The sequence below is a fragment of the Cibotium barometz genome, chromosome 25, assembly GCF_041138505.1.
Source record: "Cibotium barometz isolate CiBa-2024 chromosome 25, ASM4113850v1, whole genome shotgun sequence".
Taxonomy (NCBI): Eukaryota; Viridiplantae; Streptophyta; class Polypodiopsida; order Cyatheales; family Cibotiaceae; genus Cibotium; species Cibotium barometz.
In genome coordinates, this window is record NC_141070.1 from 25,005,412 (window position 1) to 25,149,590 (window position 144,179).

General features: G+C 42.8%; 1 protein-coding gene and 1 pseudogene across 3 annotated transcripts; both read left to right on the forward strand.

Moving 5' to 3' along the window:
- Positions 1 to 14,483: 14,483 nt before the first annotated feature.
- On the forward strand, positions 14,484 to 91,732 carry LOC147624390 (DDB1- and CUL4-associated factor homolog 1-like). Of its 2 annotated transcripts, none has more exons than XM_086819369.1 (14): positions 14,484 to 14,785; positions 18,854 to 18,935; positions 58,986 to 59,102; positions 59,244 to 59,437; positions 59,541 to 60,411; positions 72,776 to 72,873; positions 72,977 to 73,403; positions 73,489 to 74,085; positions 74,237 to 74,416; positions 74,538 to 75,137; positions 75,239 to 75,370; positions 75,476 to 75,594; positions 75,680 to 77,381; positions 90,335 to 91,732. In XM_086819369.1, the coding sequence occupies exons 1-14, from the start codon at positions 14,574 to 14,576 to the stop codon at positions 91,055 to 91,057; spliced, it is 6,054 nt and encodes a 2,017-aa protein (XP_086675495.1). In that variant the 5' UTR covers positions 14,484 to 14,573; the 3' UTR covers positions 91,058 to 91,732. The 2 variants fall into 2 exon arrangements, with proteins under 2 accessions (XP_086675495.1, XP_086675496.1); XM_086819370.1 differs by having other exon boundaries at positions 14,491 to 14,785; positions 72,788 to 72,873.
- A 46,335-nt stretch (positions 91,733 to 138,067) lies between these two features.
- Positions 138,068 to 141,502, forward strand: LOC147624391 (protein CLMP1 pseudogene; annotated as a pseudogene). The gene has a single exon (XR_015269093.1). The product of XR_015269093.1 is annotated as a protein CLMP1 pseudogene (transcript).
- Positions 141,503 to 144,179: the final 2,677 nt, after the last annotated feature.

The following is a 144,179-nucleotide window of genomic DNA, read 5'->3' on the forward strand; positions in this document are numbered from 1 at the left end:
TGTCTCTAATCATCCGTTCAGCATCCAGTGCTTCGAATCTTCTTGTTGCCACTTCTTGTACTCTTATGGAAGTAGCTTCTCTTTGATTGGCTTGAGTAATTTGAACTACCTATTGTGTTGCTAATCTTTGTGCATCCTGTAATTGGTTTTCTAGTTGTGATATTATTTCTTGGCTTCTTTGCGCTGCTGTTTGGTTAGTGATGATTATTTCATTGAGAGCCTTTAGTTTTTCTACATGTGCTTTGTTAACTTGCTCTCATTCCTATTACAATCCTTGTACTCTTTCTTGTTCTTCTTTGAGATTGGTTGTGAGGAGCTTTATTTGTTGTCGAAGCATATCATCAATATGCTTTGTGCTCTCCTGGTACTCCTCCATTTCCTTGGCATGCCTAGTTAGGCTCTTTGTATGAGCTATCTCCTTTTGTATCTGCTCCTTTGCTTGCTCCAGCCTTGCATTCAAGTCAGTATTCTCATTTATTTTTTGTACAATGGTTTGACTCAAAACCAAATTGTTGCTCTCCAATGCGCTGTATCTTGTTTCCTGTTGTTCTGCAGCTTGTAAACTCCTTATGATTACTTCTTTATGAGTTTCCTCTACTGCCACCAAGGTATCTTTCACACTTTGTGTTTGGGCATTGGCCTCTTCTAGAGCTGATTCCATAGGCTGGCGTTCCTGTCATGCAGCATGTGTGTTGTCAACAAATGGCAACGCCATACCTTTTGTTCATGTTCCCAGTTGGTACTAGTGGCCACACTTATTTTTGTAAGGGGATCATTGAGGAGTGTGTCGAGGCCTTCCAAGGTATCCTAGAGGAATTGTTGAGAATCCATCTCCTTGAAAGAACCAAGATGCGACAGTGGCTCATCTTCATCCAATCTTCTTTGTTTGCTTGGCATGGACATCTTTGGGGAGTGTGGCCTCTTACTAGATTATACTCGCTTCTCTAAATCTTGTTGTGCAACTGATGCCTCCTCGTGTGCTGGTCCTTCCAAAGTATGATCTTTCAGTGTTTGTTCTCCAGCTTCCTCTGTGTATATCTCTGCTAGTTGTGAAGCCTTTAAGGGGGAGAGGTCTTTGAATATTAGTTGTGCATGGCTCGTTGGAGGGCAGAGCTGTTGGTGTTGTTCCTGCATAGTAGGGCTTTGTAGTTTTTCTTAGAGAGCCTCTTGGTATGTCTTGATCTCCGACGCCACAGCCGCTTCCAATTGTTGAGATTTTGTGGGGTGACATCCACTAGTAGCCCTCTCATCCTTTTGTCGGTCTTCTTCTTTCGATCTTTCTTGATTGACTTTATGAGTTGTTCTGTCTCCATTAACACTACTTGTCCTTCATCCACCCTGCCAGTAGCTTTGGTAGGTTGACTGGGGATTAGGGCTAGCGAACGATAGATTTTCCTCTAGTTCATCTTTTCTGGCCGTTGTGCCACATGGTTAAGTGTTTGTGTTAACAGGTATGGGTTGTTGACCTTGGATTGATGTGCCTTGAGATAATTTTCCATTTCTTTGTGCATAAAAAAGGCCCAATCATCCTCCTTTTCTTCATGTGCTTTAGCAATCCTATTAAGGCTGACCGTGTTATACCTGTCAACTGGTTTGATTTGCATCATCAAAGGCATTGCATTGCAAGCTTTCTCCGTGGCTTTCTCCTTGATGTTCTCATACTCTGCCCCATTGGAGTTATAAGAATCTCTCTTTAGCATCTCCTTAATGGGCATTGTATCTATTGTGTGTCTGTGGGCCTTGACTGCGTCTCTGATAAGGTCTTTTGTTATGAGCAGCTCTTCCGTGTGGTACCATCTGCCTTTGTAAATTTTCCTCTCTTTGTTTGCTTGCCATATGTACGGAGATATTCCGTGCAAAGGTCTATGTCGATCCCTCTGGGTAACAGTGTAGCCATTCTACCGAAGGCTGACTTTTTCCAGCTTATCCTTTACTTCCGCATCTTCCAACAAATGGAGGCATTCCTTACTGTGGCACTGCAGGGTGATTTTCCCATGTGGTGTAATGACCTGTCTTTTGATGAGAGTTCCTTGGAAGGACTGGGCGTAAGGGCCCAAGAAGTTGCTCCTCAACTTGCTGGCACTCTGGGACCTTGGGACCTTATGTTACTGCTAGCTTGAGTTGGAGGTGGTTGCTCTTGGGACTCAGATTCTGACATAGACATCTGTACAACCATATATTGTCAGTCGAATTACTGGTGGAAGCCACCCCCTTTTTTTTGGTTAATTAGTGTTAGTATGTTAGTGAGAGGTTCGTGAGGGCCTTCCTATATAGTAAAATATATGAAAGGTTTCCGTGAAGTTACAGACTCGGGGACGTGAAGTTCTCTCGTAAAGTTGCAGACTTGGGGACGTGAAGTTCTCCCGTGAAGTTCTCCCATGAAGTTCTGGGACGTGAAGTTCTGTCATGAAGTTACAAACCTGGGGACGTGAAGTTCTCCCGTGAAGGTCTGGGACACGTGAAGTTCTCCCATGAAGTTGTAGACTTGGAGATGTGAAGGTCTTCCATGAAGTCTTCCCGTGAAGTCCTCCCGTGAAGGTCTTCCGTGAAGTCCTCCCGTGAAGGTCTGGGACGTGAAGTTCTCCCGTGAAGTTGTAGACCTGGGGACGTGAAGTCTCCCGTGAAGGTCTCCCGTGAAGTTGTAGACTTTTACATATTTTGCGTGACAATGAAGCTAGTTTTTATTTGTTTTCTATACCTTATGTTTTCATGCAGGTTTTTTGTGAAAGGTGGATATCTTATGTTTTTACATTTGCATTTTACGTTTTCATTTGTTTATCAGTCCATGAATCGGCAATCAAAAGAGATATACTTTAAACACCCATCCCAAAAACTTTATACATTCAAAAGAAACAACAACGAAAACAAAGATTTAAAAAAAGGAAAGGAAGGGTATAGCTCCCACCTTGAGAGGTCAGGAAGGCGATGTCGGAGCAAAGAGTCGAAAGCGCGCAAGGAATCGATGAAAGAGAACGCGTAATCACATGTGAAAGTGACGAAATCAAGAAACCAATCGCTTTTGTAGCGTAGCCATCAGACAGGGTGGCTATGTTAAATGATCAATCCATGTGTCATTTTGTGATTGGTTCTGCATTTTTACCGTTTCACGGTGTGAACTTCTTGTACTTTGTCACGGCGTGAAACACTAAAATGGTTCACATCATGAAACAGTTTGGGGTTCTTCACGGCATGAAACACCAAAAATAGTTCATGTCATGAAACATTTTGGGTACTTCACGACGTGAAGTATTTTTTTGCTGTTTCATGTTAAGTTTATAAAATCAAATTTTTGTGCTCAAACACACCCGCATGCACATAATGATGCATTGATTTTCCTTTTCCATGGAAACCAAAGGTTTTCTCTGGTATTTTTAGGCATTGTTTGATGAATTTTTTTTAATTCTAATTGGGAGATTTTTAGTGTTCCTTCCACCTAATAAAATATTTTTGTTTTGCGGTGTCTGGTTGTGTATTGCTTATATTGGGGACACCCTTGTTTTTCCTTCACACATATTGTTCAATTCTTTATTTACTATCTACGAGTATTGTTGTTGCTTGAGTCATTTTCAACTCAGGTTGCTAAATTTGCTTCCTTCTCCACCCAAGTGCAAGTGGGGGGTTTGTCCTTTTGGGGAGTTGATGCTGAAAGCTCTTACCTTCTTTTGTATATTGATCCAAACCTGTTGTGGCGTCTGTCATCAATTTTCTTTTAGGTAGCCATATTGTTGTATTGCCTTGATAGTAGCCTCGTGCTCGCAGTAGGTCGTCCTTTCGGATCCACTATTGGACAGCAGTCATGAGGCTTCTGCAAGTTTTTAACCTTCTGCCACTTTGTAGGTGGTGTCAATGGTTGACTTTTGAACTCGGTTCTCTCATGAGAACGTTCATCATTCATTGGTTTCTTCCTCTCAGGTTGACCCTTTGGGTGAATCTTGGGTACCCATTTGTATGTACTCTTGTATGTTGGGCTTTGTGTAGGCAATTTAAACACGGTGGGTGTAGATTCTAGTTTCTGAAGTATCGCTTCTGCACAGCGATTGGTTTGCCCTGATTTGCCGAGGTTCATAATGGTATGGAAAGTACTTTTGTACACCGATGGTTAGCGATGTTGTTCTGTCTTCCCATTGGATATTGCACTTGTTGGCACATATCCAGGATCGTCCTAAGATTATTTCCTCTTCCACTGTACCTGCAGGCATTACAAACACCTTTCGAACCAAGGGATTATTACTGATGGAAATGTTAACATTTAAATACCCAACGGCTTTTGTGGTTGTTAAGTGCACACTACGAACTTTTACATCCGTATGTTCCAGGTTTGGTTTGCCTAAGGCTATCCAAGTATCATATGAGATTAGGTTGTGGCTCGATCCCGTATCTATCAATGCAACACTTGGTGCAATGCCCTTATTTGTTGTGAGTCCCAACTTGAGTCTTGCTGGTTCAATGTTTAGATCCTCTTCGTCCCCACCAGGGTTATGGATGCCATATTGACATGAATTAGGTTTTTCTACATTTTAGCTTTTGCTTGCCTAGCTTTAGCCTCGTCTTGCACTTGCTAGATCTTTTCTTTTGCTAATTGCTTCTCTTTTTTTAACAAGTGTTCTTAGAAGAGCATCTCCTAGGTTAATGGTCCAAAGTATTTTTTTAGTTTACTCCCATTGACTTAGCCCTCCGTTTGGACAGACCCTTAAGATGTGATTTTTGATACGCGGAATAGTCCTAGATGGCGGTATTTCAGTTTCTTTTTCATGGCGCTTCCCACACCATACATGAGGACAAGGTCCCCTATTTTTAACTCTTTTTGCTTGAGGTTTCTATCAAACCAATGTTTTCTGCGCAACTTTTCAACCATGAGTCCGTGTGATGCTATCAACCGAGTTTCATTCAGTTTTTCCAAGTCAATTAGCCTTTCAGCTAATGCATTTTCAGTTAGATGTTTTTGTATAGCAATTCTTAAGCTGGGGACTAAGTATTCCATGGGCATAACCACTTCAACAGCATAAGCTAGACGGAAAGGAGTATATCCTATTGCCACCTTATAGGATGTGCAGTAGGCCCAAAGAGCTGTAAGCTTATGCTCCCAATCTGTTCGACTTGCTTCCACAATTTTCGTCAGGATGGTACACAAAATCTTATTGGTAATTTCTTCCTGACCATTTGCTTGAGGGTAGTATGGTGACGATTTACGACAGATTACCGAGAATCCTGCACAAGCAATTGATTAATCACCTCATTAATGAAATGTGAGCCATGGTCACTCACCAATTCCAATGGGCATCCAAATCGTGATATGATTTGCTCATATAAAAATTTCGTAGTTATTCGTGCATCCGCTTTCTTTTTGAAGTTTTGGCTTCTGCCCACTTTGTGAAATAATCAGTGGCTATGATTATGTAGCGGGGTTATGATGGATGAGCCACCAAACTTATAGGCCCCACAAAATCTATTCCCCATTTCTCAAATGGTTGCCTGACAATGATGGGGGTTAGTGGCATCTTGTCTCTTTTTTGCGGCATTGCAAAATGTTGGCATTCCTCCCATCTTTTGACGAACTCATTGGCGTCCTCGAATAATGTGGGCCACCAGAGTCCAGCTTGGAGTACCTTTCGGGCTATAATTTCTCCGGTAAAATTCCCGCCAGCTATCCCTGAATGATACTCTTCCAGTATGGTCACAAATTCATCCTCCCTTACGCATCGTCTGAGCACATTGTCTTTGCCCAGTTTATACAACTCACCGGCAATCAATTAATATGGTGATGCAAGCTTGATAAGCCTTCACATCTTATCCTTATTTAAGGGTATGTTTTGAGGGAAGCCATAAGCCAAATACTCTTCGCTCCACTCCGGTATCATATCCAATTTGAATAGACAAGCATCATGGAGGTCATCGTCGACACCACTGGTTCTCCATTTGGAACTTTGGATAGGTGGTCGGCCAACACATGTTGTTTTCCATTCCTTACCATGACAGTAAAGTCAAATTCCAACAACAATAGTAGCCAACGTGTGATTCTTCATTTGGTGCAAGGTTTATTCACCAGATATAGCAAAGCTTGATGGTCCACAAAAAATATGAATTTGTTAGCCAAGAGATAATGTCGGTATTTCTTGACTGTGTAGACCATGGCCAATCCTTCTCTTTCGGTAGTGGTGTAGTTCACCTCTGCATCATTCAATTGACGACTAGCAAAGTAAACTGGAAGTCCAACTTAAATTCACCAGGTTAGGCTAGCACACAACCAATTGCAAAATTTGACGGATCGATGTGTACGTGGAATATAAGATCCCAATTGAGGGGTCACAAAATGGGTGCGCTTGCCAAGGCTTGCTTCAGACGATCATAAGCCTCTTGACACTCCTTGGTCCACTCAAAGACAATGAACAGTTTATACAAGGGTCTTGCTATCTTCACATAAAATATAATGAAGTGTCGATAATAACCCACTCAAAGACAATGAACAGTTTATACAAGGGTCTTGCTATCTTCACATAAAATATAATGAAGTGTTGATAATAACCTACATGACCCATAAACCTTTGCACACCTTTGTAGTTGGTGGGCGGTGGTAGTTCCAAGATCAACTTGACCTTGTTATCATCAGTGGGGATATGCCATTTTTTGAGACTATGTGTCCTAGTATCACACCATGCTTGACCTAGAACTGGCACTTCAAAGGGTTTAGTGATATCCGATATAATCAGCAATGTTCAAACACCTTCCTCAAACAGTTCAAATGATCTTCCCATCTAGAATGTGCACATAGATCATCAATAAACACTTCCAACCACTTTTGCAAGTAGTTCTTAAAATCTGTGCACATCAATCTTTGAAAGGTTGATGGGGCATTTGTAAGACTGAACGACATGACCTTGTAAGCGAATGTTCCCCACATGGTATTGAAGGCAGTCTTATGTTGGTCTTCTGGTGCTATGGACACCTGATTGTACCCTGAAAACCCATCCAAGAAGCTGTATGCTTCCTTTCCAGCCACTCTCTCCAGGACATGTTCGGTATACAGTAATGGGTATAATGGTCCCTTCGAGTGGCTGCATTTACTTTCTTAAGATCGACACATACTCTCAATTTTCCATTCTTTTTAAGCACTATCACAATGGGTGATAACTAATCCGTATGTTCGATCTCATAGATAAAGTCAGCAGCAAAATGAGCTTATCAATTTCCTCCTTTACAATTGCTGCATACTTTGGATTCATCTGGTATGGTTTCTGCCAGGTAGGTCATGATCCTTCCATAATTAGAATCATATTTTGTACCACCTTGGGCGGTACCCCCTTCATTTCCTTATAGTTCCAGGCGAAACAATCCTTGTATTCCTTGAGAAGAGCAATAAGCTCTACTTCTTCTGTGCAGAGGTCAATCCTTTGCTAATATATACGGGCCTTGCTTCTTCCCCTGATTCTGCAATATCAACCTCCTTAACTTCTGCCAGGCCATCGTATAATGTCGACAGTCCTTCCTCTTTTACCCTAGTGGCTGTTAACCAGACCACTCTTCGATCATCAATTGTATAGTTCTTGAAATGGTTAGGCACTGAGAGTACATCCGTTTTCTCCTCATTGTTTTGTTTTATTTTTTCCATGATTTTCTTGGCCTCACGTTCTGCCTCTGCCAAGGCTTTGTTGCGTTTTCTGCGTCCCGTTTTTGTAAGTTTGGGTGTATCGGTTTCCTTAAGAGTGATTTTCTCTAGATTCCTCCCTTCCAACGATATTTTACTCAACTCTTTGCCCCCCAATCCTTAGAGAATTCATCATGTACCCTTGTAGCCTCAAGGTATCTCAACCATTGGGCATACGGTTGTTTGCTTTGCAGTAATGCATTTCGTCGGGCTAGGTGCCATTTTTGTTTCCACCATCACCTGATGCGCTGATTACTACTGGTTTGAATTTGCGCCACGGTACCTTCTGTACTTGATGTCTCCTCCATTGACTCCCCATCCATGGTTTGCCAATCAACCATGCAGATAGAAGTCATAGGGATGTTTCCAGATTCTAAATATTGGGTTCCCTTAGGCTGCATCACATCAATTGTGGCCAACACATGCATCCAATTCTCACTGAAATCCCGGGGACGTAGTGATGCATACATCTTCATATCCTCCTCATCTTTGGTTTCCACCTCTGTGGGCTGGCATATCTATAGGGATGTGGTTTGCTCCATTGTGACCGAGTCATTACCAAGTGATGTGGTTTGCTCTATTGTGACCGAGTCATTACCAAACAATTGCCCTTCCATGGGGTGTGCCTTCCATGCTCTTAGATCAATCTTTAATGTTTGCAAGTCCCTGCATACATATACATGATCCAAAGCCCAATCATGCACCAATTTGGATTCCCTCATGAAAGGTCATCCCAATATTATGTCGTGTATCAGGTTGGAGTAGGAAGTCCATGACCACAATTGTATGACAATATTGAAACGTAAAGAGTCTGAACTTCACATTTTCCAAGAGCCCAATGGGTCTTGAAGATGTTCCATCAGCCATCTTAACGATTAGATCTACTCTTTTTAGATATGGCTTACCCTAATTTTCCCAGCAATGTTTGGTAATGATGCTGACACCTGCCCCACCATCTAGGATGGCTAATGCCTAGTATCCATTATGATAAATTGGAATGGTAGCGTTCGTGTCGTCACTCTCATAGTAGCGTCCCAGTTGTTGGTTAACTCGTATCTTAACCACTCGCATTTCCTTTGTATACCTCAAGGGTCTTTCTACACCAAGGGTGGCAGAGCCTCATCCATATTCTCTGCTGGCCTTAGACCTCCTTCGACCCATTCTTTTACATTTGTCCATATAGGGTGGGTGAATTGCGTAATAATTGACCCAAGGTCATTTGGACAGGCGTGGATAACACAGCTACTAGGCTTCCTATATCCCTGGGTTCCTTAGATATAGAGTGTTCTTCCCATCGAGGTGTCTCGTATTCTTCCACGGGGAAGGAATGAATGGACCCCCCCAACTCATTTTCCTCGAACATTCTAGTCATTGTGTTTGTTTGGGAGTCTGCTTCAGCTTCTTCCGAAATCACGGTGGGTAGGTTCAAGGCCCTATTGCGGGGTGGTACATCCAATGGATAGATGGTATCCCTTACTCGGCTCGCCCTAGGTTTAGTTTCATAAATTTGTTGGTACTTTTCAACTAGGGCCTTGTCATCTTCTAACTTCCTTATTTCTTCATCAGCATTAGGATATTCACCAACCCCCTTTGGGGTTGCTGGTTGTTCTCCTTGTTTTCCCCGGTCTAACCCTTCCAAATTGATCCCTTGACCCCGGTCTAACCCTTCCAGATTGACTTGACCCCCCTCTTCCTTTTATTGTGTGGATCCGGTACCAATTGTATCTTCTTCGAATCCATCTTAGATTGTAACCCGTGTGTCCCCCTTTCCTAATTTCTTCACTCTTCTCCTACGACCAGATTTGGAAATAGTAGCATCCGTCCGGTTCCTCCCTTTCTCACCCAACTAAGCTTGAGCTCGTGTTAGGACATTGAGCAATGTGATCTTCCCAGACTGTACACTAATGGTACGAATGGTGGCCTGATTAGCAGTAGAAGCTAAACCACTTGCTCAGTAGGGATAATCTTTGATCATATGATCAATTCCACGCTTAGTGCAAATGAGAACTAGCATGTCATTGGGTGTGGTCACCACTTGTTGGCTAGTGTGTATGAGTCATATTCTTATTTGGGCATTCGGCTACTTGATGTGGCCCACCACAGCCATAGCATTATAAAGGTCCTCTTCTCAGATTTGAGTTGATTTCCTTGCCCTTCCATTATATCGTGGTTTGAAACACAAGTACTGGCTTGTTATTCTATAGGACATAATACTTTAGCGTGACATCACCCATATCCTCATAGTATTCCCCACTAATTTCTAGTTCTCGTACACCAGTTCAATATCTTCTGATGGCTCTTCAATCATTATTTGATTGATCTTGACCTGAGGTGGTTGTGGCGGTAGAATTGGTGGTGGTAAGGGTGAAACGTCTTGTACCCGGAACATCCCCTTAGGTAAGTAAGAAAGGTTGGGTTGTACAGCAGTGTGGGCAGTGGTTTGCACAGGTGGTACTGGCAAAGCCAGTGGGGCTCTATTTGTTTGCAGTTGTGCTATATTTTAAAACCTTGGAAATCTACACGATGACGTGTCATGATTGCCCAATTTTACACAATGTGCACAATACAGTAATGATCTTGCCCTTAACTACGGACATTCAGTGTGGTGGTATGGTTTAGTCTACACATGGAGCACCACACCAATTCCCTGCTCCGGGGTAAAGGTGACTATGCCCATGGCCTGACATCTCTCTTCCTTCCCTTACCTTTAATTTCTCCAATATAGCATTGATTGTGCTAATGCTAGGGAATGAAATGCAAGTTCCTGGCTCAATCAATGGTCCCTTATGTTTTTGATTTTGTTGAATTAAAAAAAAAAAAGAAAACGACGCACAACATACTTCTTCACGTTGGTGTTTTTTTATTTTTTATTTTTGTGGTGCTAACATCAAACTTATCAAGAGTAACCAATGAATCCTTTCCTAAACTACTTTCCACAATATTCACAGCATCAAAACTATATTTTTTTCTCAACCACACACACCTTATCCTTTCATTTTCCACATAATGCATTACCAAAATGCAAAGGCAATAATGAATACTATGCAATGGGAGCCTAAACTCAAGGATTATGGAAGAAACAAAGGTGTTTCCCCGGTAGCGGCACCAAAAATGTTATACTAAACCACACCTCCAAGAGGGAACTCTACACATTTACCTAATGAATGAGCAATGAAACACAACCGTCATGGGGTACTTACCAATGCTTCGAGCTCGTGTCTCTTAAGCCTCCAAGCTCATATGTATGCTCCAAACTCCAAACTCCAAGCTCCACCTCCTCACTGTCATCGTGGAGTTGCTCACACCATCACATAGGCCAATCACACTCTCTCTCACTCTCTCATACAAGCATAAAAACACAAGTATGAGAGAGCACAATGCTAGAATGCTCTCACTCCTCACTCTCTCACAAGTACAAAGGAAGAGCTCTCAATAGCACAAAGGGGATTGTGTCCTTTTATTATGAGAAAATACCTTATATACAATTGGCCCTTATTCACACTTGGACGCCCAAAACTTACTAACTAGGTCTTGGGTGGCCAATGTCTCATAATGTACAACCACCCTCTCCAGATGTTCCCCTAGCCCCTAAGGATGATTTTCCTGATGCTTGGAAACATCATCAACGAAGTGGAGTCATGTTGCCATGGTAAAGGGAGAAGAAAGGTTGGTTGTTTTGCAAGATACCTATGTGATTGATTCTGAACTTTCAGAAAAGTCGAGAGAAAACAACATAAGTAAGAAACTACAGAAAAACAAAAAATAAGGTGTCCCACATGTACTCCATGCACGAGAGATGAAGAGATAGCGACTAATCCTCATGATGACAGGCCTTCTATCAATTTCATACCAAACTGTGAGTACAAAGGGCTTAAGGCCTTCCTCTTTTATGGCTTAAAAACAACCAAGGGCTTTTTTCCCCAAAAGGCCTTTTATGAACTATGCACTAAAAATTACCCCACCCTAACAGCAAAGGTTAGTGTTAGGTACATAACATGGGGCAGAGAGAGAGAGAGAGAGAGAGAGAGAGAGAGAGAGAGAGAGAGAGAGAGAGAGATTTCCCCTCCCCCACCCCACATGTGGCAAGCTCACCACTTGGAGGCTGGGGGAGGGACATAAAATAATGATAATAAATAAATAAAATTATTTTTATTTTTTGTGTTTTTGTGTTGCCCCTCCTCCATTGTCCTCCACTGCCACTTGGGGATGGAAGAGGGGAATTTATAAAGATATATAATTATTTTTTAATTAAAAATAAATAAATTTCCACTTGGGTGTGTGTGTGTGTGTGAGAGAGAGAGAGAGAGAGAGAGAGAGAGAGAGAGAGAGGGATGGGTGTGTGGAGATATATATGAGGAGGACTTTACTAAACGATCCCAAGTTATGCTTAATAGGAAATTCTATATACTAGTGTGGTTCTAGCTATTGCATTGCAAAGCAAGGGCTACACATTGGTGGAAGGAGTAGTACACAATGGAGGTACCAAAGTCAACATCTTAGCAAAAACCGCAAGAAGAAATTTATGACTTCAATGATTGTAACAAGAACCATTCAATGTGAAAAGGGCTTACCAGTTCAGCATGCATTATTAATGAGGTAGTAATTACTATAGAAGTATGTACTTTTAAAAACACCTTTATTGTGCTCGATAAAGTGTCAAGAATAGACTAATGACAATAGAAATTAGACCAATAGGGGAGATTGATTTGTTTGTGTCTATAGGTAATCTGAAGACATTAGCAAAATAAAGGAATACTGATCTTGATAATTTTCAAGAAACATCTTAGCATAAACCACAAGAAGAAATCAGTGGCTTCAATGATTACAATAAGAACCATTCAATGTGCGAAAATCAGTGATGAGAGGTTAGTACAACTTATATGCATTTAAATGAGGCAGTAATACTTTAGAAGCAATCTTGTGCTCAATATAGCAGTTACTTTTAAAATCACCTTATGCTCAATATAGTGTTGAGAATAGATTAATGTCAATATAAATTATACCAATAGGGGATATTAATTTGTTTGTGCCTATAGGTATTTTAAAGTCATTAGCAAAAAATTAAGGTGAATGGGCAACATTGATGACCAAAAGATCTAAGAATTGAAGATCAGTATGAAGATAGGACCAACGATACTTAGAGTGAATGTAAAGCTTCTTGCAAAATCTACCTAATAAATTAGAGGGATTGTTTATACCTCTTATACCTAGTAGCCATGCACTCATAAATGTAGAGTTGATGAAGCACTTCTGGATTGGACACCTACCATGAGTGCAAGTGTGGAGGCATTACTTGCTAGGAACTCTCACCACCATCCTAGTGGTTAAAGGAAAAGAACCAAACCCTAGTAGCCATGCACTCATAAATGTAGAGTTGATGAAGCACTTCTGGATTGGACACCTACCATGAGTGCAAGTGTGGAGGCAACACTTGCTAGGAACTCTCACCACCATCCTAGTGGTTAAAGGAAAAGAACCAAACCCTAATTCACATACACAAGACAAGCTCACCCTAGCCCTTTCCATCTCTATGCATGAATTCAACTAACACAAGAAAGTAATTAAATGACCTCGTATACACTCCCCACGAGTGCTAATCCACTTAAGACATGGAAAGTTCTCCATGAAGATCACTCATAAGGGGCAAGCACAAAGGAAGAGCCCAAAAGAACATCTGGGGATGAAGGAATGAAGTGCCCTTACTCTCGTTGCTAATAAATAGGTTACAAAGCTCATCCAAAGAGCTACCCAATCTGCTAATTGTCACCAACTCAATCTTGATAGATGACTCGAATTGCACACTCAACATATATGCCTTTGAATGTAGCTAGAACTAGAAGTATACTCAAAGTGTTGCATGTCCACCATCAAATTTTCTCAATTTCCATCCTTTGCAATTGTGTAAAGGATTATGTTTTTAAACCAGCCTAACAAGGGTAGCTAGCAGTAGACTTCTTATTAAAATAAATTGCACCCCTCTTGAGGGTAGAGGGTGGCAACTTTTTATTAAAATAAGTGCTTTCCCCCTCTCATGAATTAAAGATCATGCTAGTGGAGTCAAGATTAAGCACCAAAAATGCGTACTAAGTGCTTGGTTACTATTAACTAAATTTAAATAACACCATAACAAATACCACCCCTCCATAGTTTTCTTTTTTGGGTGAGATTAGCTACTGAGATTACTCAACGGGCTCTAGCTCGAGTGGTAGCTGCCCTGGCCTCTCAATGGGTCATGGGTTTGAGCCTACCCAATGACATTCCCTCCCCCAAACGAGAATTTAAGACTTCTCAAATACCAAGGTTGGCTTCACAAAGAGAGCACCTCTTTGTCTCACTGTCCATCTGAATTATGCATTAATCAATGCTTAATTAGTTGACCGTATTTTCTTAAAAAAATTAGGTGACCATATTTTCTTATTAAACCTTAATTGGATATTTAAAGGGGTGTTATTATTGGAAAAAAATGATTTCATACAAGCTTGCACTCATTTTATTAGATTTGGGTGAACGATATGAGAATACGTATATGGTACTTTTTGCTAGAGTGAAAAATTATTATAACTCCCTATATTATTAAGTGTGTCCTTTAAAAAGACATCTTGAAAGAGTGACACATGGGATTTGCTCACATCATCATACAAAAAAGAAAAAGGAGAAAGATCATACATGTATGTATGATCTTTCTTACACATGTACATACATACATATACATATATGTATATATACCCATAAATGTGAATAATATATAAGATCATATACATGCACATGTATGTATGTATACATGTGCATGTATGTATACATACACATAAATGTATGAATAAATATATAAGAAAGAAAGAGCGCATTATACTAGTTTTTCATGTTGTCAAAGGCAGCAAGCAATTCAGAGAGTTCTGACTGTGAGGGCAGCTCTTAATCCGAGCTCTTGGCTATGGCGGACCTGTCTGCTAACCCTACCCCTACTCCTAATCCTAACCCTAACTTGGAGAATGGAGATGAGCCTGAACCCAAGCCCCCTTCTGGCAGTGAAGACCTCCTTCACAGGGTCCGTAACCTAATGCGGCGCATCACTGCGGCTCGCCCATCGCCTCATCCCCGATTCCTCCATACCCTCGCTGCGATTTTAGAAGAGGAAGAATCAAGGTATGCTTAATCCACCTCTTCAGGTTTTGACTACCCGCTTTTTAGGGTTAATCAGCAGAGTTACGGGTCATTAACCCTCTGCTTTGGGTTTACCTTTTTGATGATTACCTGCTTTGTTAAGGTTTTGCTGCACTTTGAATCGGAATTAGCTAGTACACTAAGATGACAGGGAAGAAAACTAGGGATTTTCTGCCATGCGATGAAAGATAGGGTTCTGATGGACTGTATGTTTGGTTTTTAATTTAGAAACACGAATGGCTGAACTGCAGGTTTAAAACCGCAGATTTATTGCGGGGACACATGGTTGTATGCAAAATTTGTTGATTATATGGTCACAAGTGTTTAGTGAGTCGTCTATACATATTTCTGGGACTCACGCTTTCTTCTGGGCAGTGTGGTTCGGTAGCCACTCGAGCAATAGCCTGCGGATAGACACAAGGGCAATCTTTGCACTCCTGTCCATGAAATACACACGATTCAAAGCCACACCCTCAAAATTTCCAGCATTTAGGCCTTTGATAGGGAAATCCTCTTTGATTACAATTTGATCCCCTCATGGGCTCGTTCATGTCTTCGTCATGTTGATGAGCAAATCCACCTTACCCTTATGCCACCATGCAAGGGAGTTCTATTTGTGTCTCTAGCTTTTGGCAAAGAGTAGTGTATGGTTTGGTGGTTTTACACAAGGGTAACCTGTGTTGTAAATCCAGGTTTGGATTTATGATTTGCATGAGGAGAGCGAGTAGAAGCTCCTTGAAGAAGGCAAAACCCCTATCCTTAGAAGTGGGGGCCTTGTAGACCCATGCTATGACTAAGATCAATCATAGATCCACCTTTGTGTTGAGGTTATGAGAGCTCCCTTACCTCCTTTTGATACATGGTGGGAGAGAGAAGAAGTGACAGTACCCACGACTGTGTAGAGAAACGGGAGTCATGGGCCAACATGGCATCCTAGGGAAAGTCACCTACACATTCCTCTATCGATGTTGAGGATAGTTCTTCCATGGGAAAGGCTTCCTCTCAAGTCTTTTCATGTTCATCGCTCTTCTCCAATTGGTACAACAAGGAGAAGTGGTTTTGGTTAGCTATGTACTCTCGTCTAGAAGGGAGGGGTGGCTTCTATGTCACCTATGAAACTCTGAGGGGGAGGGGCGACGGGGGAATCAACGGGAACGAGCTCACCAGCACACTAGGCTAGGATTAATAGTCACATATGTGAGAATATGTGAAGTGGAAGCAAGTAGAGATCACACAAGAGAGAGTAGACAGCCAAGAGAGATCCAACACTTGAGCTAGAAACTGAAAAGTATCGATTGAATTATGAATGACCAATGTCCATGCTTATATACATATCTATAGAGCCAGTCGGCTGTAGCAAAATAGCTACTAGTTTGGACTAATGATAAATCCCTAAAAAATCCTAAAACTAAGCAATCAAATAGCTGACAAATATGGGAAAAACCCCTAATTACATTAGATAAATATCTGGATAAAAAGTGACATCTGAATGGTTATGAACTCCGTAACAAAATCCATGATGTTAGTAGTTTCGGCAATCTTTAGGTTGGAGAGGTTATTCTCCGAGGCTACCTTCTAAGTAGAGTTCTCACAGTCATACCTCTTCTGGATAGTATCCCACAATTCTTCTGCAGTTTGCTCATTATTGTCATCAAATTGATGAGAAATACAGGGTTTTATGTTGAAGAAAATAAAGGCATGAGCCCTTGCATCTTTGTCAACTTGGGCATCAATCATTAATTTCAGAAACAATACCCCATAGCCGATGATACTGAAGGAGAGTCTTCATGTGTAGTGCCCAATCAATATAATTGGTTCCATCTAAGATGGATTCCTTGGGATGTTGAGGAATGGATGAAGAGATAACAGTTGGTGTAGAAGCCATGCTCCTCTTCAACCGGTAGCAAGAAAAGTCTGCGAATAGGAACCTGGGGTATGCCTACTCCCTAGAAGCTAGGTGAGGGGTTGGAAAGAGGTAGAAGGGTATAGAAGCTGAGAAAGCTTGGCTAGAAGGGCCTCCTTTGAACGGGGGGAGGGTTGGGAATGGTAAACGCAAAAAAGAGGCGGATATAGAGGAAAACGCAGCAAGGTACTATTGTAGGAGAAAAAAACACAACAAAAAAGTGCTGTCCAGGAGGCAAAAAACAGCCCCAAATCAGTGCCAAAAAAACGCTGATTTGTGCTCAAAGTATATCTCCAAAACTCAACCACCAAGGGAGAAAAGGAAAAAAAACGCAGAACTCTTCTTCCTGATTTGTGCTCAAAGTAGATCTCCAAAACTCAACCACCAAGGGAGAAAAGGAAAAAAACGCAGAACTCTTCTTGCTGATCTATGGAAGCACAAGATCTTTGGTATGATGTGAATATGTGAATATGAAGCAGAAGCAAGTAGAGATCACACAAGAGAGAGTAGACAGCCAAGAGAGATCCAACACTTGAGGCAGAAACTGAAAAGTACTGATTGAATTATGAATGAACAATGTCCATGTTTATACACATATCTGTAGAGCCAGTCAGTTGTAGCAAAAAAGCTACTAGTTTGGAGTCTGGACAAATGATAAAATGCCTAAAAAGCCTAAAACTAAGCTATAAAATAGCTGAAAAATATGGGAAAAATCTCTAACTACATCAGATAAATATCTGGATAAAAAGTGACATAAAATGGAGTAAAATGTGTGGCAGAGACGTATGCAAGGCACTTTGGACCTCAGGGTGAGCAGCAGCCGTGGTATGGGACACCAAGGTGTGATGTCTAGGCAAAGATGACTCATGGCAATTCGGATTCTGGACCTCAGGCTCGGTGGTTGTGGATGGGAACCTATGGCTAGGAGGCGAGTTGCTAGGTAGATTCTATTGGGGCCATCATGGATCTTGGATTTGATGCAGGTTATCCTAACCCTAGGAGGGTTTTGGGGTACGTGATCCTAATAGGCTTTGTTTTCATCCATGCATTTGGATTTGCATGGAGTAGGTAGCTGTCAGCAAGTAAACGCCTCAATATATGGTCTCTTCATAGAAACATCATCACCATTTCAGTCTTAAGAGCAGTCGCGTGCCCCATGCAGCTAGGTCTTGCATAAGATTTATTAGAGATGATGTCACATCCATCAGGCTTCCAATGTATGTGCCTTGACTTCTACTGAGAAGCCATATACAAGGTTGGTGAGGTAAGTTTTTGCCACTTGTGAACCCATAAAAGACAAGGCCATTGAGTGTACAAACAGGTAGGGATGGTGTAAGACTAAATCACACACAAATATATGCACTGATTTTAGTGTAAATCCTGAGAATCCAAGCTTATGTATGCAATCAAATAACTACAATGTTGTCTGGGAAAGACAAAATGATCAATGATGCAGGAGAATTGCCTAGGGGCCTAAATTGGTATCCATATGGGTGCTGTGCACAAGAACTTGGAAACTTGCAGCAATATAAACTACATTTGAGAGAGACAGAGGCTAAACTGGACAAATAAACTCATGCAAGGGAGGCTCTAAGCCATTCATGAATCTGTCCACCTGCTCCGACAGGCCGAATGCAGCATGAGCAACAAGCTACCTGCTTGCCCTGCTTGTGAGAAAAATTCTCCTAATGCATCTGTGGCCCCTGCTGGTAATACATTTGGGTGAACTGTTTTAAGACCATCCAACGGCGGTCATCCTATGTCTGAACAGCGTGGTGCTTCAAGCAGTCCTCCTGAGGTAGCTTGGCAGGCTGGGATGGAAGTGATAAAGGGGAGGGGGAAGAACAATTGTCTAATTGGTTTATCAGTTGTTTTCATGACTGATGCAGTTTTGTACTTTTCCATTGCAGAAGTAAATTGTAGGTTTTTTTTCCTTCATAAGCTGCTCGTTTTTGTGCGTGTGCTGAGGTGATTGTAGAACTCATGCTGGTGTCTGATTCTGTTGTCAACTGCATTATGCATCAGCAGAGCTTTTAGGCTTAATATATTGTTGTCTTGCATTCTTCTGTTCTGTAACTTTAAATTGTTCCACAATGAATCACGACAGAGTTGATTACTATATACATTGATACAGCTGTTTTCTCCAGGTTTGAAAAAGATGCAGGGCATTCAGCATCCAACAGTTCTCGCTCGTCTCATAATATCGGAAGATTGGTCAATTTGATTAGGGTAACTTTACTTTTTTTCAACTTAATTCAAGAAAAAGGCAGCAATGAGTTCTTGAACCGCCCCCCCCCCCCTCCCCCCCCCTTCCCTTTTTTTCTTAACATTCAATAATTGATTGGTGACTGTGTATCTTTTTGTAGAAATGACTATGGTCTATAGATTTTCCAATTTGTTGGTATAAACTAGCTCAAACACAACTTAAGCAGAATATTTGCCTTACTAATTGGAGCAAGGTTGAAAAAGTCAATAACTACTTGCTGTGCCCTAATGGACCTACCAAATCAAAGGCATTATGTCAATATCTATTACACGATCAGCCCACACAACCCATGACGTTCTTGCGGCCAATAATATAAGTATGATACGATAATCCTTGTACCTGTGGTTAACATGTGAAAAAGTTTCTCCAAGGTATGACATATAGAAGTCTTTAAAGCATAATTATGTCATTCTCAATCTTTGGCCACTCAATCATTTGTATGATGATGTTAATCATCATATACATAAGATTTATCATGTGTAAGCATAAGCTTATGTCTGAGAGTAAAACTGTCACATGCATCAACATGAGTGAGCTAGGCCTAGATAGGCTGAGACTTAAATCACTTAATATGAGCTCTCGTGAAGGGAGGGAAGATGGCCGCATTAGTGAAGGGTTAATTCTACATGGGTTGCACAGAAAGATTGGGATGTACATTTGAGGCAACATGCACTGGCCATAGAACGGGGACAAGAGACAATATGAAGTAGAGGACATCCGTTTCAAGATCATGAATCAACAAATTGAGATCTTTGCGTTGCTTTTAATACTGGTGCTCTACTTATTCTATGGGGTAGCAGGTTTCTATTCTTTTTCTGGAAAACAAAGTTGCAGCCAAAATGCTGGTGGTAATTAAGGGACTTGTTTGTTATGGTAGTCTAAGGTAATGGCAGCTGTCTGATTCCCATTTGTGTAAAGGTGTGATTTTTTTCCAAAAGGGGCTGAATCACCCAGTGCTATCACTTTTTGATCGGTTGATGATACAACAACTCCTTCATGCTGATGGTGCCATGCTTGAAATATGGTAGCAATAACGGCACCAGAGAACTCATGCCTCATGGTATATTTGATTGCAGCCAATTTAAGTCCCCAGTCAAGAAGGTTGGCTAAGTGTTGCGTAGCTTCAGGCAACACACCTGCATCCTCCTTGATCTCCATGTCTTCCACTAAATGATTATTCATAAACGCAATTAGAGGCCTGAAAGAGTGGGATGGTCTGCTAACATCTTCATTTTGTAGCTTCTGTACCATGCTCAGAATAGTCTCGTAGATTTGGCGGGCTCATGTTGTCCTGGCCTTCCCCTGTGGGCGCCCAAATCTGCTTGATGGCCATGATGAGCTGGTCAACGTTCCATGTGATACCATCATTAAGAGCATCCCAAATTTTTCTCTGTGATTCCATGCGATGATGAGATTGGGATCAACTGTGCAGCGGCAATTGTCCAGTTTTGAGAGAGAAATTCGCGGCCAACTCAACGATGAGAGATCTGCGCATCATAGGATGGGACAAGTTAGATCCTTCAGTTTATTAATAAACACAAGGAGAGTTTCCTGGATGTTGCCTTGAGTGATGCACCTGTGTAGATTTAATGTATCGGTAATTACATCATATATGGCAGTTGTAACCCTAAAAGAAGACAAGGAGGAGGGGAATGTGCTGGAGGAGTTGAAATGAACACACGTTGGGATAACGAACAACACTTCAAATTTAATCAAAGGGACCTTGGAAAAGCATCTCCGTCACTAATTAATACAATTTCCTTTGTAGGCCCCTATTTGAAGTTCCACTTAGTGTTGAGGCGCTGACCCAACCATTTGGGCATTGCTGCTTTAAGGAGTTTAGGGCCCTTGAAGCCATGCTTCTCCCATCTTCCAACACCACAGCGGTCTAGAATGAGTTATTTTGTTATCAACTGATTGTACATGCGATGTTTGGTTGGTATAACCATAAACAATATTTGCTGAATATTTGGAAAGGGTAGAGCAGCTATATGTCAAAAGACAAAAACACGTGCACACATGCTCGTCCTTGGGTTTAACCAGGCGTCTCCGACCCTTGGCACACATACATAGATATGCTCACAAGCATAAATCAAATGAACAAATGAATGCACAAATACTTCCTTTGTTTTGACACCAATTTCTTGGTTTTTACACTAGTTTCTATTGTAGTCCAACTACCCATGTTAGTATCTGACCATGGTAGACTAATAGTATTCCTATCCTTGTACTTAGTTCCGATTTCCTTCATTGATAAACATTGCCTCCATGAGATGGCTAGTATGATGACTAGATTTAGTGTTGTTCAACCTTAGAGTTGCTCCTTTTGGATACTTCTTGGACAACAACACTAGAGTTCTAGAATATACTCAATTCCTTGCAGTGGAATATAAACCTTGAGCATTCTCATTTGTTCCTAGTTCCTTGGATGTGAAAATACAAAGGCAAGTGACACGTGCTATGAGTGACGTCGAGCTATGGCATTCTCGCTTTGGTCATTGAATTTTGGCAGTTTGTTGCATGTTAAGAGAAAAGGCAAGAAATGGTGTTTGAGTCAAGGTAGTTTCGAACGTACGAAACGTACAAAATGGTACGAGTTTAAAACGTGGTGTAGAACGTTGCCGACTGATAAAGTACGTAAAAAAACGTTACGTACTTTTTAATGTTAAAATCATACAAGTGTATGTGTGTGTGAGACGTGTGTGTATGTGTGTGTGTGTGTGTGTGTGTGTGAGATTGGTCAAGAAAGCTCAAAGTCTAGATTCTATATCTAATATCCTTTGATAGACAAGAAGTGATGTGTCAACACATATCACATTCTAGTATTTCACCCTATCTAAGAATTTCAAATTTAGCACTCACAACATAAGCAATGTCTAGACATACCCAAATACACCATGATTGGAATTTGACAATTCAAGTAGATAGTAGAAACACATGATAAATCAAAATCAAACGACAATGTCACATGTGTCTGATGTCATGAGCGCATAAGCGCTATACAAAGCGAAAAAAGGACACAGGGAAAAAAAACCTCTCCTAAAAAGAGTAAAAAGTGCCCTGGTCAACCTATGCTGTAAAAGCGTGCTGATCACTCACCATCACTTGGGGATGTAGTCCAAATTGGTATAAATCCCCAAATTTTGGGATAAAATTTGCACATAGTTGATCAAATAATTGGAATTTGGGGTTTTTGTTCAATTTTGGGCTAAATCCCCAAATTGGTTGGCCAATTCAAGAAATTTGGGGGTTTTGGACAAAACCCCCCAAATTGGTTGCCCAATTCGACTCGCATTGGGTGTCCAATTTGGGGGTTTTTTCCAAAACCCCGAAATTCCTCAGATTGGGCATCAATTTGGGGATTTTGTCCCAAACTGAATTAAAACTCCAAAGTTGGGCATGAAATTGAATAGATGTCTCTGAAATTTCAGAATTTTGCACTGAATTTGGTGCAAAAATAATTGAGAGAGAGAGAGAGAGAGAAATGAAATGATATATTAACGTCCTCAAAAGGCCAAAATGACCTATGAGACGAAAAAGGTTACAACAATTGGTGGATCTGATACAATGTCTGTGTAAGAAAAGCTAAAACAACTAAACAACTAACTAAAACTGAAACAACAACTATGAGGAAAAGTAAGGTACTAGGAGCTCCTAATGGATAACATCTGGCAAGGAAAACTCCAGCAACAAAGGTAAGCATCATATACATCACTATCCAAAGATGTCTCTCATCGGTCGATGGTGGATATCCGCAATGTCCTCCATGGTGAGTACTCTGACTGGACGTCTCCCATGCCGTGCTAGTATGGTCCTGATCCTCTGTTGTAGTCTCCGCCGGTATCGGGATGGGCCTCTCATCTTGGGGTGCTTGGACCGCCCCAGCTCTATAGCCCGATCAATCAGTGTACCTCTGGTGTGGCTATACTCTGGGGCTAGCTGCAATGCCTGCTGGCATGATTGCTCAATCTCTGGTCGAAAGAAGTCTGTAATCTGCCTATGTAGGTGTCTCTCCCTCTCTGATCCCCTCACCCTCTCTATGTCTACGCAGCTCCAACAAGTATAATCCGAGGCATCTCTGATCCTGGTATCTCATGACTCTGGAAAGTGGTCCGAAACCCTCTCTGAACAGGCAGTGAAAACAACCTCGTCTCTCATAATATACTGGACAGTGACGTGTAATGTAACTCCGTCTCTGGCTCCATGTGGCACAACTGACAAATCCTGGCCTCAGCTGGTACTCCTCTGAATCTGCCAGTCTCAATCTCTAGCTGGTGTGAGGATGTGCGCATCTGACCTATAGCACACCGTACCCCATGAGAAAGATGAGTATCCATGTAGCTGGGTCTAATCACAAACCCATCCTCCGTGAGCTGGAGAAGATGATCTCTATAGAAAGCCATCTTCGTACCAAGAGAGAGGGCGGCGGAAGCGAAACAGAGAGAGGGCGAACAGCGAACATGGAGAGAGGGTGGGCAAGCGAGGGCGAAGAGAGAGAGAGAGAGAGAGAGAGTGAGTGAGTGTGTGTGTGAGATGGCGGGAGGCTGAAAATGCAGGGGTGGGGGAGGGATGGCGGGGCTCTGAAAACGCAGAGGGGGAGAGAGAGAGAGAGATGGCGGGACTGAAAACGCAGAGGGTGGAAGAGAGCGTGGGCTGAAGCACAGGCAGTGGGCAGCCTAGGCAACAAAGTAGGCAGCAACAACACGATGATGCGAGAGAGCAGCGCGGGTAGTAGCAGCGCGATGGGAGAGAGCAGCGCGGGCAGTAGCAGCGCGATGGGAGAGAGCAGTGCGGGCAGCAGCAGCGCGATGGGAGAGAGTAGCGCGGGTAGTAGGGGAAGATGAGAGAGAGAGAGAGAGAGAGAGAGAGAGAGAGAGAGAGAGAGGAGAGAGAGAGAGAGAGAAATGAAATGATATATTAACGTCTCTGAGAGGCCATAATGGCCTATGAGACCAAAACTGAGAGTACATCTGAAGTTGGTGTCTCATCAAAGAGAACAACTAAATGAGACTAAAAAGTACAATAAACTGATTGTCCTACAGTCATAAGAATAGAACTGTAAGACTCCGAGATGATACTGAGTAGAAAATACTGGAAAATACTGAAAAATGTATAATAGGTAGATCCATGTATGCTGATCAGTTGAAGTGTTGCCCTCTCCTTAGATCAAGTATCTCCGCCATGGGGCTGTCTAGAATGGAGAGGTCGTAGAAGCAAGGTAGGCGCGTCCGATGCCGAGCAATAATGGCTTTGATCTGGCAATGGTGAGGATGCCGTGGTCACGATCTTGGTGGGTGTGGCGGACGGGCACGACATAAGATAACTGCTCTATCTGTGGTGACTCCCTATCCCTGGAACATACAATACATTTTTCATACATCTATTGGCACCATTGGCTGCAATAAGTATGACATTACCAATTCCCTTTACTGGATATGTGGTATGATCTGCACATGATACAGTGCGGCCATTTGAAGCATAAACCAAGTGCTGAAATACATCTCTGCATGAAGTGATGTGGCTCGAAGCACCACTATCAAAATACCATGATGCATTCTGTCTGTCAGATGCAATGCAAGACATATCAGTGTCTGAAGCACTTGGTGTGTCACTAGTGCATGTGACCAAAAAAGTGTACTCTTCCTGGATTACATTAGTTGATTGCTGTGCTTTGTCATCAGAAGAGTCTGCTACTGCATTGGCTGCTTCTTTCCTTTTCTCTTTTGCAATCCACTTCCTGCATTCACTGATGTAGTGTCTAGGCTTATGGCAGTAGTGACATTTGCCCTTCTTTTTGGGCTTGTTTGCATCCCCTTTGTCAGACTTTTCACCACTAGAAGAGGGTTGTCCATGACCAGCCTTGCTAGACTGTTGTCCCCCATGCCTAAAGCTCTTTGCTTTACCCTTATCCTTGGCTGTAAATGCCTTTTCTCCACCACGGTTGCTCGATAAGTTTGCTCTTGTTTGCTCTTCCTGCAAGAGTAAACCCACGAGCTCTTCAAAAGTCACGGGATCACCACCTCCTCTCATTGAGAGGTTGAGAGAGGTGTGAAAGCCCAAGTAGGAAGGCGGTAAAGAATGAAGAGTGTTGGTGACCATCTGTCTGTCTGGGATAACCTCATCAATGTTGAGCAATTGTTCCTGCAAATCTTTCACGTTGGTGAGATGATCTGCCATGGAGTCACCCTCATCCATAGAAAGAAGATCCAATTGCCTCTTCAAGTAGGCAACTCTTGCCTCGTTGCGTACCTGATACATTGCTTCCAATGTGTCTCATGCAAGCTTCGATGTCTTGCAAGCAATGTTCTGAATAGATAAGTTTATTGCATATAGAAAATACATTGTCACCGTATACATATACTCGTATACATATACATGGTCACATGTGGGGATGCAACATCTTTACAAATGATCTGATGCTCTCTTCTTCTACTTACCTTCCGACCATCGAGCTTGAAGCAAAATTGATCTGGAGGATTCTGAATAGCTACTTCTAATTCCTTCCTAACATATTGGAGAGTCCAATTCTCTTCCACTTCCAATGTCAATGATGGGTGACCGTGTCGAATCATAACTATATCTATCAAGCAAGAGTGGCTGCCATCTCTTGTATCTTGGTCCATGCTTTCCCAGTTGTTGTTGATCCATCGCCACCTTCTATAAGTAAATGACATGCACAGATGTTGCCTGGCAATATAGTATCTAATTTCAAAATATCATTAGGATAATTTCTCGAGTATAATCAAATAAGCTTTGTAACTGTTTCACAAAAAGACATTTGAATGTTATAACACTCACCGAAATGCAATGTCGGAGGTGTTCAATCAACATTCGATCAAATCATCTCCCTTTGATGATTTCACTCGGGTCAATCTTTGTCAAACAAATGATCAAGCCAGGCTTCATCTATATCTTTGCACATAAAAGTTGTTCTAGTTTTTCTCAATTATTTACAATCAGAAAATAAATCAACAAAGCATGCAATTGGAACAAACAAACTTAAGTGGACATTTCTTGCACCAATGCTAGGCTTTATAGCACATTTAATATCATTAAACATTTTGGTCCTGTATGACTCTATCACTTCTGTATCAAGCAATGGCCACTCAGGACTATCAAGTGCAGGCAAAGGAATACGTTCCAACTTTCCATGTCGACTCGATTGAGTGGGCAAGGTATAAAATGAGTCATAGAAATATTCCCCTTTGAGGCGTGGCTGGTTGTATGGTAAGTGGGCGTGTGTCATCACCACACACGATGCCCCAAAGCCCTTTGGCTACCAGCAAATTACGGATCATGAAACTCCAGAGGGAGTAGTTAGATCCATCCAGCTTGTCCTCCTTGGTGAGCACACCAAATACATCTGTAGCATTCTGTGCCATGTCAACAAAATATACGTGCAAGCAAACCAAGCACCAATGTGCACTGCCAGGCAACCAAATGTCCTGTGCAAATGTATGCCTGCAAATCAAAGCAAGTGTAAACCTGCACCAAATTGTCCAATTACACACAATGTGTATACATACGCGACAAATCGCAGCTGTAATGCCCAATTACATGCTCCAATCTGAAAATCCCCAATTTTTATGCACTCCAATCGCTTCAATGTGCATCTAATTGGCCAATTTCCTCAAAAGCCCCAAATTTCTGCAAGTGAAAGAGGTTCAATTTGCTGATTTTGACCTCAATTTCGAAAGCCCCCAAATTGCAGGCAAAGCAACATGCCCAATTTTATCAATTTGTCCTGAAATTGAGAAATCCCCCAAATTGCACCTGCAATTTTCCTGTGAATTTGACTTGCACAGAAGTGTCTGCTAAATCTGCATATGACCTGCACCGGAATGGCTGCAAATTTTGTATTTGTGTTTGACCAAAAATTTGTACAGAGAATACCTTTGGCAGCACGTGTGAGGAAGCAGGTGCTAGGCGGGGAACAGACAGTCGAATAGAGCTAACGGGCGTTGGAGGGAGTCGTTGCAGTTGGGCAGGTGTCGACGCGGGGAAGCACTTGGAGCTGCAGGCGGTGCGTGTACCTGGCAGCTAGATGAAGTCGTGCAAAGGTTGCTGGAGCTGCAGGGTGTCGGGCCAGTCATAGGCGGGCCCAGGTGCAGGTGTCGGGTCCTAGTCAGAGGCGGGCGAACAGCAGGCGGAAGCAGCACGGCGCTGGAGTTGGCTAAGTCGAACAGGCGGGAGCTGGTAACGGCAGGTGTTGGAGTCGCTGGCGACGAGGCAGGCGAAGGCGGCAACCGTGGGCTAGCACGGAGGGCCCAGGGGGGCTGGCCGCGTACGGAGGTCGGACGTGCGGGCTCGAATGGAGCAAGATGACGCGAGCACCGTGGGAACGGAACAGCAACGGGCGACGGCGGCCGGCAGTCGTGAGCAGACGGCGACTGGAACGGAACGGAGGGGCGTCGCCGGACGTGGTCGGCCGGAATGGAACGGCGAGGGTGGGTTGAACACAATGCTAATCAATACACTTAAATACACTAAGATTTGAAGGACACTTGCTCAAATACAAGAAGTAAAATTGCTGAATTTGACAAGAGACACACAATGAGCCGGAACGGCCGACCCCTCCCTTGAGTGAATTGTATTACTATTGGAGAAATTCAATACATAGTTTCAGGGGCATCCATTGCCAAATCCTCCATGCCAATGCATATGAAATTCAGCATTTAGAAAACAATGGTATGTCGATGTAGATCACCAAGGAGTTGCCTTGATGCCCGGCCCGACTTCAGTGCCCATATTCTCTACCATTGGCTCTATGTTCTACCAAGCAAGGTAGCAACATCTTCAAGAGCACATAGGACAAGAGAAATACTACACAGGGCGGCTAAACAAGGAGTCCTGACCTTCTACTGAGTAAGTAATGACAATACATTGTCCAATTACCTTACCAGTCTTCATAGAAGTTGTTGCAAGCGGAAGCCTTCGCGTTGGAAGCTTTAGAAGTGTTGATATCTTCGATTTGCCGCAATCCTTCGCGACAAAAGTCTTCAAGAGGATGAAGGGAACCTTGGGAAAGCTTCCCCTATGGTTCAACTTGAGAAAGGAAGGCTGAAATTAGGGTTTTCAGCAAAAAGACAAGAAATTACAGCAAAAATGAGAGCTGTTTTGCTGAATTTCAGTCATTGGGAGTGAGTAGGAGAGTGATTAGCACTTGGAAACACTCTTGGAAGCTTGGAAAACACCCTAGCAAGTTGGGTATGGCTATGGAGAGCTTGGAAATGGAGAGAAATGGTGGAAAAACAGAGTTTTCAGCCTCCTAAAATCCTCATGAAGAGAAAACACGAATTTCTCTTAATAAGTAAGTGAATTGGGGTCCAATCAGGTGAGAGGACATGGGGAGATGCCCATTTATGAGTAAAAAGGAAGATCAGGTCCTGGACATTGAGTCTTGTCCGCCTCGGGACTTCAGTGAGTGTGAACTTGGAAGTGGTCATAATTTATAAGTGACTTTTGGGCGCCCAAACTTTAATGAAGTGGGGACGCACTCACTTATAAATATTGGCTAAGTCCTAAGGACTATTTGAGCCTAGATTGGGTAATACTTACCACCTGTTCACATGCCACACAACCATGTTAGCAGACAGTTTCACACGCACGGTTCACGGGCGGGCGTCCCCTTACCCGAAACTACACATAGGTCATGCAGGCATGAAAACAGCATGCAATTTCATTTGCAGGCAAGCACATAAAGATGCTATGCAATGCAGCATTGGCATGAGCAATTTCCGTTCATGAAACCATATAAGACCAGGCGTTTCCAGGCAAGTATACGCAATACCAGACCCAGTGGAAAGCCAATCCTCCAGGCGTTTCCGGGCATGTACACAAAGGCACAAGTCCCAGCGGAAAGCCAAGTCCTCCAGATATTCCGGGCATGATAACATCAAGTCCCAGCGGAATATCATATCCAACTATACAGCATGACACGTGTCAATCACCTGCATAGGCATATTCCATAAGCCATGGACACCAATCCAATATGTACATAGTGTGAAAGCAAGAGTGAACCATTTGGGTGGCCAAATGGTGACATTCCCCCCCGCTTCTAAACAGTTGTCCGCAACTGAAATGCATCCAAATATGTCTGAAGCACATGCGGGCAATCTTTGAAGAACTCTTCATCTACCCATTTAGCATCAATGGGAAGATAGTTCTTAAACTTCACAAGGTAACACCTCACAACTTTGCCTGCAGCAAGCTTGCGTTCCTTGTGATACACAATCTGCTCTGGCTGCAAGATCTCCTCAAGCTCATCCACTTCTGGTGGATCCTCAATGACCATTTCACTGGGCTCCGGCCCTACATACTTGCGAAGGAGACTCACATGAAAAGCATTGTGTATGTGCCAATGACTAGGTAATGCCAATCTGAAAGCCACTTCATTGATCTTCTCGATCACTCGAAAAGGTCCATAGTACCTGGTTGCAAGCTTAGGATATGCACCCTCTTTGCCAGGCCTCTTTGCAAGTCTTGCTTTCTCAAATTTCAGCAATACCCAATCATTCTCTTTAACATCCAATTGCCTTCTATGCTTGTCGGCGGCCTTTTTATGCTTGTCTTGTGACCTTGCAATGGCTGTCCGCACCTGAGCAAAAGCAATATCCAAGTCTCTTACATACTCATCAGCTGCAAATATCTCATCCTTTGTGCGAAGGATGGGTGGCAAAACCACCTTACCATAAACAATCTCAAACGGGGCCTTTCCCGTAGATGCATGCACCGTGGTGTTGTATGCAAATTCCACAAGTGGTAAGTACTTCTCCCAAGAAGACTTCTGATCCGCCACATAACATTTCAAGAGATCCAACACGGCTGAATTTGCAGCCTCACTTTGCCCATCCGTTTGAGGGTGATAAGCTGATGAGAAGTCCAATTTGGTACCCATATTATCAAATAAGGCCCGCCAAAAGAGACTTGTAGTCCTGGGATCTCTATCCCCCACAATGGACTTCGGCATTCCATGATGTTTGAACACTTGTGCAAGATATATTTTAACCATATGCTCAGCTTTGATGGTCTTTTTGACCGGTAAGAAATGAGCTTGCTTGCTAAACCTGTCCACAATTGTCCAAATTGCATCATTACCCTGTTGGGTACGTGGCAAGTCCATAATGAAATCCATTGTAATACTTTCCCATGGCTGCGTGGGAATAGGCAATGGCTGAAGCAAACCTGGTGCCTTTTGCCTATCAAATTTGACCTTTTGACAGGTGATACATGCACGTACATGTGCCTCTATGTCCTTCCGCATACCTGGCCAAAAGAAATACCGCTCAATCATGTGCGTAGTAGGCATTATGCCTCTATGACCAGCATATGGAGGAGCATGGCACTCATCCAAAACCTTTTGCCTCATGTCAGACACCACACATAGGCAATTATCTTTCATGAGATAACCCTCTTTGATCACATATGAGGCATGTGCATGACCAGCCATCAAATCAGCCCAAATAGTGGCAAAATCAGCATCCGTATGATACAAATCACGCATGGTAGACAAGTCCCCATGAGAGGCAACCGAGATAGCTGCTACATACGGCTTTCGTGACAATGCATCGGCCACTACATTCTTCTTTCCCGGGGTGTGCAAGATCTGAAAATGAAACATAGAGAGGAAATTGGCCATCCTCATATGCTTCTCTGACAATTTAGTTTGAGTAAGAAAATATCTCAAACTCTCGTGATCTGTCTTCACAGTGAAATCAGCCCCAAGAAGGTAATGTTTCCATATAGTAAGTGCATGAATTACAGCCAAGAGCTCTTTCTCATAAATGCCAAGAGATAGCTCTGCATCATGCAATCTACGACTCTCATAAGCCACGGCATGTCTCTCTTGATTTAGTTTTCCAGATGCATCACATTCTACACAAAAAGGCTTTTGCAAATCTGGAACGATCAACACTGGACCATGAGTAGTTGCATCTTTCAATTTGAGGAATGCATCTCTCTCTACATTAGTCCATTTGAACACGGCCTTCTTCTTTGTCAAATCATGCAAAGGAGAAGCAATCCATGCAAAGTGCCGAATGAACCTGCGGTAGTAAGAGCATAATCCAAGAAAACTGCGGATCTCATGCACCGAACTCAATTCGGGCCAATTCCGAATTGCATCAATCTTTGCAGGATCCATCCGCACTCCATCTTTGGACACAATATGCCCAAGATAATGTATCTCTGACAAGAAGAACTCACTCTTCTTTGCATTTATGAAGAGTTTATGCTTATGGAGCTCTTCAAAAACAATAGCCAAATGAGCTTTATGCTCTTCTTCGGTCTTCGAGAAGACTAGGATGTCATCAAAGAAGACACCTGTAAATTTCCTGTACCCACGGAATATGCGATCCATCATTCTATTGAATGTAGCCGGGGCATTTGTAAGACCAAAAGGCATAACAAGATACTCATAAAGCCCAAATGCTGTCCTGAAAGCAGTTTTGTGTACATCCTGAGGCACTACACGCACTTGATGATATCCACTCTTGAGATCAATTCGGCTAAAGCATGCCGATCCATCCAACTTGTCAAGGATGTCGTCTATGCGTGGAATCGGAAACCGATTCTTGATGGTAAGCTTATTCAAAGCTCTATAATCCACACACATACGAAAGGATCCATCCTTCTTTTGAACCAAGAGGACGGGTGAACAATATGGAGAAGAGCTTGGCTGAACCAAACCCTTCTCAAGAAGCTCATTCACTTGCTTCATGATCTCCTCTTTTTGGGATGCACTTACACGATAGGTTGGCCTATTAGGTGGTGAGCTACCCGGCACAAGATCAATGCGATGATCTTCCGGTCGTACAGGTGGTAACTCATTTGGTAACTCATCAGCAAAACAATCATTGTGCTCTTGCAAAAATTTCAGCCTATCATTACTAAGAGTGTTTACATGTACATTATTTTTCTCAACATGATCTCGTACAAAAATCAAGTACGCAAAAACACTCTTTTTCATTACTTTCTTAATTTGTACATGAGATACAAGGGGAATGGTATCACCCTCTTCACCAGCATCAATTACATGTTCTCGGCCTTTATGCATGAAGGTGATCCTGTTAGTCTTGTAAGCCTTGCACGGATCAATACGTGTATGCCAAGGCTTTCCAAGCAATACATCACAGCCATTCAAAGGCGCCACAAGAAAATCCTCATGATCCACATAGCCTTGAATGTGTATGCGCAACTTGCCAAAAATAGGCATGACCTGCACTTCTCTACCAACAAAGGCAGCCCCTGCTTCAATTTGAGGACCCATGTCCTCCACTTCAATACCCAAAGCAGCTGCCATCTGAGTGGATATGAAATTCTCCGATGCACAATCATCAAACATGAACAAAGTGGGTTGATCTTTGAGCTGTCCCCAAGCTTTACATACAACCCTATCTTTGCTATCATGTGAAGTGTTGCCTTGCACATCCGGAACCATATGCACATTAGGCTTCGGTACATTAGCATTTTCAGCTTTGTTCTTCTTATTTGGGCATGCTCTTGCCATGTGCTCAGTGCTGCCACAAGTAAAGCATTTGCCTTCACGCATATATTGCTCCTTCTTCTCAGCACTAAGACCAAAGTTTGCCGGCTTATAAGGGCGCTTGTTAGCAAACTTATTTTCAGCTTTTGGACCTGATTTGGCTTGGTTTTGGTCCCTTTTAGGTGGCTGTCCATCATTTTGCAGGTTTTGGACAGCCCTCTCTTTGCCTTGAAATGAGGATTTAGCCTTATTGGATCGACTCAATTTGAGTTCCAATTGCTCGGTGGCGGTGGCGGCTGCGATTAATTGGTGTAAGGTATGACCAGGATACATTTGTAATCCCGCTTTGTACACGGGTTGCAATCCCGATTGAAACCTTCTCTTCCTTTCCGCCTCGGTGACATGCATAAATGGAGACACCTCCAAAAGCACTTTCCAAAACTTTTGTACATATGCATTTACCGATTCCCCCTCATTTTGCTTTACCCAATCCCACTTCATTGTTATCTCATTCAATGCATTGGGAGGCAAGAATTGAGCATAGAACCTCTCCTTGAACTCTTTCCATGATCTAACAGGATTCGGTGAGAGCTTCTCCGTGAGCCACCAATGGGCAGCAGTGCCTTTCATGAACATGCTTACATGCCGGATCATGGATTTCTGAGTGAAATCCTCATCACTGAAAGCAATATCAAACTGGGCAATAAAAGCAAGTGCCTTTGATGCATCATATTCTCCATGATATGTGTCAAACTTCACAGATTTGTCTCCGGCTTTGAAGTCACGAGACTTTGATGCATGTGTGTGCATCTCAACATGTTTTCCCCCATGTTTGTCCATTGGGACAGCTCCTGACTGGCATCATTTTTGGACCAAAAGGTGATGCATAAGGCATAGATACATGTGCCCTGTAAGCATGAGGCATGGCTGGCCCCTCAACATGCATTGATACATTTTCAGCCATAACTTCTCCCTCACGAGCACACTCGAAGGCATGAGTGGCATGAGAGATACGCGGAATACCTGCACCATCAGAAAATTGCAGCCCATGTTGCATGTGTTGTGCATGTACATTTTCAGCCGGCAATGGCATTTGACATACATTTTGACCACTGCCATAAACATTGTATCCTTCACGGGCTACATGAGATATTCCTGCATGGCGTGAAGTCACTGATTGTTCCTCTCCCATAGCATGGAGATTCATCCTCTTAGACATAACTTCTTGTTCGGGCACTTGTGGGGATTCCAAGACATGTGGGATGGTTGCCTTTTCTGCATAGGTACGAGCCAAGTATGCAGGTGCTGCATCCCTCGGTTGCATGTGCAACTCTTGAGCAATCATTGCCATTGCATGATCCATATAAGATTCAGCTTTCTTGGTCTTCAAACGGTCATGTACCAATGGATCCTCGCGGCGATATAGATTCAATTCTTCTTGTTGTGCTTGGAGAAGAGCCTGCATACGAGTAAGTTCAGCTCTCAAGACTATGGACTCTTCTTCTTGCATCTTCTCTTTGCCACGAGACGGCTGTCCCACATATTCATGTTCCCTATTGTGCACCACATGAGTTTGCTCATCCTGTAAAGCATTGGAGGCATGCATTTCATTGTCCCTGCCACTTGTATTAGCATCTCCAACATTCATTGTATGGCTGTCCATAATGTTCTAAGTGTAGAGATAGCTAGTGTTCATGGTGATCGTCTCTCACGATAGAAGTGAAAGAGAACCGTATGCTCTGATACCAATGTAACTTGGTTGAACACAATGCTAATCAATACACTTAAATACACTAAGATTTGAAGGACACTTGCTCAAATACAAGAAGTAAAATTGCTGAATTTGACAAGAGACACACAATGAGCCGGAACGGCCGACCCCTCCCTTGAGTAAATTGTATTACTATTGGAGAAATTCAATACATAGTTTCAGGGGCATCCATTGCCAAATCCTCCATGCCAATGCATATGAAATTTAGCATTTAGAAAACAATGGTATGTCGATGTAGATCACCAAGGAGCTGCCTTGATGCCCGGCCCGACTTCAGTGCCCATATTCTCTACCATTGGCTCTATGTTCTACCAAGCAAGGTAGCAACATCTTCAAGAGCACATAGGACAAGAGAAATACTACACAGGGCGGCTAAACAAGGAGTCCTGACCTTCTACTGAGTAAGTAATGACAATACATTGTCCAATTACCTTACCAGTCTTCATAGAAGTTGTTGCAAGCGGAAGCCTTCGCGTTGGAAGCTTTAGAAGTGTTGATATCTTCGATTTGCCGCAATCCTTCGCGACAAAAGTCTTCAAGAGGATGAAGGGAACCTTGGGAAAGCTTCCCCTATGGTTCAACTTGAGAAAGGAAGGCTGAAATTAGGGTTTTCAGCAAAAAGACCAGAAATTACAGCAAAAATGAGAGCTGTTTTGCTGAATTTCAGTCATTGGGAGTGAGTAGGAGAGTGATTAGCACTTGGAAACACTCTTGGAAGCTTGGAAAACACCCTAGCAAGTTGGGTATGGCTATGGAGAGCTTGGAAATGGAGAGAAATGGTGGAAAAACAGAGTTTTCAGCCTCCTAAAATCCTCATGAAGAGAAAACACGAATTTCTCTTAATAAGTAAGTGAATTGGGATCCAATCAGGTGAGAGGACATGGGGAGATGTCCATTTATGAGTAAAAAGGAAGATCAGGTCCTGGACATTGAGTCTTGTCCGCCTCGGGACTTCAGTGAGTGTGAACTTGGAAGTGGTCATAATTTATAAGTGACTTTTGGGCGCCCAAACTTTAATGAAGTGGGGACGCACTCACTTATAAATATTGGCTAAGTCCTAAGGACTATTTGAGCCTAGATTGGGTAATACTTACCACCTGTTCACATGCCACACAACCATGTTAGCAGACAGTTTCACACGCACGGTTCACGGGCGGGCGTCCCCTTATCCGGAACTACACATAGGTCATGCAGGCATGAAAACAGCATGCAATTTCATTTGCAGGCAAGCACATAAAGATGCTATGCAATGCAGCATTGGCATGAGCAATTTCCGTTCATGAAACCATATAAGACCAGGCGTTTCCAGGCAAGTATACGCAATACCAGACCCAGTGGAAAGCCAATCCTCCAGGCGTTTCCGGGCATGTACACAAAGGCACAAGTCCCAGCGGAAAGCCAAGTCCTCCAGATATTCCGGGCATGATAACATCAAGTCCCAGCGGAATATCATATCCAACTATACAGCATGACACGTGTCAATCACCTGCATAGGCATATTCCATAAGCCATGGACACCAATCCAATATGTACATAGTGTGAAAGCAAGAGTGAACCATTTGGGTGGCCAAATGGTGACAGTGGGTGGTCGGGACTGTGAGCGGCTGGCAGGAGCGCCGTCGGATGGACGGAGCGGGTGCTGGAGTATCACCGCCGGCTACAGAGGCGGTGCCACCCGCGAGGCTGGGCGGAGGTGGTGGGCTCCCCACTAGTGCCACCTGTTTCGGGTGGCCGGACGGTGGAGCAGCGACGGAATCGATGGATGGACGGCGACGGAAAAACACAGCGTCCACGGAATTTCGCAGGCTTTTCTGCAGATTCTCCACAGGCACTACTCCAGGGCCAACTCCCAGCTCTGATACCAAATGTTGGGTGTTGGACTCACACACTCACACACACAAACTTGCACATTAGGGTTAGGTGTAGGGTAGAGAAGCTCACACACAGAAATGAGAGAGAGAGAGGGAGAGCCAAAAGTGTGGTATCCACAAAATGCAAGTGAACTCTTGCATGTGTGCCAATCCATATAATATAGAAGTACAAAATATATTATGTTAGAGTGTCCTTTCACACTTGATGTCCAAGGGGAGAAACCACATGGGAAAAAGTGCCCTTGGTTAAGCCTTGTTCACACATAGCACTACCATAAGTGAGCATATGCCTACAATAGGAGGCGCAGCAAACTCTGCTCGGATAATGTCATGAGGTACTGACGGTTTGCTACGTATCATGCGTGCCATCATGAGGGCCTGTGGTCTCTCTATCTGTGTCCACCAATGGGTAGCAAGTCCTGGCGCCCATACCGTTGCTCCATACATCAGTGCCGGTGTGACTAATGTGTCAAATAGCCACCCCTTCGTCCGGGGTTCCTGAAAATGCGCCTGGTGGCACTGTCTCTCTAGCATAGCCAATGCTGCATATCCCCGTGTCAATCTGGCTCTGGCTGCTGAACCCATGGTGAAGCGCGTGGCTGCTGCAGAGAAGGTAACCCCTAGGTACACGTATGATGTCACCACCTCCACCTGGCGTCTTGCGAGAGTGAATGTCAGCTGACTCCTGCCCTGTCTCGATGTATGAAAGACCATAACCTTGGTTTTCCCAAGGTTCACAGGAAGACCCCTTTGTGTGCAGAAATCATGGAGTGCATAAAGATGCTGCTGTAGACCTCCTGGAGAGAGAGAGAGAGAGAGAGAGAGAGAGAGAGAGAGAGAGAGAGTACCTGTGATGCCGTGAGAAGGTGAACTAGGACAGTCCACGGGATGCGTGAGATAGCGACGCTCGTGAGCAAAAGAATCTTATCCTTTTTTTTGAACCTTAGTAAGGTTGCAATGCCAAATTCAAAACATTTTTAATATTAAAAACGTAAAAAACATTTCATACGTTCAGTACTTACACTTTTGAAAAAACAACCGAACACAAGATTTTGGAGTTTCAAATGTTATGAAACGTTCTCAAGTACAAAACGTCCTCAATAATAAAAAACGCGTTCTAAATGCAACCTTGGTTAGAGTCTCCATAGCTTGAGGCCCCCATCAAACATGTATGTGGGGTGGATTTTGGGTAAGATGCAATGGGCATCATTTCCGAAAGATTGATCAGTAAGGGCTGCAGCGTATACACAGTGATGTATGTGGTCCTATGAGGACACCATCCATTGGGAGGTACCTCTATTTTGTGACTTTCATTGATGACTACTCTAGGCATGCTTGGGTGTCGTCCTCAAATAATAAAAAACACGTTCTAAATGCAACCTTGCGGACGCCTAATCCAAGTCTCTTGAGTGTATCGTTGCCATAAATCCTGCCGAAGGACTCTGTTCCTCTCACTGTGAGAGAGCTGGATGTGCGGTGCATGTATATCATACTGGAAAGGTGGCAGGTGATCTATTTCAAGACCATGCTGAGTGAGCCACTGGATCATCTGTGAATACCATGATCTCCTATCTCCACTCTCTGCGAGCTGCCTGGACGCCTCAAAAGCTCTATGTGAGAGTCGATCGGATGGCATATCTCTGATCCTCTGTATGAAGCAGATCGTTTGGAAGAGGGCCTCTACTAGCATAGGAGGTGGAGCAAACTCCGTCCGGACAATGTCATGTGAGACGGAGGGTTTGCTGCGGATCATCCGTGAGAGCATGAGAATCTGAGGCCTCTCTATCTGAGACCATGTGGAGGTGGCGAGCCCAGGTGCCCATACTGTTGCAGCATACATCAGGCGGCCGTATGTAGTAGAGATGACAGCTGGGCGGTGAGAGTGTCTAGAGGTGATAGGGGATCCATCTGGAATAGCCCGTCATATACATGATGCTCATATATGTCTGCCAAGTCATGGGTGAAGTAGAAAGTCGATGCCTGTGTGGGCTGTGGGTGCTGGTGTGGAGCTCACGAGTGACAGTAAGAGGTACGTGTGATCCGCACCAATAGGACAGGGGGGGATGGTGAAAGATGTCACTATCTGTGTGGTCTCCATGGACCCCATGATGTAGTCCACTGTGCTACCCCCTCTTGATTGTGGAAAGCATGTCACTGCTCTTGAATCTTGCCATTGTCTCATCCCGTTGTAAATAACGGCGCTCCCAGCTCAAGTAAGTGATGACCATATCTGGTGTTATCCGGCCCCATGTCCTCTGACACCCTGGAAGCTCTCGTGTCCTCGACCTCTAGTGTGCATCACCTCGGGGTGCTCGAAATCATAAATGTCGCACTGTCGGCTCTGTGTCCGTGCATTGAAGTCCCCCATAAGGAGAACTTCCCCCAGGTTGGAGTAGTGTATGATCTCATCTGAAAGGGCTGCATATGGTGACTCTCCCAATGGCCTTGTGTCCTCCTCCTCGCCTCTACTCTCATCCTCTACTGTCATGGCATATCTCGATCCTCTAGGAGAGAAGTAGCATAGAGCAATGTATAACACCCTGTCTGCTGAGAGCTGCAGTCTAATCCACATGTATCTAGCCTCTTGGTCACGTGCTACCACCTGTAGGCGCTCCTGTAGCTCTCGCTTGAAGAGTACCGCTATACCTCTAGATCCTCTCGATGTGCTCTGCTGTGTGGTTCCCCTGTATGTAAACTCCCACTGATAGCCCTCTACTTTGGGTAGCCTCTCTGGGCTCTGGTGCGTCTCTGTAAGTAGTATGATGTCCCGTCCCTCCATGACCTCCTCCATCCTCCCAGGATGTGTCCAAAGTGCTCCATTGCAGTTCCAAACTGCTATGTGTATCTGTGAATCTGGATCCTCCATAGCCGATGTCCCATAGGCCGCCTGGCGCTAATTGGTGGCCTTGCCATCGATGATGACACGGCCATCGTGATAGAATGCTCTCTTGCCCTCTTTTCGGGCCTGCAGGACTCTCGGCATGCATGTTTTCCTATGTTCTATCTGCATCCTTGTAAGGTCGTCATTCAAATAGATGGGATCTCCCTGTAATCCTCGTAGAATCACCCTCTTCCTCATGAAGGTGACCCTCTCTGTCTCTCCTGCAAACTGTAGGTAGAGGGCTCGCTTGCGTGTTGAGTCTTTCCCGGCTCTCCATGCTTTGGTGAAGGGGAGAGGGTCCTCTTCCTTGTAGCCGAGCTTGAAGGTGTCCATCTTTCTCGGGAGTGGAGTCGGGTGTCTCGGATATACGTGTGACTCGAGTGTTGAGGCGGCGGGCATGCCTCCTCTTCTCCTCCTCAATGGTGGTGTGAATGATTTGGTGTTCTTCCCTTTGAGTCTCCTCCCTCACTTCTTTACGGATGTTCTTCTTCACCACCTCAACCCATCCTGACTGCTTGGCTTCGAGGTTTCCCTCCATGTCCTTTGTGATCTGCTTGGAGATCTCTTCTTGGATGGCTGTGAGAGTGTTGTCATTGATCTCCCCTTCTTCCTTCTCGGTGTTCTTGACGGCTACCAGTTCCACTTTCAATGCACTCACCTCCTCCTTGAGTGCCGTGTTCTCTTGTTCAAGGTCCGTGACCCGTGCTTCGAGGGCCATGATGTGCCGGTGTAGTTTGTTCTCCACCTCATTGAGGTTGGAATCGGATGTCTTCTTGTTCTCCTTGATTAGTGCCTTCATTGCCGTCTCGAGGGCCTCGAGCTTCTCTTGGAGACTTGGAGCCATTCCGAGAGAGAGAGAGAGAGAGAGAGAGAGAGAGCGAGCTTGAGCTTGAGCCTCGAATGATGAGAGAGGGAGAGACCTTGAGAGCTCTTATACAAGGACCAAGGCTCTAGCATGGAGGTGAAAGCCTAGGCCCTAAAGGGATGCAAGAGCCAAGGTCATGTGGCCCATGGGACATGTGACACACACGAAAAAACGGCTACAACAAGCGGGAGACTCGTGCAAAAACGGGCGCAAAAACAGGCAAAAGAAAAAACGGTAAAAAACGGGCATTTTTTTCAGGTCCGTTTCGCTGACGTCCTGTACGAAACGGTACGGCAGTACGGCATCCGGTTCGTTTTGCTGGACTGAAACGTCCGCCAGTGTGAAAAACGTTTCGCATCAATTTTGCACTGCTCGTTGCAAACCGTCCCGTACTTTACGTGCCTGTGCTGCAGTACACGTCCATAGACAACTATGGTGAGCCAAACAGGTGGAAGATGGAGTTAGATGGCTGTCTCGAGCTGATGTGGGAATGTTGTGGGCTGTCCATGGTTGTCTTGCATGTGCTCTAAGCCGGGAAAGCTCTCCTTCATGCTATATAGGAAACACTCCTCTATCTCATCCATACACTTGAGGCTTGTACTTGTGATAGTTGTTTCCCGAATGAAACAATGAGCTTAGGGCTTAGCTCTTTGTGAGCTTATCACTCATTGGTCTCATGTGTTGAGTATTCTCACTCTTTAATTGTGTTTAGTCATTCTTGTTAAGCCCTAGCTCTAAGCAACAAATCGTATCAGAGCTACTGTTGATGTACTAGTGATTAAGCTAACTATGTGCATGCTTAATATGAGATTATTGAGGGATTGTGTGCTTTGTGTAAGCTTAGTACTTTACAAGACTAATTAAGAGTGTAGGGAGAGTAGAATCTCTGATTTTGATGTTATCATTGTGTTTGAGAGTGATTTTGAGAGGCATTAACTGGGATAGAGAGGTGAGATTTGTAAGAGATTCATCTTGGTGGTGGCCCAATGGAGTGGTGATAATCAAGTTGCAGAGGTGTGGGCATCTCATTAGAAGCTCAAGGTGCGGAACTTGAATTGGTGAGCAACTACAAAGGCTCGTCATCAACACTCCCTACATCAACATCAAATCTAGTGCAAGCAATGAAGGGCATTCAACTTGAAATGGTGGTTAGAAGAGGTAAACTATGCAAATGCTTATATAATTGATGTGATAAAATCAGTGGCTTGGAAGGGTTAGGAGTGTCTCCAACGTGAGCAATAGTGAGCAAAAGTGGATTCACAAACACAGATGCTTAACTCATTATCTAATGGTGATTAATGGCATTAGTAGAAGGCTTGAACTCAAAACAGTGAGTTAAGTTTTTTTGGTGTAGTCAAAATACTACTAAGAATGCATTAGTCAAAATGCTACTAAGAATGCATGGAATCACAGAGATAAAGGCATTCAGAGCTTGAATAACTTGTGTTGTGCAAGATGTGTGAAAGAGCCCATATGCATAGATGTTGATTAAGGTCACTAATTAAAGTACTAATCAGAGTTAAGCTACTAAGCATTGTCTGAAGTCACAACAGAGGTCTGTATTCCAGCTTGGTGTGGCCATTCCAGAGCAAAACAAGACGGGTTAAGCACATGGGTCTGTATTCCAGCTTGGTGTGGCCATTCCAGAGCAAAACAAGACAGGTTAAGCACATGGGCATCTTCATAGGCTCAGGATGCAACTCGCAGGTAGCTTCAATTGCTGAGATTGGGTCAATTTAAACGCCTATTACTCGCCGCCTGCAGAAGAGAAGTTGAGGAGCCTTGGTAAGCGAAATGTCGCCGTCTAACAGAGAGGTGAGAAGCTTTGAGGTTGAGGAATAAAGGTGGAACGGCTCACTAATCCGATTGGGAACTAATTTGCAGAGAGTGCAGAAGTCAACACTTATTTTTTGGGCATCCATTAATGGTGTGTTAATATTTGAGGACATTTTTGCTCATTTATGAGTGAAAGGTTGAAGTGGAGCAAAGGCGGGTTATTATTTCAGCTCAAAGGCATCAAATGACGAAGGTGTTGGTGTCTGACTACTATGGCCTTCACCCTAATCTTAGGTTAACCCTACCCCGAAAAAGTGGTCGAACTGAAGCTCGCTGAAGCTCCCGCCGTCACCCCCTGCTCGCGCTGCTCGCCCCTCGCCTCCCCTTCCTCGCGCCCTGTCCCCCGCCTACCAGCGCTTTTGCGCCCCCCCCTCTTCTCGCCATCGCGCCCCCCCCCTTCTCCTCGCTTTCTCTCCCTCTCTCCCTCTCTCGCGCTGAAGCGCCCCCCTCCCCTCCCCCCCCTTCAGCTCGCCTTCGCTCCCCCCCCCCTTCAGTTCGCCTTCGCGCCCCCCGCTTCAGTTCGCCTTCGCTCCCCCTTCAGTTCGCCTTCGCCCCCCCCCCCCCCCCCCCCCCTTCAGTTCGCCTTCGCGCCCCCTCCCCTCGTCAGCGCCCCGTCCCCCCCCCCTCCGCCAGCCCTCTCTCCCCCCACCGCCTCTCCTTTCGCGCTGCTCCCGCCCCCCCCTGTTTCTTCGTCGCCTAACCCCCCCCCCGCTCTTGCTGTTTTTTCCGCCCCCTGGGGTTCTTTGTTTTTTTATCCTCCCGCCTTCCCTCTCCGCCCTTCGCGTGCAGCTCGGTTCTTGCAGGTATCGCATTCGCTCCGCCTTCGCCACAGCTTCAGACTCTGATGGAGGCTCCTCCCGCCCCACCTCAGAGGGACTCTTCTGCAGCCCCCTCGACTGCCCCTGAGGATACCCCCATCAGGCTTTCTCTTTCGCCAGAAGAGGAAGCGAGCCTCGCCGCAGAGGTGGAACGCCTCCAGGCACATTCCACCATCTGCCGTATAGTCGGCACTCGCCCCAGCAGAGGGGAGATCCGGGATCTTCTTCAGGCCCGCCTTCTTGCAGATGTGGGCAAGATCCTGGATGTACAGCTATTGGGCCGTGGACATTACCAGATCGAGTTCGAGGCCGCCCAGAGTGTTGCCAAGGTCCTTGCCATGAGTCCCCTTGACATCAGGGGTGCTCGGGCTTTCTTCAGACCTTGGCAGCATGGATTTGACCCAACAGTGGCGGAGCAGGGAGAGCGCCTTTTTCATGTTACAGTTTGCTTCCCTGGACTCCGCCGGGAGTATCTTCCGCTCCTCCCCAGGCTCGGAGCATATGTGGGCTCGGTACTAGAGACTGGCCCCTCAGCTGCTTCAGTGGTGGCCAGAGCAGCTGGGCTACCTTCGGTCAGAGTGTTGGTGTCCGACATCTCCTCCCTTTCTAAGGTCATTCAGCTACCTAGGATAGGGGGGGGATGGATAGATCAGAGAGTGGAGTTCTCGGGGCTCCCGAATCAGTGCTTCATTTGCAGACAGGTCGGCCATCTGGCCAAGGCCTGCCCTCGCAGGAGACCTCGACCCTCACCACAGCAGGCTACTGATGGCCCGCCCACAGATTCGGCTCGGCAGGCTGCCTCCAGGACACCTGCTTAGGCCACAGAGGCCTCGGAGTGGCAGCCTGGACAGGGGTGCCGCCGAGGGAGACAGCCACAGCAACACGTCCAGAGACCGCTGCAGCAGCAGCCACAGTCTCAGCCTCACTGGGTTCCCGTGAGGAACAACTTTTCTCCCCTCCAGGAGGAGACCCCCGCGGCGACGACTGAGGACCAGGAGATGCCAGCACCCCCTCCTTCACCCCCCCCACCCCCGTCCCCCCCCACCGCCTCGCTTCCACCATCGCCTCCTCCCGCCTCCACTCCGGTTTCGGCAGCGGCTCCCTCTCCACCCCCCTCGCCTCCCCCTCCTCCCCCTCCGCCCGCCTCACCTTCCCGGGAGGCCCTGGCAGTTCCCTGGCGTTCACCTGCAGTCCGGAGAGCGCTGAGCACTGACCTCGCTCGAGCATCACAGAGGAGACCTATGCCGATTAGGGCTTCACGGATTTCATCTATCCGCAGTCGGCTGAGTCGCCTTGGCATTAGACAGCGCTCGGAGGCTTTTGATTATACCTTCACACGGCTTTTTGGAGCAGAGGGCCCCCATGAGCCAGCACCCATCCGAGTTCATGTAGTGATACCTCCGGCCCGCGGGGAGGAGGCACTAGACTCAGCGGTGGCCTTCTCGTTCCCTCTATGTGGCCCTTGCGACTGGGAGTGGACCCTAGAGCTCGCTCTCAGCACTTTGAAGACTCAGGCAGTTGAGTTTTCTCATCACATGAGCGATCTGGAGGTGACAGATGTGATAGGCCGACTTTGGGAGTTAGCTCATTTTTTCTTGGATCCCGGGAGTGTGGATACCTCAGGGATTCGGCATTTGGTCGTTCGCATAGTGGCAGACTTAGCACGCGACCCTGGATATGTGTGTATACACGAGGTTGCTTTGTCAGAGCGGGAGGCAGTCGCCATGGGCCACAGCCACTGGTGCCTGATCCGGGATTCTTGCAGCACACCGGGTGGGCAGATTTGCAGCTGTTCGGATGGGGACTACTCTCCATCCAAGCCGCTTGCGAAGGCCCGCCGTACGGCTGAGACAACATCCACCTCAGCAGGGCATTCATGAGGATCATCTCATGGAATGTACAGGGCCTTGGCGGAGCACATTTTATACGCTATCGTGGTTGCTTGAGGCAGGAGCTTCAGAGATGCCTGGTTGGTGGCAGCATTGATATTTTGATGATGCAGGAGCACCACTTGGTGAGAGCAGGATCCGGAGATATGGTTCGGTGATGCCTGGTAGATGGGACACTTTTTGGTCTGCAGGGTTTGGTCCTTTGGGTAGACTATGCATGGTCATTGCAGATGTATGGCGGCAGGCCATTGTGGATCGAGGGATCATTGTGCCTGGCAGAGCACAGTATGTCATTCTGAGGATGCATGATGAGCTATTGGGCGTGCTCAACGTCTATGCGCCCAATCATGCTAGTGCCAGAGCAGAGTTCTGGACCCAGGTTACGGATGCATTGCCAGAGGCCGCACATTGGTGTGTTGGGGGAGACTTCAACATGCTTGAGGACCCGGCAGATAGGGTGGGAGGCAGTCATGTTACAGTGCACGGCACGGAGCTTGCAGCTTGGGACCGGTTGTGCATGTCACTGAGGATCACTGATGCATGGCAGCATGGGGCTTTCTCCCGGTCTCAGGATAGTCTTAGTTTCTCCCGGTCGGATCGCCGGCAGGGAGGGACTAATCTATCACGGATTGATCGCTTTTATGTGGGCGACTGGTTAGGGGAGCGAGGGGGCTCCGTCGGCATTCTCGCTGGCACCTCATTTTCAGATCATGCGCCAGTTATCTTGACATTGGAGGAGAGGACACGGGAGCCCAGCTTGCAGTTGAGGATCCCAGAGAGGGTACTTACAGATCCCAGTCTCGCTGAGGACATTGAGAGGATCTGGCATGATAGTCAGTGCTCTGACCAGGATGCAGCGGGCCAGTGTGCCCAGGGACTCATCGATCTTAGCTCTTTTCTGCATGCTGCAGCTTTGACACGGTTGGGAGAGATTCGCGAGCGGGAGCATCGGCTGAGACGCAGCCTTGCTTCGCTACAGCGCCTTCAGGAGCAGCAGCCTGCATGTGAGTGGGTGGCGTCCCAGCTGAGCCAGGCACGCCAGGAGGTTCGAGAGGTAGAGGAGCAGAGACATGAGTTTTACTATCGTCGTCAGGCCTCTCAGTGGACGCAGCTTGGCGATAGAGTGACTGGAAAGTTTTTTGAGATCACTGGGCCCCGTCATGCGCGAGCAGGAGTCCGCCAGCTTGGTAGACCGGATGGATCGGTAGCTACTGAGCTCGGGGAGATCAGAGCCATTGCCACTGCATTCTATAGAGACCTGCTTTCAGCGGAGCCTGCCACTGAGGATCGAGATGTTTGCAGACAGACTGTGTGGGCCCATGTGCAGAGGAGGGTCACAGACCGTATGCGTACAGTTCTAGGTGCGCCTCTGTCAGAGATTGAGCTTGCCGAGGCCTTGAGGGTCCTGCCGCGACATAGTTGCCCAGGGGAGGACGGACTGACGCCGGTCTTTTTTATGCGCTATTGGGACCTTTTGGGGCCAGGCCTCCGCAGGGGCTTTCAGCATGTTTTGGACACTGGGGTGATGCCGCAGAGCTTTTCAGAGGGCTTGATCTATCTTATCCCCAAGGGGGGAGGGAGTATCAGATGATATTAGGCATTGGAGGCCTATTACGATCCTCAATACTGTCTACAAGGTCTTAGCAAAGGCCTTGAGTTTGAGGATCCAGCCGTTCCTGGGGGAGTTGATTCATGCTACTTAGACAGGATTTGTCAAGGAGCGCAGTATCCTTGACAACATCTTTACTTTCTGGGAGGCGACGGCCCGAGCTAGATTTCTTGGCGAGGACTTGGTCGTGATGCTTCTCGATTTTGAGAAGGCATACGATAGAGTTGATTGGGGTTTCTTAGAGGGCACTATGCTTCGCCTGGGCTTTGAGCCAGGATGGATCAGAGGGGTGGCGGCTCTGTATTCCACAGCTCGCAGCCAGGTGTTGATTGCAGGAGGACGGGGGCCGAGTTTTGAGCTGACCAGATCAGTCCGTCAGGGGTGTCCCCTCGCCCCTTTTCTTTTTCTCTTCTTTGCGGAGGCTATGAGCATGTATTTGACGGTAGAGGAGGTCGGTTTGAGAGGACTTCAGCTCCGAGTCCGGGGGGAGGACCTGCTTGATGCTGAGTTTGCAGACGACACGGGCTTATTTTTGCATGGCCAAGAGGCCAATCTTCTTCAGGCAGAGCAGTCGCTCCAGGTTTTTAGTGCAGCTTCGGGAGCATTGATCAATTGGCGCAAGACAGTGGCCTTTTGGATCAGTAGTGCTCCCACTCCGGCATGGAGCCCGGACCCCGGTTTTAGATGGATTCCTCCAGGCACAGCAGTGCGGTATTTGGGATGCCAGATTGGCCTAGATTTGTCACCTGAGCAGCAGATTGCCCCGCTTCTTCTGAGCATTCGGAAGAAGCTTTTGTATTGGAGTACAGCTCGACTATCCTTGGCTGGGATTGTGGGGGTGGCAAATTAGGTGCTGTTAGCGACCATGTGGTACATTACGTCTTGCTGGATCTTCTCGAGCTCTTGCATGAGCCAGGTACAGAGGTTGATCAAGAACTTTCTGTGGTCTGGGCGGGACGGTAGCCAGCTCGGGCAAAGGTTGCATGGGCAGTTATTACACTTCCGCTGGCTCAGGGAGGTTTGGGCATTATAGATCCAGTCGATCAGAGTAGAGCTTTATTGGGGAAGCTTATCGTTCGGGGGTTGCTTCCAGGCGTTGAGCCTTGGAAAGAGCTCCTCTTGCAGCGGCTGCAGGCTCGGGCGCCCCCAGCAGGGGGCACTTGGGCACCTGGGAGCTGTTGAGACCGGGGCTCTCTCAGCGACCTCCTTCTTGTGTTGAGGAGCGGGCCAGACAGCCGCTCATCTGGAGCCCAGCGGTTCGCACAGAGCAGGGTCATATGCTGGGTTCTCGGCCTCGGCTAGCCTGTGGGCCTTTAGCGGCAGGCCCAGCTCGTAGTTTTGGAGACTGGCAGGCCTTCTGCAGTCTACCAGAGGAGATCCAGGTGGAGAGGCTGAGTCACTTCAGAGGGGAGTTGATTATGAGGGATGATATTCAGGAGGCACTCACAGAGGAGTGGTTCACGCCTCTCGAGCCAGTGGCCCCACGGTGGATGGGAGCCTTTACACAGTTGGAGATCCTGATTGCTGTCAGAGCTTGCACTGAGGATGGTAGTTGCCTCTACTATGAGATTCAGGATGAGGGCAGACTTCAGAGAGTGGAGGTGGAGTCGCCTTTGGTTGCAGAGTGCACCTTTCAGAGGATTCGGGTAGTGGCCGCCGCTTCTCGGAAGTGGCATATTGACCCCGACCCTGCTGATGTGCTCCCGGATTGGCGCATATGGGCATATGCAGCGCGCCCCTTGGCCCGGCTACAATGGGACCCCGGGGAGTACGAGTGGCATGATCCTTATGCATCCCTTGAGGCCACAGAGATCACCTTTTTCCAGTATACTGTTCGGCTGGGGCGACATATTTTGACGGCGAGGAGGACGGTCTCTCTAGCGGCAGCGGGGCATTGGCGACTACAGGGACTCTCACAGGAGTTCCTGGAGGATTTTTGGGCTTGGCTCTGGGCTAGTCGACAAGCCCGCAGGATCTCGACTTTTCAGTGGCTGGTCGCCCACAGGGGCTCAGCAGTTGGTACTTGGCTTGTTTACAGCGGTCTTCCGGCGGCCTGCGTCCGATGCGGCCACCCTATGGAGACACAGAGACATTGCCTTTGGGATTGCCCTCAGGCGCAGCAGATGTGGCTGCGGATGCTGCGTATTCTGGCCCCCCTCTCTCCAGAGGGTATGTTTACGTGGGGTGCCGCTGCTTGGTCGACTTCGTCAGGGCCTGCTATGGGCTATGAGATGGAGCAGGGCAGTCAGGCCATCAGATTTATTAGGGGCCAGCCTCGCCTGGTTCCGGCACCGGATTTCTCGTCCGCCAGCTGGACACAGGAGAGGGATTTACGATGGGAGCTCCTCAGTAGCCTCACCATCTGGTTCACCTGGAGGGTCCGGTGCTTTACGGCCTTTGAGGGGAGATTGGAGCCACCAGCAGAGACTGTACGGGGGATTTGGCAGGAGTTGATCCACACCCTGCGAGGACAGTACGACCGCATCCGGGGAGACTCGGATGAGGTGATCTTACGGCGCCAGGCCTTTCACACCACTTGGCGCTGTGGCCCTTTCTACACCTTAAACACGGGATCCCCCCGTTGGCACTACAGGCCACCTGTTTGGCTCTTTCCCCCCCCCCCCCTATTGTATGATTTAGCCTCTCAGTTCTTTGTACCGATGCTTGTATTTTGCAGCACCTAGGGAGAGTCTCCCGGGCTGCCATGCTGTATTCACTGCTCTGTCTCTCTTATGAGTAGGCGAGATCTTTTGTAGCCCTACGGGCGTTTTTTATATAACTAATGAAAGGATCTTTTCTCAGAAAAAAAAAAAAATGACGAAGGTGTTGTGTGATTATTATCATTCGTGGGTGTTGCTACATTGTGGTGAAGGTTGGGATATTGTCTCTCTTTGACATTGCTCTTTGGTGGAGGAGTAATTATGTGTGAAACTTTTACATGTAGTACTAGCACTCAAGAATCTTCTAATGTTAAAACATTTGAAACCTAGGAAGAGAGAAAGAACCCTAAACCCCATTACTATCACAATGCTAGCGCATTTGGTCTTTGTGAGCTTCTTCCCTACAACATGCATCTCTATGGAGAGGGATGCTTTGGTAGACATGTAAAGGATGTTTTTTGTTGGAGCAAAGGTTTGATTCAGTGTGTGATCCAAGCTCTCATTGTGAAATCCTCATTCATAAAGGATTTCCAGTCATTATTTCTTGCTTCTTTTCAATATGGCCATGGGAGGGGGTGCTTATTTTGATAAACAAGATAAATTTGATGGATCAATGTATCATACATGGCCCATTAAGATGCAAATGGCACTCATTGATTGAGATATGTAGGGCATTGTTAATGGCTCATCAAAAAAACCAAGTGGTAGAGATCTTGAGGAGGCAACCAAGTGGAAGAATTTAGACTCCAAGGCATTATCTTACATTATAAATACACCAAGTGGCTGACTCAAAGTCAATGAGGCTTGGGTTAGAGTCAAGGGAATATTTGGTCAAGTCGATGTAAAAACACGTCTTTTTCTTAGAAAGAAACTTTATAGGATGGACATGGACAAAGATGACACGGTAGCTAACCATGTGAATAATATTAGATATGTGATCAACCATTTAAGTGGTGCAAGTGTGGTCATAGAAGAGGAGGAAGCAATTTTATCCTGCTTTCCTCTATCACATTATGATCAAGTGGTAGGGGTCATTGCAAATCAAGCTAACTTAACACACTCGTTTCAGTAGTAGCATTTCTTGTAATCGATGAGACAAGAGTTGTGGCATCTAAGGGCTCAATCAGTGGAGAAGGTTTCAACAACTAGGTATCTACTTCAAAGGCTTTCTCAGCAAGCAGAAGAAACAAAGAAGATGAAGAAGAAAAAGAAATCCCCTAAGTCCTACTACTCTTCTCACGCAGCTCACGGAGTCACAAGTACTCTCTCTCTCTCCCTCCATCTCTCTCTCAGCTTTTCTCTCTCTTTGACTCTCTCATTTCTCTCTCTCTCTCTCTCTTTTCACCGCCGCCTTCCCTTCGCTACTATTCGCCGCTGTTCGCGCCCCTACTCGCCGCCGCCTTCTGTTCCCTCTGTTCGCGCCTCTGTGCGTAGTCGCCGCCTTCGCCCCTGCTTGCCGCCCTCTCTCCCGCCTGGGCTGGCTCTGTTCTGTGTGGACCCACTATGCTATTATGTTCGCCTCGTTGCCCTGCTCGGCTTATGCTGGCCCGTCTCCCTGTTCGCCCGCTCGCTAGTCCCTCCGCCTGCCTCCCTTTTCCCACCCACCCTTCCTCAGGCCCCCAAGATAGCAACATAACTCTCTCTCTCTCTCTCTCTCTCTCTCTCTCTCTCTCTCTCTCTCCTCCCCTGCCTGTGGGAAGCGCTTTAGAGTCATCTCAAGGAATGGCTCCGAGTCTCCAAGAGAAGCTCGAGGCCCTCGAGACGGCAATGAAGGCACTAATCAAGGAGAACAAGAAGACATCTGATTCCAACCTCAATGAGGTGGAGAACAAACTACACCGGCACGTCATGGCCCTCGAAGCACGGGTCACGGACCTTGAACAAGAGAACATGCCGTCAAGAACACCGAGAAGGAAGAAGGGGAGATCAATGACAACACTCTCACGGCCATCAAAGAAGAGATCACCAAGCAGATCACAAAGGACATGGAGGGAAAACTCGAAGCCAAGCAGTCAGGATGGGTTGAGGTGGTGAAGAAGAACATCCGTAAAGAAGTGAGGGAGGAGACTCAAAGGGAAGAACACCAAATCATTCACACCACCATTGAGGAGGAGAAGATGAGGCATGCCCGCCGCCTCAACACTCGAGTCACACGTATAGCCGAGACACCCGACTCCACTCCCGAGAAAGATGGACAGCTTCTATGCATGAAGCTCGGCTACAGGTGGTCTGCCATGTGGGAAACCCAGTTCCTGAGAACTTGTCCATAAGATAGATGCTTGATGAAGTGGCCTAATCCATTTTGAAGGTTTATGCAGAGCGTACAAAGGTGGGAAAAAGCTATGCAGGTTATCTCACAGTGAAGCAAAGCAGGAGCATTAGAGGGCGTCGGCGGGAGAGATGCTATCAGGTTCCGAGCAGAGGTAAGGTCCCAATAGGCTCGCGAGCAGGGGCGAAGCAGGCAAAGTGGCGATCCTGTCTGCACTAGTACCCTAGTGCCAGTAGCTAAACGTGCGGTGTTGTCGATGGGCTGGGCGGCGGCGGTGCACCTAGCACTAGTGCCGTTCTAAACGAGCAGCGGCGGTGCGCCCAAAACTAGTGCTGCTCGACTATGGTGGTGAAAACGGCATGAGCCGGCTCTGGGGGCAGTGGGTGGACAACGGGTTGAGAACGTGGCTCTGATACCATTTGTAGAAAATTAGGGTTAGCAGAGTCAACAGCTATGGAGGCTCAAACAGTCCATGGTGGTGTGTAGTAGAGAGAGAGTGAGAGACATAACAAATAACAAACTCAAAGGGAGGGACACAATGATTGCACAACTCAAAGATACTTTGATTGATGTGTTAAAAGCTTCATAGAGTACAATGCTTTTATTGGCTTTAGAGCCTTATCTTTTGACGCAACACACACTGGAGCAATGACACATGGCAACACATGCCTATGACATCACTGCTTACTTATCACATACACATAAATGGTTATAAGAGGTCGTTCACACACACACACACACACACACACACATTTTTTTTCCACTGTTTATATTAAATAGCAAACTGTACAGTCATAGTCACACGAAACATGTGGAACTATGAGAATGAACTAAAAAAACTGGGAAAATTCTTCAAACTGCTGGAGAGAAAGCTCGCCAAGATCATAGCAATCTCGAAGAGACCGTAGTAGGGCAGCACGAAAATAGGGGAAGGGATGAACAACATCACCAGAAAAGTGCAGATGATTTCTAGTGGAATAGATGGTCCGAAGAGCCCAGAAGCACACCCATGCGAAGAAATCATCATACCCCGGTAAGGCCGAGGAAAATCTGCCAAAAATCCAAAAAAGTCGCCCAAAGCGTTGTCGAGGGAATCTATACTGCGGCAGTGCTGTCAAGTGTTGAAGAAAATCGCAACTCCACAATAAGTGCAGTACGGTCTCGGGCACAAGGCGGCAACATTGACATAAAGCTGAAGCAATACGCCTTTGAGCCAGTAGAGTGCCAACTGGTAGTGCGCCCGTAATGCATTGCCAAAAAAAGACCCGCTGCTTAAGTGGCAACTTTGATTTCCATACCTTTTTTAAAGTCAATTTCCACCAGGGCAAAGGCTTATCCAAGTGCCATAGCCTGTTCTCATGTTCCACTATCCAAGGTTGAGGAATAAGCAAACGGTAGGCCTTGGAAGCAGTGAGGGATGGAATGGGAATGAGGCATAATCCGGCTTCTGACGATCAAAATGCGAATCCTGTAATGAATCGTCCTCCTCAAGAGGGCATACCGGCTGGAATGGAGCTAGAAGTTCAGCTATGGCACGCCATATCGGCCTATGATGCATGCCCAAATGCCATTCGCTGGTGGCCGTGGGGAAAAAAAGAACCATACCATGCTCATCAACTACATCCTGTACCAGACGTATTCCCAAAGTCAATAGATGATAAGCCTTTCTTGGGTGATCCAATGCTAAAGACCGAGGAAAGGCTTGACTCCAATGAATACGGAGTGAGTTCCCTGTATGTGGAGGTCTACCTGACCAATGGATGAAACATAAGATCTACTGCCAAGCTATAAAACATACGTCATATACCGCAGGTATTAATATTTATAGTGGTATCACCCACGATATTAACCTAGCCGACATGACGCAAGAGTAATCTAGGCGTCCCCAAATTACTCAAGAGGGGATAAATAATATTTTTCTAGAGGACTTAAAATATATTCTCATGACATCCCTCTTGCTTGAGTTTGCAATTGTCTTCAATTGCGGATTTGCTGGGTTTGAAAAGAATGAAGAATTTCAGGGTAAACTCGAAAAAATTTCTCAGGCATCCATTTAGCATCTTCTTGTGGATGATTCTTAAAAGTCAAAAGATACTTGAAGTATTGATTACCTGTTCTTGTTGTTGTTATCTCTTGGTCTATGATAGCATCAGAAACTAGTACTTCTTCCTCTCCTTCAATAAGAGGTGGTTCCTCATATGTTGGGTGAGTAGGAAGTGTTCCTCGAAAAGGTTTCAAGAGATGGATATGAAAAGAATTGTGGATATTCCAATTAGATGGAAGCTCTAGTCTATAGGCCACATCATTAATCTTTTGAAGGATTTTAAATGGCCCATAATATCTAGGCGCTAGCTTCACTGCAGGGAATTTTTCCACACTCTTTAATCGCCGATTTTCAATTCTTAAAAGTACATAATCACCTTCTTGAAATGAAAAATCTTTGCGCTTCCTATTTGCTTGAGATGTATACTTCTCTTGAGCTCTTGTAATACAATCACGCACTTCAGATAAAATGCGATCAAAGTCTCTAACATATTGGTCGGCAGCTTCAATTTTATGAGAGAGTCTAGTAGCCGGAATAGGCAATGCTCTTCCATAGATAATCTCAAATGGTGCTCGACCAGTAGCAGTATGAGGAGTATTATTATAAGCAAATTGGAGTAGGTGTATGTACTTATCCCATGCACTAGGTTGATGGGAAACATAGGCTCTAAGCATATCTAAGATAGTGCTATTTGTGACTTCGGTCTGTCCATTCGATTCCGGATGGAAAGCCGTGGAAAAATCTAACTTAGTGCCTAAGTTTGAGAAAAGAGCAACCCAAAAGTGACTACAAAATTTAGAATCTCTATCAGAAACTATCACTTTGGGTAGTCCATGATGAACAAAAATTTGCTTAACAAATATGTTCGCGGCTTGCTAAGAAGTTAGTGTCTTTTTACATGGAATGAAATAGGCTTGCTTACTAAATCTGTCCACTATTGTCCAAATCATGTCATGGTGATTGGAAGTAGTAGGAAAGCCAGTAATGAAATCCATAGACACTTGTTCCCATGGTCTATCAGGAATAGGTAGAGGCATAAGCAATCCTAAAGCTTTGCCTTTGTAGCTTTTGATTGTTTGGCAAATGTTACATTCAGCTACAAATTTAGCTACATCATTCTTCAAATGAGGCCAATAGAATTCTCGAGAAACTACTTGAAGTGTTGCGGAAACTCCATGTCCCACAAATGGTGGTTGGTGCATCTCTTCCAAGACAAGTTGTCTATAAGGTTGAGTAACACACAATCTTTCTCAAAGAAAAGATAGCCATCATTATGAGAATAACTTCCGTGAGGTGTCCAATTGTTTTCACGCAATTTGATCTATATTTGAGAAAAATCTGGATCAACTTCGTAAGTTTCTTTCATAAGTACAACTGGTTCACTTTCAATTATGGAAATGTTGTTGATATTTGGTCTTCGACTCAAAGCATCGGCAACAACATTTTCTTTTCCAGGTTGATATTGAATCATGGGTTGGAAACTTTGAATGAAAGCTGCCCATTTGATATGCCTATCTGAAATAAGAGGTTGCGTAAGCAAATGCCTAATGCTTTGTTGATCTGTCTTGATAAGAAATTCAGAGCCCATTAGGTAATGCTTCCAAATTTTCAAAGCATGCACTACTGCTGCTAATTCCTTGTCATAAGTGCTATAATTTTGCTCTGCAAGCTTAAGCTTTCTACTTTGATAAGCAATAGGATGGTTGTCTTGCATAAGAACAGCTCCAAATCCTTTGCTACTAGCATCAGTCACTACTATAAAGAATGGTCTTTGAAAATCAAGAATGTCATCAAAGAACACTATAACAAAACTTTGAAACTTAAGGAATATGCGATTCATCATACGGCTGAAAGTAGTTGGAGCATTGGTCAAACCAAATGGCATAACCAAAAACTCATAATGACCAGTTTGGGTTCTAAAAGCTGTCTTGAAAATGTCAGATTGAGTCATACGAACTTGATGATACCCAGACTTTAGGTCAATCTTGCTAAAGACCTTTGATCCTCTAAGCTTATCAAGGAGATCATCTACCCTAGGAATAGGATATCTGTTCTTGACAGTAATCTTATTCAATGCACGATAGTCTACACACATTCGGTAAGTTCCGTTCTTCTTCTTAACAAGAAGTACTGGAGCTCCAAAAGGTGAACTACTAGGTCGAATAAGGCCTCTCTCTAGCAAGTCTTCTATTTGGCTTTGGATTTCTTTTTGCTCTAAATTGTTGACTCTATAGGGAGCTTTACAAGGCGGGGAATTTCCAGGCAATAAGTCAATACTATGATCCTCAGGCCTAGACTTAGGTAATCCTGGAGGCAGATCTTCCATGAAACAGTCAGCATCAAGCTGGTTAACCCATACCATATAAGTCTTGTCTCTTTTTCTTAGAGCTCTCTTTGCTTGAGTGTGACTCAACAAAGGACTCATTTCTCCTTTGACTTGATACTGGAAGATAATATTTTCATTGTCCTTCCTTAGAGAAATGCTATGAGTGTCATAGTCTATAATAGGATTGTATTTGTGTCTCCAAGGCATACCCAAAATTATATCTACCCCTTGTAAAGGTGCAACTAAGAAATCCCTTTTTTCTGTTAAAGGTTTGATGCATAAATCCAAACTTTTCATCTCTTGCATGCAATTATACTTTGTTCCAGTAAATGCTGCTTTGACTTTATAGTGCGTAGGTGAAGAATGAAGATTTAATGCTCTAAGTACCTTTTCAGAAATGAAATCATATGTACTACCATCATCATGCAAAATAAGAACTTCATGTCCATTTATCGTTCCTTTTATTTTAAGCAAAGAATGAACATGAGGTTTACCTTCTTGTTCTGAGTAATCTGGATCGGAATTACCCTCTTGCTCGAATGATTCTTCTTCATTGTCGTCTTCTTCAATCATGTTGACTCGAGCTGCTGCTGCTGGTGTCGAATTCTTGGTACGCTCCGGACAATTCGGTGCTATGTGACCTTCTTTGTGACACTTGAAACATTTGATAGGAGATGTCTTCGGTTTGCCACCATTGACTTTCTTATTGGTACTCATGTTGCCTTTAGCCTCGTCCTTGCCTTTGTCATAACCTGGTTTATACATCTTCTTTGAAGCATAAAAAGATTTAGTAAATGGTTTAGAAGAAGTACCCTCATGTGCTTTAATCTCTTTAGGAAAACCATTTTTACGTTCTGAATTAGTTGCCAAAGATATTGCAGAAGATAGTGAATGAGGTCGAAACATATTCACATCGGTCCTAATGGTAGATCTAAGGCCCGATATGAACTTCCTTTTTTGGTCCTTCTCGCTGACTCTATCCACAACCTGCACCTGTAATAAAGTATTCCAGAACTTTTCTACATACTGTGACATAGTTTCCTTTTCCAATTGATGCAAAGTGTCCCATTGGTGCCTAACTTTGGACTTGAATTGTGAGGGTAAAAAGTGCTTTTTAACCAGCCGTTGAAATCTTTTCCAAGAATCTGGCTTGTCACGACCTTGCTTTATTACACTCCACCATAAAGCTGCACTGTCTACCAAATGATTGACTGCACATTTAATCTTATCACTCTCTGAAAATTTTTCTCCAGAAAAATAGTCATCTAGTTGACTAAGCCAAGCTAAAATGACCCTAGCATTCTTCTTTCCATCATAATTTTGAAATGTGAAAGCTTTCCGACTAATCTTGGATTCTTTTTGTGACCTTTGTGCTTGCAATGTAGCATTTACAGCTCTTTGAATAGTGTCATCTTCGTCATCAAAAGATAGCGAAGAGTCACGCTTGAGTCTACGACTCGAGAGCTGTCTCTCCAATTCAATACGCTTCTCTCTTTCTTCTACAATTTGATGTTGTAAAGAAAGGAGTTGCTCTTGAATTGATGGCGAGATAGGCAAATCTGCCATAGTGCTTGTGCAAATGATGTAGATAAATAAAATTTTACTTTATTTGATGTAAATAAATAAAGCAAAAGTAAGTACTTATCTTGTTTTTCTCTCGCAATTTGATCTTGGTTGAAGCTGAACAAAGACGTTGTTCAATGGCTGAACTGAATTCTCGTCGTCTCAAACAAATCCCGAACGATTCTGCGTGATTCAAGAGTCTTGGGCTAGTCGAGTTGTTGATGAAATAATTTTTCTGCACTTTGAAACCTGCTGAAACAGTCCTGTAAACCTTGCCCAATCTCTGTAATATTTTTTTGAAATTTTCAGAATTTTTCAGAAGCGATTTCGGAATTTTCTGGCCTTTTCTAGGTAATTTTCAATCTTTTTAAAACCTGTAAATCACTTTTCTGCACCCAGAAATTTTCAGAATTGGAAACCTTTGAAATTTCTCTTCAAATTTGAAAATAGGAGAAAAGTAAAGGTTAAAAAGATGATGTGACTTGTATGGGGATTGGGAAAAGTAAGAGTAGATTAACCAAGTGATTAAGCTTATGCTAATTAAGCTTATGCTTTTTTTTAAAAAATCTTCTCCACACGCCAATTTGCGCCGGCAGGCTGCCGCCGTGCGCCTCCTTCTCCACGAATTTCCTTGGTGATTTTTGATGGCTTTTACAGAGATTTACCTCCTCCGTCCATTATAGATTTGCTCATGCTTGAAGCTTTCTGATTTTTGAGAGATACCCGTGAGGTTTTTGGCTATGAGGATTTCATCCATACGGTCAGATTTTGATTTCACTGAGTATTTGGAAAAACCACTTTTTGATAGAGAGGGATGGTTTTGCAGGGTGGTGAGTGGGTTTGAGAGTAGATCTAGTTTTGAATCTTTGACCTTTGGGTAAAGACCTGCAAAACACCCTTCTGTCCACTGGATAAATTCTTGCACTTTCTTGATTTTTGAGAAGTTGAAGCCCTTTCCTACCTTCTCCACAAATCTCCTAGCCCAAGCTCTGATACCACTGCAACCGGAATCTTATTCTAGGAATTGATTGTGGAAGAGTAGAGAATTAATTCAATCATAAAAACCATTGCTTGTAAGCTTCAACTAAATCAAATCAATTGAAAAATTAAACACTTAAACAAAAATACTTAGCTCAAAAAGACCATATTGGGTGCAATCTTCCCCCCTCTTGTGCGTGGCCTCTCCCCACACAAGAGTATTTCTTTATTAGCTTTCTTTTTCACCAAAATTAGGCCATAGCTCCCAAAATATACAAGATGTGCTTTTTAGAGAGCACGGCACTCTTCTTTAACAAAAATAGAGTGTCAAATATAGGGACTAGGGTAAAGCCATAGGCTTTAATAAATTCCACATAAATAAATGTATCTTTCCTAAAGTTCAAAATGGAAAAATCATTTGATAAGGTTACAAGCTACTATGCTTGCCAAAAATGAAATGTGATGAACCAAGACATTTCTTCCAAAGTAAACTCTTCAATTCCCATAGTTTTCATCACCTGAAAATATAAGCCCAATTAATTATTAAATTAATTTCACAAATATTAAACAGGCACAAATCATCACCAACTCATGACTACCAGCCGTAAGTATCCCAGGAATCACCCTGCCATACAAACCTAACTGAAATAATCATAGGTGGCCTCAAACATACGTCATATACCGCACGTATTAATATTTATAGTGGTATCACCCACGATATTAACCGAGCCGGCATGACGCAAGAGTAATCTAGGCGTCCCCAAATTACTCAAGAGGGGATAAATAATATTTTTCTAGAGGACTTAAAATATATTCTCATGACACCATTATTGTTTTGATAGCTAGGCAGTGGGAGACCCTTACAACATTTTGTTAGACTTAACTATGTATTAGGGTCAATAGAAATGCCATATACACTATACATCACACAATTAATCTGTTTTCAGTATGAAAAACATCCCTGCATGTGGGCGGGCTCTTGGTTGAGCCGTTAGCTTAGTACCCAAAGGTTGTGAGGTTTAACCCTAATACCTATGATACTACTCACATCTCCATCTGGCAATAAGAAGATATGTCAGTTGTAAAATTTTCTGCATATGAATTCTATTTGTGCAAATTGAAACTTTTGTAACGAGATTTTTGATTGCAGGAGAATGATGACTTTTTTGAACTTTTGTCGTCAAAACTCTTGGTGGAATCAAGACATTCAACAGCAGTTAGAGCTGCCGCAGCAAGACTGCTGCTTGCGAGTTTGTCTTGTGGAATGGTATATCCTAGCAAATAAGTACTTTAAACAAGTATAGTTTAGGAAGGACAAGTTTTTTGTGTGATTGCTTTAGTTATCTGCAATGGCAGTTATTACATTAAAGTACTTTAAATTGCTCCTTTTTTGTGGGTTTGTTTGCAGTACCAAGATGTTTTTGAAGATGCAGTCCTCTCCAACATTAAACAATGGGTTATTGATGACACACCTAAGTTGGCAGTTGATGTTACTAGCCCTAAAAAACTGGTATCAAGTAAATTAAAAAGTAACACATCCACTGATTGGGATATGTTGAGAACCTATTCCTTGGGACTTTTGGCTCTAGCTCTAACAGCAGGGTATACCTGGGTTCAAACCTCCTCTTGACGCACTTGTTACTTTCATTCCTTGTCATTGTTTGATCTCTTTTGTTTTTGAAGTTTTTTGAATGTATTTCCACAGGGGAAGCATTGTAGAAGAGGTATTGGCAACTGGTGTGGCTGCAAAGCTCATGCATTATCTGCGAGTGCGTGTGCTGAAAGAAACTGGCAATCAAAAAGAGTTGATAGCTTGTGAAAATAGAAGCAGTGGCTCTAGTGCAGTAAAAAACAGAGATGATGTTAGAAGCCGAGCAAGACTACCAGTAGAAGCACCCCGGACAGAGACACTACAAGATGGGTTTGAATGCCCAGAGAACACAGCAAGAGCATTAGAGAGGGAGACTGGTGCAGAACCTTTGCTGGACAAAAGTAATTGCATGGATGATGCAGACGATGATGCAGATTGGACGGGTGACGAGAAATGCGGAAGGCGAGAGAGAAGGGATGGAAAAAGCAAAAACACAGACCTCAACAGTGTCAATCGGCTAGGGAGGGAGGATGTTACAGACGAGGCTCTTAGAGGAGAGCCTTCAAAGCGCAAAGGTGATGCTCGGGATAGAGGAAGTGCCAAAGTTAAAGGGAAGGGAAAGATTATCGATGGTACAAGTGATGGTGATAAAGCTCTTAGCTCACCTGGTGGAGGTGTGCGAATTGGGTTTCATCAAGAGAAAACAAAGGGCCTGAGAGAGAATATTACTAATAAGACTGACACGGGGAGCGATCCAGCACCTTTTGTGGAGGGAACCATTACCTTTGAGGATGCAGATGAAGGCAAGAGAGAAGCTGATGAGCGATATGGGTGCACCATAGTTGGTGATGTGGACATTTCCGTGTCTGTGAAAAAGGCTGCAAGGGCTGCAGAAGTTGAAGCAAAAACTGCAAGAGCTTCTTATGAAGCAGTCAAGGCTGCAGGAGAGGCAGCAGCTGATCTGGTCAAAGGGGCTGCTCTTGAGGTACAGTTCAAAAACTGTTTTTCTTGAAGAAGTTATAGATAACTTTTTAAGGCATGTACATTCAGACATAGAAACCAGTGTCATGTTTGTTATGCATGAAGACAATGTTTTTTTAAGTGTTGGTCTTATGTGCTAATGTAAATATAAACTTTGTGCAGAGCTCATAGATGAGCTAGGTGCTTGCACTTGCAGAGAGAGAGAGAGAGAGAGAGAGAGAGAGAGAGAGAGAGAGAGAGAAAGTCATATTAACGTCCACGGAATGCCTTGAAGGCATATGGGACCAAAAACCAGTACCTCACAGTCATTACAATCCACTTCGGGGTGCACTTAGGCACAAGCAAAAGATTAATGAAAACCCTAGGATGATAAACAACTATCTGTGATACAAAAAATGCCGATGGCACATTAGAATATGGTCTATGAGACCCAATCATGCTAGTCCATATCCTCGCGATGCCTTGACATGCTCACAAATCATGGGATACCCAATTGGTGCTTTTGATAGTGAGCGTCATACACAGAGTAAATGAAAGATAAATACTGGTGTGTCCAGTCCATTGAGTACTTATCTGAAACCGGCCTTCAGAAACTTGACGGGCGGTGAACACACTCAATCACATTTTTAATCGCTTTACGAACTGGAATAATAAATTTGGAGGAAGAAGAAAATAAATAAGTGGAGCTAGAGTGCTGCTGCACAAAAGACCAATTGGCCCCAAAGCGTGGCGCCCCCGCAGGTATTTATTTATAACTTGAAGTCGGCGTAGCCCTTGTACAATTTTCGAGAAGATGCTTTCTTGATCCACGGGGAGGAGATCTCCTTCTAGCTTTCACCCAAGATGTGTTGTGGGATACAAGAGCCTTGGCCCCCTATTTATACAAGTTGGGGGGGGTCCCTTAGAAAAAAACTATTACAAGTGCTTTTCCAAAGGACTTCTCGAATAGCTTCCTTTCTCTCTTAAAAAAAAAAAAACTTAAATATGGCGCCTAGCATTTTTTTTTCGAGAACCCACGCTGCGCGATTTTGGGGCTGCCCGGCGCTTTTTCTTTCCTTCGCTTTTTCTTGCAGCCCGTCGCCCCTCACTTGCGTTTGCTTTTCTCTTTTGCTTGTGCACCTGTCCGCTTACGTGGCAGCCAGCCGCCAACGCTTTTGCTGCTCGCCTTGCGCTTGCTTTGCTGCTGCCCGGCGCCCACGCTTGCTGCCCGGCATCACTTCTTTCTCACTATAGCTTGTGCGCCTGCCTGCCTGCCTACATGGCAGCACCTGCAGCCGCCTTAGCTCCTGAGCAGTCAGCCACACGTGCAGTCCAGTCTGTGCAGCCAGCCGCCAGGTGTCAGCGCCAGCAGCAGTCAGCCACACGTGCAGTCCAGTCTGTGCAGCCAGCCGTACCTGCACATGTGTCAGCTGCACTTGTGCCACGTCAGTTGCTGACGTGGCTGACCCACAATATGCTGCTCTTGCAACAAGATAAGAGAAAAACACATACATATGCATATGAACATGCACACACATGTACACACACACACACCAAACATGTAACTGCATCCACACACGTGTACAAACTTACACATGTATCTGCATCCACACACGTGTACAAACTTACACATGCATATACAGGTAAACATGATTAGTGAATGCTAAACAGGTTTAAAACATAATTACAATGCTTAAGAAAAAGAGGTAAAATACTCAGTCCTGTAACATATCCCCCTCTTAAAACAAAGCAATCGTCCTCGATTGTTCATTCAAAGGATCTGTCAACTGAAACAGAACCTAAGGGAGCAACGAGAAAGCTATGTTCTGCCAACTGAAACAGAACATCTGAAAAACATAAATCAAGAGCATCCACCTCGTGAATAGTCATGTCTCTCTGGATGCTTTACCTGCTCCTCTCATGGCCATCCCATAGGATCCACGATCAGCAATACATGATGGAACATGAGTAAACACTGATGCATATCAAACGAAAGTCTAGAATAGGCGTTTCCATTCTCTCAAAAGATTCATATATCCATGAATCAAACCATGTGACTAGTACACATATATCATAGAAATCCCATAGGCAGATATACTGTCAGTTCAGTATCTCGGGTGCGCTGATAAGAATAGCAAGCGACTTCCAGATCTCATCCAAGTGAACTCTGTGACAAAGGAGTGGAGTCACCCCCCTCTTGAGTAACAAATAGTACTCTAGAATCCACAGCTGAACCTGTTGAAGCACTTTCTAAGGTAGGCTTTAGACCAAAAGCCTCGAGGTAAAGTTGTAGTGTCCTCGGTGAATTTGCCAAGTCAATGCACACTGAGACGCAGTTTCCCAATGATCGGTTTAACGTCAACCGAATGTCCAGGACAAGCCAAAGTAGCCTCATGCAACACACCCATCTCCTCGGTTTGATGCCCAACTTTGCTGCAAGCTTGGGGGTGATGAAGTTTGCACGAGCCCCAGGATCGAAAAAGATCAAAACCTCCTGATCTCGAAGTCTTCCCCATGCTTGTCAAATCCCCACGGATCCCCTCGTGATCGATCTTGGTTCGAAACTCGAATCCTGCAAACAAACGAACAAACAAACAAGCAAGGGGGTGCAGGCCTGACTCACCTCCCAACCATGACAGCCGTGGGCAAGCCCACAGTCTTGGCTGTCCCCACCGAGCCACGAGCTGAGCTAACTAGGATGACGTACCGACCAATCTCCTCCTCGCGACGTCCCATACCGCCGCGAAGCTGCCCTCGTGGGCCTCGAGATTGCTGCCGGCCTTGGCTGCATAAAGCAGGTGCACGTCTGCACTAGATCCAGGCTCCAAGACCATAGAGCTCTCACAAACTCGCGAGAGTCTCTATATTACAATAACTAACCTTGGTCATATAGGCTCTTGGCCGCCCGTCCGTCCATACTTGGGTGCCCGCCCGTTAGTATTTTCCTAACTCAGCTCGTCAATCAGCCTGCCTAGTTCCAAGCTTCCCCAAGCCTCGAAACTAGTCTTGCATGCGTATAGCACACAGTAGATACACACTGTGCACATGACATACTCCCCTTCCTCTAAGAGCTCACTCCTGAGCTCACTAAAAAGCCAGAGTAATCTCTCTGAAGAGCAGTCAATGTCTGCCATGTAGCGTCCTCCTCAACACGATCCTTCTACTTGATCTTGTATTCCGTGATAAGCGTATGTCGCAATCTTCGTTCACGAAAGCCAAGAATCTTTTCAGGTTCGTGCGGAACAAATGTCATGTCTTGGACATCTATAATTTCTTGAGGAGTAACTAACTGATCTGCTCCACCCAGTACTTCCTTAAGTCTACTGACATGAAATACAGGATGAACTTTCACATGAGAAGGCAAATCCAATTCATATGCAACTGAACCAATCCGTCGTGTAACACGAAATGGTCCACAGTATCTAGGGGATAATTTCGGAGATCTACCTGTCCGTAAAGTCTCGGAATCTTTCAGAACTCGCAAATACACCATCGTTCCTTCAGAGAACTCCCTAGGTGAACGATGTCTATTAGAATAAAACCTGTCTCGGTCTTGAGCACTTCTAATAGATTCCTTCGCAACTTGTAACATTTCCTGTATATCTTGCATCATGCTGAAGTCCTGATAATCCTACTGTAACAGGTGATCTTGGTTGAAAACCATACATAAGCATGAAAGGACTAAACCTTGTACTCGTATGCTTAGTACTGTTATATGCAAATTCTAACATAGGAAGATAATCCTCCCATGAACTCTGTCTTTTGGATACATATGCTCGAAGCATATCCTCCGAAATCTGATTCACTCTTTCAGTCTGGCCATCAGATTGAGGATGATCTGAGGAACTCAAATTCAAAGTTATTTCCAACTTCTCAAAAACAAGTTTCCAAAAGTCACTCGTAAACGTCCCTATCACTGACTATGTCCTGCGGTAACTCGTACAGTCTAAACAATTGCTCGATAAACTGCCGAGCTAATTGCGTAGCTGTAATAGTCTTCCGGGTCGGTAAAAATCTAGCCATTTTTGTCACTACGACAACCCAAATAGAATCGTGGCCTTGATGCGTTCTTGGCAATCCGGTAATGAAATCCATGGAAATACTTTCCCATTTATTACCTGGGATTTGCAAAGGATGCAACAACCCAGCCTGTCTAAAGCGTTCAGCTTTATTTGCGTGACAAATCTGACACTTGAGAACATAATCTTCTACATACCCTTTCATCTTCGGCCAATAAAAAGTGTGTTTCACTAAAGATAATGTCCTATGTACTCCAGGGTGTCCAGCAGAAGGGGCGTCGTGACATTTCCTCAGAATCTTGGACCTAATGTCCGGGATCTGTGGTACACAAATTTTGTCATTACGGAATAGCAAACCATTCCGAATCATCCACTGACCTCCTGCAGCTTGAATAGTAGACTGCTCAGTCACCGAGTCTTGGTCAATCAACGAGCTCCCGTCCTGGATCTTCTGCCAAAATGGACCAAAATAACCATCAGTCCTGCAAAGCCCTCTCAATGACTGAAATAAGTCAGTAGAAATCTTGGTGAACGACAAAGTATTCACCTCTCTAATCCGACTAAGCGCATCTGCAATACTATTCATGGACCCTTTCCGATAACGGATCTCAAAATCAAAATCTTGCATTAACTTTGCCCAACGAGCTTTCCTGCCTCTCAAATCATCCGCATCACACACATACTTGATTGACTGATGATCAGTCAATACCACAAACTTGGAGCCATATAAATAATGTCTCCAAACCTTGAGAGCATGAATCACAGCATAAAGCTCCTTCTCAAGGGTTGGCCAACGAGATTGAGTGTCGTCTAGCTTTTTACTTTCAAAAGCAACCGGTCTACCATCTTGAAATAAAGCAGCCCCGATAGCATAGTCACTGGCATCAGTTTCAAGAACACAAGGCCGACTAGGATCAGGCAATGCTAAGATAGGTGCTTCCTTGACTTTATCTTTCAAAAGTCTGAAGGCCATATCCAAATCGTTATTCCAAGTGATAGGCTGATTGGACTTACGTCCACGACCTTTCAATAAGTCGGTCATCGGTAGTGTGAGCTGAGAGTACTTCCGTACAGATTTCCGAAGAAAAACAACAAAACCGAGAAAAGAACGAAGTTGTTTCACTGTTCGTGGTATAGGCCAGTCCAAAACCTTCTGAACTCGGTCATAGTCAATGCTCAATTCATCTCTAGTGATCTTGTGTCCCAAGTAAATGATGTCGGTCATAAAGAACTCATTTACTCAACTTAGCATATAGTCGATTCTGTCTCAAAATAGATAAGACAATCGTGAGGCGTCTGACATGATCCTCAAGAGTACGGCTATATATCAAAATATCATCCAAGAACACCACCACAAATTTTTCCAAATGTTCACGAAAAAGATCGTTCATCATTTGTTGGAAAGTGGTTGGAGCATTGGTTAACCCAAAAGGTAATACGAGAAACTCGTAATGGCCATACCTAGTCCGAAAGGCGGTTCTTTCGACATGCCTTTCATGAATACGTATCTGGTGATAGCCAGTACGTAAATCTATCTTCGTGAAATATTTCGCTCCTGCTAACCGGTCAATTAGGTCATCTGATCTAGGGAGAGGATAACGGTTCTTAATTGTCAGCTTGTTCAATCTTTTGTAATCTTTACACATTCTCCAAGTATTGTCCTTCTTTCTCCTAATCAACACAGGTGCACCCCAAGGTGATTTACTTGGACGGATCTGGCCCATCCTCAAATAATCTTCGAGTTGTTTAGCCAACTCATCTTCCTCAGCTTGGCTCATCCTATAAGGTGGAATACTCACAGGATGAGCACCAGGGATCAAGTCAATACGATGATCTACTGCCCGTTCAGGTGGTAAACCCGATGGCAGTTCCTTAGGAAATACATCTTGAAACAACTCAAGTATCTTCTGTAATTCTTTGCTTTCAAACACACTTAATTCATTCACATCCATGGAAGGGATGAGAAAAGAAGAAAGTGGAATCAATACACAATGGAAAGCAGTATATAAAGAAGAATCCATTATATTTCCAAAATCAATTGTATTTACAAGAGGTCCCTGAGAGGGATGGATACAATCACCTAAAATACTATACTTGGTGTCCCTATGCTGAAAAGAAAAAATATGACTAGACCAATCTATGTGGACGTCAAGAGTCTTAAACCACTCAATCCCTAATAACAAGTCTACATTTTCCAGATGCATAACATAGCATTCCAGAGTATCTTTGTAGTCTTGAATTTGGATTGGAAGCATCTCCACCTTGCGATCCCAAACTTGTCTGCCCGTAGGTAGACGTACCTCATAGGTATGGTCGCTGAGTATCGTATCAAGACTCAATTTCTGCACAAGTTTGTAGTTAACAAAGTTATGCGAACTGCCAGGGTCTAACAGAATGTGAATTTTATGGCCATTCACTTCTCCATAAACTCGGAGAAGATCATGCATGCCAAATACTTTAGAATTGAACAGACAATCAGAACAAGTACTAGGGCGAGAAAGTACAGTAATTGACTTACCTGTCAAAGACAACTGGTTAGCTGCCTTTGGCTTGGGTCCTGCGTTTGTCTTGGTACCCTTTTGCTTTGGGCACTCGTTACGCATGTGTCCTTTTTCTTCGCAGATAAAACAACGTCCTTTCTTCTTGAGCTTCAAAGCCCTAAGGAGTCGTTTCTTCTTTGCTGGTGTCGAACTTGTATTCTTCGAAGGTTGGTCCGAAGACTTGCCCTTAGTCGTGTTAGCCTTAGGTGCGGAGAACTTTCTTTTATGCTTGTTCCCCTGCTCGGTAACGGGTTTTGACTTGGAAGAGACCATCGTATCATCATAGATACGAGTTGAATGAATGGCCTCGTCCAAAGTTTTACATTTGTTATTTTTAACCTGTAATCGGTACGAGTCTGGTAAACCAGCTACGAAAAACCCCAACAGAGTAGTGGGATCCATCTTTGTAGCTTTCATCTGCAAGTCACGAAACTTCTGGAGGTAGACCTCATAAGTGAAGTGTTGCGAGGTCATGGTCAAAGCTGAAAACCGGGCAACAACATCATAATCATCCTCTTTCATGAGGAATTCTTTCTTGAAAATGTCTTCAAATTGTGCCCAAGTCGTTGGCTTAGGGTTCAGTTCCTTCCACCAAAGCAAAGCTTTGTTGGACAGGAAACCTGCTGCTAATTGGATCTTCTTTCCATCATCATATGGATGAAACTGAAAGTGAACTTGCCACTTGTGTAGCCACGTGTCCACGATCTCCTTGGTTCGTTGCTTTTGCTCGCCCCTGAACGGTTCCGGAGTAATATTGGGGCCAAGGTATCCATACCCGAGAAAGTAGAGGGGGTAGTGGTCAATAGAGCGATGGAGTTCTGTAAAGCCTGCATCTGGGCTGCGATTTGTGCCTGACGTTCCGTCGAAGAAGCTTCGAGAGCTACTTTGAACTCTTGGAAATCTGATTTTGACACAAAATCGTCAAAAAGATCGGCATTGGTTCCTTCCGTAGCCGGCAAGCCTTCGCGTTCCACGAGGGGCAACTCTGATTCTTGGGTCGACATCGTGAAGAGGGTACGTGGAGAGAAAATTCGATCTTTGCACAACAAAAGTGCGAGCGACTTGAGAGCTTGAGAGCTTGAAAACTTGAGAACTTGAGAACTCGAGAGATGTGTGGCAAGAAGCCTACTTGAGGGGGTTTATAAAGGTTTCCCAAAAGCCAAAAAAATCCCAAAAGCTAAGCTTAGCTTTTGCTTTAGCTTTTGTGTTTTTTTTTCCCGTGAATATATATATATATATGAATATATATATATATATATATATATATATATGAATATATATATATATGAATATATATATATATATATATATATATATATATATATATATATATATATATATATATATATATATGGATATATATATTCTATTGTCTTTAAAAAAAAATAAACATCTTGAAACCTTTGAAACCTTGGAGAGGGGGGGTTCTTTTAAGACTTTTAAAAAAAAATTTTAAACTCCAAAAAACTGAAAGTAAAAAAAACGAAAGCTTTCCTTAGTGTTTTTTTTTCTCCCCCTGGATTCGCCCGTCGGCTGGTTGCAGGCGTCACACGTGCAGGGGTCGCCATCTTTGCTGCCGGCTTGCTTTGCAGCATCTACGTCAGCCTCGCGTAGGTCTTGTGATGAAGCCACGTGGGCCTGCGCTGGCTACGCTGCCTGGCCTGGCTGGTGTACCTGCCCGCCTAGCGTAGGCGCTGCCTAGGCAGGCTGCGCAGGTCTGATCTGGGCGCTGCTTAATTGGCTACGCAGGCCTGGCCGCAAGGCTGTGGAGGCCTAATCGCCTGGCTACTCAGCCTTGGGCGCTTGCGCAAACTTGGCCGGCTACAAGCCTGGCCGCCAGCATAGACACCCAAAAGCTAATGCTTGCCCAACGTGCAACACGTCTCGACCAGCAGTCCTTCACGACCAGCGCTGCAGTGTTCGCCTCGCACGCTCTCTCTCTCTCTCTCTCTCTCGTACGCCAAAAAACAACGAAAAGCATCATGCTTTTTTTTTCTTTTATTTTTCTTTTTTCTCTCACTGCAGGTTATGCGACTGCACAACATCTTTCCTCTTCTTTGCAAAAGCATTCAACCCTACTACACTACCATCTCCCATCAACATGGGGTTCTTTGATGAAGAAAAAACACATACCAAACTGAAAACTGCAGTATGCACAGAAAAACAGCAAGCTTTTTTAACACATACCGTTCTTCGACCTCTTCTTCTCTACCTACCGACTTGCTCGTTCACGAGGTATGCTCTGATACCACTGTCAAATCCCCACGGATCCCCTCGTGATCGATCTTGGTTCGAAACTCGAATCCTGCAAACAAACGAACAAACAAACAAGCAAGGGGGTGCAGGCCTGACTCACCTCCCAACCATGACAGCCGTGGGCAAGCCCACAGTCTTGGCTATCCCCACCGAGCCACGAGCTGAGCTAACTAGGATGACGTACCGACCAATCTCCTCCTCGCGACGTCCCATGCCGTTCCAAGCTTCCCCAAGCCTCGAAACTAGTCTTGCATGCATATAGCACACGGTAGATACACACTGTGCAGACAATGCTCTGCATAACTCTGAAGATGCATCCCCTTGCTTCAACCCTATCAAGTTAGGTACTAGTCCAGTAGACGGTTTCTGTTTCTATGCTTTAGGCTCTTCGTGTGAGTCATCCACGTTTTTAGGTGCTCTCTTTGTACACCTATAGTACCGATGTCCCGCTTCTCCACAAGAGAAACATTTGTTGCCAGCTATAAGCTCTTTCTTTTCTTCATCCCTTTGATGCTTTCTTGGAGAAGAGACGTTGATCCTTGAATCCTAAATCTGACCAGTAAGCATGGCATATCCAATCTGAGCATTTTCTATCATCTGAGTTATATTAATGACCTTTGTTTTGATGCAATAATCTTGAAGCTCCTTGGGTAACCCATAGCAATAAGTCTCTACCTGCTGAACTAGTGACACGGGCCTAAAGGATGTGACCGGTAGTAGAGCATCCCAAAATTTCTTGTTATATTATTCCAGATTGCTACAATCTCTGGAATCTAATCGATGCCAAGCTGTCATAACATCCACCTCAAAAGTCGGTGTCAACCATAAGGAAGAGAAGATTTGCTTGAACTCCACCCAAGTGCTAGGTGCTATTCCCTGATGAAGAAGTGTCGACCACCATTGAAGAGCATTATCCTTTAGGAAAGAAGTTGCCTTTCGTACCTTAGATGCCTCTATGAAGTTACCACCAGAAAATGCCGCATCAAACTGTTGAATGAAGGTGAGAGCCTTCAAACGATCCTTTGCACCACTAAAAGTATCAAACTTTACTGCAACACCACCCTCTTTATAATCTTTTGGCTTCTTGCCCTGAACAAGATTATCATAAGGATGTGGTTTGAGAAAAGAATTGCTCATAGCATTAGATCCCATGCCCATCATACCACCTCCTATACCAGGCATACCAAAAGCACTTCCACTACCACCACCACCACCAAAAGTTCCATACATACCTCCTGGCATACCTCCATACATACCTCCATGCATACCATAGCTCCCAGTCATGCCCATGTTGGGTACACCCGTCATGGAATGAAAGACAGAGCCTCCGCCAAAGTAAACAGGATGAGAAGTATTGAAAGGGTTTCCATGGATAGGTGGGGGAAAAGAAGAAGAAGAATCGGGGTATGCCTGAAAATTTGGGTGGATGGGAGCCGAATGTTGAGGCTTAGCTTTCTTTTCAGAACCGTGCTTCCGTGGTTTAGAATCAGCTTTGAAGTTTTGTGGAAAACGTGAGTCCTTCCCGAGTTCCATTATCCCTCCATCAACCTTTGCATCTTTGCTTCATAGGTGGCATCATCATCTTCAAGTTCTCGGAAGGTATTTCTTGCTGGCTTTCCTCGTCTTCATTGAAGTAGTAGTCGTCCTTTTCCGAAGATAAATCCTTCATCTCCGCACTAGTTCCAGCCATAAAATTAAATGTGTCGACCACAGGCTCGCCCCTTGAAAAAGTTGACGATGAATCCCAGCAATGGAACCTTGAAACCGGCCTTCAGAAACTTGACGGGCGGTGAACACACTTAATCACACTTTTAATCGCTTTACGAATTGGAATAATAAATTTGGAGGAAGAAGAAAATAAATAAGTGGAGCTAGAGTGCTCCTGCACAAAAGACCAATTGGCCCCAAAGCGTGGCGCCCCCACAGGTATTTATTTATAACTTGAAGTCGGCGTAGCCCTTGTACAATTCCCGAGAAGATACATCCTTGATCCACGGGGAGGAGATCTCCTTCTAGCTTTCACCCAAGATGTGTTGTGGGATAAGAGAGCCTTGGCCCCCTATTTATACAAGTTGGGGGGGAGGGGGTGAAAAGCTATGCTTTTCTCCCCTTAGAAAAAAAACTATTACAAGTGCTTTTCCAAAGGACTTTTCGAATAGCTTCCTTTCTCTCTCTCTTTTTTTTTTAAATTTAAAAAAAATAAAAAATTTAAACATGGCACCTAGCATTTTTTTTTCCGAAAATCCCACGCTCCACGATTTTGGGGCTGCCCGGCGCTTTTTCTTTCCTTCGCTTTTTCTTGCAGCCCGTCGCCCCCCACTTGCGTTTGCTTTTCTCTTTTGCTTGTGTGCTGTCCGCTTACGTGGCAGCCAGCCACCATCGCTTCAGCCACCCGCCAACGCTTTTGCTGCCCGCCTTGTGCTTGCTTCGCTGCTGCCCGGCGCCCACGCTTGCTGCATGGCATCGCTTCTTTCTCACTCTAGCTTGTGCGCCTGCCTGCCTGCCTACGTGGCAGCACCTGCAGCCGCCTTAGCTCCTGAGCAGCAGCCAGCCGCCACGTGCAGTCCAGTCTGTGCAGCCAGCCGTACCTGCACATGTGTCAGCTGCCACGTCAGCTGCTGACTGGCTGACCCACAAGATGCTGCTCGTGCAACAAGATAAGAGAAAAACACATACATATGCATATGAACATGCACACATGTACACACACACACACCAAACATGTATCTGCATCCACACACGTGTACAAACTTACACATGCGTATACAGGTAAACATGATTAGTGAATGCTAAACAGGTTTGAAACATAATTACAATGCTTAGGAAAAAGAGGTAAAATACTCAGTCCTGTAACATATCAGTGTTTTAACACCTTCTTGATAAGTCTCCAATGGCATTGGTCTTCCCCTTTTTGTGAAAAAAAAAGTATGGATGGTGACAGTTCCCTCAAGGATACATGCAAACAGTTGCAAAACATGGGTATTCCAGAAAGTTATGCTGTTCAGTCTCATGCACACCGGTGGAGCATACCTCGCACCTCTTTGAGATACTGCCATTCTATTGCCCTGTCTCACATGTCAAATGATAGGAACCTAGTCAGATGGAAGCAATTATGTGAATTGCATATTGTGGCACTGGCTTTGTCAAATAGTGGAGCGTCCTATAATTCCTTTCTGCAAAGGAGTTTGCGTGTGTGTAGGGCTTATGCCCAAAGACTAGCGGTGGTGCTTAGATCCATTTCACATTTCACATAAAGTCAAACACTGCCATTGGAGAAATTGTTTCAGACCATCATCACCATAATCGTTGCAAAACAGCCAACAATAACATACCACAAAGCGAACATTTTTTTCATCTAACATTTAGGCTAGACAGATTTAGGTCTCTGCATTCTGGCTTTGGTTTCTAGGGATTTTCTTGGTTGACTTCGCACAAATCAATAATGGTACATTCTATAGAGATGCTTGCTTTGTCTCAATGTTAAAACGTATGCTCTTGCACATGGTTGCCTTGACATGTTTATGTTTTAACTTCTTACTGACCTACCAAAAGTTGTTCCTATCTGACGGTCCAGGCACTTGGACAGTCTCTCAATAAAGAAGCAGCTCTGGAAGCTGCAATATCTGCAGCAGCATCAGTTGAAGACGCTGCAGCTGCCACAAAAGCCATCAGGTATGCACTACTTACTTTTTTGAGTTTTTCAGAAAGAGGGAATAAGGCTAGCTTGCATGTCAAGTCTTAGAAGGACATGCTCTGATAGTTTAGGTATGAACAGAAAAGATCTCGTCCTTAGCAATCAGTCCATGGAAGAGTGCATCAAAGAGGAAGCAGAATTGGAATTTCCTGAGTTGGGAGATTGTATCCTCAGTCCCGAGGCCCTTGCAAATTTGAGGGAGCGGTTTTCTGTGCAATGCTTGGAAAGGCTAGGGGAGTATTTGGAAGTTCTGGGACCAGTGTTACATGAACGGGGAGTAGATGTTTGCTTGGCTCTCCTACAACGAGAGTCAGCAAGTGGGATCTATGCAAAACCCAAGGCCATGCTTTCTGATGTACTAAAGCTGATTTGTGCTCTTGCTGCACATCGAAAGTTTTCAGCCTTGTTCGTAGACAGAGGTGGTGTGCAGCTGATTTTGGCTGCTCCACGGAATTCTCAAACTTACACTGGAATTTCTCTCTGCCTGTTTGCTTTTGCTTCTGTGCAGGTAAGAATGTAGTCATTGCAGCTTCTGTAGTGTTGGTAGATGAAGTTATCTACTTGAACTTACTCATGGTTATATCTTCTTTCAGGGTGTCATGGAGCGAGTTTGTGCAGCACCCACAGAAGTGGTAAATGAGGTTGTCAGTTTAGCTCTCCATGTACTAGAATGTGCCCAAGACCCTGCTCGCAGAAACGCTGCATTATTTTTTGGAGCATCCTTTGTGTTTAGAGCCATTCTTGATGCCTTTGATGCCCAGGAGGGTCTTTTTCAAATGCTCAATCTTCTTCGGAATGCTGCTGTAGTAAGATCTGGGGGAGATTCAGGCATGCCCGGTTCCTCGTCCACGTCACGAACTGATCGGGCAGCATCTGCTGAGGTTTTAACATCATCCGAGAAACAAATTGCATATCATACTTGCGTTGCTTTGCGGCAGTACTTTCGAGCACACCTTCTTATACTAGTTGATTCCATCCGGCCTTACAGGGGTAGGAGTGGCTCACGGACGCTTATGAGTGGCCGTGCTGGTTATAAACCCCTTGACATAAGCAATGAGGCTATTGACACTCATCTCCTACAAATACAAAGGGATAGAAAGCTTGGCCCAGCTTTTGTAAGGGCTCGATGGCAGACATTAGAAAAATTCATGAGCTACTCTGGTCATCTAGTTCTTCTTGAGCTAACTCAGGTAGCAATCCTTAATTAGAGATTAACCAAGTATAACAAAGGGTAATTTAGCAAGATTAACAAAATGACCAACTTCTTGGGCTGGTTTTGTATCAATTGTATGGTTAGGCTGAAGATATGGATTTTTTCTGAAATTCTGATGCTTGGCCCAGGTTGCGCCAGGTGAGAGATATCTTCATGATATAGCTCAGCATGCTCTAGGTGTGTTACAAATTGTCACATTAATGCCTTTCACAAGAAGATCCATTGTCAGCTCTACACTGAGCAATGACCGGTCAGGGATGGCAGTAATACTGGATGCTGCTAGTGCGACAGGATTTGCTGAGCCCGAGGTAAGCACTTTACGTCCTAATTTTTGAAAGCAATATGGCTGTTGCATTATTTCGAGTAAGGCTAAGCAACCTGTTGGAAGTTATTGCTTTTACTGATTCTTGTTTTTTTCCCTTCTTTTAGGTAATCCAAGCAGCTTTGTTGGTGCTTGTAAATTTAGTATGCCCACCTCCCTCGCTGTCGAGCCGTCCAAACCAGCCACCAAACACTCCACACACATCTCAGCAACAGATACCTAGCTCTCTATCTGGTAATGGAACCTTGATTGGTGAAGGGAGAGAGCGACATGGGAAAGGAGAGAGTCTTTTGGATAAAAGCGCTGTAGATCGCCTTTCTCAGGCAGCTACAGGCATGACTGATGCAAGAGAGCGTACCTCTAAAGGAGATGCCATTTCAGAAAAGGTTGGAAACGGAACCTTGCCTGGAAACCATTCTCAATCATTGGGGACTCTCTCTCCTGCTGCAACTCTAGTTGGAGATCGAAGAATCTCTCTAGGGTCGGTGGCAGGTGGTTCGGGTATTGCAGCTTACATGGAGCAAGGTTATAGGCAAGCACGTGATGTTGTGCGTGCGAATAATGGTATCAAGGTGCTGCTTCACTTGCTTTATCCAAGGACAGTACTCCCACCAACGTCATTGGATTGTATTCGAGCCCTTGCTTGTAGAGTGCTTCTGGGATTAGCTAGGGATGATGCCATTGCCCACATTCTTACCAAACTTCAGGCAAGTAGACTTGATTGCATCGTGTTGGGTACCCATGAGGCCTAGAACCTTACAATTTCTGTGGTTTCTGCTTCTAAGTAAGCCATACTGAAACTTGGCAGGTGGGAAAATTGCTGTCAGAACTGCTGCGAGATGGTAGTGGTCATGTTGGACGCACCACCGCTGCAAATGGGGGCGGAGAGCAAGGCCGATGGCACACAGAACTTGGTCAAGTGTCTATGGAGCTCATGGCTGTAAGCTATCTAATTCATGATCATTCTTTTAAGTTTCAAATACTGTCTCAATAAGAAGATTGTTTGTGGATTCTTTGGGTAACAAATGCCACTGAATTATCTCAGATAGTAACAAATGCCGGACGCGCTAGTACTTTGACAGCAAGTGATGCAACTGCACCAACTTTGCGCCGCATAGAAAGGGCTGCTATTGCTGCTGCTACCCCCATCAGCTATCCTTCTCGGTTAGTGTCTACCCCACTTCTATTTTTGAAAAACAAAAGGGAGTTGTATCAACTTCTCTTCCTGACCATGCACTTCATTTTTCAGGGAACTCTTGCAGTTGATACATGAGCATCTGGTGCTTTCTGGGTTGCCTATTGCTGCATCAACTTTGCTGAAAGAAGCACAGTTGGTACCTTTGCCTTCAGTTCCATCCCAGACACCATTTTTGTGCCAGAGCAGTGCCATGGAACTCTCACAAGAGCCAATGCACTGGCCAGCAGGACGGATTTCTAGTGGTTTTCTTGTTGAAGCCTCAAAAGTGCCTATCAGGGAAGATGAATCACACTGCAAAAATGATCAAGCTCTTGGAAGTAGCCGGAAAAAGGGGCCTAGCTTCTCCTCATCTTTGATGTCAGGTCAACGACCACCACAAGCAGCTCCATCATTTGTAAAGAAGATGGTCGGGCTACCAAAGGAAAGTATAGAATTGGCTGCTGGCAGGACTGAAAACACTCAGGAGTTTCAGATTTCTGGGACTAGGCTTGGAGACTCTGAATATGGTGATGCTGTGAAAACCTCTATTTGTGCTAGCAGCGTGCCTGCCAAGAGAAAATTCGTAGACAGAGGTAGTCTTCCTATATCTAGCAAACGGCTTGCTACAAGTGACCGAGAAGGTATGTTACCTGCTTTCATCTCTCCTGCTTGCCTCAGGAGTTGTCAAGCATATGATGGCAGTTGCTTGTTGGCAAGCCCGCTTGGACAAAGTCAACGAGATGCATTGTCAAGGCCAGAAAAGTCTCAGACAAATGTTGTACAAAGTGACAATCTTTCAGGCATAGAGAATCATCCATCACAGGTGCCTCCTTTAAATACTCCCATCCAGCCGCAGGCCTTGGGATTTGTACATGGCAACTTACCATCGGAGCCCCAATTGTGTCAACTGGAGCGCGCTACACTTGACTCACTGGTGGTACAGTATTTGAAGCACCAACATAGGCAATGCCCGGCTCCAATAACTACCCTTCCTCCTCTATCATTATTCCATCCTCATGTTTGTCCTGAACCTAGCAGAGCATGCTATGCACCTTACAATATGGCAGGAAGGCTTGCTGCTAGAGAGGTGCTTCCTCCTTGTGGTGGCATGCATGGTCGGAGGCGAGACAGACACTTTATCTACAGTAGGTTCAGGCCCTTGCGACCGTGCCGCGATGAGAGGATCCTACTTACCTCCACTACATTTTTAGGAACAACATTTCGACTTGCTGCTGGCAGTCTTGCAGGTGAAATTCGACTTTTTGATTGCCATTCAGGGGATGTGCTTGAAACACATGCATGCCATCAGTCCCCTATTACATTGCTGCAATCTACTTCTGGAGAACTTGGGGGCTCTGTTGAGTTTACAGGATCACAGCCAGGGCATCTGCTGCTATCCTCGGGAAGCTTTGATGCCCGACTTTGGAATTCTTCAGCATTGGGTGATGTTCCACTTTACAGCTTTGATGGCTGCAGATCCGCACGGTTCAATAATGGTGGAAATATGTTCGCTGCAATCTCTTCAGTGTCTCACAGAGAGGTTCAACTCTACGATGTCCAGACAGGAAAGTTGGAGCAGAAGCTATCTGACACCACTTTGTCTTCTGTGGGAATTTTGCGTGGGAGTGCACAGTGCATTGCACATTTCAGCCCTTCTGATACCTTACTGCTTTGGAATGGCGTGCTGTGGGATCATCGTGCTCCTCGAGCGGTTCACCGATTTGATCAATTCACAGACTATGGTGGTGGGGGTTTCCACCCTGCAGGAAATGAGGTGCAAAGTTTTATGGAATTGCCAATTAAGCTTGTTCAAGTTTTTTTTTCTTTAAGAGATTGATTTTATCAACGTCTACTAAAGACTCAATGGGTCTATGAGACCAAAACGTGTCATATAAGTTCCATGTGTAAACTGAAGATCATAAACATGGAGATAAAAGGTGTCAAAAGAAAATAAGAGCGCGTACTACATGTACAGTGAATGCTCAATTCACAGACTATGGTGGTGGGGGTTTCCACCCTGCGGGAAATGAGGTGCAAAGTTTTATGGAATTGCCAATTAAGCTTGTTCAAGTTTTTTTCTTTAAGAGATTGATTTTATCAACGTCTACTAAAGACCCAATGGGTCTATGAGACCAAAACGTGTCATATAAGTTCCATGTGTAAACTGAAGATCATAAACATGGAGATAAAAGGTGTCAAAAGAAAATAAGAGCGCGTACTACATGTACAGTGAATGCTGCCCGGGCCCCGTATACATGGAGGCAATGTCTACTACTTGCCGCTATATGTCATTGGAGGGTATCTCCAATCTGAAGCTGACAGAAAGAGGGCCTAGATCTTGGAGGATGAGGACATCTGGCCCTTGAAAGGGACAGTACTCAGCCCCGTATAACTCCACGTGTGCGAGGTGCTCTGATGGGCGCTCTGTCTCTCAAACCCCTGTGATGCCGGCTGTGCTGAAAATCTGTCAACCTGGTGGGGTCCAAAGATGTGACACATCTCATCTCAGAGTCCTATGGGCAGGTGCATCCAGGCGCTTGTGCCATGTGGCAGTTGGCTGTTGGAGGGCAGTTGGCAAGATGGAAAGCAAGTCAGCCAGCATATTTGAGGTTGTGGAGTCATCCAAAAGGGGCGGACCAGCACATGGGGCATGCTGCACTATATATCTCTGCGTTTTCTCAGGCATTTGGGTCTACAGTGATCCTTCGGTGCAAGGGCTGGCCAAGGAGAATCTACATCAGAGAGTATTGTGGTCACCGTTTTTACTTGAAATTCAGTTGTAATACATTTTCTTGTACATAATACAATACAGTAGTTTAGGGCTATTGTGTGTGCTGTGTGTTTGAGTTCCGCTGCTCTCTTTTCTTTCTTTCTCTGAAAACCCTAGCACACAGGCACAGTCGGCATCAAAGCTTAACCTTGCTTGAGCTAGATTTTTGTGCATGTGGTTTTGTAGTGTAAATAGGGTATGCTGTAGGCAGTGAGCTCACCGCGCTGAGCTTAACTGGCAAGATATGCGGACACTCTACAGTTGGGCACCACTGCAGTTTAACTTTAGAGATTAGGGCTAGCCTAGGGAACATGCACATTTTTCTTTTTTGGCACCTGTGTACGTTGGCTGCTCGGATAGGGTAGAGTCCCGAACTTCAAGGAGTGCACAAGGTCAGGTTTAGGGAAAGGTTTCATTGCTAGTTCTAGCTCATCATCAGGGATGCATAGACACTTATGGAAGCGTTTTTCTGCATGGAGTAGCGGATCACTGCTTTTACACTTTTGGCAGGATGGATATGGAACTCTAGATATGTGCTACTGCAATTTTCAGGCTCGTGCTTCCTAGGAAGGCTATAATGATTGAGTCTTTCACCCCCCGGGGGCGGTATAGATGAACTCGATGAGCTTTGGCTTTTGTTCCGGCAGTTGTTATTCTGAGCCTGTGATATGGTGGACAGGAGAGCCACCGTTCACATCGCTGGCGGTCTCCTTCTCGGAGTTCCTCTCCACTAGATTCCGTGGATATAGTTCTTGTTCGCCTTCATTGGCTCAATTTTTGGGCTCTACGGGTCCGTTGAGTTTTTCTTTCATGCCTCGAAAGGAACGAACTCAGGTTCCGAAGCGTTTGAAGCCTCCCAAGTTCCATGAGAACATGGACGGAGAGATTGTCACCAACTGGACTTGCGAGATGGCTGCCATGGTGGTGGCAGCAGCTGGTTTCAATGTTTTCGAGGTTTATTTGGTGTGCATGGCATTGATAGGTGCTGCCTTCAGAACAGCAAGTCTAGCAAATTTGAAGCCTTTATCATAACCTCTCTCATTCCTATAGCTATGAAGTTACAGAATGTGGGATGAAGTGGATGTCCTTGAACAGGTTGTTGAAGGTGGAGCTAGGAGATGGAAATGTTGCTATTGCAACATTACCAAATTCGCGGGAGCCAACCGGGTACGAGGACATCTTCTTCATGAAGTTGGCCAAGAAATACAACCTTGTGAAGCCATCCTTGCTGAGAAAAAAAGGGAGCTTAAAGCCAAGCATAATGCTGTCCTTTTTCATGCTCCCCTCCAAGGTCTATGGCTGTAAACCCTTCACTCTTTACAGCTCCTTCCAATCCCTCTGAACCCATGAACTTCTGCGCATTGATTGGCTCCTCTTTTGTGCATCAACCACCCCCAAGAGGCACCCAACATGCTCTTGCTACCTCTTGGGATCCACACAAAAGAGAGGCAGTGGATGCAACTGTTGCGAGGTTTTTTTACCATGACCATATTGCATTCAATGTAGCAAGGTCTCCCTACTTCCAGGACATGGTTCACCTCATTGCTGAGTTTGGGCCTACCTATATTCTCCCCTCCTCGGAGTGGCTCAAGACCACCCTTCTGCTAAAGGAGAAAGAAGCCATTGATCTTGCCATGCAGAATGTCAAAGAAGGTAGGCAAAAGAATGGTTTCTCTGTCATCAGTGATGGATGGAGCGATAGCCGTTCTTGTTCTATCCATGGCATTATGGCCTACTCTCCGGACAATGCATTCTTTTTGTCTTCCCATGATGCCTCCAAGCAAATCTTCAGATGTTATTGTGGAAGAGTGGGCATAAGCAATCGAGCAAGTTGGTGTTGCGAACGTCATCGAAGTCATCGGTGATGGAGAGAACTCAAATCGAGTAGCAGGTGAAAAGCTTTTGCAAGGTACCCGCACATCACATTCATTCCATGCATTGCACATGGATTGAATAATCTCTTGAAGAACATTGATGTCCTTCCTTGGGTTGCTCCGTGCATAGTATAGGATAAAGAGATTGTTAGCTTCATCATGTGGCATCAATTCATTGTATCCGAGTTCAGGAGGTCTCCAAACAAGGACCTAATCAAATATTCTGGAACTCGCTTTGTCTATAATTTTCTCATGTTGGAGAGATTGACCGAGGTGCACGATGTTCTCGAGCAGATAGTGGTGAGCGATGAGTGGAGCAATTGGCCGACCTCTCGCACAGCACAGGGAAGAGCATGCTACAGGAATATCATGGATGATAGCTTATGGGGTGGCGTAAAGCATGTTGTCAACATCACGAAGCATATCATCCACATGCTTGGAATTGTGGATAGCAGAAAGCCATGCATTGGTAAGGTGTACAAAGGCATCGACAAGATTGTGGAGCGCATCAAGGAGCTAGAAGTAGATGAATACAAGCGAGAGAAACTCTGAAAACTATGTCAGGACAGTAAGGCCAATGCCAATGGCATCCTCCATAGATTCGTAAGCATACAATTTCCATCATGATTGAAGCTAGACCAGTGAGATAATGATCACCACCTGCGGTATCCTAATTATGCAAATCTCATGTGAGGTGAACTTGACAAGTGGATTAATGACTAGTTTATTTACGAAATTAAACAACAATGGGTTTGACCTATTGTTGTTCCAAAGAAGAATGGTAAACAGAGAGTGTATGGGTAAACGAAGAAAATGTGAAAGATCATTATCCTTAGCCATTCACAGACCATGTCTTGGAAAGAGTGGCAAGAAAGAAGCTTATAGCTTCTTAGATAGATTCTTTTTTTCAATATAGAGGATACAAGTTACTCAGGGTATGTATGTAAGCTTCGTAAGGATTTGAATGGGCTGAACCAAGCTCCACGAGCATGGCATGACAAGATTGTTGAGTATCTTGTCACTATTGGTTTTCATATGGTAGATGTAGATCGCTCTTTGTATATGCCCAAGAATAAGGATATTGTGATCATCACCATCTATGTAGATGATCTTATTATTGGGGGTGACAACTTGGAAAAGATTGAGTACGTGAAAAGTGTTCTCAAAAGGAAGTTTGACATGAAGGATTTGCGAGATCTGGGCTACTTTTTGAGCATTGAGGTCATTCACACACATGATGGTATTTGGCTGTCACAGGGACAATATGTATTGGACATGTTGTCCAAGTATGGGATGGCTAGTTGTAAGCCAATCTTGGTGTCATTAGATCAAAATAGCATGCTCAGTGCAAATGCAGGTTATGTGTTGGAGGATCCCACTATGTACAAGAAGATTGTGGAGAGTCCGATCTATGTCACGATCAGCAGGCCAGATTTGAGTTACACTGTTCGCTTAGAGAGCCAATTTATGTAGGTTCCGCGCAAACCACATCTTGACAGTGTGCGACGCACAATTCGGTATTTGAGGGCTCATGTTGATTATGCATTATTTTATGCAGCAGGTGTGCCATTGGAGCTATATGGGTACACAGATGCAGATTGGGCAAGTAGTATCTCAGATAGGAGATGTACCAGTGGATTTATATTTTCATTGGGGAGTGCTGCTGTGACATGGAGCAACAAGAAGTAGCCCACAGTTGCCTTGTCGAGTATAGAGGCAGAGTACATAGGAGCTGCGGTGGCAGCGTGTGAGGTAGCTTGGTTACGCAAGCTACTTGCCGATTTGAGGTTGCATGTGGAGAGAAAGGTTGTCATATATTGTGACAATCTTAGTAGTATAAAGTTGGCCAGGAATCCAGTTTTTCATGCATGGACGAAACACATTTAGGTACACTACCACTTCATTAGGGAAAGAGTCTTGGCAAGTGTCATGTGCATAGTGTGTATCTACCGTGTGCTATACGCACACAAGACTAGCTTCGAGGCTGGGGAAGCTTGGAGCTAGGCAGGCTGATTGGCGAGCTGAGTTAGGGATAGACTAACGGGCGGGCACCTAAGTATGGACGGGTGGGCACCCAAGTATGGACGGGTGTGCACCCAAGTGTGGACGCCCGATGACCAACCAAGAGCCTATCAAAGGGTGGCCAAGGTTAGTCATTAGTGATATAGAGTCTCGCGTGTCTTTGCGAGAGCTCTATGGTCAGGGGCCTGGATCTAGGGCAGACGTGCACCTGCTTCATGCAGCCGAGGCCGGCAGCAGTCTCGAGGCCGGCAAGGGTAGCTTCGTGGCGGTATGGGACGTCACGAGGTAGAGATTGGTCGGTACGTCCATCTAGTTAGCTCAGCTTGTGGCTCGGTGGGGACAACCAAGACTTGTGGGCTTGCCCACGGCTGTCAAGGTTGGGAGGTGAGTCAGCCCTGCACCCCCTTCATGTTTGTTTCGTTTGTTTGCAGGTTTCGAGTCTTGTACCAGGAGCGTTCTACGAGGAGATCCTATGGGGATTTGACAGTGGTATCAGAGCAAGCCTCGTGAATGAGCAAATCGGTAGGTAGAGAAGATGAGGTCAAAAGAAAGGTATGAGTTCGAGAAGCTTGCTGTTTTTCAGAGTATATTGCTATTTTTTCCATTTCAGCATGTTGCTTTTTCATCGTAGGAGCCCGTGGTGATGGGGATTTTGGTCTTGTTATGGGCTGTTTTGTTTAGCAAGAAGAAGGGTTGTGTTTTTAACTGTATGAACAGTTTGAAGAGAGAGAAAACAAGGAAAAAGCCTGTCGGTTGTTTGTAAGAGAGAGAGAGAGAGAGAGAGAGAGAGAGAGAAGAAGAAGCGAAGGCTATTCATGTCTGTGTATCACCTGAGGGCTGCGCAGCCTACATGTGTGAAGACGCCAGCCGCAAGGTCACCGCACCAGTCGCAAGCAGCAGTACACGCAGGCGGACAAGTTGGTGCACGTAAGCGGGCTGGTACACATAGGCTGGCGCACGTGGGCAGGCGGGCCTTGCACACGAGCTGTATGCGCAGTTAGCACAGGCTGACGCACATGGGTAGGCGACTCTTGCGCTCGGGCCAGTATGTGCAGGCCAGCGCAGGTGCGTCGGGTGTACATAGGTGCAGGTGCGCAAGTACAGGCGACAATCGGTCATCTGTACGCTCAGGCCGGCTAGGTACACAAGCGCAGAACCTCGAGCATATACGCAAGCAGCCAAGCATCTGCGTGGGCAGACAGGTAGACGCAAGCACGTGCGCAGGGAGTCTACGCAGGCAGACAGCCGCTAATTACAGACGGGTGACATAAAAAAAAAAGTGAAAGCATACGTGTAAGTTTTTTTTTAGCTTTTGTGTGTTTTTTTTGAAAAAACCAAAAAAAAAACCCATGTCTTGTTTTCGTTTTTTTTTGCTAAACCTTAGTAAAAGGGTTTAAAAAACCCAAGTATTGCTTTATAACTGTTTTTTTTCTTTAAGAAAACAAAATATATATATAGCTTTAGGGGAAGCCTATATATTCTCTTTAAGCGGGCTTCTTGCCACCAAGCTCTCAAGCTCTCAAGCTCTCAAGCTCTCTGGCACTCTCTTTGTGCAAGATAATACTTTTCTCTCATCTTGTCCTCTTCAAGATGTCGACCCAAGAATCCGAGTTGGAGCCCTTTCTTGAACGTGAAGACCTGCCGGCTACGGAAGCCACCGATGCCGATCTTTTCGACGATTATGTGTCAAAATCAGATTTCCAAGAGTTTAAAGTTGCTCTCGAAGCTTCTTCCTCGGAACATCAAGCACAAATCGCCGCGCAGATGCAGGCTTTACAGAACTCCATCTCTTTGTTGACCTATCTACTCTTTCGGGTATGGATACCTTGGCATCTGCTTTAGGCCCCAATATTACTCCGGAACAGTTTGGGGGCGAGCAAAAGCAGTGTACCAAGGAGATAGTGGACACTTGGCTACTTTAGTGGCAAGTCCATTTTCAGTTCCATCCATATGACGATGGGAAAAAGATCCAATTAGCAGCAGGTTTCCTCTCAGGCAAAGCTTTGCTTTGGTGGAAGGAACTCAACCCTAAACCAACGACTTGGGCACAGTTCGAAGACGTCTTCAAGAAAGAATTCCTCAAGAAGGAGGATGACTATGATGTTGTTGCCCGGTTTACTACTTTGACCATGATCTCGCAGAACCTCACTTATGAGGTCTCTCTCCAGAAATTTAGGGACTTGTAGATGAAAGCTACGACGATGGATTCCACAACTCTTTTGGGTTTCCTCGTAGCAGGTTTACCCGACTGATACCGTTTACAGGTTAAAAATAACAAATGCAAAACTTTGGACGAAGCCATTCATTCCGCTCGTATCTATGATGATACAATGGTCTCTTCCAAGTCTAAACCCATTACCGAGCAGGGGAACAAGCACAAAAGGAAGTTCTCCGCACCAATGGCTAGCACGATTGAAGGAAAGTCTTCGGACCAACCTTCGAAGAATTCAACTTTGACACCAGCGAAGAAGAAACGTCTCTTTAAGGCTTTGAAGCTCAAGAAGGAGGGACGTTGCTTCATCTGCGAAGAAAAAGGACATGCGTAACGAGTGTCCGAAGCAAAAGGGTGCAAAGACCAACGCAGGACCCAAGCCAAAGGCAGCTAACCAGTTGTCTTTGATAGGTACGTCAGTTACTGTGCTTTCTAGCCCTAGTACATGTTTTGATTGTCTGTTCAACTCTAAAGTTTTTGGCTTGCATGATCTTCTTCGAGTTTATGGTGAAGTGAATGGCCATAGAATCCACATTCTTCTAGACCCTGGCAGCTCACACAACTTTGTTAATTACAAACTTGTGCAGAAATTGGGTCTTGATACAACGCCTAGCGATCATACCTATGAGGTACGCCTACCTGCGGGTCGGCAAGTATGGGATCGAAAGGTGGAGACGCTACCGATCCGGATTCAGGACTACAAAGATACTCTGGAATGCTATATTATGCACCTAGAACATGTAGACTTGTTATTAGAGATTGAGTGGTTTAAGACTCTTCAAGTCCAGATAGATTGGTCTAGTCATATTTTTTCTTTTGAACATAGGAACACCTAGTATAGTATCTTAGGTGATTGTATACATCCCTCTCAGGGACCTCTTGTAAATACAGTTGATTTTGGTAATATAATGGATTCTTCTTTGTATACTGCTTTCCACTGTGTATTGATTCCACTTTCTTCATTTCTCATACCTTCTATGGATGTCAATGAATTAAGTGTATTTGAAAGCAAAGAATTACAGAAGATACTCGATTCGTTTCAAGATGTATTTCCTAAGGAACTGCCATCAGGCTTACCACCTGAAAGGGTAGTAGATCATCGTATTGACCTGATCCCTGGAGCTCACCCTATTAGTATTCCACCTTACAGGATGAGCCAAGCTGAGGAAGATGAGTTGGCCAAACAACTCGAAGATTATTTGAGGATAGACCAGATCCGTCCAAGTAAATCACCTTGGGGTGCACGTGTGTTGCTTAGGAGAAAGAAGGACAACACCTGGAGAATGTGTATAGATAACAAGAGATTAAACAAGATGACAATTAAGAACAGTTATCCTCTCCCTAGATCAGATGACCTGATTGACCAGTTAGCCGGAGCGAAATATTTCATGAAGATAGATTTATATACTGGTATTGACTGATCATCAGTCAATCAAGTGTGTGTGTGATGCCGATGATTTGAGAGAAAGGAAAGCTCGATGGGTTGAATTAATGCAAGATTTTGATTTTGAGATTCGTTATAGAAAAGGGTCCATGAATAGTGTTGGAGATGCGCTTAGTCGAATTAGAGAGATGAATACTTTGTCGTTCACCGAGATTTCTACTGATTTATTTCAGTTATTGAGAGGGCTTTGCAGGACTGATAGTTATTTTGGTCCATTTTGGCAGAAGATCCAAGACGGGAGGTCATTGATTGACCAAGATTCAATGACTGAGCAACTTAACATTCAGGCTGCAGGAGGCCAGTGGATGATTCGGAATGGTTTACTATTCCGTAATGACAAAATTTGTGTACCACAGATCCCGGACGTTACCTCCAAGATTCTTAAGGAGTGTCACGACACCCCTTTTGCTGGACACCTTGGGGTACACAGGACCTTATCATTAGTGAAACACACTTTTTATTGGCCAAAGATAAAAGGGTATGTAGAAGATTATGTTCTCCAGTGTCAAGTTTGTCAAGCAAATAAAGCTGAACGCTTTAGACAGGCTTTATTTGCTTGACAAACTTTGCAAATCCCAGGTAATAAATGGGAAAGTATTTCCATGGATTTTATTACCGGATTGCCAAGAACACATCAAGGCCACGTTTCTATTTGGGTTGTGGTAGATCGCTTGACAAAACTGGCTAGATTTTTACCAACCCGGAAGACCATTACAGCTACGCAATTAGCAAGACAGTTTATCGAGCAATTGATTAGACTGTACGGGTTACCGCAAGACATAGTCAGTGATAGGGACTCTAAGTTTACGAGTGATTTTTGGAAACTTGGTTTTGAGAAGTTGGAAACAACTTTGAATTTGAATTCCTTAGATCATTCTCAATCTGATGGCCAGACTGAAAGATCGAATCAAATTTTGGAGGATATGCTTCGAGCATATGTATCCAAAAGGCAGAGTTCATGGGAGGATTATCTTCCTATGTTAGAATTTGCATATAACAGTACTAAGCATACGAGTACAAGTTTTAGTCCTTTCATGCTTATGTATGGTTTTCAACCTAGATCACCTATTACAATGGGATTTTCAGGACTTCAGCATGATGCATCACGTAATTTTTTGCAAGATATGCAAATAATGTTACAAGTTACGAAGGAATCTATTAGAAGTGCTCAAGACCGAGACAGATTTTATTCTAATAGACATCGTTCACCCAGAGAGTTCTTTGAAGGTACGATGGTGTATTTGCGAGTTCTGAAAGATTCTGAGACTTTACAGACAGGTCGATCTCCGAAATTATCCCCTAGATGCTATGGACCATTTCGTATTACACGACGGATTGGTTCAGTCACATATGAATTGGATTTGCCTTCTCATGTGAAAGTTCATCCTGTGTTTCATGTCAGTAGACTTAAGTACTGGGTGGAACAGACCAGTTAGTTACTCCTCAAGAAATCATAGACGTCGAGAACACGACATTTGTTCCACACGAACCTGAAAAGATTCTTGGATTTCGTGAAAGAAGATTGCGTAATACGCTTATCACGGAATACAAGATCAAGTGGAAGGATCGTGTTGAGGAGGACCCTACATGGGAGACATTGACTACTCTTCAGAGAGATTACCTTGGCTTTTTAGTGAGCTCAGGAGTGAGCTCTTAGAGGAAGGGGAGTATGTCATGTGCACAGTGTGTATCTACCGTGTGCTACACGCACACAAGACTAGCTTCGAGGTTGGGGAAGCTTGGAGCTAGGCAGACTGATTGGCAAGCTGAGTTAGGGATAGACTAACGGGCGGGCACCCAAGTGCTGACGCCCGATGACCAGCCAAGAGCCTATAAAAGGGTGGCCAAGGTTAGTCATTAGTGATATAGAGTCTCGCGTGTCTTTGTGAGAGCTCTATGGTCAGGAGCCTGGATCTAGTGCAGACGTGCACCTGCTTCATGCAGCCGAGGCTGGCAGCAGTCTCCAGGCCCGCAAGGGTAGCTTCGTGGCGGTATGGGACGTCACGAGGTAGAGATTGGTCGGTACGTCCATCTAGTTAGCTTAGCTCGTGACTCGGTGGATACAGCCAAGACTTGTGGGCTTGCCCACGGGTGTCAAGGTTGGGAGGTGAGTTAGCCCTGCACCCCCCTTCATGTTTGTTTTCGTTTGTTTGCAGGTTTCGAGTCTTGTACTACCAGGAGTGTTCTACGAGGAGATCCTATGGGGATTTGACAGCAAGTGACATCAACTTGGTCTACGTTAGCACATAGGATCAGGTCGCTAACATCTTCACGAAGGCCTTGGGAGCTGAGAAGCTCCGCAGATTTCGAGATATGCTTGGAGTTCACGAGCTGGAATTGAGCTCGAGGAGTGTTGAGATGTTAAGCTCAACATAAGCTGACACTCACGAGGCGCCTGCGTGACCATTTGACATTTACATCACTTGCGGGTTTGGTAGCTGGCACCGATATATCTTCGTCGGAGATTCTACAGTTTGGACTACAACGACTAGTTCACACCTACCCATTCCACTTAGCGTGTTTGCATTATGGACCGCATGTACATAGTACTTTAGTGCTTATGTTGTATTTTCTTTATCTTTTGTTAGAACCCTTTTTGTTGTGAAGAAGAACAACAATCTTCACCCTCTCATCTTGTGTGTTCTCTTCTAGGGTTTGTGAGAGTGTGTGCTTGCAATAGCTCAAGCTCTCTTTCTCCTTGCATCTTTTCATGATAATGGAGTTTTGGAAGGTTGGGATCTTATTGTTTCGAGTCAGGTTCCAGATGCTGTGGTACGTAGAGTAATTAGAAGCGAGCTGTCCTTGTATAGGAGCAAAGCTGGAAAGTTTCGTTCTGCAGATGTGCAGGCAAACAGGAGGGGGCTTCTTTCGTGGGAGGGTTATGGAGCAGCAACTCCAGATCTTTCAACGTCTTGCCATCCGCATTCTTAGTCAGAATGCAAGCTCCTCTCCTATTGAGCAACTAAGGAGTGTCTTTAGCCATGTTGCCTCAAAGAAGAGGAACTGCTTGTTAACATTAGAACAAATGATTTGGTGTATGTGGCATCCAACTTGCACCTTTTGGCTCAAGTTGCAAGTGGTAATCTTGACAATGAGAGCTTCATATCCATGCAGGGAGATTTGGATTCAGATTCATATGAGCTTCTAGCTTCATTGTCTCACGATGCAGCTACGAATAAGAGTTTGGATGATATTCTAAGCTCTATTTGACATTCTCCTTTTTAGAGTGCCTTAATAACTCTTTGTATTCATTTCCTTAGTTGTAAGTCCTTTGTTGTACCCTTGTTTTCTTCATTAGAAATCTATGAACATGGCTAGCTGCTGCTACTTTTGAAAATTGTTCTCTTTGAAGATTTTCCTTGTTTGTACATTGTACATTTATTGCTTTCTTCACTCTATTTGTCTATCTTGTTCGAAAAATAATTAATGTCTCATTCCTATCTAAACTCTCTCTCATGAGGATGTGTTGTTTCCATTCCCATTTCGAGTCCAAACGTCTTCGTTTCCCGTTCCAAAATCAGGCCTCGTTCCCGCTCCCATTCCACATTCCATGTTACTAGGCTTCCAAGGTTCAGTGTATCAAGACATTCAATTAATACGTGCACAAGGGTTCCCATAACTGCATGAGTCACTCGGATTATGTCATTAAGGACCAAACACCCCATGTTAAGATGGATTCAATATGCACAGTGGCACATAACATGAAGATAAATGGAACGAAAAACTAACTACTATATATGCCAAAGTAGTTAAAATAAAAGGAAGAATCAAAACACAAGCCTAGAGTCTGGTCTGCACATGAGTAAGGGGTATCTTCATGATCTGATCATGAACCTGAGCCGTAAGCACCTCTTGATCAAGAAAATGGACAGCACCACGCTTCACAGCCTATCAACATAGGCCGTAGCATGTCGACTCTGGATGCCAGCTTCTTGGCTTTGCCTCTTAGTGAGTTTTGGGCCAGGGGCATCTGGTGACCATCACTTGAGAAAGAAAGAAACAACGATTTTATCAGTGTGTACTACTAAAGTGTCTCTGAGATTTAAAGTGTAACATGTGTAGCTGAAGGACATAAACATAAACATGGAAACATAAGAAAATAGACCTGCCTACTATGTGGGTCCTATAAGGCCAGTGAAACCAGGGGCTCATCATGGAGGCAATGCTACTGCTGGGGTGGTGCTGCTCTATGGTGTACACACACACACACACACAGAGACGTGTGCTGCTGGTGTAGATATTTTTCTATTACAGTTTCATCTTGCTATATTGCTGTTTAATGTATCTTCCTTTACTACTATGGAGAGAGCTTGTTGGACTAGCATTGCTATTACCAGGTTTGGAAGCATCAAGGCTTTCAGCTTTTCTTAATTAATGTTGACTTGATGCTTGGTTTCTACTGCAGGTAATCATCAACTCTGAAGTGTGGGACCTGCGGTCTTTCAAACTGTTGCGCAGCGTGCCTTCTCTTGACCAGACTGTAATAACCTTCAATGCCAGTGGTGATGTTATATATGCAACTCTTAGGAGAAACCTAGAGGACATAACATCTGCCCTTCATCCCCGGCGAGGTCGCCATCCTCTCTTCTCTGCATTCCGGACCATGGATGCTGTGGATTATACTGATATTGCAACAACTTCTGTTGATCGTTGCATCTTAGACATGGCAACAGAACCAACTGATTCTTTGATATCAATAGTTGCGTTGGATGGACACGATGAGATGGACTCTTTTGCAAAGCTTTATGAAGTTGGAAGGCGCAAGCCCACAGATGATGATTCGGATCCAGATGATGGGGTTGAGACAGATGATGACGAGGACAGTTTGGCAGAGGAAGAGGCAGTGGAGGAAGCAGCTCTGCATGGAGATGGGGATGATAGTGATCTGGATGGTAGCAATGATGAGGATGGGAGTGGAGATGAAGAAGCCGAAGAGGATGCTGATGTAGATTTTGATACCAACGAAGAAGATGATGATGATGACACAGTTGAGGTAGATGGAAGCATTGTGGAAATAATTACTGATGGTTCAGATGATGAGACAAGAATCTCTTATAGCAGTGGTGATGATGGGTCTCTTGGTGATTATGATGATGATTTCAATGATATTTTACAAGGTTTTCTGTGATGGGCGAAATGCACAAGCAGCTCTTTGCAAGGAGAGCGAATTCCAACCAGGGTTCCTCTCCACCATTCAGTATACACATGGACTAAGAGGGACATCTGATCCAGAATGTGTGCATGTCACGGATCTACTACTATGCTCAGCCGAGCCCTTGACTTCTATGGTGTCTGACGGAGCTAATGCTGCATGCTATCCAAGCAGGGGCATCATACTGTTTTTGAATTTAGACTGGAATCGAGCTGGATATGATGTAATTCAGGCTCCCATGGCTCGAGGAAGGATTTAATGTTTTGAATAGGATACCTATGGAGTGGCTTAAACCAAGCAATTAGCGCTGCCTTGGAGTGCTGTAATAAGCAGCTTGTCAATACTATGGAACATTATAATTTATGTTAGAAGTCTTGGAAGAGATGTTTCAAGTAAAATGCTACTTGAAACAATTTGTGTGTGTACTAATAGATGAAATATCTTAGCCCTAGGGACAAGGGAGTTGGATTGGGCTGGATTGCCCGCCCATCATGGAGAGGATTGGCTCCCCTTTTCTTCTTTCTTTCCCTGTGGGTGGGCAGGCTATGGTTGTGTGGAGTAGTGGATTATCTGTAGCTACAAACAATCCTTACAAGGACACATCCTATTTTGTGTGAGAAATTAATAAATGCTCCGCTGCAGTTTCAGTCACATGCTTCACCAGCTGCCCTTTTGAGATTGATTTGCATGTTTAAATGGAGGAGCTTTTGATTACAGTAATCATGACTTGGGTCTAGTGTACCATGCTATGTATGCTATGGAATGTGCTCAAGCTGATGACGAAGGAAGTGTTGCCCAGTTTGTTGCTACTTGTTGAGATCGCTTTCTCTAAGGCATAGACTTGCCAAATGTAATAATTCTCGGCGGTTACACATGCAGGTTTGCAATTTATTCAAGTATATTAAACTTGTTTTTTTAATGTTTCTTTGTTGTCTCTAACCTATATTTGCGGTGTGAACTCTTCTTGTACATGTATTTGTCATACAAAAGGTTAAACTATGAGTTGCACTTAATTTTTTTAATTTTTTTAATTGAAGCAACCTTGGAACTGTGGTCCTTGGACCCCTTGACCACTCTACTTCACGACGAAAGGTCATAGGGTTATCCCCATTCATTGTGCAATCAAGTGCGATGTGATTAACTCAAGCCCATGTCCAATATCCTTTGAACAAAAGAACAAGTGTGGTCCCAAGACCTATCAAGGCCATTGAAATAATTCATCTCACACTACGTGTTACCCATACAACTCACACAGAGTAAATGTATGAATATACATGATGTTTGTGTGCATGCAATATGTATTTTGACAGAGTGGTTATGATGAGTTTTTGGTTGGCCCTATAGAAATCAACATCTATGAAGTTTGATGGAGATCTATGAAATTGAAGTTATCAAAGCAGTATTTGTTTTTCCCTAGGAGTCCTTTTTTAAATTTAGTTTCACTATTGTTGAAGATTCTTTGTTATTTTGTTTCTAAAGTTGGGTTGTCGCTTGCAAGTTAATCTAAAGCAAAGTTTCACATGGGGAGCATTTATCATGGAGTGGACAATTTTAGAGAAACCTAAAAGTTACTCTTTAAAAAGGAAATATTTATACTTAAGTTACTAGAGAGCTAAAAATTGAGCTATAGTTAATGCTAATGGTAAATTTATTTTTGGGAATATTTATCCTTGATTACTTCTCACTAGGGTGACATGTTCAAAAATTCTTCATACGAAAGTGATTCATAATGTGGCAAGAAGGACGACAAGAATGAAGTCTTCAAATACATTGGATATAAGTTGAAGTCTTGAAAGGGAAAAAATTCCATTTAAAATCCAACCTTGTAGGAAAATAAATTGCTAGGAAATGTGCTTTGGAATTTGGATGATGTAGATGCATTTATTACATTGACAGGTAACCAAGGGTGTGCCCTTCAATTAAACATTTAAAAAATAACCAGGTTAATAAAGGACTCAATTTACATAAAGCTAAGGTATAATAAACCAATATTTGGCTAGATATCTTGTTATCTTTTCAATCCTTCTTCATAGAAATTATATCTCCTTATTTACATCTTATTATTGGTACTACCCTTCAATAGTGAAGGATGATGTTTATCAGTTGTTCAAAACAAAGAAATTGCTCAAAAATAAGAAAACCTTAAGCTTCTTAACACATTGGCCTCTACAAGGGATTGTTCACATTGTTTTTAACATGGTAGCCTTGTCCTTTTTCAAGGTTACAAATAGGAGTTTTTTTTTTTGGCAAATTTCATTGAAGTGTTGTAATATCTATGCTATAAAAATTCAACATCTTGCACCCCAAAGGAAATCTAGGTTCTAAAACCAATATTTTTTTTTCAACGCATTCCTATCATAGAGAAAAAATTTGGTGGATTCGAGGTACTTAGAATAACCTGAATAACCTGAGTAGTTAAATACATAGACCTTCTAAGTCTACATTTTCATGCACATGAGAAAAATTCAAAGTATTATGTGATTAATAATTAGTTCAAATACCTATACATGACTGCACATTCAAAAACCATGATCTGAGCCCAAAAGTTCTCACAATGAACCAAGTTTGTGACTAACTACGAATAAAAAGATTCATAGCACACTAACAGGCATGTAGCTCACTTGGTAGAACGGTCAGGTTCCACAATGAAGACCCGGGTTCGATGGCTAGGGACTACACGATGCACGACACACATGGCACACACAAATCCACCTTCCCAACAAAAAAAGAAGAAGGATTTATAGCACATCTAATGGATAATGGATTTAAGCTCATGAGACATTTGAGTACAAAGAAGAGTATCAAAAAAACCATTTATAAATCAAAAGAGAAGACAGAATTACAACATGAAGATATTATAGTTTAATGATCATTTAAAGACTTGAGGGATGTTGAACCTAGTATAAGTGCAAAAGTTAACACTATGTATGTAAGATCAACTCAAGGCTATACAAAATTCCAAGGTCACCTCCAGTAAATGAGGGGGCTACATTGAAAACGTCAAATAATAGGAACACTATAAAAATCACATGCACTGGACAGAAAAACTCTAGTTAAGCAACCTCAAAGTTAGACTAGATTAGAGGCAAAGAATGTGCATATTTTGCACATAGATATGTATGCAATTATGGTATAAAAAAACTCTTATACAACTTTGCATTACCTAGAAAACAAATCTAGAACTTTGTTAAGCATGGATGGAACTTTATAATGGTATCAATCTACTATGCCATTTCCTAAGACCTTCCATGCTTCCCTATGCTCTTCTTTGATTAGGTTAGTTTAAAAAAGGCTCTTAAAACCTCAATTTTTTGGTCAATTAGGGCTACAAAAAATATTGCTACTCAGCATGCAGATATAAATCCATTTATGCAACTTAGAATGAGGGTGCTAATAATAAGGAAAATTTGTTAAAGCTGTCTTCAAAAAGTAGCCTACAAAGAAAGTTAGGTTATAGAACTCATCACATCACCAAATCCTCCAAATTTTAGAGCAGAATATATCCATTGGATCCCATAGGAATTATTTTAAATGAAGGTCTCAAAGAATTGTGAATTAGGTCCTCTATGCTCCACCTTCCTTCAAACCTGGTTCTTCCTTCTTAGAGACTTGTTTTTATGACCAAGAATATAGATGATAGAGTTTTTAATATTTCTCTTATGAGAAATCAAATATAACCATACTCTATTTTGTGATGAAGTTCAAGTTATAATAAAGAAGATTTTAAAAAAAGATAGCATGTCAAAATTCATCATAGATGGCTTGTTGAAAATCCCTGAAGATAGCCACTTATCAAGACATAATGTGTCCCAAGACACTTTTATGTTATGCTATCAAACTAGTGATAACCGAGGGAAAAGACCTTATCTATGAATTGTAATTCATGACTGGGTATAATTGAAAACATTATGTATGTCATCTTTGATTAATTATTAATCCCTTCTCTAATAAAAAAGGATTTGAGGCGGACCAAGAGGAGAGAGGTGGTGTGCACATTTTGAAAAGTCTACACAAACCTCATTGAAGGAAATTTTGACTGGTCCCCCACTCCCTAGGCTTGTCTTCCTACTCTTCCACTTACCCACCCTAGCTCCAACACTTTTACTCCCCCCTATTTGGGACCCCCCACTCCCCCGTCCTATTTGGGACCCACTAAAAAACATCCTCCTTCCTCTCCAAAGTCCCTGTACCAATTGTTGGAATTAGGGTTAGGGTTCCAACAATGCACACACACAAGATAGAGAAGCTTGAGAGCACACAAACTCACTAGATAGGAATAAACAAAATGTGTGCCAGATACAAAAGATAAGTACGCACCCCAAAATGAGTAGATAAGAGGGTGTACATCCGCACGGGGGAAAAAACCTCCTAGTGAGGGAAAAAGTGCCCCGACGGTCCTAAGTGTGTTCACACACACTTAGGACTATGTGTTCACACACATCACTACCATATAATGCTACAAATCCCCCCTGGAGTGATGATGTGAACATGTACAGGGTATGGCTGATCAATCCTGAAAAGGAAGTAAGCCCAAAGCTTTATGAAAAGCTTCAAACTTTTCATGAGGAAGAGCCTTCGTGAATAAATTTGCCATGTTGTCATGTGTAGGCACATAGACCAAGCTGATCTCTGATGCAGAGAGTCTTTCCCTAACATAGTGGTAATGTACTTCAAAGTTCGAGCATGAAACACTCGGTTCCTCGCTCGCGCTCTGGCTGTCAGTGAAAATCGTAGTGCTAGAGGACTACCAACACTCAAATCAGCCCATAAGACGTCTGAGCCACACATGCTCAACTGTAGCTGTAAAAGCTGCCCTCCTGCACTGAGCTTCATAGTCAGAAGTGGCCACTGTAGGCTGCTTCTTGCTGAGCCATGATATACATGAATCACCAAGGTGAAAGCAAAACTAACTAGTGGATACTCGTGTGTCATAACATCTAGCTCAATCTGAATCACTAAAAGCATGCAGTTGTGACTCACCCCCCTTTGGATAAAATAATCCAAAACACTAAGTGCCATGTAAATAGCAAAAAATCTGCTTAATAGCCTGCCAATGCTTTGTACCTGGGCTATGCATAAATTTGCTTAACTGTGAGACCGCATACTGCATATCTGGCCTCGTGTTGCATACATAAAGAAGGGATCCAATAGCCTACTGATACAAACTAGCATCAAAAGAGTCTCCTGCATCTTGAAGACTAAGCCGAGTACTTGTCTTCACAGGTGTAGCTACAGGCTTACAATCTTCAAGATTAAACCTCTTCTATAGCTTTTGTACTGCAACATAACAATGCCATCATTGCACTACATAAACTGAATCCCCAAATAGTAATGCAAGGGTCCCAAATTTGATATCTCAAACGATGACTGCAAATCAGCTTTAAAGGCTGAAATTTGATCTATATCTCAAACGATGTCATCAATGTATAGAACGATGACCAAAAATGTGTCCTGCATGTCATCAACGTATAGAATAATGACCAAAAATGTGTCCTTACCCCTCTTCACATAGAGGGTACTTTCTATTGGACTGTTACAAAAATCATTTGCAACCAAGTATGCATGAATCTTCTCATACCATGCTCTAGGAGCTTGCTTAAGGCCATAAAGAGTCTTTTTTAACCTGCATACTTTAAACTCTTCTTCTTTCACAGTAAAACCAAGAGGCTACGATACATACACCTCCTCATGTAAATCACCATTCAGGAATGAAGTCTTAATGTCCAAGTGATGTACATCGATGTGTTGCCAAAGCAATGAGACACCTAATGGTAGTCATAAGAGATGTGGGTGCAAAGGTCTCATTATAATTAATGCCCTTTTGTTGGGCATACCCCCTTACAACAAGTCTGGCCTTGTAGCAATCAATGCTACCATCAGCTTTGCATTTTAACTTGTAAACCCACTTAGTACCAATGGCCTTCTTGCCATGAGGTAGATCTGTCAAATACCAGGTGTCATTCTTGAGTATAGAGTTATACTCATCTTGCATAGCATGCATCCAATGATCATCATCTTGTGCTTCCTCAAAGGAAACAGGTTCCTCCTCATTACATAAAGTAGAAATAAGAACATGATCCACATGAGAATAATCTTCATGATAAGAACCTGCACGAGTTCTGCTAGGTAAAGGAGTCGCCAACTTGCTATCCCTCAATGTTTGAAAAAACCATTTTGGCATACGCCGAGATTCTTGTATGGCTGCTCTCTCCTCATCCACTACATCCTCAAATATGGCAAGAACTCCTTCCAATTGGGTTGCACGTTTGCTAACACTATGCACGAAGCATATTATCGAGCAATTGATTGATTCTCTCTGCTTGACCATTAAACTACAAATGGTCGGTCGTACTCATACTCAAAGTAGTTTCTAAAATTTTAAAGATTTCCCGACTTTTTAAAGATTGCCCTCCAAAAGGACTATCCAACTTCCTATCTCTATCAGAAACTATAGCTATGGCAAGCTATATAGTTTGTAGAGATGTTTGATAAAGAGCCTAGCAAGCTCGAATGTTTTCACATCCTTTTAAGTTGTAATAAACTTGGCCATCTTAGTTAACATATTCATTCTTCCCTTCAAGAAGAGTTTTTGCCACAAAAATGGTCAAGAAAGCTATAAACAAGTGTATGTGTGTAGATCATACGATCACTTATGCTTGTAACTTTCCTAAGTACTACGACAAGGAAAACAGACACGTCATGTATTTCCTTAAGTACTACAACCAAGGAAACATGCACTGCTAGTGTCTCATTCAAAAACACTAAACTATGATTGCCACTTGTAACTATGAAATATGTCAATGAAACACAAACCACTACTAAGGCATCAAATAACATCATGCCTTTACATACCCGTGAAGTTCTTGAATCCTCAAAAGCTTCATAATGAATGTTCTCCAACATCAAAGTGATTTCTTCGCACCTTCTACACGATATCAAAGGATATTTCCCTCTTGTTGTTAGAAACCACATAGAGTTCAATGCAACAAGTTTGCACAACTATTTATAAGCCTTTAGCAAAGTATTCTATAATGTGGTAAAATTCAGTTGACATTACACATAGTTGTGCAACAAGTTTGCACAACTATTTATAAGCCTTTAGCAAAGTATTCTATAATGTGGTAAAATTCAGTTGACATTACACATAGTCTAGGGATAGCTACACTTTCCCCTCTCAAAAAGTTCTTATGTTCTTCCAAGAATAGTGTACACATGTTGCAATGAAGATGATGTCCACACAAACATCATCTATGTGATCTATAGTGTCTACTATTGAAAAATAAAGAGTAACGTGCAAGCAATGAGAGTCGTACAACCCCCAAGTCCATGAGTAAAGATATGCCTATCCACATGTCTACTCTAGCAACCACTTTGGGTGCTTGTTGGTAGAACAACCATGTGACTCAATAGCCAACTATGTCTCTATGAACATGTCTTTGGGCTACCATCTTGACATCTAAATGTTAGTAGCACCGTCTTGAGACACACCTCTACAAGTGTGGGCTCACTGGACACCTCTACTAAGTCAAACAATAGACAAACCAGTGGTAAATCATCCTTAACTATAGACAACCTCCGTAAACCATTTTCAACCACGGATAATGATTTATTACAAAGAAAGAATTGAGAATTCCTTTCTTGTTTAATGAGTTTGTACATAGATATGCTATGATATGTGGTTTAGGTATGCATCCACTAACACACTTTACACAAATAGACAAACAAACTCAATCTCTATACTTTGAGATTGTTATGACATGAATATCAATCATAAAATTTGTGTTTAGCACCAATATGAAGTCTGTCGTATAACATTTCCTTGTTTCCTCCTCATTTTATAGTGGCAATGCACTACCTACCTACATGTAGGTGGCAATATACTACCCAAATGTAATCTATGAGACAAGCAAGGAATACTAGGCTTTGAATAAACTTTATAAATATTTCCAAAACATAAATTAGTATAAGTTAGTTTTTTTTTTGGTGATGTTTTCTTGAAAAAGTTAAACTTAGTTCACTTTACCCTGAACACCAAATCCTCCCTAGATGTGGTTGAGTAACTCTGTACTCGTGGGTGTACTCTTTCCGAGTTGGAATATCCAAATGAGCCATCTCTTACAAGAAGGTGATAACGCCACTTACTATGAAATTCTCATTAGATTGACTTTAATCCTTTGGCACTCTAAGGCATAAAGTTTGGGACATTCCAGCACTAAATCTTTGTTAATCAAATGATATCTAGTCAACAACTATGTTAATCTTTGAACTCTATGGTTCAGCATGAAAATATGAGTCTTGCTAGGCCGTGATAATAGCCTTAGAGTCGATTTCAATTTGAATAAAAATAGTGAATTCCTTCAAGAACTTGCCCAAATACTTTGTGGATCCACCTCATGGCTATCTACCATGACTGAGCAGGGTGTGAAAACACTTCCACACCTCCCAACAAGTACACATCAAATTCTCTTGGCAATTTGGCTACTACACTAAATTGACAAGTTTAGGGATTTATCTAGAATATTAAGCACCTAAGGTTTGTGACTTCCATAAAAATTTGAGTTCATTATAAGTCAACAATCAATATCGTTTAAATGGAACTACCACTTTTTTCCCTAATAAATTTTATCACCCCCCCATTTGATACAAGGTCAATTAGGCATGGAGTCGTCTTAGTACATAACCTCAGAGATTCGTTTGATCTCTTCAAATCAACACTCACTTTTCTTCTCACAAAAACCTCAGCTAATCTCTTCAGATCAGTACCTAAGGGAGGCGATGATTGTTGGAAAGTGCACGTGCATATAACAATACCATGCATGAGTATAAAAATGATCAAGATAACTATTGGGCACTTTGTATTACCAATAGAGCAAGATTGAGATCGAGATTTGAGTGTAATCATTCCAAATTAACACCAAATTTTTAGTGGTCTACCTCTGATCTCTCTGGATCAGCTCCCAATCTCAGTTTACTTCTGAACCACCTTGTTCAGCTCTAAAGTCAATATCCGTGTTAAGAGACCCCTCTGATCACTCTGGATCATCACCCCCTCTAAACACAATAAACTATGGCCACAACCACCAACGGTTAGCAAAGTCTATCAATAACGTAGATTATGCGGACATAATATGTAGTGACTATGCACCATGAAACAAAATCCAAGAAAATGAACTTTTACATGTTTTCCTTGGTGTCCCATACCACCAAGGTCACAAGAGGCCGCATAGAACATTTTAATGTCCTATACCATCAAATGATTACGAAAACTACTATGACACAAAAAGTTGACCTCTTTTGGTTGGATGATTCCACATTCCCAAAACTTAGGAGTGATGCAAAATATTACCATTTATATAAGGCACAATTTGTTTTAACCATCTATCCACCATTAGGAGATTTAAAATATAATCTCAAAATTCTACAATACTCACTTCAAAGTATACCTGTAGAATTAATCCAATAAATCTTGGGCTAAGTGTAACCCCAACCACTTGAATGGTAAATTTTACAGAGTTACAAGAGGAAAACGGAGAAATTCACAATTAATATTTCCCAACTTGACATAACATGTCGTATACACTCCCAATTTATTGAACAAATGGAACATATCCTATTCCACATAAATGGAGTAGCTACGTACTCAAACATAAACATGGTGAATAACAACAAACAATAAATGTCTTAATGCTTGGGTTTTACGTACTCAAAATCTATTGATTTCGAGCATGGGATTACTACGAACCCCATAGTTTAAGATTATTAATGAATCTTTGATATTTCTCAAATTAGAGTCTGAAATCTCTAAGAACCTCAGATCTTGAGATTACTGTGTAACTTTGTCAGATTTCTTTCTCTCTCACTCAAACTCGATCATTATTTTAGTGTGTTGAACCCCACACACAAGGGCATGCATCTCTATGGACCACACATGATGGCTTATGTCTCTACGGACCAAGCAAACAACACTTTGACTGTTAGATAACACAACACTGTGGTTATTCAACACCCAAAGATGCTTTCTTGTTGACCTATGATAAGGACAATGGGCCAGTTTGGTCTTTGTCACACCATGGTGAATTTTAATCCAATTCAAAGTAGGCTTTTTAACTGGTGTAAACTTTATTTTAACAAGCAAGTCAAGATAGGAACTACATCGGAGACATGATATTCGGGCCATAAAACCAACTCTGAATAAGTATGGTTAAACCCAGCCATAATTAGACCCAAGTGACCACATTTCCTTGGCCCAACAAACCAAAACAAATGTAAAAGAGACCAAAACAAGTAAGGGGTTGATATATATCATCCTCATGACGAAAACTAACATCCATGTGCGCTCACACAAAAAGCCGGTGGGCTCCCATGGCAATAAGAAACAAGGAGGGCCACAAAAAGTACCTAGATAATAGGTCAATCACTTCAATTGTTAATGGGTACAAGGTAAATGGTTAAGCATTCACGTTGATGCCTATCCCATTTCACACTGTGAAACAAGTTCATACATTTTACGTGCTCAATTCTACTCCTCTAAATGTATATTCCTTGCTGTGGAATGCTTGAGCATATGCAACTCCCTAGGGTGTCAACAATTGCATGAGGGAATGCGAGCTATTTCACGTCGTGAAATGCTTCTTCTTCAGGCCTGTTTCACGTCATGAAACACTCCAATCCCATTCACGTCATAAAACACTCAAATCTCGTTCATGTCATGAAACACTCCAATCCTGGTCACATCTCGTGAAACAATAAAAAAATCCAGTGAAACGTCTCTGGCCACGTGGCATGCCTAATTAAGGCGGCCATGCCGGGCCAGCGGCTAGAGCATAAATATGTTGATTTTCTCTTTTGTGCACTTCTGCTCATCATCATCTTGTTCGCCGATCTTTTTCTTGTTGAAAAATAGGTAGAGGGAGAGGAGACACACACACAGGAGCAAACCCTAATGTATATTGCAAACCCTAACCATAGAGGGAAGCCATCTCCCTTCTCACACAATGCATAAAGCCATAATCCATAATACACAAGACACACTATGAGTTGTGTCCACACACATCTAACCCTAGCTAATGTCCACACACTATGACTAGCTGGACGCGGTCATTTATGTCTCACACATGCACACACTGACATCGAGCTTGAATCTCAACAGCCCCCCTCAAGTTCATGATGTACTACCATAGATGAAGATGTAGATGAGCTTGGGCTATCAAAGCTCTCAACATTCTCCCCAAGCTCATCTCACGTACTCCCAACATAGTACGGAAGTACTCAAACTTCTCCCTGCTAAGTGGCTTTGTAAAGATATCAGCCACCTGCTCTTCAGCCTTCACATACTGTAGATCCATTGTACCATCCAGCACTTTCTCTCTAACAAAGTGATAATGGATCTCTGTGTTTGGTCCGCACATGAAACACTGGATTCTTGGCTAACTATATGCTGCTCATGTTGTCACAATGAATGACAACTTTGCCATCAATAGGCTCACCCAAATCAGCCAAGAGACTTTTTAGGTTGCTTCTTGCTACTCCAACTCACCACGGCACTTCCAAGTGTAAAGGCATAACCACTAGTAGACCTCCTGTCATATGAGCTACCTGCCCAATCAGCATCTATGTAGCCATGTATATCCAAGCCTTTACCACCCTCATAAAGAAGACCATAATGTGTAGTGGTCTTTATCTGACTTACATTTCACTTTGTACACCCATTTACAACCAATAACATTTTTGTCTTGTGGTAATGCAACCAAATCCCATGTTTCATTATGAACCAATGCGTCCATCTCAACATCCATTGCCTTCTCCCATACATGCTTTCCAATAGCTTCTGTATAGCATGTAGGTTCCACATGCTTCACCAAAGAGGTCATATATGCGTAATGCATAGCAAAATCACGATATGTCAACCTGTCAAACTGGGCACATATCTATCCTGCCTTGCACCAAGTGTGCATAAAACAGGTATGCCAAGCTCCTTATCCAAACTCTCTGAACTTGACGACTCATAGCCTGTAATTCCAATTCCTTCAACCTTCTTCTTTCCTTTATCCACAACACTACTCCCAGTGCTCACACTCTCATGCCTCAAACGTCCTGACCATGGACGTACAGTGCTACTCTCTGACTCTGCTGGCCCAGACATAGAAGTAGAACTAGAACTTGCTTGTGGCAAGTTTACATGCACATCAGCTTCAAGAGAATCAATGACACCCTCATCCTTTGCTTTGTACCAACTAGCAAGCTCATCAAACACCACATCTCGTGAGATAACCACTTGCCTAGTTTATGGATTGTAACATTTATATGCCTTACGATCCTGTGCATATCCAACAAACACACACTTTTCTGTCTTAGGATCCAACTTCCTCCTTCTCTCGTCAGGCACATGTACATAATGAAAAGATGCAGGGGGGAAGAGAGCTTGAGCTCTTGCAAGCACACACACACTCACAAAACCCTAATAGAGAACACACAAGGTAAGAGGCTGAATATCTTCTTCTTCTTCACTCAACACTCAACACACCATATACAAGATAAGAGTACACAATAATATAAAAGGTACTCAACCAATACATACATGGGTTCTCTATCGTGTGAACCCAACTAAATGAGCTGGCGCTATAACTATGCCAGTCTCTCTAGAATGGCTGTCACACAGCCTGTCATCCCACTGACCGCATATCACCCAAGATCTCACCAACCATGCCAGTGGTGTAAGTGCGGGGCCTATCCCCCAGGCGGGTCATCAGTGTCCACCGCCTCACTAGACGAGCTCGATATCTCAACACTCCCCCTCGAGGTCAACTCCATCTCATGTACACCAAGCGAAGCCCTGAATATCTGTGGAGCTTCTCTGTACCCAATGCTTTGGTGATGATGTCAGCTACCTGATCCTCTGTGTTGACATAAACAAGGTCAAGATCTCCTGCCAAGACCTTCTCTCTGACGAAGTGGTAGTGGACCTCTATGTGCTTCGTACGAGCATGAAAGATTGGGTTCCTGGCCAACTGTATACTGCTAATGTTGTCACAAAAAATGACAACTTGTCTATCCACTGATAGACCCAAATTTGCAAGTAGCTTTCTCAACCAAGCTACCTCACATGTTGCCATAGCAGCTCCTCTGTACTCGGCCTCTGTACTGGATAGAGCAACCGTAGGTTGCTTCTTGCTGCTCCAAGTCACAGTAGCACTCCCTAAAGAAAACATGAATCCACTGGTAGATCTTCTATCTGAGATACTACCAGCCCAATCAGCACCTGTGTACCCATGTACACATATCTCTGTCCCAGTCTCATAGAATAGTCCACAATGCAAAGTAGACCTCACATACCTCAATTCGCGTCTCACTGCATCCAAATGCGATTTTCGTGGAACCTGCATAAACTGACTCACCAACCCAACAGCATAGCTCAAATCTGGTCTGGTGATCGTCATATAGATCAAGCTTCCTACTATGCGCCTGTACATAGTAGGATCCTCCAAGATCTCTCCTGAATCTGCACTCAACTTGCCATTCTGATCCAATGGCACTGAGATAGGCTTACAGCCTGTCATACCATACTTGGACAACATGTCCAAGCCATACTGTCTCTGCAGTAATCCAATACCATGTGGTGACCTAATCACCTCAATGCCCAAGAAATATCTGAGCTCCCCTAGATCCTTCATCTCAAACTTCTGTCTAAGCAAGATCTTTACATCAAAGATCTCTGCATCATGGTCCCTCGTAATGATCAAGTCATCTACATAGATGACAACAAGCACAACCCCTCTATCACCATGTCTCACATACAGCGAGAAATCTGCATTGGCTATATGAAAGCCAATAGTGACAAGATATTCAGAAATCTTGTCAGACCATGCTCTTGGTACTTGCTTTAAGCCATACAAGGCTTTCTTCAACCTGCAAACATGCTCGGGGTGACTCACATCCTCATAACCAGGTGGCTGCAACATATACACCTCTTCTTGCAAATCCCCATGTAGGAATGCATTCTTTACATCCATCTGATGTAAATACCATTGCTTTGACGCAGTCACTGCTATCACAACTCTCACCGTTGCCATCTTGGCAACTGGGCTAAAAGTTTCCTCATAATCAATGCCATATGTCTGCGCATATCCTTTGGCTACCAATCTAGCCTTGTACCTGTTTATGCTTCCATCACTGTTATGTTTTACTTTGTACACCCACTTGCATCCAATGGCTTTCTTGCCTTCAGGCAATTGCACTAAATCCCAAGTCTTATTTCCATATAGTGCATCCATCTCCTCATCCATAGCTTTCTCCCAACACACATTTCCAACAGCCTCATCAATGCATGTGGGCTCTACAACCTGCACAACCTTTGCCATATATGCATAGTGATGTGCCACATAACCATCATAGGTAAATCTCTACACAGGATTTTTCACTCTCCTAGATCTTTGCAACTTTTCATTCATGGCTTCCATAGCCTTCTTTACACTTGGTGTTCTCATAGTTGGGATCCCAAGCTCCTCATCAAGGCTCATATCTGAGCCACTAGACTCTCCATCAACATGAGAATGCCCTGCAGAAATGTCAAGCATACCAAGGGGCTCAACCACTTTCTCTTTTCCTTTACGTGATGTAATAATCACATTTGCAGGACTGGTATTATGATGCAGCCTGCCACTCCATGGTCTATCAACAGACCCACTAGATGAGGACTCTCCTGGTCCACTCAAAGACTGTGATTGCTGACCTGCATTCTGTGCAACCACACTTACACTCACATTAGCCGCAACAGCTTCTTTTTCAGCAGCATACCAACTGCTCATCTCATCAAAGACAACATCCCTGCTTACCCTCAACTCACGTGTAGCAGGGTTATAACACCTATATCCCTTTTGCTCAAAGGGAATATCCAATAAACACACATTTTTCAGCTTTTGGATCCAGCTTAGTTCTCAGCTCATCTGGCACATGCACATATGCAATGCATCCAAAAACTTTCAGATGAGACAAATTAGGTTTTCTGCCAGTAAACCTCTCCTCTGGAGTTACATCATGTATGGCTACAGTTGGAGTCCTGTTCATGATGTATACTGCTGTAGAAACAGTCTCAGCCCAATAGCTATGCGGCATATTCTTCTCTTCCATCAATGCTCGCGCAATCTCAGCAATGTGCCTGTTTTTTCGCTCAGCAACTCCATTTTGCTGTGGAGTGTATCTGCATGTAAACTGTCTCCGAATACCATTCTTCTTCAAAAATTCAGAGAACTCATTGGAGAAGTACTCTCCCCCTCCATCTGACCTTAGGCACTTTACATATTTCCCTGTTTGCTTTTCAACCAAAACTCTGAAATTCTGAAAGTGAGTGAACACCTCACTCTTCTCCTTCATGAAATATACCCACACTTTCCTTGTGTGTTCAATGAAAGTCAGCCTCCCATAGATATGGTCTTCGTAGGACCCCATACATCGGAATGCACAACATCTAGTGCATTTCTGCTCACATATCTGTTACGTGGAAACACATGCTTTGTTTGCTTCCCAAATTGGCATGCTTCACATATTTTTTGCATACCTTCCACTTTAAATTTTGGCAGCCCTGTCACAATTCCTTTAGTCTGCATAGACTTCAATCTCTGCACATTCACATGTCCAATCCTTTTATGCCAAATGTCTGTGTCTGCAACAATTCCTGAACCATTTGCAAACATCGCAGCACTCATTTCAGGCATGTCTACATTCAACGTAAACATTTTGCCCACTCTGTTGCCTTTTGCAACCAACCTGCACTTGTCTTTAAAGTCTTCAACATAACAACCATCAGGGTTAAACCAAACCTGCAAACCCTGCTCAATCATCTGGCCAACTGAAACCAGATTTTTTGTTATGTTCGGTACATGAAGTACATCTGTAAGGTACTTCACTTTGCCATCCTGCGCATAGACAATGGCACATCTCCAACGTGGGCAATTGGATGAGCAGTGTCATCCCCTGTTTCCACAAAACCTGGTCTTTCCGGGTTTTTCATCTCCTTGAACCACTCCCCATGACTTGTCGAGAACTATACAAGCTGGGTAAAGACGATATCCTCATCAGGAGGTGTGTACAACAAGATGAGTTCGTCATGGTATTAGAAGAAGCACACTTGGGAATAGCCGAAAGACATTTTGCTGGAGTCGCAAAGTACTTTAAGCAGGGCTATGGTGGCCTACGCTATTCGGAGATGCTATAGAATTTGTGAAAAGATATGAGGAATGTCAATGATTTGTTACTCCGCCAACAGAAGGACAGAATGCCACTTACTCCTATAATTGTGAGATAACCCTTTGAGAAATGGGATATTGATTTTGTTGGACCCATTAGCCCAGCAACGCATCCATCACAAGCTCGTTATGTGATCGTGGGGCCACGAATTATTTCACCAAGTGGGCAAGGTGAGATCCTCTAAAAAAATTGATGCTCGAACTACGACCAAGTTCATGTATAAACAGATCATTTCTAGATTTGGTTGCCACTAGAATTAGTCAGTGTAACCGGGGTTCACATTTCATCAATGAGGTCATTGAACATTTACTCACGGGATTCCTTATAATCCATCGGAAATCATCACCTTATTATCCACAGGCAAATGGCCAAGCTAAGAGCTATAATAAGATTTTATGTGCTATCTTGACCAAGACTTTAGAAGCCAAACGGATTGGCGAGTCGAACGGATTGGAAACACAAGCTAACTAGAGCACTATGGGCCTATCATACGTCGTGTAAGGTAGCGATGGGATACACTCCCTTATGTATTGATGCGATAATGCCTATGGAATTCTTAGTTCCAAGCATGTGTATTACAGTATAAGAAAGGCTTACAAAAAATCCGTTAGCCACCGAGAGGTTGATTGACTTAGAAAAACTCAATGAAACCAGGCTTATTGCATCGCATGGGCTTATGGTCGAGAAATTACGGAGAAAACATTGATTTGACCAGAAACTAAAACACAAAGAACTTGAAAAGGGGGACCTTGTCCTCATGTATGGTGTTGAAAGCACCAAGAAAAAGAAATTGAAATACAGAGGGTTAGGACCTTTTAGAGTGTTTGAAATTACCCGTCAAGGGTCAGTCTGAATTGAAACCATCGATGGGGTAGAAATGGGGAGGTATATCAACGGGGAAATAAGCTGAAAAAATATTATGGACCCCTGACCCAGGAAATGCTCACATAAGAGCATCTTCAAAAACAAAAGAAAGAGCTAGCAAAGGAAAAAATCAGACAAGCTCAGGAGGAAGCCAAGGCAAGAGAAGCCAAAACAAAAAAGAGACTCCAAGGAAGAACGCTACATGTAAACATGGCTTCACTCACCTTGCCTGAAGAGGATGACCTGGATATTGAGCTGCACACCTCAATGTACATGTATCTACAAAAGGTAGTCAAACAAAGAGCATTGCATTGATTGATATACGGGGTCATAACTTGATTTCCTATGAAACTTGGGTAGCTCTAAACAAGCCCAACCTAGAGGCAACTAATGCACACGTTCGCAATGTGCATCTATCAGTTACACAAACAATGGGATTCTTGAATGTTAATATCTCCATCAGAAATAATACCTTGGTTGGGAAGGTATTTGTTATGCCTATCGGAACAATAGAAGAGGAGATGATTCTAGGACAATCGTAGATTTACGCCAATAACTGTAACATCCAGTGGGAAAGATGGACACAGTATAACTCAACGATGGCCATGACACCATAACGATCCCAGTAATGAGTCCCTTGAATAAGGGAAAGTAGGAAATTACATACGACTTGAAGCCACCAATGCCAAGCAAAAAAAAGGAATCCACAGAACAAGCGTCCTCCTCAAACTAGCATCATCATTCAAGAGGACCACAACAAAAGCACTATATGTATCTAGTACGACAACAATGGGTTCCCCAATCCTAGCTTCAACCCCAAAGATACTATGATAATGAGAAAACCTCATGGGTGATAGGGCAGAGAAACAAAGCTTCATGCAAGAGCCATGAGATTCAAGCTAAGGAAAGAAAGCAGCTACCCAAGCATGCCCAAACACCACTCGGACTTCAAAAGAGGTGGGTAAGGAGAGACTTACTAGCAGTGTAGGGCTACTATCAAGGAACGACAAAAGTATGGATACCAAAGGATAACACAAGATCCAGTGTGGCGTTTACCTCCAAAATAACAGAAGAAATTTGTAGGCACAAGCAGAATCAAAGCTCAAATATTTCAAGTGTCAAGACGACACCAAAATTGGTATGAAGGAAGAAAGCCAGTCACACCCAAGTAAACAAGGGAGTGCAAAACCACCAACGTCACCCCAGAAAAAGATCAAGCAGAACCAAATTCTTGAAAATGAAGTGAACGAACATGCACAGATAACACAATAAGTTCACAAAGATTCGGTAGATGTACTTCTCCATTGGGTGGTGGAAGGGAAACTAAGGAGTTCTCACTTTAAAAAAAGCATCTACAACAACACATATCCACAAGCTCCAAAGTACCAACTTGGCTCCCACAACTTATAAAAAAATTAAAATTACCAACCTAATCTCTCCAAGTTCACTTTCAAAATCCTCCCCGAAGAGCAATGGAAACTCCCACGGACAAGTTGTGTCGCTACCAAACTATTCCCAGACTATGCCAAAACACGCCCTCGCTTGTTCGTATCCTCCCGAAGAGTGATGGCAACTCCCGTGGACAAGTTGTGTATTCCCAGACTATGCCGGAACACACCCTCTCGGATGCCTATGGCCTATAGGCATGCATACAAGAGGTAAGAGTTATCTCGGACCCACCTACGTGCACGTATCGTGACCAAAATCTGGAAACTAAATGGTGGTGTCCCTGGCATGTGAACACTGGCTGATGTTGTCACCATGTGTGGCTATGCACACATAAACCTGACTGTGCACAAGCGCGATTAATCCCCAAGTGAATTAGTTGTGCGCTATGGCAACGACCACATTAATACAAACATGCATGTAGCCTATAATAGTGCCAATGTGCAAATCCTATCATGTGCTATGGCAATGAAACAATGAGTAACTCGCTCCTAGACTATGCCTATGCTTGCTCCATAATAGAAACAAGAAGGTTTTTCCTTGTGTAGGAACCTTCTTTAAGCACCTTTTTCAAAAAAAGTGACTTTGAGTTCAAAATAATGCTTATCTTTTTTCTTCTTCCCTGTTGTCTGCATAAATGCTAGAGACACATAGGGGAGCTTCCTTGAGTTTCTCCACCCCTTCTCTCACTCTCATGTGGGTGTGGGTGTGTGTGTGTGCCCGCTTCCATGAAATACTCCCACTCGTGCTTCTTCTCCCACATTGCTTGCTTCTCTCACTAATGTGAAGAATTTTGATGCGCCTGTGTTGTTCGTGTACTAATACGCACGACCTCTTGAGTGCACACACACACACACACACACACACACAAATTTGTGCTACTTGTGGTGTGCTTGTCCCCCTTTGTTCACCTTGTTTAAGGCTAGTGTGTCACCTGCTACATACACACAAGATAGGCTGGTTTTTTTCTTCTATTACACTGATTTGTGAAGCGCTTGGGTTGTGTGTATGTAGCTAGTTTCCTTGCTTGCTTGGTTCTCTCATGGCCGCTTCTTGGCAACATCCTAGCCCGCCAATCAATGAAGCCCTACATATGTCTAAATTATACATGACCTTGCTAGCATCACTTGCATTGCAACGTCATCCGACAATAATGTGAAGCGCAACAAGGCACCTATAGCTGCATCCCCCAGCACTTCCTTTCTCTCTATGGTTCTTGAAAATTTTGATGAGTGATTGCAGTAGCTTTGGTTCCTGCAAGAGCAGCTTGGTTATATAGTCTTTGATGGGGAGGCATTTAATGAAAGAGGTGGCCGCGTGCATCTCAGGGCATGTACTAGCATTCTTCAGGAAAGAATAAGATGAGGCAGATGCTCTCCCAATGCAATGACCCTTAGAGTACCCCTCTTCCCACCACTGAAGTTGGAGAATTCATCCAAGAAGATATGTAAGAAGTCATTTAAGCACTACTTGAACATCTTGGTGGTTTTCTGGAAGAATGCTAAGGCATTGGCAGAGGCTAATGCCTTAGCATCTTGGTGGTTGTCTAGAAGAATGCGAAGGCTTTAGGAGAGGCCAAAGGGCATCATGGCATAAGCATAGGTGCCCCACTGTGTGATAAAATTGGTTTTGAGTTGATATCTTTGGTCCATTACTACCCTAGTTGATGATGCCATTCATAAATGAGTAAAGCCCATGTGCTACCACATCTTCAAGGGCTCACTGGATGAAGGGTAGGGAGAAACCATCCTTGATGGTGCATTGATTTAGTGTTCTGAAATCCATGCAAATGCAGATCTTATAAGTCTTCTTCTTGGGGATCACCACTATGGGGGATAACCATTCCAAGTGCTCAATGGGTACAATGATCCTGGCCTCTTCCATCTTGTCTAGTTCTTTCTTGACCACTTCGTACTTGGGGTTAGTACTTTCCACCAGACCATTGGCTCAGGAGTAGTATGCACAAGATAACCTATGGAAAATTTGAAACAAGCCAATAGTGTGTCAGTTGCCTCATTCACAAAGTGCTTAACTACCTCATTCACAAAGTGCTTACCCTATACCAACTCGATGAGTCATGTTTATGGGTCATAATTAGTGGCTAATGGAGATTTACTTAAGCTTATAAAAAGGCCTCTATATAATGAAATTATACATGAGCTTTTTGCTAAATCTCTTACTTGCCATTATGCCATAGCTTTGACATTTTTCCCTAATCACATTCTTGCATTCTAACTAGTATGTGAAAATGTTGATGATAATCCATTTCTACACACCCTAATTCTTTCTAGGCATGACATTCAAGTTGGCATCAAAGCCAACCATCATCCCTCGATCATCTATGCATCCTAGGGTAACTCTAGTTATCAAAATCATTAGTATCCTAATAAGTCATTAATCTAATTATTTTCCTCTTTTTCCCAAGGTCGCAAATCATTAAAAATCAAGGTTCTTGGGCATATCTAGTTAGCAAAATCATTAGTATCCTAACTAGTCATTAATCTAATTATTTTCCTCTTTTCCCAAGCTCACAAATCATTAAAAATCAAGGTGCTTGGGCATGTTTACATCAAAGTGGATTCACTTGATGAATCTACAACATCGTTAATAGGTTTCAAGGAATCAAAGGCTTCACTTGATGCATCTACAACATCTTTAAATACTTCAATGCATTAAAGGAGGAGAGATATTAACCACATATGGTTAACACATTTCTATGATAACTATGTCCGTACACTTATGTAATAGGCACCTGCACTATATTATAAATCCATCATTTGATGAGGGAAACACCCTAAAGATGCTCCCAAGTCTTTAGCTTCAAAGGACAGACAAGAAATACTTCAATGCATCTTTAAATACTTCAATGCATTAAAGGAGGAGAGTTATTAACCACATATGGTTAACACATTTCTATGACAACTATGTCCATACACTTATGTAATAGGCACCTGCACTATATTATAAATCCCATCATTTGATGAGGGAAACACCCTAAAGATGCTCCCAAGTCTTTAGCTTCAAAGGACAGACAAGAAAATCTCGGTTAGTTGGCCAAACCATAAAGAAAAGCCTTGTAACTATGTTTTGGGTGCCTCGGGTCACTTACTCCTAGGTGGCCTATGGGAAAAGGCTTGGAACTATAAAAGCTAACTTCTCTTGCTTGTAAGTCATTAGCCCATTTATGCAATAGAAGTGGAGTGTTCTCTCTCCCTTCTCTCTTGCAAACCTAATCTAGCATGTATGGTATGCTTAGGGTTAGGGATTGGGTGTGATTAGTACTAATTGCTCGTTCTCTCTTGCTTCCCCTCTCTCTCTTGTTTGAGTGATTAGGGTTTCACCATGCGATTATCTTTCGTAGAGATCCCACATGATATTCACGAGAGAGGTTGCACCACCTGTAGGATTAGCAACCACCTCGGTGTGACAATGAGTGCGGGAGGATCCTGGCGAGACGAGCAGCTACCGTAGAGCTCTTGAGCATATCTCAAGCTCTACGGGTCAAAAAATTTGCACAATACATGAGGGTAGCATAAAATCTTTGGTGCTACTACCAGCAGGGAGTGCTAATAATCGGCTTCTTGTCAAAGCCTTCCTTGTTCGAATTCGATAGAGTCTCCATTGCTGCCAGTGCCAAGTAAGTAACTATGGCATTTGGTTTTGGTTTGTTTGATTTTTTTTGTTGATTATTTTGGTTGTTTTTGTTTTTATTTCGTGCATAGCTTATTTTTGGGAGTAGGATTAGCAAGAGTTTAAGCAAAAAAAAACTAGAGATTTAAGTGGAGAGCTCAAAAGAGAGGGTTTTTGCTTAAACCTAGAGTGTTTTTGCTATTTTTAAGCTTTTAATCGTGCTTTTTGTAATATATGTGTACATAGGTAGCTTAGGATTGTAAGACAGAACCCTAATCAACCAAAAAACATAAGAAAATCATAAATACTCTCTTAATTTTCACTAATCATAAATACTCTCTTAATTATCACTAATTATAAATACTCTCCTAATTATCACTAATCTACTAGTTAGTGTGATTAGTGAGCGTAAAAAGAGCTAAAAACCCAAAAAAAATTGACCCTAATTGCTTGTAATTAGACTAATTGGAGTGCCATTAGTATTCTAAACACTTGCCTTGATCTAAATCCATGCCTAGACCACTCCCATTAGGTCACAATTGGTGAGAATCAGCACTAATTAGGTCTCATTTGCTTAATTTTTTCTCTTTCGAGTGCATTAATTAGAGAATTAATTAGAAAGATTAATAGGAGATGATCACATCATTAGGTTAGCCTTAGCATTGCTAATCCACCTATATCAAATCCCCATCTCAAAACTCCTCAACCATTAGGAAGTAATTAGAGAGCAAAGGAAGAGGGTTAAAGGTGATTAACAATGGGATTAGAGAAGGTTAATTTTTAGTTAAGTTAGAGTATCTCTAGATTAGTTGAAAACCACTAATCTAGAGTTAACCTCTTACTTTAGCCTCTTTCCACCTACTTGTCCATTAAGAGGGAATCTTAGTTATCCCCCACTCAAAAATTCAAATCTCTACCCAACCCAAATTCAAAATCATGCGGCATACAGACATAACCGAAAAAAAAATCGAAAAAAAAACTTTGCCAGCGGCCATACCTTCACAAAGCCACGGTCGTTCACACCTAAAGCCACGGCCATTCACTCCTAAGTGTAAGGTCGTACACTCCTAAGCGTACAGACATACGCTTCCAAAAAAAACTCTTTCAAAAATAAAAATAAAAATAAAAACTTTGCCACGACCGTACCTTCACGAAGTCGCACCATTCACATCTAAGCATATGGTCGTACACTCCTAAGCGTATGGGCATACGCTTCCAAAAAAAATTAATTTAAAAAAATCTTTGCCACCACGACTGTTCACTCCTAAGCATATGGTCATGCACTCCTACGTGTACAGACATACGCTTTTAAAAAAATCAAAGAAAAAAAACTTAAGCCATGACCGTTCACACCTAAAGTCTCGGCCGTTCACTTCTAAGCCCCCACTCTCTTAAGTGTATGGACGTATGCTTTCAAAAAAACTTTTAAAAAAAACTTTGACACAATCGTACCTTCACAAAGCTGCGACTATTCACACCTAAAGCCTTGACTAGTCACTCCTAAGTATACGGTCGTGCACTCGTTAAGCATACAGACGTATGCTTCAAAAAAAACTTTAAAAAAAACATTTTGCCATGGCTGTACCTTCACAAAGCCACAGTCGTTCACACCTAAAGCCACGGTTGTTCTCACTCCTAAGCGTACACGACCGTACACTCCTAAGCATACGGACATATGCTTCCAAAAAAGAACTTTTCAGAATTTTCAAATCTTTAGAGGTTAAGGTCTACCTCCTCGACTTACTAGGGTGGTTTTTACACACACAAAACTCCTAAAAATAACTTATTTCACCTTGAGGGTACGTTCAGTCAAGGATAAAGAGAGCAAAAACTTCTATTTTTGATCAGTGCATGCACTGTTGAAGGTTTTCTAAACCTCAATGCACACCATGGACACCTTTCGATCATGGTTACATTCCCCAAGTGCCCCCATTCCATTGGGCCGCACCCCAACCATTGCACATTCACATGTGGCCGCCATGCCAAACACATTTGGCCGTGAGGGCGAAACGATTTATGAAGAGTCCTCATCTAGTGGTGCACCTCTGTACATGCACCACCATGTGAAAAGATGCCCCAAGCATAGCATATGTGCCTCCTTCTATAACCACGGGCCTATTCCCACCCCCACCCACATACCACCTCCCCTTGATCCCAAATTGACATTGCAAGCCTAGCACAAGCTATAGGAAGGGGAATGGCATGACAATTGCACCCACGGACATCAAATGCACAATGTGGGCAAAAACCTTCAAACTTATGCCAAAATCCCACGGAGTTAGAGACCCCGTATCCCACCTAGAGGTCTTTAACCAACTTTGTCAGGCATTTGAAATTTTCAATGATGCAAAAAAGGTCCGTCTCTTTGGACTCAGCCTTGAAGGTAAGGCAGTGCAATGGTTCCATTCCTTGGATCCGCGGCATAAAGGCACTTTCACAGTAGTGAGAGACGTCTTCACTCTTGGATTTGCACCACGTTATCCAATTGTTCCAATTGGAACAAAAACCAAAGGAAATCTTACGCAGCTACATTTTGCACACATTAAGTACCTCGATTCGCGTTGCGAAGAAAGGGATAAATTGAGTGACAAGAAATTAATGGACCGTTTCCTCTTAGGTTTGCACAATCCAATGCTTCACCGACTATCTGTTAATGAAGGACCCCTCAACCTTTGATCAAGCCTGCAACAAATGGGCGATCTTTGTCGACGACAATATGAGAGAAAGCATTTCCACACAATTGGCCAACGAGCCAATGAGTTACAACCCAAAGCTCATTTATCACATTACCCTCATCTCCTCCTGGGCACCATGCATTATGGGTGGCACCGCCCCCGGGCAATCCCCCACTTGCACATAGCACCACCACGACCTTCTACAGTGCTCATCCTTCCATTCCAACCATTGCCTCTCAAGGAAAACCCCATTGATCATGGAAGGATCAAAACTTGGTCCATTGTTAAGCCCATGGAGCCCATGCACTTTGACACCCCTGAGGCACCCATGGCCCATCACCCATCATCTTCCTTTGCCTATGCCTCACGCACACCATAGGTGCACCCGCCACCTCTTCAGTGTTTCCTCTACCATGGACCCCATAGGGTGGCAAAAGGATTCACATATAATGGATAATGGATTTAAGCTCATAAGACATTTGAGTACAAAGAAGAGTACTGAAAAAACCATTTATAAATCAAAAGAGAAGACACAATTACAACATGAAGATATTATAGTTTAATGATCATTTAAAAACTTGAGGGATGTTGAACCTGGTATAAGTGCAAAAGTCAGCACTATGCATATAAGGTCAACTCAAGGCTCTACAAAATTCCAAGGTCACCTCCAATAAATGAGGGGGCTATATCAAAAACATCAAATAATAGGAACACTAAAAAAACCACATGCATTGGAAATAAAAATTCCAATTAAGCCACCTCAAAGTCAAACTAGATTAAAGGCAAAGAATTTGCATATTTTGCACATAGATATGGATGCAATTATGGTTTAAAAAACTCTTATACAACTTTGCATTACCTTGAAATCAAATCTAGAACTTTGCTAAGCATGGATGGAACTTTATAATGGTATCAATCTACCATGCTATTTCCTAAGAGCTTTCATGCTCTTCTTTAATTAGGTTAGTTTAAAAAAGGCTCTTAAAACCTCAAATTTTGGGTCAATTAGGGCTCTACAAAAAATACTGCTACACTCAACATGAAGATATAAATCCATTTATGCAATGAGGGTGCTATTAGTAAGAAAAATTTGTTAAAAGTTGTTTTCAAAAAGTAGCCTAGAAAGAAAGTTAGGTTATATAACTCATCACATCACCAAATTTTAGAGTAAAAGATATCCCTTGGATCCTATATGAATTATTTTCACTAAAGGTCTCAAAGAATTGTGAATTGGGTCCTCTATGCTCCACCTTCCTTCAAACTTGGTTTTTCCCTCTTAAGAGCCTTGTTTTATGACCAAGAATACAGATGATAGAGTTTTAATATTTCTCTTATGAGAAATCAAATATAATCATACTCTATTTTACGATGATGTTCAAGTTATAATAAAGAAGATGAAAAAAGATAGCATGTCAAATTCATCATAGATGGCTTGTTGAAAATCCCTGAAGATAGCCACTTATTAAGACATAATGGGTCCCAAGACACTTTTATGTCATGCTATCAAACTAGTGGCCCCCATTATGAGGAGAAGCCATTGGTGCACATATCTTTAGTGGGCACCCCAGCTTAGATGCTGGAAGGGGTCATAGTTGTGACCGTTGATGGTTAGGAGATGATGAGGGGTACGAGCGTTAGCTGGGGTCCGGGGCATAGCCTCGGCCTGGAATGGTATAGGAAATACTCCCTCGGGAACTAGTTCATCATTAGTGGGCGGTGGTCGATGGGGACTATAAATGGACATAGTTGGCACAAGAAAAGGTATCCAATGCTTGTGAGCATATATTCCCTATACTCTTAGTATGCCCTCCATCCAGAGTCTGTCTAGATCGCCATCTAAGCTCTACACTAGAGTGCACGGGTGGACAACACCATCATATTGTACCTATCTCTTGTTTGGTATAATCAGAAGTTTAAAATTCTCTCCATTCTCTCTATTGCATTGTCTAGTGTACTTTCTCTTGCTATATCTATTTTCACTGTGCCATATTCTTACATGGTATCAAATAGTACATAAAGTCTAGTCTTTCTTTGCATAGAAGTAGCTTGGAGTGATGTCTACTTCAGGGTTCGGTGCTGCTGCTGCTATTTCAGTGCTGCGCATCCATCCACCTGCCTTCACTAACGAAAAATTAGATGGGACAAATTACACTCTTTGGAAGTTCAAAATCAATGCCATCCTTGATTCCTATGAGCTGCTAGAGACCGTTTTGGGAATGGATCAAGAACCGGTGGAAACCATTGACCCCAACAATAACACAAGAATTATTCCACCAGATGCTGCTCTTGTTTGGGCATGGAAGCGATGCAATGCAGATGCACTTTGTGCCATTGTTACCAGTGTAAGTGATTTTGTTCTTACTTTGATTCAACACACAACCAAGGCATCCACCATGGCTTGGACTATACTGAGAAATTAGTATGAGACCTGAAATCAAACTAGGATTCAAAACCTAGAGAATCAGCTTGCTGTTGAAAATTTTGCTAAAGGAGAGGCTGCAGAAGTGTTTATCTCTCGGATCAAAAATCTGTAAGACCAGATGGCTATTGTGGGAATCATAAAGACCAACAAAGAGTTGGCTCGGAGATGCATCCGAATTCTATTGTATGACGGCTTGGTTACGGCACAAATACCCAGGTTAGAGTACCGCCTCTTTCTTTTTTGAAGAATTTAGTGCTATGCTATTTGAGGAGGTGATGCGGTTCAAGACCCGTGATGGTGGTGACACCGCATTTACGGCCAATGCAAAAGGCAAAGGTGGGGAAACTTCTAAAGACAAGAAGAAAAAGCCCAAGAAGAAGAAGTTTTCTGGTACGTGCTATTACTATGATAAGAAGGTTCACGCCGTCAAAGACTGCAGAAAGAAGCAAGCTGATGAGAAGAACGGCACCATGAAGACTTCATGGAAGGGAAAGGAGTCAGCCAACAATGCCCAAGCTGAGTTGGAACTCTGGGTTGCCATAGAAGAGGTATACTCATCTGCTCAGGCTCCAGTTGTTAACTGTTCATGGATTTTGGATAGTGGGGCATCCCGACATATGACCAGCAAAAAGGACTGGTATAGTTCCTAGTAGCCTTTACAAGAATCTATCAATGTTATTGTCGGTAATAATGCTAAATGTCCAGCCAAAGGGTATGGAACCATCTTATTTGTGGCAGCTTATTATTACATGTGAAGAAAAGAAGCTGTCTGATGTGCTATATGTGCCTCAAATAAAGAGAAACCTACTCTCAGTTGTTGCAATAACAGATCATGGCCTTGAAGTACACTTCAAGAAAACAGGAGCAGAGATTTTAGATGCTGAGGGGAAGACAGTTTTGGCAAAGCTGGGAATAACAATTTGTACGAGTTGAGTGCTCTTACAGCTATTGCAGACAAGGGCACAAGCAAAATTTGGCATGAGCGATTTGGTCACATCGGATTTACTGTGCTAAAGGAGATGCAGAAAATGGGAATGGTGGAAAATTTACCTGCATTTGTAGAATTGCAGGAACCATGTGAGGCTTCTATGATGGGCAAGCAACAACGGAAGGCATTTCCACAAGACAGCAACAATCGGGCAAAGTCTCCTCTAGAGCTGGTAGATGCTAATCTTTGTGGTAAGATGTCTACTATAGCATTGGGGGGATCTTCTTACTTCATGCTGTTAGTCGATTACAGTAGGAAGATGTGGGTTTATTTCCTCCGTGATAAGGCTGAAGCTTTTGGCAAGTTTAAATAGTGGCATAAATTTGTGGAGAATGAGACAGGACATAAGGTGAAGAAGTTTCGAACGGCTCAAGGAGGAGAATTCACTTCAGGTGAATTCAATGAATACTACAAGGAGCATGGCATCAAGCACCAACTCACTATTACACATACACCTCAACAAAATGGAGTTGTGGAACGCCGCAACCGCACAGTTGTGGAAATGGCAAGGTGCATGATGAAAGGGAAAGGGTTACCAGACTCTTTCTGGGGGAAGGGCTAAAGCAGGCAACACTGGAGTTTACATTCTCAACACATCCTACACAAATGCGCTTAAAGAAATCACACCATATGAGGCCTATTTGGGTAAGAAGCCTTCATGTTCTCATTTTCAAACATTTGGTTGTGAATGTTACATGCATATATCAAATGCAAATAGAACTAAGCTTGTTGCCAAAAGCAAGAAATGTATCTTCCTTGGATACCGTACATAATTGAAGGCTTATCGATTATTTGATCCAGAGGCTAAGAAGATAATGGTCAGCCAAGATGTGGCGTTTGTGGAGAATCCACATTCAGTGGAGGGTAGGGATCCGTCCACTTTATCATCAAATGGAGAAATAATCCACCATGTTTCAGCCCAAGCACCAAAAAACTGAAGAAGGAGTTTTTGGATGATGAAGATTCTCAGAAATCACACCAGCCTGCCCTTGCACCTAAAGGACAGCCACTTCCTACCCGGGTAAGGTAGCTCTTTGATGATCGTAACCCCCAACCTGCTGTTGTAGAAACTTCAGCAGATGGCTTACGCGGGTCAAAGAGAATAGAGGAGCAGAGAAGGTCTTCTGAACACATTGTCAATATGGCCTTGATGGCTAAGATAATGGATTTAGTGAAGGAGCCCACAAATGTAGAAGATTATTTGGTAGATCCAAAGTGGAAGGTAGCAATGCAGTCAGAGTATGACATCATCATAAAAAACAACACTTGGGAGCTCGTAGATCGGCCACCAAAATAAAAGGTAATTGGCACCAAGTGGGTGTGGAAAGCTAAGTATAAATCTGATGGTTCATTAGAGAAATACAAAGCTAGGCTGGTTGCACAAGGTGTTTCATAGGTTGAAGGTTTTGATGTCAGTGAAACCTTTTCCCCAACAGCTTGAATGACCACTATTCACACAGTACTTGCCTTGGCTAATAAGAAGTGGACAGTTTTTCAAATGGATGTAAAATTAGCTTTTTTGAATGGACATATCAAGGAGGAGGTGTATGTTGCTCAACCACCAAGGTTTGAGCTGACCAAATCAGAAAATAAGGTTTTCAGGTTGAAGAAGCTTTATACAGGTTGAAACAAGCCCCAAGGGCATGGTACCAATGAATAGATACTTTTTTTCAAAAATATTGGTTTTTCTAGAAGTGTATCTGATGCTAACTTGTATGTACTCAGAAAGGATGGCAAATATATGATAGTAATGATCTATGTGGATGACCTGATTATCACTCGCAGCCATGAAGACTTAATTCAACAAACACGAGAAAGGCTTGGCTCTAAGTTTGAGATGACTGACTTAGGGCTCTTGCATTATTGTTTGGGGATCGAGGTTTGGCAGTAGTTTGACAAGATCTTCATTTCTTAGCAGAATTATACAACAGAGATCTTGAAGGCATTTGATATGAGAGACTGCAAGCCAATAAGTACACCAATGGAAGTAAACTTTAGGCTTTCTTTTGAGGACACTTCACCTTTGGTTGAGATCAAGATGTACAGGAAGCTTTTTGGGAGTTTGATTTTCTTGTGCAATACTAGAGCAGACATTTGCTATGCAGTTGGTGTGTTGAGCAGGTTCTCCAACAAACCAAGGGAAAGTCATTGGAATGCAACAATGCGTGTGCTCAGGTATATCAAAGGTACTCGTGGGTGAGTATGGAATAACATACATATCTGGTGACTCCTTAGTGGGATATTGTGACTCCGATTGGAATAGAGATTGTGACACCAGAAAGTCAGTTTCTGGATATTGCTTCTCACTTGGATCCGGTGTGTTCTCTTGGATTAGTAAGAAGCAACCCACAGTGGCACTTTCTTCAGGTGAATCTTCAGGTGAATCAGAGGACAAGGCCACTTGTTTTGCTGCTTGTGAGGCATTATGGTTGAGGAGGATTCTAGCAAATATGGGAGTTCCAGTGAGGTCAGCCACAACCTTATGATGCAACAATCAGAGTTGCATGGACATTGCAAAGAACCATGTGTTTCATGCTCGCACAAAGCACATTGAGATTCAGTATCATTATGTGCGAGAGGTGATCGAGGATGAGATTGTGGAGGTGGAGTAATATTCTAGAGCAGAACTGCGATGACATCTTCACCAAAGCTCTTGGGAAGGACAAACTCACTTGACATCTTCATGGACTTGGCATTGGGCCAAGAAACCCTTAGTTCATCTTCAGGTGGACATTGAGGGGGGGTGTTAGTATATGTTCAATGCCCGCCTCTTAGCATGTATCTCACATTGATGTGTGGTGCACATTTGCATGGCCGCCATTATGAGGAGAAGCCATTGGTGCACATATAGTGATAACCCTAGCTTAGATGTTGGAAGGAGTCGTAGTTGCAACCGTTGATGGTCGTAGCCCCGGCCCGAAATGGTATAGGGAATATTCCCTTTAAGTTCATCATTAGTGATGGACAATGGTCGGTGGGGACGCGTTATGAATACGTGGGCGATGAGCCGCGTCGATGCAACGTAGCCACCCATGTCTTGGACATGTCCATCGCACTACCTGTAGCATTATAAATGGACATAGTTGGCACACAAGCAAAGGTATCCAATGCTTGTGAGCATATATTCCCTATACTCTCAGTATGCCCTCCATCCAAAGTCTGTCTAGATCATCATCTAAGTTCTACACTAGAGCGCACAGGTGGACAGCACCATCATATTGTACCTATCTCTTGTTTGGTATAATCAAAATTTTAAAATTCTCTCCATTCTCTCTATTGCATTGTCTAGTGTACTTTCTCTTGTTGTATCTATTTCCACTATGCCATATTCTTACAAAGAAGACCTGATCTATCAATTGTAATTCACGATTGGGTATAATTGAAAACACTGTATATTTCATCTTTGATTAATTATTAATCCCTTATCTAATAAAAAAAAGATTTGAGGTGGACCAACAGGAGAGAGGTGGCATGCACATTTTGTAAAGTCTACTCAAACCTCATTGGAGGAACTTTTGGCTGGTCCCCCACTCCCTAGGATTGTCTCCCTACTCCCTCTTGTCCCAATATATGGTCAAAAAAGTATTTCCAAGATTCTTTTCCTATAGAAATCCTCTAATTTTTTCCATTTTCATATTCTCTCAGCAATTTTCTGCATTATCCTCCAACTCATCTCCAACCTCTAGTAGTGTGTGTCATGCATAGAAGATTCAATTTCTTAGAATCTTGTTTGGTTCATGTCTATCCAATCCGTTTGTAGATCTAACATGAGTGTTTTCCCTCTTTTGATCTCCAATGGCTTCCATAGGTTCACAAAGGCACCTAGGGACTATTACTTTAGTTCTTCTTCACAATGTCAAAGATGATAATGGTCAAAGATGCCCTAGAGACTCTAATACTTTGGTTTTTCTTCATAATGTCAACGATGATAATGGTCATCACTGGTAAGCATCAACATTCAAGAAGGACTCTTACGTGCAGCCTCGAGCTACAAGTTCACATCGAGTTCGCCATTGTGGTATAGTAGAGAATCATTGGAAAGGAAATCTACTTGGGTTTAAAGAAACAAGGGAGAACGGCCTAGTGGCTACCATGCAACATGTCTTCACTACTCGTGACTTGAAACTTGGTCCCAACATTAACAATTTTGCCTTTGGTTTTGTAAACATATATTATTTGAGGCTTTTCACGTGATTGTGGGCGCGAGCTATGTTTGCTGGGAAATCCAGTGCATCTCTTTTAAGTGACAAAATCTTTTTTTACAAGTTTAATTATGATATTCCTACTACTATCAATGAATATGATAGTATAGAATTAGCTCTTGGTCCTTCTTCAGGTTCTTTAGAATGGCCTATCCTTGATAAGTGGTCTATAGAACTCTTGAAATCCAAGATGATGCTTGATATCCACTCCCTTAAATTCTCAAAAGCTTTGAGGTCTATTGGTCTAACTTGGATTGTGCCAATTCATGTTTTTTTTCATATTTTTTAGCTTCTGAACCCACATCGAGTCCCTTCATGTTAATTTGTAAAGAGGTCAACGAGCACTTCTTGAAATCTATCTTTGAAGAAGGCTAGGAGAAAGTGCCTTGTGGGGTTATTTCAGTCACTAGGAAAGGTCCTAGTCCTCGGTATTTGAGTTTCTTTTTGTGATTTTTAGTACTATAGATGAGTACCATATTCAATGTTTGTTTTGATGGGTGCACTTGAGTTAGGGAATGTGCCAAGGTTTCTAGTAGGTAGAATAGTTGGTGATTCTTTTAATTATTTTAGTGAGCTTGATTTTCTTTAATTCTATAATTGTAGTGTTATTCACACATATTCTTTGCTTGATAAATAGGTGTGAAAACATTTAGAGAAGACTTTCATGGTTTCAAATTATTTGAATGTCCTTGATGTTGTTTTGTAAACAAGAAATCCTTGACTATATAATTTGTTTTCTTTAACATCATGTACAAGATGAAAAAGTGGCTTACATTAACTTTGTGATCTTGATTATATTTGTATCAAATTATATTTGTATCAAATTATATTTTTGATAATTTTTAATTGTAGTTGTGTTCACATCTACTACATTGGGCACCTAGTATGAACATGCCCTGGCCCTAAAAGGTCTATAAAAGGGAGAGTGCCCTGATTCATTTTCACTTGTCAATACTCTGTAGAATTCTCTAGCCACTTCTCCCTTTCTATTTACCTTCTGACTACTCTTAGCCACCACGAAAAGCTCTCGCTTTGACAAATTCACTCAGTTTCTAGCATGAATTGAGTGGAAAGGAAGAGAAGAGCTTTATTGCATCTTCAATTAAGAAGTTAATTTCTTTGACACTATCTCATGGCACACATGTGACTTAGACCCACAGATGAGCTATATGAATGAGCACATCAAAACATCTGTTGTGTAATTCGAAGGGACAGATGAAGATTGGGTCCCTTGCAACCTCAAATGTTGCTAACACTAGTGTGCAAATAAGAACAAAACCAGGGCAGCCAACTCACATGCCTGCATACTTAGCTTCCCTTACAAAAATGGGCTTTTTCTTTTATAAAAATAACTAGAAGTATTGCAACTAAGGTTGTAACCATAAATAATTACACTCACATATGTATAAAATATAGTAGATATTTTATACACTTACATAAATAATTACACTCACATATGTATAAAATAGTAGATATCATCGCAAGGAACATTTTTCAAGTGGGAGTATGGTGGTCAATAGTACACCAGGAAGCTCAAGAATTTTACTCCCCATGTGACCAATGCCAATGGACTGGTTGACCCATGGCCATTGATATAATTCCCTTGACCAACTCCTAGCTTCTGAGTCGTTCATGAAATGGGAGTCACACTTTGTTGGTCCATTCAAAAAATTTACCCCAAGAAAGAATAGGTAAATGTAGTAGTAGCAACTATGTCACCAAGTGGGTAGAGGCTAAGGCGTTACCTCATAACTCAACCTATAATATAGAATGCTTTTGCATTTTATCTTAGATTGGAAAAAGAGCTTTTGTATGCTAGTTGTACATATAATCTCTCTCTTTCTAATCAAGTTTGTCTCTAGCTTTCTCTCTCTACACACACTAGCAAACACCATGGATCTATTTGATCCCCCATAACTGCTTCTATACACACTACCAAACACCATGGATCTATTTGATCCCCAACAGCTTCTTCTATACACACTACCAAACACCATGGATATGTTTGATCCCCCATAGCTGCTTCTGTACACACTACCAACAAACACCATGGATTTGTTTAATCCCCCATAGCTACTTCTGTACTAAGCTTATATAAGAGACTAATTTTATATAAGAGGCTAATCTTATATAAGAAACTAATCTCATATGTTAGTAAGCACATAATTTAGTAAGCATATGTGTATGTATGTAAGCACATAGTAATCTTGTGTGTGTGTAAGTTTTTATGTACATAGGTAAGCAAATATATAATAAGTAAGTAATAAATTACCTTGGTGGTGTGTCTTTCATGTAGGTGGTTACTTTGATGGCGTGTCTCTTCCATCGAAAAGGATATCCAAGACCATGGATGGACATAGAAGAAGGAGAGAAGATTGATGCACAAGCATTTTGTGTAACCAAAAGCTTCATTTTGTGTAACCAAAAGCTTCATTTTGGAGTTGCTGTCTTAGATTAATCCAATGTGCACTATTGGTCCAAGCAGTCCATATCTTGGAGGGGATAAATGGTCATCATTCTTTTGCAAGTACGTGTTCTCTTCTTAGGATTGCTTTTTTTATCACTTATTTATGATGAATCAATAATATGCATGTCATGGGACCTTGTATGTGTGGTCTTATGAGTACATGCGAGAGTATATGGTCTCAAGAGTACATGCATGTCACAGGATCTTGTATGTGTGGTCTCAAGAGTACATGCGAGAGTATATGTGTGTAATCTTCTATGTATGGGAGAGTACCCACATGTGTGTGACCTTGTATATGCATCTTGTGGCCATTTTTATAGATGGTTGTTGGCAACCATCTATTATAGATGGTTGTTGGCCATTTTTTATAGATGGTTGTTGGCAACCTTTACCAACAAAGGATGAAATAGAACTCGATGGGTCAAAATAATAGTTCTCAGCAAAAATCTAAAGGATACACAAATCCCCTAACTAGAGTCATGAGATGAGATCTTTGATCTCTTCTTGGGCTATAGTTGGATATTCAATATGTTCACGATCAAAATCATATATAACATTAGTTAGCATTGCCTCCAGATGTTTATGTATCTTTTTATATAGTTTTATAATACCCAGTGGATGATAGAAGGTTAATTCAGATAGATTTAGATATTGTTGTATCTCATAAACTTCAGCCCACCCATGGCTAATGATCCACTGGTAGCTTCGAGCAACAACCTCATAGTTGGTTGCTATGGATAACATGTCATCTGGCATGAACATGTCTAGTTTGTTGCACTGTCATCCAAAATGGCATAATGTTCTACACTTGACACCAACTATGAAGGTTGAGCACAATGGGGTGTAACTAGAAAAAGAAGATATCAGTTGGGTTAGTAAGAATTGCGTCACCCCTTAGTATTCCCATTACTAGTGTAAGGTCAGCATCTCTCTCTATATTTTGATGTATAAGGGTTAGATCTCCTAAACTGAGGTCTTTTGTGAGATTAATTTCATATTGAAGTAGGGAGAGTATTAATGTAGATAAAAACAAAGGGAGAGTTTGAGGAGGGGCCCGTGGAGTCACCGGTAAAGAGATCATCTCCAAAGCATGCTTGATGAGTTGACGAAGCTCATCAGTTTGGTCACTCCTTTGAGGGCGTTCTTGGATGGCAAGCCTTTGTTCCAGTTCCTCGATTCTGGAGTCCTTGTCATTGAGGAGTGTGGAGATGGCTGCTTCACATGCATCCCAAGGAGCAGCTCTGCTAGTTCTGTGTATCTTATGTCGACTTCTTCTTTAGCACTCCTGTGGGTGGTGGCTTGAGCTTGAGCCTCCTCTAGTTACTGTAGGCACTCTTGTGCCAAGGTTTGGCTACTGTGGAGTTTTTGGTTTACATGCTCAAGAACCTATTGGTGGCTTACCAGTATTTGATCCATTTCCTTTGTCTTGGCACTTATAGCCTCATTAAGGTCTCTTAACCTTTCTGTGTAGATGTTCTCATTCTGTTTGGAGGCTAGTTACCTTTTGTTCCAAGGAAGCAATTTATTCTTTGAGCTCGTTGATTTGGCCGGTGTACCCCTCTTTTTTGACTTGGAATGTGGCGTGAGCATCCTTTAGCTGTTGTGTGTGTGTGCTGCACCTCTTTCTCTTTGGCATGCGCCACCTCTTTTTGAAGCTATTCCTTGGCTTGATCTAATTGAGCTTTGAGCTCCTCATTCTCCTTGGTTATTTTGACTATGATTTTTCCCAACAGCCGATTGTGTCCTTCCATGGTTGTCAGCCTTGCTTCCTATTCTTCGACAATCTTTAAACTTTTAATGATGACGTCCTTGTGTGTGGCATCGGCTGAAGCTAATTGAATTGGTCTTTGAGGGCTTGCACTTGGTCTGTTTTGTCTTGGATCTGCTTCCATAATTCTGTGTGTCAATCATGCAGTAAATGAGTGGTAAGGAGGTGACAGCACCACACCCTTTTTCTTGCGACCATAAATATGAGCTGGTTGACACTGAACTGTCTACTTCATGGAATTGGAAGCGTAGCAAGTTGTCAAGACCTTCCATACTTTCTTTGAGGAATGTACCTGCATCCGTGGGCATCTCCACATAGTCTAAGAAGGATCTTGCACCTTGGATGTTTTCGGAGTCCAATCTTCTTCTCTTGCTGGGGCTAGGACCTTCTTTGTTCCTTTTGCGCTTGGGCTTCATGCAGGCAAGTTGTAGCCTGCAATCCAGTTCTTTACCCCTACTCGGTGGAGATACTTCGTTCTTCCCGAGTAGGGATGCTTTGATGAGGCTTCTTTGTCCTCCTTTACTGCATCCGCTTGTGGCAATTGTTGTTCCTCCTATTCTTGGGACGCACCTATTTCTATTGAGGTGGGCCGATCTGAGTGTATTGCATCATGTAGAGCTGATAGGTTTTTGAAAACCAAAGTGGTTGGACTAGGAGGGGGTGTTGGGAGTACTGCTTCTGGAACTTCGGATTCCAATGACAACTTTTATATGAAGCTGATGCTCTCAATTCCCAATTTTGGGTCAAGGGTGGTGATTACCTTCAATGGTGCTTGTTGTTCTACCAACGGCGCTACCTGATATGATGCAATATCCTTGGCAACCTCCTCTTCTAGGTGCTTGGTTTCCACTTCCACTTGTTGTACACTGCTTCTCATCTTTTTTGGTTTGTGTGGCTTCTTACCTTCCTTGACTCCTTTGGTTATTTCCTTTAGGATCTCATTGGTATCTTTAAGGACAGCTTGTCCTACTGCTGTGAGATGCGCAAGATCCTCCATGACCCCCTATTACATCTGGGTGTGTGATACTTCCTGTTCCTAAGTTCCTAAGTGGGGTATTGGGATGTTGTTTGCATGGCTAAGTATCTTGGTTAGGAGGTAAGGGTTGCACACCTTTGACTGGTGGGACTTGAGGTAGTGCTCCATTTCTTTATGTATGAACCAAGCCTAATCCTCTTCCTTCTCTTCATGCACCTTTTCTATTCTATGAAGAGGTATTCTATTGTACGTATCCACCGGTTTTACCTACATGATCATTGACATGGGAAAATTACACATCCAAAGTTAGACCCATGTTTGTCTGAGATGGGTTCAAGATCTTGGATGATCGTCCTAGTGTAAAGCATACAATGGATGGTATTCACATGTCAACTATTCAAACCTTAATGGAGTTAAAATCTTAATAATTTATAATATGCAAATTCATGAGATATATCCTAAAAATTTCTCTAAACAAAGTTTCGGTCTATCCTTCTAGTCATTCAGTCTCTCACTAGTTTCTTAATTTGTGTAAGATTCCTCCCTCCAGCTTTTGATATGTAAAGGTGTAAGAACCTTCCCTTCGGTCTCTTATAATCATCCCTCCTCAAAAATGGAAAAAGATCTTGTTTTACCCAAGTTTTAGCCTAGAGAGAGAAAATCTCTAGAGAGAGATAATTTAAAATTGAGATATTTTTAGATACAAAAACTCTCTTGATATCTAAAATGAATTCCCCTGAAACAGAAGTTCAAAATGAACTTTCCAATATGCATTAGGAATTAATTGAATATGTGTATAAGAGGCCTTAGCCTAAGGGTCCACATTTTCAGAAATTTTCGGATTAAGGTCCAAATACGGTTTACAAAGGACCAATAGGATTAATCCAAGTGTTGGGATGACATAAATGCAGAGAATAAAAGAAAATACCCCAAAAATGAGTAAATGCTCACATAAGATGAAGAGTTGACTGAGTACAGGGTTTATTAGTTAAAAATTAAGGTATATTAATAAAAAAAAGGATATTTTGGTAAAATGATGCATTTTTGACACCTCGGTAAGGAGGGAAAGCAACTTGAGGTAGGAGCCTTTTTTATCATCATTTCTTGACATTTTTAATTCAAAAAAATCAAGATATTTCATCTCTCCTCTCTCCTAGTGCAAACTGGATCAAAAAGGGGGCAAACTGATCCAAATCTTGTCCGAATTGGGTCAAACTGAAGTTGGAAGGCTCTAGAACCCAGTTGGACTTGGTTAGTGGCCTCCATCACCTATAAATAGACCCTCATTCATTTGTATTTTCATCTTTGAGCAATACCATGCCAGTATTATCTCTAAATTAGCATATTTCTATTATCCCTCTAATTTGCCTCTTCTCTTGAGAGCTTTGGAGCTTCTCTATTCTCCATCCTCTCCTGAAAATTACCCTCCCCCTCTTGGTGGCCAAGGACTTGCTTGGGGCCTTCACTTCTAGCCAAAGAATCAAGCCAAATTCAAAGGTAAACCTAATTTAATGGTTTTTTTTTCTCTCAAATGATTTTCTTCTTCTCAACCCCTCTAAAGCTTGAGAAGCTTGAGAAGCAATGGTTTTTTCTTCACTTCAAGCTTTCCAAAGATTCATAATGTCTAATTAGATTAATGTTAATCTTTATGCTTAATTATAATATTTTCTTTAAGAAAATCCCTCGCTTGAAAAGATTAATCATCTTTATGGCTAGATCCTTGGTAGAAGGATGATTCTTAATGATAATCTCTTTATCTTAATCCAAACTCTAGGCTTGACAAGCTAGAGAAAGAGATTAGTCTAAAAAAAATGATGATTAATTCTTTTAAACTTGTTTATGATATAGAAAAATCATATTAACTCATCTTAAATTGAAAGAGGGTTATGCTAACATTTTTAGAAATGAGGAATGGTTATTTTAGTTTAATTAAGAGAATTAATCAAAATTATGCTTATAATAATGGTTATAATTATGCTATGTATGCATAATTTAATTTTATTCTAAAAGAGGAGTTTCTATCATATTTTCATTACAAGTATTCAATTTAAAATAGAAAATTGAATATTCTTAGTAATTGCAGCGAAGCTATGGTAAATTTTTTAGAAAAAAATATAAATCTTATTTTTATGCATATTTTTAATAAAGCAAAAAGAGGAATTCCTATCATATTCTAGGCATAGATATTTTTATGCTAAAGAATGATTTTTGTCTTATTTATGGAAAATACTTTTTATGCATATTTATTTAATTAGAGAAAAGAGAGATATTTGATATATATTTATTTAAAAGAGGTATTCCCATGATATTCTAGATTCATCCATTTAAATGTTATCAGAGGAATTTTTGGCATATTTCAAAATATGAGTATTCTTATTTATTTATCAAAAGCAAAATTCTGAGTATTATCATTTTCTTAGAAAATATGGGAATGAATTTATGTAATAAATTTTATGCAAAAAGAGGGGTTTTGAGCATTATCCAATTGACATAAAAATAAAGAAGGTTATGCACATTTTTTTAAGAATCATTCAATTTACGATAATTATGGAAATGATTCATTTAAATTAGTGTTTATACCGAAAGAAGAAATATGGGTATAATTGATTTTGTAAATCCCATGAATCTTTTATTCAAAAAAGAAGAATATTGAGTATATCTTATTTTGAGAAATTTGAGAAAGAATGTGAAAATATTCATCGAGAAAACTTGGATAATTCTTAATTAGAAAAGGAATTTTGAATACTTTTGACCTTTGGAAATTTGAAGTATACGTCTAGATTCTTAGAAGATAGAATCTTAGAGTACTTTCTGAATGGGAAAAGGACTTCCCAGAAAAAGACTAGAAACACACTTAGTTAAATGAACGTATGACTAATTTATTCCTAGTTTCCCTGGAAAAGGAATCTGGAATCCCTGAGAGGATCAAGGATCCAAAAAGTGAACGGAATGGAAATTTAGATTTAAACATGGGATGTCCATCTATAGAATCCAATTCATTGATCAAAAGTCTTCATTAATGAAGCTTAAGGAATGAAAACACAATATGTAAATGCTCTTCCTGAGTTTTTACTATAAATTTCTGATAAAATTTATTTTTCCTTTTTAAGCCTTCAACAACACTCTGATACTTAGATTTATTGGAATCGAGAAAAAGTTACCTTTAACTAAGCCAAGTAATTGGCAGAGACCTAGAAAAGTTCTGTCAGCATCAAAAGTACAGTAACTGTACGCTCAAACTGATGTGAATGGATCTGAATGAATGAGATGTGATATGAATGGATCTGAATGGATGTGATGTGATGTGAATGGATGTGATGTGATGTGAATGAATCTAAATGGATGTGATGTGATGTGAATGGATGTGATGTGATGTAATGTGGATCTGAATGGATGTAAATGGATGCGATGTGATGCGATGTGGATCTGGATGGATGTAAATGGATGTGATGTGATGTAAATGGATGTAAATGGATGTGATGTGATGTGATGTAAATGGATGGGATGTGATGAGATGTGATGTGGATCTGAATGGATGTGATGTGATGAGGATTTGAATGGATGTAAATGGACGTGATGTGATGTGATGAGGATCTGAATGGATGTGATGTGATGTGGATCTGGATGGATGTAAAGGGATGTGATGTGATGTGGATCTAGATGGATGTAAATGGATGTGATGTGATGTGAATAGATGTGATATGATAAAAATGGATGAGAATGGATGTGAACGGATGAGAATTGATGTGAGTGGATATGAATGGATATGTTATGATCTGGATGTGAGTGGATATGGAATGATGTGAATGGATGTAGGACGATGTAAATGGATGTGATTGGATGTGGAATGATGTGAATGGATGTAGGATGATGTGAATAGATATGAATGGATGTGGAATGATGTGATGTGAATTAATGTAGAAGAATGTGGAATAATCAAAAATAATGTGGAACGATGTGGAAAGATGGGAGTTCGTTGGAAACTGTATTTGTATATGAAACCTATTTTTAAAAGACTATTTTATGTCAAGAATGTTGGAGAAGCATTTTGACTATCTTGTCGACTAAGGTCATGAGAACCTAAGTGAGAAGGTTGCAAAAACAGCTGATGGAGAGTCAATGAAGGACGTCTCGCATAGCAAGGTCGACCGAGGTCTTGACCTCGATTAAAATGGTGAGCTTCTGGTACGGTGGATGAGGGACCAAGGAAGCAGCCTATGAGTGAAGCGCTAAGTGACCTGCGAAGGAGCCTAGAGGGTGTTGACCATACGGTGCTCGGACTCTAGGTCGCCAAAGATACCCACGCGTGCATTAGGGAAGAAAATGAGTTGGAGTTGTTTTCTGAACACGGGCATGGATCTGGTTGATTGGACTTGCTGGTCTTCAACGAATGAGTTCATGACCGTTTTACATGGATCTTGTTGATTGATAGTATAGCTGATCTTCAACGGAGAGTCCATCTGGATTTTTATGTGATTATATTCTCGGGTACTGTGAGCTAGGAACTATTGAAAAAGCCTCTGAAGAATGAGCAGGTGGTGAGCGTTCTAGTTGCCAATGATGCCATAGGTACACCGATGAAGGAATGATTGGAAATTGGACTTCAAGCTAGATATTTTGGAGGATTATGATCAGTGATACTATGGTTTCATTAAAAGTTTGCTTTAAAGATAGCCGAATCTGTGAAAGGCAATTTCATATTAGGTGCGTAAGTGGTATGTCTGAAATGTATTTTGCATAAATCCGGCTAGGGGACCTGGAAACTCTTTTCCATGGTACCCGTGATGCCATAGGTACACCGATGAAGGAATGATTGGAAATTGGACTTCAAGCTAGATATTTTGGAGGATTATGATCAGTGATACTATGGTTTCATTAAAAGTTTGCTTTAAAGATAGCCGAATCTGTGAAAGGCAATTTCATATTAGGTGCGTAAGTGGTATGTCTGAAATGTATTTTGCATAAATCCGGCTAGGGGACCTGGAAACTCTTTTCCATGGTACCCGTGAGTGACAAAACATAACCAAATTTTCATAATGGATCCTATCAATACAATGGTTGAGCGGATGGCTAACCCATGGGACTGGATGGGGTTAGGCTGGACTGATGGATTCCTAAAATAAAATTCGATTCTGTTTAAGTTACGATAGTTGAAGTGAATCACGATAATCCTTGTTCTGTTCTATAGAAAAGAATCAACGGCTGTGCCTCTTGATGGGGAAAAAAGCGTTGGTCTCTATGATCCAAGTGCAAGTTCCTCCCATGATCCGGCCATGTGACCTGCGGGTTCGGTCGGAATGAAAAAGGGTAAATTAAGGCTCTTGACTACGGTAGAATAAAATTCTCTTGGAGGAATCGCCTATGCTTTCTGGGCAAGGGAAGCTTTTTCTAGGTTTTAGGAGAACCAAGGGATTAGTCTCTTGTCCGGACATCAGTGTGAGCGAGGCTCCGAGTGCGAGTCTCTGCTCTGCACATGAAGTTGCTACTTTCGCTGCTAGCACCCCTGAATTCGATGCGCAGAGGAGGGGGCAGGGATCTTTCAATTTGCAAAAGGTTTCCTCCCCAATCTTATTTCTCAAGTTTATTGTACAAATATCTTGCGTGTGCACCCCCAAGATACAAGCACAATTTCATAGGATGATTGTCTCAACATGTGAGGATATTCAAACCACTTCTATGGCCAGTAGAGATGATTGATTCATCCTCATATGACAAACAATCACTCTTTTTAATCCCTTGATAGTTAGCCTTTGCTCTGATACCAATTGTAAGGTTCTCCCCTTCCAAAATAGGGAAAACACTTAAGATAATCTACTAAGTCTTAACTCCCCTCAGGCTTCATCGCTCGATCCTCTCGCCCCTCAGAGGGATGTCTACACGCTAGGGTGGGCTTATTCACTGCACTAGCTTGGGCCCTCATAACTAGACAGCATCACAATCACTCACCTCAATCGACGAACCTCATTCTCCCAATGGTATGAGGGATACCATGGGCCAACTCCGCGCCTTCCTAACGTCTTCGTCGTCCGACTACACAAGCACAAGAACGGGGCAGCGTCAAGGCAAGGAGAAGTTGTACCTGTACCTTAATTTAACCAAGATAACAATCCATTTACTCAACTAAACCATAGGACTAGAATCCACGTTACCTTCTTAAGAAAACAACCCTTTCACAAAGATTTTAACATTTCAACTTGAGATTGCAATAAGACATTCTTTATTAAGGCATATGCTGTTGTTTAAAAGAATAAAAACTTTAACTAGTAAATCAATCAAATAGATTACTATTAACAATTAATAGAGAAGTCCGGGCCATACCTCAACCCTGAATAATGGTGATCAACTTGCTTCTATGCAAAAGTATCGTTAGCAAAGCAGTGAGCAACAAATTGAAAATGAGTAGGAATCCATCTTTCTACGCTTTGCTTATACCTTCATAAGTAGAGGACGAGTATCCACACTACCTAGTGTAGAGGTGCTAATAGACTACCATTCCCTATACGGATCTTGCCATGTGAAATAGAATACCTAGTGAAGAGGTGCTATAATAGACTACTATTCCTTATGGATCTTCCCATGTGAAATAAGAAATTATTCTCCTCCTTTCATCATCTTATCACCAATTGGAGTTTGGAGTGTTACCATAATAGGAGTTATGGAGTGAGAGACCAAGTGTATGGGCACATGCAAGCGGACGCACACATGTGCACGTATGTACATAGAGAGAGAGAGAGAGAGAGAGAGAGAGAGAGAGAGAGAGAGAGTAGTGGACTCAATTTTCCACATATAGCATGCCTTGTGATTGTTTGATCATCCCTATATAACCTAGCTTAATATGTATGCTTGTAATGATATTAGAAAGAGGCAGATATATCAACAAATTGAAATCAATGTGACCAAAATCACTTTGTGAGGTGAAAAGTGAAGATAATTATGTGGAATAAAATTTCAATATAATGATGGAGAAGACTAGCTCTATATAGTTTTACACATGGTAGAGGGACCAATATATACAAAATTTCCTATTGTTTTGTGGCCAACTTGATGAGATTCATTTTTGTTGGTGAAATAAATCACAACTTTGTTCTTTTATTAAAATGTAAACATAAGAATGCAAAAGATGGTAGCCTAGTTCAATACAATGTGAACTTTCGGAAGATACTACCTTTTAAGTAAGTACAAACTAAATAAAATATATTGGTAACACATAATGAAATTATTTATTTGGCTACATGAGAAAGAGCATTATCACATTTTTGGTGAGTACGAAGGATGCTTTCATTTAAATAAATATGTTAAAAGATGGCATTTATTTTGAATAAAAAGGTTAATATAAAATTTTAACTATGTGAAATAGTAACTTTGTTTCATTATTTGTGATTCCAACACATGAAAAAAGATTTATTTTTCAATGTTATTATCTATTAATGATGGTCTAATTCGTAGAATTTTTTGAACTATAAGTTCACAATTATTGGTAAAGTTATGAACCATATAATTTTTGATTCAATGTAACAATAACCAAAATCTGCAGTCGATAACAACACTTAAAAAATGTAAGAGGATACAATGTGCATGTATACAAGAGAACACTCAAAAGAAGTAAGATCTTTCACAACACAAAACTTTAAAACTCAAGTTATATTCTCTCTCTCTCTCTCTCTCTCTCTCTCTCTCTCTCTCTCTCTCTCTCTCTTCAAAACTATAGATGCATTAAGGAGTCAAGGTCTACTTCATGTTTTATAAAGGCAAAGAACATGTTTTAGGGGCCCTAGGTGAGGTTGGAAGTTTGATAGTTGCGTGTACGATACAAAAGACCTTATATGTTTGTTTTGATGGCAATGAAAAGGATACGTCTCCTTTGGTTTTCCTTTGCCTTTTCTCAAGGATTGAAAAAGTGAATATACTAATCAAAGACAAAGATATAAAATCAAACTCAAGATTAAAATTACATGGTCTTTAACACTACTTATAGCTTCTTCTCATACGATTTCTTTAAGAGGACCATTCTCCATGGAGATTTTGAAATTAGACCCCAATCCATTAACATGGGAAATATGCTAAACATGCTTTGATAATCATTGGTTCAAAATTGAAATGATGTAAGGCCAATATGTGTTTCTTTGCTATGTATTGTAGTTGCCTCATTGTAAGGAGCTTGATGTTGAAAGAGCTCAAATGTTAGACAAATAAAGGTGAAGTTTGTACAAGGCAAGAAACTAAGTGATTGTTTTAGTAAAGAACAACTGCTACATAACTCAAAATGAAGCAAATAACCAATGTAAATATTCTAGCCAAAGAGGAGTCATCTTATCGGTCGAAGTGAGCCAATCTTGGGACACAAGAATTTGTGGTCATGGCTTTGAACAAAAAGATGTAAAGGAGACTCAATATGAGTGGCCATGGCTTTGAACAAAAAGATGTAAAGGAGACTCAATATGAGTGGCTGCTTTTGGGCTATAAAGCTTCTTTGTTTGGTAGTGGCATGATTGGGCTTTATGTCAACACGTGTTAGCTTCCCAAGAAGGAACTACCAATCTTTGCTTGTAAAATGAAATGTTCGTGTGAGCCATTTGCCTTCTTTTTTTGTGAGGGGGTTTGTTTTTGTAACTCCCCCTCCTCGTGAGCCATCTGCCTTTGCGTGATGCTTGAGCCATGGTTTGCAAACTATCTTGTGCATAGCAATGTTCGAGAAAGATGTGCCTCGACTCATCTTGAGGCCTCAATGTTACCAGTTGAGCTCATTATTGAGACTAATTAAGTCGATTTAAAAATGGGGGGTTGAATAATGTAAAATTTGATAAAATGGATGGATGTTTTCTTTGGTCTATAAGCCTAATAACATGAGATTAAGATCAAATGTGTATGTGGTGGTGAGGCCTCAATATTTGCCATTTGAGAACATGATTATAAAGAGGAAATGGGGAATAAATAAATAATGTAAAAAAATTCAAGAAGGAATAGATAGACGGTTGTTTTTCTTGAATGTCATCTTCTCTTTAGATGAGATTAAGGAGAAAGCCTCGTTCATCAATGGTGCTTAGGTTAAAAGGCAAGTAATAATTTGGATGTGCAATTTTTAAGGTAGGGGGTGCTTGGCAATGCTCGAAAAAAACCTGGGTTTAGTGTAATACCACCTTTATTCTGATAATTTTGTAATTTTATATACGAAGGTTTTCCAATTTTTGAGAAAATAGTTTTTTTTTTTTCGAGCAGTGGTGCCTGGAGGCCTAAGTTACTAAAAAGGAAAGCCGCAAAAGGTTGCAGTATTTCGGACAAGAATGTCGTTGCCCCTTGCCCTTTCCCTTTTTAACACAAACGCGCGATGATTGTACAGAGGGCAATCTCTCCCCCCTCTCCCCAGCATTAGCTCGCGCGCTCTCTCTCTCTCTCTCTCTCTCTCTCGGTTACGGTCTACACCCTTTAGATCTCACGCCCACCATGACCAGATCGCGGAACAGGAGAAGACGCCCCCCCTTCCACCCTTCCACTGCCGGAACCTTCCAACCCAAACAGCAATACGTCGACAGCACCGACCAGCAGCACATCAGCAATGGCATCGATCGCAGCTCTGATCACCGCCACGATATTGACGATCGGCAAACCAGCGGTGGTGACCATCGCCCTGGTTCAAATGCAAACAATCATGGACGATTCGAATGCGCTGATCGAGGGCCGGAGAGCAAGAGGGATGGAAACGAACTGCGATCCCTTCCCCCCGATGGTAACGGACGGCGATCCCAGGGCCACGATGGACATTGTCATTATCAGCAGAGATGGGAGGGCAAAGACAGCCATGATCAGAGCAAGGACCATGCTGCCGCCATAGCCAAAGAGCTTGGCAAGGATGAAGCGAAAGCTAACACCAAGACGCAGGAGTACACTGCTTACATGGCTGCTAGGGCAAAAGAACTCAAAGAAGAAGGCAATCGGCGATTTCAGAGAAAGGACTACTCAGGAGCCATGGAGCAGTATGTGCTTGCCCTCAAGCTCACTCCCCACGACCACCCCGACCGTGCCATCCTCCACAGTAACCGTGCTGCTTGCCTTATGCAGATGAAGCCTGTCCAATATGATGCTGCTATTCAGGAATGCAACCTCGCCCTCGAAGCTCACCCTGGCTTTGGCCGTGCTCTTCTGCGGCGTGCTCATGCTTTAGAAGCTGTTGGGAAGCTTGAGCTCGCCCTCCAAGATGTCCAGGTGCTTCTGCAAAGAGATGTGAGCCATCCAGATGCCCTTGACATGGCCAAGCGCATCCGCTTATCAATAGGGAGTCAGGGAGATGAAGCTCAGCAAGATCTTCAAGGCAGTCCTTCCACACCTGTTCCTTCATCTTATGCTAGAACATCTGTGGGAGCGTCAACTGTTGCAAGCTGTAGTTCAGGAACTGCCACCAGATCCTTTTACGAGGAGAGGGATGTCATTAACATGCCTGATGAAGAGGATAATGGTGCTGTTTTGACCCCATGCCCATCCTCCCGGCGGATGCAAACTCCGCCAAACAAGCCTTCGCAGAAAAATTCGCCTTCCACTCCCCCTTTCAATCCCTCCAAGGCTGAGTCCTTGGAGAGGGTCATTCATCAGGATAACATCCAAATCTTGCAGATTGACACCCCAGCAACTTCCCACATGCGGCCCTTGAAGCTGATCTATGATCATGACATCAGATTGGCGGAGATGCCTGTCAATTGCAAATTCAGTGATCTGAGGAAGCTGGTAAGGCACAGGTTCCCTCCATCAAAGGCAATACTGATCAAGTACAAAGATGTTGAGGGAGATCTTGTCACAATCACAAGTACAGAGGAGTTGAGGCTAGCAGAAGCAGCTGCAGCCATTGAGGCTGCGAGTAGAAACTTTCGAGTGGCAAGCAGGTCTGTGGAAGGTGCCTTGTCTCAGGATCAACTCGAAAATTCTGCTATCGGATTCCCTGTTTTACCTTCTGTTCTGGATCAATTAAGGCTTTATGTGGTTGAAGTGCCTGCAGAGCAAGAGCCTTATGATAAGGAAGAGGTAGCTTTGATGGATGTTGAGGAATCTGCTGTTGTCAGAGACAGCATGGGGAAAATAGAAACATCAGATAGCAAGGCCTCCATTGGGGGAAAGGCAGGAACGGGCCAGCCAAAAGGAAAAGCGGAGGAGTTTGATAAATGGCTACTAGACTTTGCCAATCTTTTCCGGGCTCATTTGGGAATAGATCCCAATGGGTATGTTGATCTACATGATCGAGGTATGGAGCTCTGCGCTGAAGCCTTAGAGGAGACTGTTACCACCGAGGAGGCGCACAAGCTTTTAGAGCTGGCTGCCTCCAAGTTTCAGGAGATGGCAGCTCTAGGCTTTCTCAATTGGGGAAATGTTTACATGTGTGCAGCGAGGAAGCAGTTACCTCATGACAGTGATGATGGCAAAATGGATTTCTGTGATAGGTTACAAGCAGCCTTTGATTGGGCTCAGGCTCAGTATGCCCTAGCTGAGGAGAAGTTTGAGCAATCATTACATGTGAAGCCAGATTTCTGTGATGCTATGCTTGGTTTAGGACAGAAGGATTTTGAAAATGCCAAGCTGCATTGGTCTCTTGCCATAGCACGCCAGACAGATCTGAGCACTTGGGATTCATCTGGGACCCTGGAGCTTTTCCACAGTGCAGAAGAACGAATGCAAAGGGCAGCAGAAATGCTGGAGAAGCAAGAGTGCCATATCAAGGATGCCCAAACCTCCACTGTTGTCAAAAGAGAGATGGCAAATACTGAATCGCAAGGCAGTGGAGACACTTATCAGGAGGGTGCGACTCTTGAACAAGATGTGGCTTTGAAATCACAAATCTATCTTTTTTGGGGGAACATACTCTATGAATACTCACAGGTGGAGTTCAGGCTAGGATTCCCCTCATGGAAGGAGCTGTTGGATGGTGCCGTGCAGAAGTTCGAGGTGGCAGGTGCCTCCTCTACAGATATCACTACAGCGTTACAAAAGCATCTCTCCAGCTCTACTGCTTTCTTGGATGCAACGGATGCAACAGAAGGAAGTGCCCAACAACAAGACTGTGTGCCTGAGAGTGAGAAGATGGTTGAAAGTGAAGAAAATACAGGGATCCTTAATGGCGATGACCACTCAAATGGTATGATGATGGGGTCATCCGATGAAAAACATGTGTCAATGGATGATGCTCTGGAGGTGCTGCAGAACGGATTTGAATAAGCCATGTATTAGGGTTATTTCATTTTGTGTAGGTCAGATGCTACAGAAAAACAAAATATTGAGACAGCAGAAGTTGGGATGGAAAGATTAAGCATTTACATCATGGTTTTTATTTGCACAAGAATCTAGGCACATGTACCATTATTCAAAGTTTGATCGCAGAAATTTATTTTCCCCTCCATTGAGGTCTGGATAGACTCCATGGATTACTGCAGCAGCAGTTTCTTGGAGAGAGGGCTCTCCACGACCATGCGGTATTGCTGCAAGGTCTTCTTAAGGTTGGAGTCAGTACATGGACCTCTACCTTCATAAAGCAAGCTGCAGCATTGTTAAAATAGAGACAAGGTGCCCCTTGTTTACCAAAATCATTTTTTACCACATTGTATGATAACAGCAGGCCCTCATATGGAAGGGTTATATGGTGAGTGAGAGCTCTGTATTGCATCCCCTTGGTTTAGTTGGGAGCACATGGCTAGCATTGTATATGTAATTATTGCAGCTGTTTTGGGCTGTCGTCTGAATAAATAAAAGAACTAATTAGGGAAATTCTGATGGCTCGCAGTATTTGAGATGCAAGTTTGCAATGTATTCTTTGTAAAACCTTTTCTAGTGTTTTTCCTTGCTTGTGTTTGTTGTTGAATCAGTGCAATCATTCTACCTCCACCCTTTGTGCTGGTCACGTCCACTCTTTGTTGGGGTAAACATCGACACTTATTTTTAAATTTCTTTAAAGCATGCTTGACTGCGTATATGTAGTTGAATTTCTTATATCGCTGTAAGTAGTAATGTGAAATCATAATTAATTAATTTTTAAATTAATTTCCTTACAATGTCATCAATATCCATATTATACGTTGATTATTATTATTTTCTTCTTTGTGAAGAATATTAGTGTGTTTTAGTAGATCTTTTACTTTTAATTGTTATGCAAGATAAGAATCACTTCATAGTAGTCATGGTTTTGAAACACATATACTAAACTTATACAACTTTGGATATATTATAATCCTATGAAGGGTATATATATATATATATATATATATATATACAAAAAAGGGGCCTAAGATGAAGGTCTGTTTACTAGCAACTTGCAAAATGTTTTGAATTGTAATACCATGAAGCCTTATGGCTCCCTTAGCAATGGGCCTTATGGTCCACTTCAAGGCTGAAAAAGAGTGCCTGTGATCTTTTGTAAGGGATTGATAATTTATTAGCTATACACATACACAGTTGGTCAGAGGGGAGCCCCATGCATGACTTAGAAGGCTAAGATGATTCAAGGAAAAAAAACAGATTGTCATTAAAAACTAGGAAAAAAAGTGCAGATGTCATTAAAAACTCAGCCAAACTCTATTTTCATTTGTTAGTTCCTATTACACTTATGGAAAATGACTATTTTCGTCCACACTTTTGGAAGTATTGCAGTGAGTAGCCTTGAGAGAGGAGCATTTAATGGCCATGTACTTTTTCCTAAGTCTTCTAAGTTGGAGCGCTGGGCTGGGCCTCATGACTAAGTGACACATCATGAATCAGGAGGGATCTATGGTTGGAAAGAGGCATCGATCGGGATTTGATCAACACCGTTGGATTCCCAAGTGAACTACGAGTAAACTCGGGGGTAAACTAGGGGTGAACTAGGGAGACCTTTTCCGCGCCAAGAAAGTGAACTAGGGAAACATTTTCTGGTAAGAAAGTGAACTACGGATCAAAATATCAAGATTTAAATTTAAAAACACTCTCCACAACCTGCTGGAAAGTATAGCATAGTGGTTAGATGTTGAAAGCTTGATCGGATAGTTTCAAGTTCGAATCCTCTTTTGCATTGAGCTCAACCCCTCCAAAAAATTTTAAGTCCCAAAAATCCCCATAGTATACCCTGAGTTCACCCCTAGTTCACTTGCCCAACGGGAATCCGACGGTCTACATTAGGCAAGATCGCGACGCCTCTTTTCAGCCATAGATCCCTCCTGATTGATAATGTGTCATTTAGTCCCGTAGTTGGGCACCCCTCATAATGGAAGCTATCCAAAGTTTGAACTCTTTTAGGCATGCAACATGTCATGTAGTGTGTGTATATATATCAGGGCTGAAATTTGAAGGCTTACTCTAAGTTTTAACCTTCAATTTGAAGGCCATAAACTAGGTTGACCTTCAAAATATACATGTAGAAATTTTCTAAATAGTTCATGAAGCGTAAAATTTAGAGAAATTCTATAGAAGGTTTGAAAGGCTTTGATGCCCTGTGAAAGCTTCAAATTTCAGCATTGATATATATGAGGAGAAAAGTGTTTTTTTTTAATAGATTTAGACGATTATGTAATAATAGGTTTGAAGTTATTATTTTAGTTGATACGGCTAATGTGAGTTAAAAGGTTGGTGAAATAGTGTCATCAAAGGGGCTATTACTTGACCCTATGTGTAACTTTTCACACAAATTTCAATGCTTCTCATAGTGATGATTATCATGGATGAGAGCTAAGTAGTGAAGTTACAAGATTAGCAAAGGGCAATGAAAATGAAAAAACAAAACAAAAAGAGCAATATTGAGGCAGCTAATATGGGGAAATGCCTCATCAGTGGGAGGAGGAGGAATAAGAGAAAGGAAGGTTTGGAAATTGAAGAAATTAATAGAGGAAAGGAAGAGAAAACACTACAAATGTTTCGTCCCAAGGCTAGAGACTAGTTAATAGGTCTAGTGGGAAGGTAGATTAGTCCATCGGCTCACAACCAACCCCCGTCGCGTAGCTCACTGGCATCGAACCTGGGCCCCATAATGGGACCCAACCGTTCTAGCACTAGACAACGCGCCCGTGGGTAATGGTGGTTAAGAGGTCTAACTTAAGGTTAGGTTAACTTGGGTGAGAGAGATGGGGCATATGAGGTTTAGATGTGAAAAGGAAAAGCTACATGTTGGGAAGTTAGTTGTTAGGGCCAAGGATGATTTTTGACGGGCTGTGTCACCTTTCAAAACTACAGTTTAGTTAAAATAATGCTTACCTTATTTATTTTTTCACAATTTGCTTTTTTTTAAAAACAATTTACTTTATTTATTTTTCATAATTTACCTTTTTTTTGGCGGTCACTCCAAATAAACTCGATAAAATAACCGCATGACGCAACCTTGGTTGGGGTTGAAAACAGGTAGATGCACGTGTGAGCCATGTCTCTAAAAGGGGGTGAGGATGGTTGGGCAGCACATGTGAATCCCATTTTTTTTAAATAA

What these genes read in the sequence shown, in the direction of transcription:
- LOC147624390 (XM_086819369.1), top strand. Translation starts at nt 14,574, where the DNA reads ATGGCGGACCTGTCTGCTAACCCTACCCCTACTCCTAATCCTAACCCT. An exon ending in TTGCTTTTGCTTCTGTGCAG is followed by an intron (nt 73,404 to 73,488) that starts GTAAGAATGTAG and finishes ATCTTCTTTCAG; the next exon opens with GGTGTCATGGAGCGAGTTTG. An exon ending in ACATTCTTACCAAACTTCAG is followed by an intron (nt 75,138 to 75,238) that starts GCAAGTAGACTT and finishes GAAACTTGGCAG; the next exon opens with GTGGGAAAATTGCTGTCAGA.